The sequence below is a fragment of the Pongo pygmaeus genome, chromosome 18, assembly GCF_028885625.2.
Source record: "Pongo pygmaeus isolate AG05252 chromosome 18, NHGRI_mPonPyg2-v2.0_pri, whole genome shotgun sequence".
NCBI classification, from domain to species: domain Eukaryota; kingdom Metazoa; phylum Chordata; class Mammalia; order Primates; family Hominidae; genus Pongo; species Pongo pygmaeus.
Window position 1 is genome coordinate 83,268,590 of NC_072391.2, and position 144,179 is coordinate 83,412,768.

Below are 144,179 nucleotides of genomic sequence, written 5' to 3' on the forward strand. Positions count from 1 at the left end.
AGTGAGTGTGTAGGTACAGAGACAGAAAAAGACAACGTGAGACCACAGTCCAGCCAGTGAGTCTGGAGCAGAAAGTCTGTGGTAGGGGCCAGACAGTTGGAGCCAGTTGGTACTAGACCCTAGCACCAGGCTGGGCGTTGGAGCATTGGTCTCTGGCACTGAGGTTTGGAGATGCTGAGTGCGTTCTGGGGGTCAGCCTGTGGCACCCAGCCCCCGGCAGTGGCTCATATCGGAGTCCCGGAGGAACGAACACCACCCCACTGTCACTTCTTCAGAGGCGAAAGGGGAAGGGCCGGGATTTGGAATGAAAAATGATAATTCTTGCCCCACGAAATGGAAACCGTAGCAGCTGTTTTCAATTTCCTGCCCAGTAAGCGACATGCCCACTCCCTCCCTTGGTCTCATAAACACCTTTCTTTAGAATTTGGAAACACAGAGGGTGGGGGAAAGGCCAGGGTGGGGTGCTAGCACGTGGCTCTGGAGTCAGGTGTCGCAGCGGCGGCTCCATCAGAATGCTCACGTCCAAACACCCACTGTCCCTGTGAGAATAACTCCCCGGGAAGCTGTTCTTTCTGCTTTTTCTCTCTCTTGCAATTAATAGTGAGTTCCTCTATGAGGCTGTAAGTTTCTGGAAGGTGGTTTCTGGGATGTTCAGTTCCCTAAGCCCACATGGGGCCCAAGACTAATCACTTAAGTAAGGATGGCAGCTGCCGCTTGGGAATACTACTACATGCCTGTCAGTGAATCCTCGAGTTAGCACTATGATAACCAGCATAGTAGGGGTGGCTATCTCCATTTTATGTATGGGGAAACTGAGGCACTGAGACGTGACATCATTTGTCAAGGTTGTAAAATCAGGAGTGGCAAATCCCGGAAACAGAAGGAGTTTGTGATAGCTCAACACCATTGTGACAATGTTAGTAACGGCTAAATTGTGACTTTAAAATGGCAAATTGTATGGTAGATAGATTATATCTTGATTTGAAAATGCAATAAAAGGGTACTGGTGTCCCCCACAGTGGCTCTCCTGCCCAGGAGAACAGAGATACCTGTCTTTTTCCACTGCCATGAATGTCTAGCAGATGATGTGTTCAGTAAATGTCGGAAGGAAGGGAGAAAGACACAGTAAGAGAGAAAGGAAGGAGGAGGGATGGAGGGAAAGAGGAAGGAAGGAGAGAGGATGGAGGTGGGGGGGGGAAGAAAGGAGGGATGGAAGGAGGGAGGGAGGAAGGAAACTGATGGGAGTGGGTTCAAGTCCCAGCTCAGCCACGAAATCCCCGGGTGGCCCTGAAGGCATGGCATCTCTTTGGGCCTCAGTGTCCTCACTTCTGAAGTCCTTTCCAATCTCCGCTCTGCCTCTATGGTATTTCGGCAGGTGACTCTACCACTGACTCCTACCTGGGAAGGGCACGATGGCCCCAGGAATAAGTGTGGGCGTTGGCTTCCTTCCACCTGGAACTGCATGCCAGGTGGCCTCCTTCCTCTGCTGAAGATCTCTGAGCGGCTGGGCTCCCACTTCCCCCAGGGCCTGCAGTCTCTGGCCTCCTGCAGTTACCCCGGAAGGGCCTGGCACCCTGCTCAGGGCAGAGCTGGGTTTGGAGATGTGATGTGTCTCTGGGGGAAGCTGGCTGAGCCCCACCAGTCTCATTTCAAGTCAGGAACCACCACGGGTCTCCCACATGAAGCCACAACATCCACCGAGCCTCCACTTCCAAGACCTCACCCTGCTGCTGCCGGGCAGGTCAGCACTGGGATGCAGACACCATTTTATGGCAAAGCTGTCTGTGAAACCAAATGACATTGTCCTCAAAGGAACCAAACCTGCCTCCCTTTCAGGCAGATGACAACCAGGAAATCACTAGCAGGCCTAGGATGTGAGGGAGGAGGAGAAGCCAGTGTCGTCCTTGACTGGAGCGTTGAGAAGCAGCGGTGTGGTAGATGGGCTACTCCTACCCGAGAGTTGAGACGCAGGGGTGTGGTAGACGGGACTGTTCCTACAGGCCCGAGGGGGCCACTGTCTGCACCTCTTCCCAACTCCACGTTCAGGGCAGGCATGGTGGTGGCACGAAATCTGCCAAGCTGTGAGTATTTACACCATGGGAATTGGCATACACCATAAACCATGGCTTGCTTTTTCAGACAGCTGACTGTGACACAATGGACACCAGTCATGTTGTGGTTTATCCTCACTGCCTCATTCTGTCCTTCCAACCATCCTATTAGGCTGGCTCTGTTGTTATAGATGAAGAAACCCATGCTCGGAGAGGTCACAGAGAAATAGAGGTCACAGAAGAAACCCATGCTCGGAGAGGTCACTGTTATAGATGAAGAAACCCATGTCGGAGAGGACATGGCCAGGGCTGGATTTGAATCCAAACCTGGAGTGCATTACCACCCTGTTCTATGCAGTCTCCAGGTCCTCGTTTGCAAAATGCAATGTGAGCTGACCTCACAGGGATGTTGGGAGAATCTGGGTAATGTTTTTGGAGAAGAGGGAGCCTAGCTAGGGGTTCTTCCAGGAGGTTTATCATTTCTCTCTTCTCTATGACCCTTACCTTCTAAACATTTAGTCAAATATGTGTTCTCACTTCAAAGCAAAGAGCCTGTGATCAGCAGTGATGGCAGGAAACTAAAGAAAAATCTGCCTCTCCTTTGGCTGGTGAGAGATGCTTTGCTTCTTCGGGGCCTCGCCCTGGCCCTGCGCATCTGCTTCCCTCCTCCCCCTGCCAGCCCTGGCAGATAGAAAATTCTGCAGTGATGGAAACACTCCAGGTCTGTGCTGTCCAATATGCAGCCACCCATACACGGGGCTCTTGCACGCATGAAAGGTGGCTGGTGTGAGTGAGGAACTGGATTGTAAGTGTAATTTCATTTTAATTAATTAAAATTCAGTTATCATGGCCACACATGACTAGTTGCCACTGTCTTAGACAGAGCAACTTCAGAGTCCCACCCCCTCCACCTTCTGGCTCAATGCCTAGCTCTGCTTCTCCTGTCCAGCCTGGGAGTCGCCCTCTCCATCCTCTCCACGTCAGCCTTAGTATTTCAGGCCCTTCTGGAGGTAGCTTTGTCTCCAGAGCCCTCAGGGGCAGGGGCAGCCTGGGACAGGGCAGGCTCTAATGAGCTCTGTAGCTGAGAAGGGGACCCCCTTTCCTGAGCGGCCTTTGGGAGTGGGGAGCCTGAGAGCAATGGGTGTCAGGGCCATACCCCAGCCTTGTGAGCTGGGACCTGCAGGGTGAGCCCAGGCCCCTGAGCTTTTAAAAGCTCCCGGGTGTTCCTGGTGCAGTGTTTCAGGCTGCGGACTTCAGACATTCTTATTTTCTTGGGCCACCCCTCCTCCCACTTTCCCTCATCCTGGGTCTGAAGCCTCCTCCTCTTTCTCCCTTAAGGAACTCTGTCTTCATCTCTTTCTTTCTTTATCTCTGTCTGGGAGCTCCTTTGCCTGGCCCCGGCTCCCCTAATGGGCTCTTTCCAGCTTGATGGCTCCTTTGAGTACCTGCCGTTCCTACCTCCTGTGGGACATTTCCACCTGCGGGAAATGCCAACCACACAGACTTAAAAATCCCCGGACCGAAGTCCTCATTTCCCCTCCCTTTTCCTCCTCCTATCTTCTCTGCTTGTGTTAGCAGGGCCAACTCTTCTGTGGGTCACCGAGGCTCCTGTCTTTAAAGTCATCGCCAGCTTCTCCTTCTCTCCCAACCTGATTGGATGTTACAAATTCCTATGTCATTTCCATTCTATTTCTTGCTTTCAATCTTTTCTTTCACTTTCAGCATCTCTGTTCAGACCCTTGTCTCACCCTGGATCTATCTTCTGTAAACTCCAAAGCAGTCCTCACAACTCCTCATGATCTCCAAAACAAAGCTTGGAAAATGATTGGGCTCTCACTGCTGTCAGGATGAGGTTTGAGTCCTTAGCAATGCTGTCGGGATGAGATTTGAGTCCTTTAGCAGTGCTGTCAGGATGAGGTTTGAGTCATTAGCAGTGCGTTCAGTGCCTGCTATTACCTTGCCCTACTTCTGTCTTTCTCTGGGACTGGCTTCATGCTCCAGCCCTGAGTGAGTATCTCATGGGCCACCTGTGCCTGGCTGGAGCTTGTGCATCTGCAACGTTCTGTGGTGAAGCAGTCTGATGTTGATGGGGATCATGAGGCTGTCCCTGGGATCACTGTGAAAGCATGCTGCAATTGATTAGCAATGTCTGCTGTGGGTGAGGGTGGGGAGAGGATGGCACAGGTACCATGTATTTACCAACCTGTTTTCCAACAGATGGGGCTTCTCTCTATAGCCTGCCCCAAATCACTTTACACTTTCTGATACCCAGGCTTTTCCTCCATTCCTATCCCTTTCTCGGTATGTTTGAATTCTAGCAACTCTCTAAGGGCCTGCCTGAGTACTACCTTCTTTGTGAAGTATTCCTTGCATGCAGCTGATATTGAAGACAGAAAAATGTATATAGATAATTCAGCCAGAGAGCAAGGGGCAGCCCCTGGTGGAGTGCTAAGCCAGGTGTTCCCAAGCACAGGCATGGCCAGCTGCATCCACATCATGGGTCAGAGTCCTGGGCCCCAGCTTGGACTCTCCTGTGATGGGGTCAGAGATTGGCATTTTTAACAAGCTCCCAAGTGATTCTTAGGCATTGCTTGGTGAGAGAACTCCTGTTAGAATGCCTAGGAGTAAAATTCTGCCACCCTGTCCCAGAGCTGAGACCTCAGGTGCTGCTTCACAAACCATTACATTTAATGGCAAAAACTGTAATCGCTTTTGCCCCAACCTGCAGGGAAGGACCAGTTATTAAAAATTCCTTGATCTAATGCAAACGAAAATTGCATGAAAATGTTAGTGGGCATTTCCCCGTTTTTGTCACGATATAGATGGATACTGAATTTCTTATCTTTGAATCATTTATTGCTCAGAACTCAAGTAAGCATGCCAGCACTTCCTATGTTCATGCTGGAGTGGAAATGTTTTACTTTTTATTGGAGGAGACAAGACAGGGTGATTTTCATGCTATTGTTTTACACACATGACAACAACATATCTTGCCTTGTATAAAGGCAAGTTCATATTTGTAGATAATTTATCTCTTCTTCCTCCACTAAACATATGCAGTAATCACTTAACTGGAAGGTGAGTATTTATTTTGTTTTTAAGGAGAGCCACTTTCTAACTGAAGATGATTGACACAGGGAAAAGTTTGTACTACTATATATACCTCATATATTTGACTTCAGGTTATAAAATTGTTTAAAATGGCCTGGGTGCGTTGGCTCATGCCTGTAATCCCAGCACTTTGGGAGGCCAAGGTGGGTGGATCACCTAAGGTCAGGAGTTTGAGATCAGCCTGGCCAACATGACGAAATGCTGTGTCTACTAAAAATACAAAAAATGAGCTGGACACAGTGGCAGGTGCCTGTAATCCCAGCTACTGGGGAGGCTGAGGCAGGATAATTGCTTGAAACTGGGAGGTGGAGGTTGCAATGAGCCAAGATTGTGCCATTGCACTTCAGCCTGGACAACAAGAGCGAAACTTTGTCTCAAAAAAATATTTTTTAAAATCTCTAATTAATGTATTTGGAACTGATTCATAAGAAAAACTATGCAAACTGTCCTGAAAAATGAAAAAAAGTTTGAATCCATTGCATACTGCTACTTTTATAAAATAACGTAAAAATGAATTACTGGAAAAATACAATAAAGATATAAAAATATAAGCCCAACTTTAGACCTCAAAGTACTCTGTTGAATTGCTGTAAAAATTTCTAAACTCTTTCTCTCAATTTCTTCACTCCTGTGAACCAGCACCTAATAGTTTGTGGATCGCACCTGAGCTACACTTAGAACAGCACAGGTCCGAGGGTCATCCCAGCCATCCCAGCTAGCTCTCATGGTCATCTTGCTGAAATGAATCCTTTGCAATAAATAATCCAACATGACACATGTTCCTCTTGTATGACGGTCAAAAAAATCCTTGCATTTTTCCTGGGTATGTTCTCAGTTGAGTGTAGGCAGGTGGGTAAGAAGGTAAATAAAGGCCAGGTGCAGTGGCTCACTCCTGTAACCCCAGCACTTTGGGAAGCTGAGGCAGCAGGATTGAGTCCAGGAGTTTGAGACCAGCCTGGGCAACATAGTGAGATCCTGTCTGTATAAAAAATAAAGAAAACTAGCCCGGTGTGGTGGTGTGCACCTGTAGTTCCAGCTACTTGGGAGGCTGAAGTGGGAGGATCTCTTGAGCCTGGGAGGTGGAGGCTGCAGTGAGCTGGGATTGTGCCAGTGCACTCCAGTCTGGGCAACCTTCAGAGTGAGACCTTGTCTACCCACAAGTTGTTTTCTTATTCATAGTAACTTTTTCAGCTTCCCCTTGTCTGCGATTATGTTCACTCCCTTTAACAAAAATCACTTAGCAGATCAGGTAGCTACAGCCCCAAAGTAGAGAGAGGAATGACTTCATGGAACTCTCCCTGATTTTAGAAACCCTTCCCCTCACTCGCTGTGTCTCTGAAGAGCAGCTGCCTGCCTCTCAGCCTACACATCTTGGCAGCTGTGCATGGCGTTGTGCTGTGTACTCCTGACTAACTCCGTTTGACCCTTAGAGATACAAATGCAAGTAAAGGCATAAATGCATTTTTAGGAATGTATTTATCAGAATCCAATTCTACACTAGGGAAAGAGTTTTGACAGCACAGCTTGAACCTATGAGATTTTACTTGTCTAAACAAACAAATTTTTAAATACCTGATTTTGGTTGGGGCCCCTGCCTCGAACTATGAAAAAGATAAAATATGCAAAACGCACATTTCCACCCTGTTAAAAATATGTCTGGGTGCTAGGTCTGGCTTCCTTTGTTGGCCAGAGTGGCGGCCTCATCCTAGGTAGGCTGGCGTGACCACTATTTGCATAACCTATTTACTTCAGAGTTTTAAAACATGTGGGAGCCACTGAGTGTCCCCAAATGGTAGTTTTTCATGGGGAGACAGAGACCTGGCACTAGCTGTGTAACCTCAGTTAGGTCTCAGCCTTGCGGATTCACAGTCTCTGTGTCTCTCAGGTAAGGAAGGTGAACTTAATAATGAAGGCTACCTCTGTGGAGTGTTCACCACACCCCAAGTTCCTGCTAAGCCAGCTCCATGCATTAATCCAATTTAATGCTTGCAATCCAATGAGTTTCATGTGATGATCAGGCCATTTCACAGATGAAGAAACAAGGCACGGGAGATGGTCACTTGCCCGAGTTCACACAGCTGGAATATGCCAGAATCACACCTCCTCTCTTGGAGTTTTGACTCCCAAGCCTATCTTCTTTCCCTCTAGCTTTTTTTATTGTGAAAGTTTTCAAGTATTTGGAGAAGTTGAAAGATTAGTACAAGGATCACCTGTACAGCTACTATCTGGCTTCAACAACTTAACATTTGCTATATTTGTGCCTTCTCTCTTTTGATGAAATATGTACCCCATTTTAGAGAACAGCCTTTCGATACCAGTTTTATTGAGGTGTAATTGATATATGATGAGCCACACATACTTAAAGTGTGCAATTCGATATGCTTACATATGCGTGTGCCCTTGAAATCATCGGCACACTCAAGACAAGGAACAGACTCATTATCCCAAAAGTTCACTCAGGCCTGGCTTTCATCCCTCTACATGCTCTTCCTTGTTGCGCCCCACCTCCAGCCCCGGCAATCACAGGTCTGCTTTCTGTCACTGTGTGTTAGTTTGCATTTTCTAGAATTCTATAAAAATGGAATTACATAGTTTGTATTTTTTTTTTGGTGGTGGTGGTGGGGTGGGGAGGCGTCTGGCTTCTCTCACTGAACACAGTTCATCTGTGTTGCAGTGTGCTGTGGTCCAAATGTATCCCCCCCAAAATTCACACGTTGGAACTTAACCTCCAAGGTGATGGTACTAAGAGGTGGGGCCTTGGGAGGTGATCAGTCAGGAGGGCTCCACCCTGGGGGATTGAATTTGTGCCCGGATAGACAGGCTTCAGGGAGTGAGTTAGTCCCTTTGCGGTTCCTTCTGCCATGTGAGGACAAAGCAAGAGGTGCCATCTGCAAAGCCGAGAGCAAGCCCTCTCTAGACACTGAATCCACTGGTGCCTTAATCTTGGGGAACTGTGAGCAATAAATTTCTATTATTTATAGGTCACCCAGTTTAAAATACATGGTTATAGCAGCAGGAACTAAGACATAGCATGAATCAATCGTTCATTCTGTTTCTTGCTGAGTAGCATCACATTATATGCATATACCACCATTTCTTTATCCGCTTACCTTTAGTGTTGCTTCTGGGCTTTGGTGGTTACAAACAGAGCTGCTCTGAACATCTGTGTACAAGCATTTTCATGAACAGCACGTGCTGTGGTAGGCGGAATGTCCTACCTCTCCTCCCTCTGGGATGTTTGTGCTCTTATCTCTAGGACCTGTGGATATGTTACATTATATGGCAAAAAGAAGTCATATAATTAGGGTTATGGACTTTACAATACAGGGGTTGTCCTCAGTTATTTGGGTGGGCCCAGTCTAGTCACACAAGCCTTTGAAGGCAGAGAAGTTTCTCTGGCTGGAGAGAGAGGAGGCAGAAGGGGAGAGAGAGGAAGCAGAAGGTGAGAGAGAGGAGGCAGAAGGTCAGAGAAGGACTCGATGTGTTATTGCTAGGTTGAAGATGGAGGGAACAATGTGATGGGGGATTAGGCCAACGTAAGGAACTGACAGCCAGCAAGGGAATGGAGACCCCACAACCGAGAGCCCCACCAACTGAACTCTGCCAACGACCTGAACAAGCTTGAAGTGGATTCTTCCCCAGGGCCTCCAGAGAAGAACACAGCCCTGCTGACACCTTGGCTTGGGCTTGTGAAACCCTGAGCCAAGAACCCCACCGAGCCTGCCTGGCCTTGAGACTCAAGCACACTGCGATAATAATTAGGTGCTGTTTCAGCTGCTAAGTGTGTGGTAATTCATTATGGCAGCAATAGAAAACTAATACATATGTATTCATTTCTCTTAGGTACATGCCTAGGAGGGGGATGAGTGGGTCATATGGTAGGGGCATGTTTAACTTTTTGAGAAACTTCCAAACTGTTTTTCGAAGTGGTTGTACCATTTTATATTCCCATTATATATTCAGGGTATGTGGGCTCCTGTCGCTCCACATCCTTGTCAATACTTGGTATGGCCAGTCCTTTAAATTTTAGACATTTTTTTTAACATGGAATTTTAGACATTGTGGTTTACCTTGCATTCCCTAATAACTATGGCATTGAGCTTCTTTTCACAGGCTTATTTGATTTCCATATATTTTCTTTGGTAAAGTGTTTATTTAACTCTTTTTGCCCACTTACAAAAATTGGATTGTTTTTATATTATTGAGTTTTTTTGTTTTTTTGGTTTTTTTTTTGAAAGAGAGTCTCGCTCTATTGCCCAGGCTGGAGTGCAGTGGCGCGATCTCGACTCACTGCAACCTCCACCTCCCAGGTTCAAGTGATTCTCCTGCCTCAGCCTGCTGAGTAGCTGGGAATACAGGTGCACCCCAGCAATTTTTTTGTGTTTTTAGTAGAGACGGGGTTTCATTATGTTGGCCAGGCTGGTCTTGAACTCCTGACCTCAAGTGATCCACCCATCTCAGCTTCCCAAAGTGCTGGGATTACGGGCATGAGTCACTGCACCTGGCCTTATTATTGAGTTTTGAGAGTTCTTTATATATTTTTGATACAAACCTTTTATCAGGTAGGTAATTTGTAAATGTTTTCTCCCAGTCTGTGGCTTGTCTTTTCTGGTATTTACAATGTTTTTCAAAGAAAGAAGTTATTAATTTTGATGAAGTTCTTGGTTTGTCAACTTTTTTCTCTTATGGGGCATGCTTTGGTGTCATATGTAAGAAACCTTCACTTAACCGAAGGTAACAAAACATTTCTCCTGTGTTTTTTCTAGAAATTTTATAGTTTTGCTAGTCATGGTGGCTCATGCCTGTAATCCCAGCACTTTGGGAGGCTAATGTGAGAGGATTGCTTGAGGCCAGGAGTTCGAGACCAGCCTGACCAACATAGTAAGGCCCTGTTTCTACCAAAAAATAGAAAAACATAGTCAAGTATGGTGGCACATACCTGTAGTCTCAGCTACTTGGGAGACTGAGGTGGGAGGATTGCTAGAGCCAAGGAGTTCAAGGCTGCAGTGAGCCACGATTGCACCATTGCACTCTAGCCTAGGCAACAGAGTGAGACCCTGACTCCAAAAAAAAAAAAAAAGAAATTTTATAGTTTCAGGTTTTACACTGAAGTATATAATCCATTTGGAGTTAATTGTTATATATCATACAATGCATGGATTTTAAGTTTAGTTTTTTCTCTTTTTTTTGCATATAGATATAGATGTTTTCTAGCACCATTTGTTGAAAAGACCACCTTTCTCCACTGAATTGCCTTTGCACCCTTGTCAATAATCAGTTGGTCAATATGCAAGTGGGTCTATTTCTGAACTCTATTCTGTTCCACTGATGTACTTATCTATCTTTACACTTATGCCACCACACTGTCTTGATTACTATAGCTTTGTAATTAGTTTTGAGACTAGATAGTGTAAGTCCTCCAGCTATCTTCTTCTTTCCAGGGTTGTTTTGGTTATTCAAGGTCCTTTGCATTTTCATATACACTTTAAAATCAGCTCGTAAATTTCTTTTTAAAAAAAACATGTATTTTAATTGGGATTGTGTTGAAGAGTCTTCTGACTCATGAACATGGTACATCTCTTCATTAATTTAGGTTAGCCCAGAAATATTTTGTAGTTTCCAGTGTACATGCTTATATATCTTTTGACTGATTTTTCCCTAGGTTTTCATATTTTTGAATAGTATTGTCAATGGTATTGTTTTTAAATTTCAATTTTGGATTTTGCTAGTATGTAGAAATACAATTGATTTTTGAATATTGGTCTTGTAACTTGCAATCTTGCTAAATTCACATATTAGTTCTACTAGCTTTGTTGTAGATTTTACTAGATTTTTGACATGAAGTATCATGTCATCATGTCATCTTTCCTCATACAGAAGCCTTTTATTTCTTTTTACTGCCTGATTGCACAAATTAGAAGAATGTTTAGTAAAATGTTGAACAGAAGTGGTGAGAGTGGACATCCTTGCCTTTTTCCTCACCTTAGGACAAACTATTTCATCTTTCGCTACTTAGGGTAATGTTATCTTAAATGCCCTTATCAAGTTGAGGAAGTTTGTTTCTATTTCAAATTTGTTGAGAGTTTTAAAAATAAGAAATGGATGCCAGATTTTGTTAAATGCTTTTGCTGCATCTATTGAGATGATCATATGGTATTTCTTTTATAGTCTGTTAATATGGTAAATTAGCTGTTGACCTTTCTATGTTAAACCAACCTTATATTCTTGCAATAGCCTCTGCTCCATAATATTGTCTTATTCCTTTTATATGTTGTTGGGGTTTCCCAATGTTTTTATATTATTGGGCTTAATTTGCTAAAACTTTGTTAAAAACTTTTGATCTATGTTCATGAATGATATTGGTCTATCATTTTCTTTTCTTGTAATGTCCTTTTCTATTTTTTAGTAGAAACAGGGTCTCACTAAGTTGGTCAGGCAGGTCCTTACAAGACATTTACAAGAAAAGAAATGGTTTTGGTATTAAAGTAATACCAGTCTCATAAAATGAGTAGGAAAATATTCCCCCCTCTTCAATTGTTATGACATAATTTGTGAAGAATTGACATTATTTCTTCCTTAAATGTTTAGTAGAATTGATAAGTGAATCCATTTGAATCTGATGCTTTCATTCTGGGAAGGGTTTTAACTGCAAAAAGCCTGTCTTTAATAAATGTATGGATATTCAGATTTTTTCTTTGAGTGAGCTTTGTTTATTTGTGTTTTTCAAGAAATTTGTCAGCTTCACTCAAAGTGTCAAATTTATTTAAATTGTTTATAATATTCCCTTATTATACTTCTACTATCTGTAGAATTTATGTTAATGTTACCTCTTTCATTTCTAATTTTGGTAATTGTATCTTCTCTTTTTTTTTCTTTGTTAGTCTGGTTAGAGGTTTATTAATATTATTGATCTATCAAAGAACCAGTTTTGGTTTCTTTGATTTCAGTATTGTCTTCTAGTTTCTATTTCTTTCATTTCTGATCTTATCTTCATGATTTCCTTTCTTTTGCTTGTGTTGGTTTTACCCCACTCTTCTTATTCTGGTTTCTTAAGTGGAAATCAGGTCATTCATTTGGGCATTTTTTTCTTTTTATTAGATGGGTTGGATGCTCTACATTTCCCTTGAAGTTCTGCCTCAGTATGATTACTCAGATTATGATACGTTGTGTTTTCATTTTCATTCCGTTTAACATACTTTCTAACTCCTATTTTCATTTTTCATTTGACCCATATGTTATTTAGAAGTGTGTTAATTGCATTCTAAATCTTAGATTTTTCTAGAGGTCATTTTGTTATCAATCATTTTAATTTCGTTGTGGTCAAAGAAAATACATCGTATGACTTAAATTATTTTGAGTTTATTAAAACTTGTTTCATGACTCAAACATTGTTTACTTTGGTAAACATTCTTCATGCAGTTTCAAAGAATGTGTGTTATGCTATTGTTGGATGGAGTGTTGTATGAATGCTGGTTAGATTGCATTGTGTGATAGTGGTGTTTAGGTCTTCTGTATCCTTGCTTATTTTTGTTATTCTGTCAATTACTGAGAGAGGGGTGCTGAACACTCTGACAATAGTTGTGAAAGTGCCAGTTTCCTTTGCAGTTCAGTCATGTATTTCAAAGCTTTGTTATTAGGTGGATAATATATAGGCTCGTATGTCCTCTTAATGAATTGACCCCTTAATCTTTATGAAATGGCCCTTTCTCCCTGGTCATATTCTTGCTATAAAATCTACTTTGTCAGATATTAATACCGCCACTCCTGCTGTCTGTGGTGTTAGCATAACACTGTGTCTCTCCTGGCCCTCCCCACCCGCCTGCGGCACTTTTAACCTATTTGTGTCTATACATATTTAAAGTGAGTTTCTGATAGTCAGACTAAAGCTGGGTCTTGAATTTTTATTCAGTCTCACAATATCTGCTTTTTCAGTGTTTAGGTCATTTATTTTAATATGATTGTTGACATGGTTGAGTTTCAATCTACCAATCTGGAAGACATTTTCTATTTGTCTGTACTGTTTTTTGTTCCTTTTTCTTTCCGCCTTCTTTTAGATGGAATATTATTTTAATGGTACACTTATCTCCATTGCTGGCTTATTAGCTTTAACTCTGCTGTGTTATTTTAGTGGTTTGTTGTATGCATATCTAACTTATCACAGCTTACTCTCAAATGTTCTTCTACTGCTTCACATATAGTATAAGAAGACTTTCCTTCTTATCTTTGTTCCTCTTTACCTAATATTTTTTCCCCCTCTGGTTGCCTTTAAGATTTCATCTTGATCACTGGTTTTGAGTAATTTGATTATCATGGCCTTGTGGTTTTTTTCATTTCTTGTGCTTGATATTTGTGGAGCTTCTTAGATCTGTGGGTGCTGAGTTTTCATTAAATTTAGGGTTCTTTTTTTTGAGACAGAGTCTTGCTCTGTCGCCCAGGCTGGAGTGCAGTGGCGCCATCTCGGCTCACTGCAAGCTCCGCCTCCCGGGTTCACACCATTCTCCCGCCTCAGCCTCCCGAGTAGCTGGGACTACAGGTGCCCGCCACCACACCCGGCTAATTTTTTTGTATTTTTAGTAGAGACGGGGTTTCACCATGTGAGCTAGGATGGTCTCGATCTCCCGACCTCGTGATCCGCCTGCCTCGGCCTCCCAAAGTGCTGGGATTATGGGCAAATTTAAGTATTTTTTAGACATTTCTTTAAGCATTTTTTTCTATACCCTCCTCATCATCATCCTAAGGGCCTCCAATGACACATATGTTAGGGTGCTTGATGTCCCACACCTCACAGATGATCTGCTCATGTTTTTCAGCCTTTTTTTTTTTTTTTTTTAGACAAGGTCTCACTCTGTTGCTCAGGCTGGAGTACAGTGGCACAACTATGGCTCACTGCAGCATCAACCTCCCAGGCTCAAGCCTCCCACTTCAGCCCTCTGAGTAGCTGGGACTGTAGGTGTACACCACCATGTTCCGCTATTTTTTTCTAGTTTTTGTAGAGATAGGGTCTCACTATGTTGCCCAGGCTAGTCTCAAACTCCTGGGCTCAAGCTATCCTCCCACCATGGTCTCCCAAAATGCTGGGATTACAGGTGTGAGCCACTGTGCCTGGCCCATTGCTTTCAGTCTTTCTTCTCTCTGTGTGTTATTCAGATCGGGTCTCTTGCTATTGTCTTCAAGTTCACCAACATTTTCTCATGCACTTTAGAGAAGAGGGCATGGAAGAAATCATATCCTAAGTGGATAGTCAAGGAGAAGGGGCTTGGTGAAGCCCCTGTCTGGACACCTTATTTGTTAAGGTGTCTTCATTAAGGTTAAGCTGGCTGATGCAAGCTGGCCATGGAGAAGCTGCAGATTGGCTGTCTGGCTGTGTTTTTAGTGGCGTTTCTAGTGAAGCCAGGTTCTGAGCTCCATGCAGGAAACCATCATCCTCAGCAAACTAACACAGGAACAGAGTACCAAACACCGCATGTTCTCACTCATAAGTGGGAGTTGAACAATGAGAACACATGGACACAGGGAGGGGAACATCACACACTGGGGCCTATCAGGGGGTGGGAGACAAGGGGAGGGAGAACATTAGGACAAATACGTAATGCATGCGGGGCTTAAAACCTAGATGACGGGTTGATAGGTGCAGCAAACCACTGTGGCACATGTATACCTATGTAACAAAGCTGGACGTTCTGCCCATGTATCCCAGAACATAAAGTAAAATTAAAAAAAAAATAAATAAATAAATAAAAGAAGAAGGTATAAATAGAATCGGGGGAGGGGTCTCCTAACAGACTTACACATCTGCAGGGAGTTTGGAGGTCACTTCTCTTACCCCTTTGTTTCAGATGCAGTTAAACACAGCTAGTGCTCATTGAGTGCTTGCCTTTAGCAACTCTCAAATCCTCATAACAAGACTATTATAGGGGACTCTTATACATATTTTGCAGGTGGTAACACTGAGGCACAGAGAGGTTGAGTAACCTGGTCAAGGTCATTCAGTGAGAAGCAGCAGGGCCCGGATTTGAGCCTTGGTGGTCTGGCTCTGAAGCCCCTGTCTTTATCCACCCCACTGTCTGGCACCTAGAACCCCACTTTGCATACGAGGATATTGAGGCACAGAGAGGGGAAGTCACCTGTCTAAGACCACAGAGTGAGTGCATGTTGGAACGGAGGCTGTGGCTGCAGCAGCACCTGGCCATGCCTGGGAGTGACTGGTTTCCTTTGATCTCAGTGCTTGGGGCCCATCTTCTTGCTGGCTGGTGAGCCCTTGAGGTCAGAGATCTGGGGCTGTGGACACAGTGGGATCCTTTGGGGTGACAGTTAAGGGCCTTGACCACCCCATTTCCTGGAAGCAGCATCAGCTCCCTGAGGGTTAAATGTGACCACGCAGGGGGAGGGTGTAGCTCGGAGCCCAGGGCCTCGGCAAGCACAGTCAACAGCAATCACCAGAACCCCACAGCAGAGTTCCCTGCCTCCCCCGAGCTCCACTGAGGTCTGGATTCGCAACCCTCCAGCTGCTTTTCCTTATTTCCCTTTTCCTGTGGTCTGTGCTCCTTCCAGAGAACAGACAGCTTCACCCATCCTTCGGCAGGGAGCGTTTTGAGGGAGAGCTGCCACCATTTTAATTCCTAAAGATTAAAGAGGCCGGGCACAGTGGCTCACATCTGTAATCCCAGCACTTTGGGAGGCCAAGGCGGGCGGGTCACGAGATCAGGAGATCCAGATCATCCTGGCTAATACGGTGAAACCCCGTCTCTACTAAAAATACAAAAAGTTAGCCGGGAATGGTGGCAGGTGCCTGTAATCTCAGCTACTTGAGAGGCTGAGGCAGGAGAATCGCTTGAACCCGGGAGGTGGAGGTTGCAGTGAGCCGAGATCGCACCATTGCACTCCAGGCTGGGTGACAGAGCAAGACTCCATCTCAAAAAAAAAAAAAAATTAAAGAAAAACAGATGCAAACAAACAAAACCCCGCTCTGAGGTCTCCTGGCCATTTCCTCTTTCAAAGGTGCAGAACAGCACATCAAAACCAGAAAATGAATCAAAACGTTGCTGGTGGATTCTAGAAAACTCCAATCACAAGGATGAGGAAGAATGTGCTGAGGTGTAGAAGAAGCTGCTTTGTAGATGCTTCTGGTTTTGGTCTCTGCTCTATGACAGCCAGCCATTGTGAAACGCCCTTTTCCCAGAGGGCGCCTGCGCCACTGCTGCGGCTCTTCGGCCTACAGTTTGGCCAGGGGCTCTCCTGGTGGGAACACCTTTGAACATATATTTTCTGAAGTTTCCAGTAGAATTACAAGACTTCAAAGTGGCCCAGCTACTCGGCAGGCTAAGGCAGGAGAATCTCTTGAACCTGGGAGGTGGAAGTTGCAGTGAGGTGAGATCACACCACTGCACTCCAGCCTGGGTGACAGAGTGAAACCCTGTCTCAATCAATCAATCAATCAAACGACTTCAAAGTGCTACCCAAACAGCATGCTTCTGAACATTGATTCTAAGACCATGGTCATAGCCAACCTAGACGGTGGCTGCAGAGATGTTGGAAGCATCACCCAGGTTACGTCAGGTGTATTGGACAAGTGTGCTTATGTGCTCATTCAGGTCCCCCAAGAAGCAGACACCAATAGAGGATTAGATGCACCAGAGATTCCTGGGGGAGCTGGTGCCAATAATAACAGGCCATATGTGCCAGTTGCCATATGAAGCAGGATATCCTGTTTCCCTCTCCACTTGGGAACCATCAGGGGTGGGAAGCTGAGTCTCTTTTTCCAAGTGTTTAATTCTGATTTACTGTAAAAGTCCCTGACTGAATTTTATCATTGCTGAATGGCTCCTGTAGGGAATGCTGTAAGGGGGCATAAACAGCACATCATGTAATTTCTACTGAGAAAAGGGAAACACACCATTAGTCGGATGACAGAAATGATGCTGCATGGCTTTTTCTTCCTTAAACCTGTGGAATCAGATTCTTCCAGGGCCCGAGTTATTCCTGGTTCTAAGTTAGGAATCTTTAGAAGCCACATGAACCTTGAAACTGAGAACTAGTTAAGTGATTCATTTAACAAACATCTGTGGAGCACCTGTGTGTCAGACCCTCTTAGATGCAGAAGATGCAGAAATAAACTAGACACAAATTTCTCCCTCTGGGAGCTCCTCTTCTAGGAGCTAAAGATGGACTACAACAAATACCCAAGCCATGCACAAAACAGTAGAGAAAGAAAAGCTGTATTAAGCTATTCTTTTGCATTGCTGTAGAGAAATACCTGAGACTGGATAATTTACAAAGAAAAGAGGTTTAATTGGCTCATGGTTCTGTGGGGTGTACAAGCATGGCATTGGCATCTGCTTGGCTTCTGGGCAGGCCTCAGGGAGCTTTTACTCATGGTGGAAGGTGAAGCTGGAGCAGGCACGTCACATGGCAGGAGTGGAAGCAAGAGAGAGAGAGAGAGAGCGAGGGGAAGTGCCACATACTTTTAAACAGCTAGTGCTCACTATTGTGAGGACAGCACCAAGGGGATGGCGTTAAACCATTCATGAGAAATCCACCCCCACGATCCAATCACCTCCCATCAGGCCCTACCTCCAACATTGGGGATTACAATTCACCATGAGATTTGTGGGGGACAACATCCGAATTATATTAGGAGGTGACTGGGCAGGCCATTGAGGTTCCCAAGGATGTGAAAGGGGTTTTGTTGGGGAAAGCTGCCAGGAGGGGTTGTCTGAGCTCAGTAGCCATGATCCTAGGTCCCCTCTTCTACGGAGTGGCTGCTTTCAGAGGTTCTGGTAGAAATTCTCTGGACTCTGTGGTCTGCTTTTGGACCACAGAAAGGTGGGTCCCTTAGGAGAACAGCCTCACCTGTTGTTCCCTGGGCACTGTGCTGAGTGGGATGGGAAAAGGCCCCCATCCTAGCCACTGACCTGGAGTGTGGCTAGGGAGTTGAGAAAGTACAGCAGGTCCCAGCTCATGGAGGCAGCCATGGTTTAGAAGTTCATGCTCCTTGCTGAAGTCCTCAGGGATATGGAGAAAACGTAAGTGAGATGTGAGAAGCACATAGCCCAGTGGCTGGTATGTCACAAGCACCAGTAAAGGACAATGATCAATGAATTGGATTGTTATCACTAACCTAATCAGCGCCACCATCATCATCAACACCACCATAATCATTGTCACATCATTACCATCACCATCATCATATTATCACCATCAGCATCACCACCATCAGCATCATCATCACCACCATCACCATCATCACCATCACCACCACCACCACCATAATCACTGTCACACCATCACCATCACAATTGTAATCATCACAGTTATCACCATCATCATCATTACCATCATCACCACCATCACCACCACCATAATCATTGTCACATCATCACTATCACAATTGTCATCACCATCATCATAATCATAATCACCACCATCATCACCATCACCATCATCATTATCACTATCATCACCATCATCACTACCACAGTAATTATTACATCATCACCATCATCATCAGCATCATCACCAACACCATCATCACCACCATCATCAACATCATTATCACCATCACCATGATCATCACCATCATCATCACCATCATTATTGTCACCACCATCACCATCACCACAGCCATCACCATGACTACCACAATAATTATCACATCATCATCACCATCACCACCATCATCGTCACTATCATCACCACCACCATCATCATCACCACCGTTATCACCATCATTATCACCACCACTGTCACCACTATCACTATCACCACCGCCATAATCACTATCAAATCATCACCAGCATCACCATCGTCACCATCATCATCACCACCATCACCACCATCATCACCATCTTCATCATCACCACCATCACCATCATCACTATCATCATCACCACCATCACCATCATCACTATCATCATCACCACTATCACCATCATCACCATCATCATCACCACCATCACCACCATCACCACCATCTTCATCATCACTATCATCACCTTCACCATCATCACCACCATCACCATCATCACCATCTTCATCACTATCACCATCACCACCATCTTCATCACCATCATCACCTTCATCATCATGTTTATCATTATCACCATCATCTTTATCACTCTCATCATCATCACCACCATCACTGTCATCATTACAGTTATCATTGTCGTCATTATACAAACAGACATGGCCTTGCTCGCCACCTTTTTAAGCCAGCTCTCCAGTCTTAGGTGAAGAGTTACAGGGAGCAGTGGGGTAGGATTTATGCAGTAGAAAAAGTAGTCAAGTTCTTAGGACAATGATATTTAGAGGGTAGGGTGAAGTAATCTTTTGGATTTTAATCCCTACGCTGATTGTAATGAAATCAGTAGGTGGCAATACAGGGCCTCTGACCATCTTCATGATTGCCCCTCAGTTGTGCTCAGGGATGGCAAAGCTGTTATTTCAGACAAAATCTGATTATAGTTTTGCCATGAAATAATTGCTCTTTTGAGGAAGCCTCGGTCTTGGCATCTTCATAAATAGCTCCCATTTCTTTACCAGAATAATCAGGTGTTGTTTCAGAGACAGGCATAGCTATTCTGTGGATTCCAGCAGTCCTTCTCCTTCATCCATGGAAAGTTTAGCAATTGCAAAACTCTGAGCCTTCCTTCTAAAGATTATGGGTTTAAAAGTATGCCTCATCCATTTGATGAAACTGGCACTTCAACTGATTCAACCTCAAGGGGAGGCAGCATCACTTAGCAAACGGGCATAAAATGAGAAGCCAGAGCTCAGGGGTGAGCCCTGGCTTTGCTGCTGCAGATGTGGATCCTTGGGCAAGGCACTCTTTGAACCTCAGTTTCCTTATACAAATGAGAATAATAACACATTGATCCAAATTTCACAGGGCTCTTATGAGGCCAACAGGAATGCATAAGACCTTCTGAAATTAAAGCACCAGCATTAGTTAGTTACAGATAGATAGATAGGTAGATAGGCCAGGCATGTTGGCTCATGCTTGTAATCCTAGCACTTTGGGAGGCCCAGGTGAGAGGATCACCTGAGGTCAGGAGTTCGAGACCAGCCTGGCCAACATGGTGAAATCGCATCTCTACTAAAAATACAAAAATTAGCTGGGTGTGGTGGCGGGCACCTGTAATCCCAGTACTTGGGACGCTGAGGCAGGAGAATCTCTTGAATCCAGGAGGTGGAGTTTGCAGTGAGCCAAGATCATGCCACTGCACTCCAGCCTGGGTGACAGAGTGAGACTCTGTCTCAAAAATAAAATAATAAAATAAAATATAGATAGATAGATTCAAGGCAGCTCAAAGGCAGTGCTTTCTGATAGAACTTAGGGTGATGATGGAAATGTTCTGTAGGTCAGAATCAACCATGGTCTAGGGAGGACAGCCATCCATATAAGAAATACGCCAGTTCCACGTGGGGTCTCCTGGTTGGACAGAGAAGGGTGGAAATTCTCAGGAGAGGAGGGTTTTCATCACAAACCATGGTCTGTACAAATTAAGAAATCTTGGACTTACCTTAAAGAACGGTAGAACAGTGAAGGAGTTGGTAATCAGATGCAGAAAGGTCCTTTGCTATGACTATTTGGACCTACCTTCAGGAAGCCCTCCCTGATGCCGCCACAGTCTGGCCCACTGTGAACACTGAGGTGCCAGAGCACTCACTGCCCCATTCCTTGTCCTTGTAACTGCTCTAGGTTTGCTATCAACTTTCCATGCCGCTCTGTCTTGTCTCTCCAACCTCACTTCCCAAGACAGGGCTTTGTCTCCTGGGAACTCCTTGTATCAGCCGTGGGGCCTGGTCTGATGCAGTGCTCATGCTCACTGTTGGCATGAGAAAGTCATGTTTCTTAGTCACCAGGAAGAAAATGGGTCAATCATGTGAGAGAAGCAAGCCAGATGGAATGCCTTCAGCTGCAGGGAACAGAAGATTCAACCCCAGCTGGGGTAAGCTACGAGGGGTTTATCAACGTACATCACAAGAAGTTCCAAGGTAGGGAAGCTCTGGGGTTGGTCATTCGGCAAGCCAATGACATGGTGAATCGCTGAGGCTCTTTCCATTTTTAGTGCTGCCATCCTCAGCATATATTTCTCGGATATCTTCCCTCCTGGGCCCAATATGGCTGCCCTGGCTCCAGACCTTGCAAGCAGGCACAACAATCTCCATTGCGTTCCCTGGCTAGAGAGTATGCGATGTGTGGAGCGGAACCATAAAACCCATGAATAATAGCAGAGCTATCACAATAACCTCTCAACATCTGTGTGACAAGATCGCCTCCAGCCTCCTAATGTTTTGTAGACATTAACATGTCTCAGAAGCCATTTGGGCACACAGCTCTGCTTCACAGACGAGGAAACAGGGTTGGGGAGTGAAGGGTTCTGCCTAGGCTGCACGGAGAATCTGACAGATGTGGCTGCTTAAGGTCAGGTGGCGGGATCGCATTAGAACTCAGGTTTTCTGACTCCTGTCTAATTAAGATGCTCCCTTTTTCTGAATTCTATTGACTGGAGTGACTTGAGGATCTCTCCTAAACAGCAGCCATCGTTGTCAGCCACCTGGTCCCAGATGGGAAACTTGCTGTTTTGAGGTTCTCAGGGAAGCTTCATGGTTGTGTCCCTGGGGCACTGGCTCCCTCTAGTGAAAAAACTAAAGAATCACACGATGTTCCTTCAGGATCCATGCAATGACCCACCTAACTCTCAAAAACTTTCTCCGTGCTGGCTAAAATGCTGATTCCAGGGCCTCATCCTCAGAGATTTGAATTCAGCGTGTCTAGAGTGGGGCCTGGAAATATGCATTTTAACAGACTCCAAGATGACTTTGATGCTGCAGGTCCTCTGACTGTACTTTGAGAACCACGTTCCCTGGCAGTTTGGGGCCAGGAAAGGAGCATGTGGGGTCTGAAGACCTGGTTGCTGGTCTTGCCGTGTGTGTGACCTTGGGCAAGGCCATTTGCTCTCTGGGCCTCTCTGTTCTCATCCATAAGACCAGTGGGTTGGACTAGAGAGGGGGCAAATTGTGGAGTCTTGGGAATGACATATCTCTTTGGCCTCAGTATCCCCAACTGTAAAATAAAAGGGGTGGGCAAATGGTTAAAAAGAAGAAGACAGACAACACCAAATTCTGGATAGGCTGCGGAGCAACTCAAGCCCTCATGCGATTTGATGGGATGAAATTTGTTGCAACCACTTTGGAAGACTCTGTGGCAATGTCCACTATATCCATCCCCCATGACCCAGACTCCTCTGCTGGGTACAGTCCCTCCTTGTTCAAGGTGTCACTTTCCATGGGTTCAGTTACCCTTGGTCAACCTCAGCCTGAAAATATTAAACGGAAAATTCCAGAGAGAGTGAGAGAAAGAGAAAGTACACGCACATTCACATAACTTTTCTTACGGTAAATATTATCATTATTCTAGTTAATTTTTTTTTTTTATATGGAGTCTCACTCTGTCACCCAGGCTGGAGTGCAGTGGTGTGATCCCAGCTCACTGCAACCTCTGCCTCCCGGGTTCAAATGATTCTCGTGCCTCAGCCTCCAGAGTAGCTGGGATTACAGGCGCATGCCACCATGCCCAGCTATTTTTTTGTATTTTTGGTAGAGATGGGGTTTCGCCATGTTGCCCAGGCTGGTGTCAAGTGATCTGCCCTCCTCGGCCTCTCAGACTGTTGGGATTACAGGTGTGAGCCACTGTGCCTGGCCTTATTCTAGTTTATTATTAGTTATTATTGTTAATCTTTTACTGTGCTTAAATTAAACTTTATCATGGCTTTTTGTGTACAGGAAAAACATAGTATATATAGTGCTTGGTATTATCCAAGGTGCCAGACATCCACTGGGGGTCTTGAAATGTATCCCCTGAGGGTAAGTGGGGAAAACTGTATGTATGCAAGAGAAATGTAAACATCTGTTTACCTAAAGACATAGAGAAGAAACGTCATAGCAACATGGCTCAGTTTAGACAGCAATGAGGTCTGGCAAACTATTGCCACAGGCTACAGTCAGCACAGCTTTAGCAACATGATGTTGAGCAAATAGTCTAGATTCTGCAGAGCTGGTCCAGGCCTCCCAAGTGCAGACCTGCCCCCTTTCGCCCCTGAAGTTTTATGATTGCAAATCAGATATCATTTTCTCATCAACATATATTATGATTCCAGAATGTATTTCCACCCCCCTCAAATTGTGTGACTCTGTTTATAATAAGTTCAACAGCAGGTGAAAGAAATCTCTGCTGTTAGAAGTCAGGAGAGTGGTTACCCTTCTGGAGGAGAGGGAGAGGTGGCGGGGAGGGTGGTGATCACAAGGGCTTCTGGATGCTCCTAGAGGGGCTGACTGATGTCCTATTCCTTTTTTCTAGGTGCTAGTCACATGGGTGTGTTCAGTTTGTGAAATTCCTCAAGCAGTATGCCAAGGACTTGTGCACTTTATATATGTCACATTTCCATAAAACATTTGCATCTAAGAAAAAGGAGGGTGGGATGAGAGGCTGTCTTGGGGTCATTCTGGCCCTGCTGTGCCTCGGCTCTCTCAGTCTAGCCCTGCTTCCTTTTTTTTTTTTTTTTTTTCAGCTGTGCTTAGCACCCAGGGAAAGATCCCAGTAGTGGGTGGGGTGGGCTCCTTGCTTGGGGTTTGGCAGGGTTTTCTGAGGTCACGCCAAGAGGCTGCTGTGGATGGAGAGATGCGTAAGGACTGAATTTCCTTGCAGGGTCTGACTCTGGGCTGCAAAGTGGTTTCCTTGGCAACCAGTTGTTTTGAGAAAAACAGAACAATGAGAGAACATGGCAGGGTCAGACGAGGAAAGATACTCTGGGGAACTCACGCACGCAGAGGAATAAGAGGAAGCAGTAAGAGTCGGGGCTGGGCCAGGGTCCTCAAAGTGCAGACCTGCCCCTCTTCCCACTTTTGGAGTGTTATGTTTGCAAATAAGATCTCATTTTCTCATAGACATATATTATGATTCCAGAATGTATTTCCATCCCCCTCAAATTGTGGGGTCTGTGAAATAGGGCTGTGAAATTTGATCCCCAGGTTGGGGGTCAAATACGGTGTCTTGTCTGTTTGGGTCGCTATAACAAATTACCATAAACAGAGTGGCTGATAAACAACAGAAAGTGATAAGTCACTTCTGGAGGCTGGAAGTCTGAGATGAAGGTGCCAGCAGGTTTAGGGTCTGTGATGGCTGCTTCCTGCTTCATGGATGGCGCCTTTTGCTGTGTCTTTGCATGGTGGAAGGGGCGAGGCAGCTCTCCGGTGTTTCTTTCATGAGGGCACTAATCCCATCATGACCTTATCACCTCTCAAAGGCCCCACTTCCTAATGCCATCAGCTCGGGGGTTACAGTTTAAACATGTGAATTTTGGGGGAGCACACATTCAGAAAATGTCTTATGAGCACATTGAAAATTTAAAAAAACAATCACTTACATCCCACTTGTCTTTATTTGTAGAAAGTCCAGTATTGCATCTTGAAGATCCTCACCTTCCCTATTGTCCATGAAGGCTGGGGGCATTCTGGGTCCATGGGGGAGGTCAGCAACCTTCAAACTGCAGGTGGAGGGAGGGTCCTAAAATGTTTGAGCCTCTCGCTGGAGCTGCTGCGCCAGTGGTGACCACACAGTGTCGCTGTTGAACACTGGTTTTGCATAGCCTGAGGCACGCTGGCTTTCCACTGCAGTGGGGCCCCCAGGAGAGCTCCTTCCAGGCACACCCAGGTCCTCAGCTTCTGTTCTCCCAAATAAAACATCAGGCAATAAAACACCAAGGTCGCTGGGGCCAGAGGTACTTCCAGTCTCCCCAGAGATGGGACAAAACCTCCCCAACATCGCACAGCTGAAAGGACCAGGCTCCTGAACACATGCACATACACACACATGTGTGTGTCCTCATGCATACACACACATGCACACACACGTGTGCACACACATGCACATACATGTACACATGCACACACACATGCACACACATAATGCACACACAAACTCCCTTTCTCTCTCTCTCTCTGCATTATGTAGTTTGGAGCTGTGAAGCTGAAAGCTATTCTAAGATACTTTAGGGCTGGCTTTGCTCCAGCTAAAGATCCCACAAAGATCCCCTGTGGAAGCTCACATGGGGTCTACATGGGGTAGGATATAAACTTGGGCTGCAGAGTTAGACATTTTTGTATTCAAGTCTTGGTTCTGCCAAATGCAACCTGTGGGTTTTGGGCAAGTAGTTTCGTCTCTCAGAACCTTATAAAATGGATAATAGAGTAGTACCCATCCGATAGGGCTGTTGTCAGGGACAAGGAACTAATACCCATGAAGCACTGCTTAAAGATTTCTCCTCCAAGGGCTTCTGCTCTTGGGGACTCATTTGCATCTGTGCCTGGCCGCAAGCTCTCCCTAAGGACTGAGTTCTGGGGTTGTCTTGCCTTCTGCCCACCCTGGAATCAGCCATTTCTCCAAGGAGCTTGGGCTCTGGCATTCCTATGCCCCAAACTCCCTGGATACTTGTAATGTGAAACCATGTTGAGGACTGCACAGCGTCTTTGTTCTTTCTAGTATCTGAAGAACCACCTGGTGTGAGTGTTCACTGTGTGCTGGGGGTATCATCTTATTTGATCCTCACAAACCATCGCACAAGGGAAAATTGTTAACCAGTTTTGCACATAAAAAAACAAAGGCTGCCCGAATTAGGCAATGTGTCCAGGGTCACACGCAGAGTGTGGACAGAGCAGGATTTGAACCCAGGCCCCTCTTTCTCTAGAGCCCTTTGCTTACTCTCTGCCTCTACTTCTCAGCCTTCCAGCCCTGGAGCTATGAAAATCAGCCTTCCCTACACGCTCAAGCCTGCACTCCTCCCATCCCACTTAATATGTTCTCCCACATGGTTTTATGTTGCAATTTTCATTCATTCATTCATTTTGCAGGTCGTTTTGCATGTAAAGCCAGACTGATCCAGAGCAGGCAGGTGGCATGCAAGGCTGAGAGACTGGCAGGCTGGCAGCATTGCCCAGAGGAGCTCAGTCTGGAAGCACAGAGACAGCGCATCTCTGGGACCAGACTCTGCAGGCACAGAGTGAGGACCAGCAGCTCTCCTCTGGCTGCAGCCCTTGTACATAAGGCGGCAAAGCTGCAATCATCTCGAGGAACTCTGTGTAGCAGCAGGAGTTTATCCCAGAGGGAAACACCTGGAGGAGGCAGGGAGTCAGGCATCGTGGGCCACGGGTCTCAGGCTCTCTGCAAGAAGCAGAGTCAGGGGAAGACGCCATCTTTCCTGAGACCATCACCCCTACGCTGGGCCTGGCTACATGGAGTGTCTGTGACTAGTTTATTAGGTTTAGACTCCCCATTTAAAAAGGAAATTCAGGCTCATGAGAAAAGATTTGGGAAATACACAAATAATACTCAGTTGCACACTCAGCGTCCACTGTTCTTGGCATTTGGGTGTCCCTTCCTTCCTTCCTTCCTTTCTCTTTTTTTTTTTTTTTTTTGAGACAGAGTTTCACTCTTGTTGCCCAGGTTGGAGTGCAATGGCGTGATCTCAGCTCACCACAACCTCCACCTCCCGGGTTCAAGCGATTCTCCTGCCTCAGCCTCCCGAGTAGCTGGGATTACAGGCATGCACCAGCAGGCCCGGCTAATTTTGTATTTTTAGTAGAGACGAGGTTTCTCCATGTTGGTCAGGCTGGTCTCGAACTCCTGACCTCAGGTGATCCGCCTGCCTCTGTCGGCCTCTCAAAGTGCTGGGAATAGAGGCATGAGCCACTGCTCCCGGCCGTTTGGGTGTCTTTCTTTCCAGACTCCACTTGCTGCCCATGTGCCGTCAGGTGATTATCATTTGACATCTTATCACCACCATGTCCTAATAATAATAATAATAATAATAATAATAATAATAATAATAATAATAAAAATACGACTTGGAGCACATGCCGGGTCCTGCTATAACCTGCACGCCATGAGCTCCTTCAGTTCTATGATGATGCTTTGAAGGGGGAAATTTCACCCATCCCTGTTTGACAGATGAAGTCACTGGGGCAAAGCCACGCAGCTAGAGCCCAGCTTTGAGGCCAGGCAGATTTGCACAAAGGAGACTTCATAGACCACCTGTTCTTACTCCTCCAGCAGCAGTGACTGAGTTCCTTCCAGCTTAAGGTTCTGTCTGGAGCTCCCAGGACTCTGTGATGGTGAAAATTGCATCCCTGAGAGTCTGTTAATTCCTTCAGGGAGCCTCCAAGACTGGGGCTTGACTCAGCTTCCAGCCTAGCCAGGCCTTTCTGGAGTCTTCCAACCCCTGGTATCAGCTCTTTCTCGTGGGAGGCTAAGAGTCCAGAGGATCCGAGTGACCCTGGTCCTTGTCTCTCTCCACCAAAGGCTCCTGAAATAAAACAGAGTTGGTAGATCTGTTTCCGAGTGACAACGCCCCTTGTCTGTCCCCACCAAAGGTCTGTTGCTTGCTGCTGAAATGCAAGCTCAGGGCTCCCTGGGTTTTGAACACCATTTGGGGCTCTGAGTACCTGTGGGGGAAGGGAAGTCTTCACTATCAGCATGGCCTCTTCACCCCGCCCGCCCGTCTGCTGACACCTCTGCGGGTGTCTCCTCCTTCTCTGCAGAGAGAGAGATAAGCATCTTTCTAAAGGAGGCAACTGGTCACCTTCTGGCACAAATTAAACTGCAGAGGCTCCTGAGGACATGCTGGGAGTCACTCTGAGCTCCTTGTAACAGTGAGGGGCTGGCTGGCTGCTGGGCCTCTGGGTCCCCCAGGCCCATCCATCAGCTAGGCGGCTTTGATTCTGATAGTGGTTTGATCTCCAGTGACAGGAGTGGGGGAGGAGGTTTATGGCCCCCACTTCCCCCAGGCCTTGGAGCTCAGTGGCTCCAGAGGCGACCTTGTCCAGCCAGGTGGTGGCCTGCATCTGGTCTAACAGGCTGCTGGCCTGGAGAATTGACAAGAAACTAGCTACAAACAGCTCCACGTGGGGCTGCAGATCTACGTTTTGAATACTTGTCTCATTTATTACAATAACTTGAGGGTAGGTATTAGCGCATCACTTTCCACATGAGGAAACAGGCTCAGAGAGGGTGAGTAAGTTGTCTAAGGCTGCCCAGCTAGGAAGCAGAGCTGGGTTTTAGACAGGTCCATCTGACACTATAGCTCAGTGTCTTCTGATTTTCCCCAAAGTTTCCCAAATGGAGGGGCAGGTGGGGCTGACTCTGGGCCCTAAAAAGTCCTGACACTGTGGGAGAGAAAAGGCTGTGCTGAGACCTTCTGTTCACATGAAGGAGAAAGTCTCAGGGTGGTTCCAATAGGTCTTTAACCCTCAATAGCATTTGCTCATCTGTCTTGGAATTTTATTGTTATTGTTGTTTGTTTTGGATACAAATTTATTTGTTTTAATTTTTTGATATATTAACTTTTTTTTTTGAAATAATTTCAAGCTTACAGAAGAGTTGCCAGTGTGCAACAACTGAGCCTTTGAGTGTAACTTGCCGACCTGATGTGCCCTCACCCCTGGATGCTTGGTGTAAGCCTCCTGCACACCAGGACTTTTCCCTGCAGAGCTACAAAAGTGTCATCAAAATCAGAAGCTACACTGGCACATTGCTGCCACGCAACCCTAAGACCCTGCTCACTTTTCCCCAGTTGTTTGAAAAAGACTCAGAGCCTTAGACAGCCCTCAGTTTCAAGCTAGGATTTAATAACATTGTCTTCTTTCCTTTTACTCATTTGGATGATTGATTACTTTCTGTTTACTGCTGGCAGCATCAGCTTCCTTTTAAGGTTGTGATATAAATTCCATTATATCTAATATTTTAAAATTTTTTGAGGTTTGTTTTATGACCAGGGTATGGTCTATCTTGGTGAAGGTTCCGTGGAACCTTAAAAAGAATGTGCATTCTGCTGTTGTTCATTAGAATGTTTTATAAATGTCCATTAGATCCTGTTGGTTGATGGTGCTGTTCAGCTCTTCTATATCCTTGCTGATTTTCTGTCCAGTAGTTTCATCAATTGCTGGGAGAAGGGCGTTGATGTCTTGAACTATAATTGTGATTTTGTCTATTTCTTCTTTCAGTTCTATCAGTTTTTGCTTCACATATTTTGAAACTCTACTCTTTGATGCATACATATTTAAGATTGCTATGTCTTCTTGATAGATTGACTCTTTTATCATTACACAATGTCCCTTTTGTTCCCTGATAATTTTCTTTGCTCTAAAGTCCATTTTATTTAATATTAATATAGACAGGCCTCCTTTGTATGGATTAATGTGCTTGAAATAAATATATATATATATACACACACACACACATACATATATATATATTTAAAACTTTGTCTACCTATGTAACTATATTTGAAGTGAGTTTCTTTTAGACAGTGTATAGTTAGGTCATTTAAAAAAATCATTCTGCCAACCTCTGTCTTTTAATTGGTGTATCTAGGCCATTTACATTTAATGTAATTATTGGCAGAGTAGGACTCTTTAAATCTCCCATTTTATTGATTCTGTTTGTTCCTTCTGTGCATCATTCCTCTATTTCCATTTTCCTGTCTTTCTATGGGTTACTTGAACATTTTTAAAAGAATTCCATTTATATATTTGAGTATATTTCTTTGAATGGTTTTTTAGTGGTATTACATTATACATACATATCTTATCACAGTCATGAAGTTTTCCTTAAAGTTAATTTGAGTAAAAAAGTGAGTTGATTGAATAAGATATTGAGTAAATAACAGTTAACACTCACAGAGTGGTTACTCTCTGCTAGGCATTTTCCTAATTGCTTTACATGTATTAACTCATTTAATTCTCATGATAACCTCATGATGTAGATTATGATTCCTGTTTCCTAGTTAAGGAAACAAAGGGACAGAGAGATTAAATCACTTGCCCAAAGCCACACAGCCAGTAAGTGGCAGAGTGGGGATTGGGACCCAGGCTGCCTGGTTCAGACTCTGTGTTCCTGACCATCATATGATGATATGGCAGAAACTGTGAAGGTGGACTGCATGGTCTAAATTTGGGGAACCTTCTACTTGGTCGTATTTGTTTCCAGACCCTCTGCCATGAGATCTTTACACTCCTGGTAGAAGAAGAGAGAGAGAAGGGGTGGCTCTGTAGCTGTTTTGAAAATATCATGAAGGTGCAGCCATAGAGAAGCTTGTAGGGCCCTTGTGTTCCCAAGGCTGCCAAGCCCAGGTGTTGGGGGCAAGATGGGGGAAAGGGGAGGAGTGGCCTCTCTGCCATCTTGTACTGCGCCACATGCACCTATATGCCACTTGCTCATGCTCTTCAAGGTTGCCCTGTCCACCCTCTCTCCCTCTCTCCCCCCCTTCCTTCCCAGCTCCCACATCTTTCCTTCCATTCTGCTTTGCATTCTTCTTTCTGTCTTTCTTTCTGTCTCTGTCTCTTCCACTTCTCTGCTGGTCTCTTGGCTTATCTCTGTTGGTTTCTCTGAGCATCTCTCCCCTCATCTCCCTGTCTCCCTGCTCTGTCTCCCCATCTCTGGTCCACGGCCCCACAACTCTTCACCTTCCTTAGTTGTCTCTTAGCACAGCCCCGGGGCCAGGGCTGAGGCTTTGTGGCCCTGCTTTCAAGCAGACAAGATCAGTCCAATGTTCTGACAAGTGGAGACCTGGTTTCTTTGCCAGCTTCAGTCCTTCTTTGCAGGAGGGTTGGGATTTGGGGAAAGGAAAAAAGCCACATTCTTGAAGAAAGGAGAAGCAGGTTTGGGACCCTCTAAGTTTTGAAAACCCAGACCCTTCCCAGGCAAGCTCATCTCAGGAGGGCAGAGCCAGTCCCCCTGCACATTCTGAGGTAGGTTGCACCAGGGAGCCCAGGCCAGGCTGGCAGGGGAGTGGCCCTGGATAAGAAGCAAACCCTCCAAGTCAGGAGGCTCCCCACGCCTGGGGGAGGACAGAGGAGGATGTGTGGGAAAGGCCATTGGCTTCCTGCTCTCCACCTCCCTGCAGATGCCCTGAGGGCCCACTCCTGTCTCCTGGGGAACATGGAGGACTGAGCTGTAGGAGCCAGGAGAGCCAGGTCCCAGAGTGGATCAGCTGTGGCCTTGATAAAGGACTGCCCTGGAAATGTCCATGGGACAGGCCCCTGGGAGTGGGAAGACAAATTAGTGGGGGTAGGCAGAGAGGGGGAGGGAGGGGGAGAGAGAGAGAGAGAGAGAGAGAGCTCCAACTACAGAGATCCAGAGAAACCAAGGAGCTCAGACAGCATCAGAGAGAGACATTGAGAGCAGTGGGGGAGACAGGCTGAGGGAGACAGGGCGGTGGCAGCCAGCCTTGCTGTACATGCCGGGTAGTGGGGCATCCCTGGGTGAGCGAGCAGGACTGTGGCCTGGGGGTTAAGCATGTGCCTGGGCTAGGTGGAGCTGCCACCTCCACTGACCCTTCCTAGACGCCCATCCTGCCCTGCCTGGGGCACCAGCGGGACCTGGGAGCTGGGTTGTGGGTACACCAGGAAGTGTGAGTGTGAGTGTGTGTGTGTGTGTGTGCAGGCCTGCCTGAGGGAGTGTGTATCCCAGTCCACTTTCCTGGAGGAGCCTGGTTCTTCATGCTGGGGGCCTCCCCCTGGGGTCTTCCATCCTGGGGGCCTCCCTGGGGTTCCCACAGCAGCAGGTTGCTGGGTGGGCAGCAGAGCTCTGTGGGTGAGCCCCACCTCCACTGGGGGTTCGGGGCTGGGGCTCTGTGGCAGCTGCCTGAGGCCTTTGGCTCCAACTAAGCAGCCTGCTCCCTCCCACACGGGCTCTGGGCTGTACCTGTGAGCCATCCTTCACACCCTCTCACTTCTCGCCTCCTTAGCTTTGGCGAGGACTTTGTACAAAGGAATTTGATCTCAGCCCATGTGATGTGCGCTACAGTGAAGGTGAAAGCGGAGGCTGGGCCGCTGTTGGGGCTGGTACCCCGACTCTGCTGTTTGCCATGGGACCACCCTGCTGGGCCTCAGTTTTCTTATCTGTAAAGTGGAGATATGAATAGCACCTACCTCTCAGGGTTCATAGCACAGTGCTAGCTCCTGACTGGAGCCCGCAAACATCAGCCCTTTGTATGGTTTGAAAATGTGCCCCTGTGCACTCGCAACCCCCACTCCCCTGCGAAGCCCCCGGGCCCTTTGGTGACACTGACCAGAGCCTGCTCTGAGTCTGGACCTGGCATCGTAATGGTCTCCATTGCATCCCTGCCTCTTCCCTACTGTTTAACCCAGGCAAGTCCTGTACCCTCCAAGCCTCATCTGTAGAACGGGGCAGAAAAAACCCTTTTCCTCCCCTAGGCAATGCTCTGTGTAAAGACACTCCACACACACACTCAGGAAATGGAAGGTAATGCTGCTGTTAGAAAGGCAAATTCATCTCCTCGCCACCAGGCCTCTGTATGTGAACAGACTTGGTGCTTGGAGCCAGAAGAAAACTGCAGGGGTTCTGATAGTCCCCTCCCTCCTTGCAATACAAATGAGCAAGCTGAGACCAGGCAAGGGAAGCAGCAGAAGAAAAACCAGAACCTGGCCCGGCCCTGCAGCCTCCTTCTTCACCGAGTGCTGCGGACTCTGTTTTGCCTCATTTTACCTGCAAGTCCTTATCATTGAACTTGTATTTATTTTTATGACTCATACAGGGAACTCGGCGAGTGTGGTAAATTGCGATGTTGGGCAATAAAATGCCTTGTTCCCAAGCCGGTGGCCTGGCAGAGACTGACAGATGTTCCCCAGGGTCTTTCTTAAATAATAGAAATCATAGTTTTTAGCTGGCCACATAGACATCACTGGAAATAAAGACGACATTTCCGAGCCTCCTTGCAGTTAGATGTAGCAAACTGACAAAATTTTGGCCAGTGGCATGTAAGGGAAAGTGTCCTTAAAGAGTATGGGGTGCACATGTATGCCATTATCTTCCTCTTCCTCTTTCTAGCTTGCTAGAATGTGAATGTGATGGCTGGAGCTTTAGCAGCCACATTGGACTATGAGGTAACCTTGGTACTAGAAATCCATGCCTGGTGGAACAAACAAGATAGAAAGACCCTGGGTCTCCAACCCTTGGCTGCCCCTGGGCTTCTTGAACACACAATAAAACACGTTTCTATCTTGTTCAAAATATTGTTAATCTGAGATGTTTTAGCTGAACTTAACCTAATGAATTGACAGGGGTGTATGAAGTGAGGATGGGAAGGGAGTGGTCCGTCCTGGCAGGGAGGTGGAGTTTATCACAGATGTGTTTGGAACAGCCAGCATGTTACAGTGTGTTTGGGGGGATCCATGCTGGGCTTGGCTTTTACATTTATCTCCAACATAATTCTTATCATCACAAACCACAGCTCAAAAACCTTCATAGAAAAGGCCCACACTTCTTGGCCAGATGTTGAAGGCCATTCCCACCTTCCTGATCTTACATCTGCTGTTCACGGTTTGCTTCTGCCCAAGCAGTTTCTGTGACTTGAAAAGACTGCACCCACTCCTTCCACCTCCAGTACTTTAACCCACTGCTCCCTGCACCTCTTGTTCAACACCATTTTCATGAAGCAGCAACACCCGAGGTGAATGCCTCTCTTCTTCTGAGTGTCTTTTATTTCTTTATTTTTTTTAGAGATGGGGTCTTGCAGTGCTGCCCAGGCTGGAGTACAGTTGTATGATCACAGCTCACTGCAGCCTCAAACTCGAGGGCTCAAGCAACCTTCCTGCCCCCGCCTCGCGAGTAGCTGAGACTACAGGTGCACACCACCATGCCTGGCTAACTTATTTATTTTTGTAGAGATGGGGTCTTACTATGTTGCCCAGGCTGGTCTTAAACTCCTGGCCTCAGGCGATCCTCCCATCTTGGCCTCCCAAAGTTCTGGGATTACACTGTGGCCAGCCTTCCTCTGAGTTTCTTTCCCACCGCCCATCCGCCTTGGAGGTGCAGGTATTTGTGCATTTATCCCATCTCCCTCGCTCGAGGCCACATTCCTCGAGGGCAGGATGTTCTAGGCCCTCATTTCCCACTCAGGGTTGGACACAGTGTCCAGTGTCTGTGGGGCAGTGGAGGGGAATGAGCTCTGGGCTGGAGACCGGTGACCCTGGCCTCGAATCCATCTCCACCTCTTCCCAACCGGGTGAGGAGCAGCACTTGATCCCTTAGTCTCAGCTTTCTCAGATGCAAGAGAGGGCTGATAACAGGCTCATCCAAGTCCAAAGTCCAAGCCCTGCCTCCTCACCCAGCAGGCGCTCAACCATCCTAAGCAGGGCCTGACCCCAGGGCTCTGAGGATGGCTGAGCTCAGGCTGGAAGTGATCAGCATGCCTGGCTTGCACACCTGGCTAGTGACCCTGCGCTAGGCAGTAGGGCGGCTCCTCAGGTGACTGTTACGATGAGAAATGCTGGCTGAGCTGAAGTGCATACATTTCCGGGAGAGTGGGAAGAAGTTCCCAAGCTCTGGAGGAGGCTACTCTGGAGGCATTCCCTCCTCTCCCCTCTCTGATCCTCTCGCCTTCCAGGCAGCACCCCATCGACTTTGTTCTGCATGTGGTTTCTAGGGCGCTTTGGTGGAATTGAAAAAACAAGGAAATGCCAGCTCAGTTCCCAGCAGCGCCTGGCTCTGCACTGAGCTGGTTCCATCTGCTGCGGCCTGAGACCAAAGCAGCCTCGCGCACTTCTGACGTCTGGCAACGGGGCCCAGCCGGCAGCAGCGGGGGCCTGCTCTCCTCGCCCCCTGGGAGCTCAGCAGGCTCGGGCTCCCTTTGAAGCTACTGGGAACTCAGTGCCCAGGGCTGCTCTCAGGGATCAGAGACAGGATGAGGCTCCCGGTCCCAAGAGCACACTCCGGGGGTAACGGGGACTTCCTGAGTCCACTCTTGGCCTGGACAGAGGGGTCAAACCAAGGCCATTCCACAGGTCTGATTAACCATAATTCATTCACTCATTCACCCCCTGGCAAATGTAGCATTTCTCCATTTCTCAGAGATGGCTTTGTCATCTGTAAAGTGGGGGTAATAATAGTACCTATTTCATGGGGTTGCTGCGAGGATTAAGTAAGATATTCACATAAACTGCCTAGGCCCAGCAAATGCACATTCTTATAATACAATGTCACAGCTGTGTGTTTGGACTGCAGCCATGGCTCCCTGAGTCCAAACCCAGGCTCCACCACCCACTGGCTCTGTGACCTTGGCCAAGTCACTCGACCTCTCTGGGCCTCAGTTTTCTCACCTATAAATGGGTATAGCCAGGATCCCCCACTCCATAGCATTTCGAGGCGGCATAAGTTAAAGCACACAGAACAGAGCCTGGCACCGAGCGAACGCTATATCCGTGTTTGTTGAAAAATCCTGTATTCTAGTAAGAGCCAGCAACCAGAGACCCCGATCCTCGGTCCTCTGCTCGAGTGTATTAAGAATGTCCGTTCTCTCCTGACTATCAGCCATGGCGGGGTAAAAAGGAAGACAGGGGATGGACTGAGAGGAGAAGTAACGCATGATCCCTGAGCTGGAGGAGCCTCTCATTTGCCATATTTTGTGTCTGAAGAAAGTGAGGCTCAAAGAGAGGATGTGACTTACCCCAGGCCCTGTAGTAAGGAAGTTCTGGGGTTGGGATCTGAACCCAGGTCATCTGTTTCCAAGACCTGTGGATCCCAAGACCATGAGGCAAAGTGACCCCAGCAAAGTGGCCAAGTCAAAGGAGCCGGAATGGGGCTAAGCCCATTAGTATTGGCTGACACAATAAAAGACTTGGTTTTTCAGTCTATGTAAGTGAATGTTCTGGAGACAGCGTGGGTGTCAGAGTTGGTTTGCTTCAGCTTCTGATGGTGTTACCAAGGGACCCACTTTCTTTCCTTCTCTCTGCTGTGCTGTCTGCCATTTTAGTTCATCCTCAGGTTGGCTTCCCTCTTTGTTGCAAAAGGGCTGCTGGAGTTCCAGGCATCGCTTTACACACCATCTCATTCACAAGGAGAAAGAGCCGGTTGCTGGGAGAGGCCTCTTCTTTCCCAGAAGCCTCCAGCACACCCCCATCCCATCTCTCTGGCTCCAGCTGGGTCACATGCCCCTTTCTCCATCAATCCCTCTGGGCTGAGGAATAACTCACTCTGATTGGTTTAGGTCTGACTTACCAGGGGTGAGCATGCTGACAAGGATTCACACCTGAATCTTGCAGTAGAATCAGCCCCTCCCCAACCTATATCTAAAATCACAAAAAGGCAGGATGCAGGAGATCTTGGGGACACCTCTGCGATGCCCACCTACTGTATGCCAGGCTTTGTGCCAGGCCTTGGGGTCACAGTGAACAGGACATTAACCTGTGGGCTCAGAAGCTCACACCTGCTGTGAGAGACAGATGAGAAAGCAGGGATGTGATGTGCCGTGTGACCCATATCATGAAAGGTGAGCATGGGGAAAGGGTGGCTGACCCAGCTTGGGAATGGCCAGGAAAGTGTTCTGGAGACTTTAACCTGAGACCCAACTAGGTGAACGCAAAGGGCTGCAAATTAGAGGGAGTGTGATGTGCTCTGTGATTGATGAGTGATGTCTGCTGTGGGTGGGGAGTAGCAGCAGAAAGGCAAGTGAGTTACGCACCGAGAAAGCGAATCCACTTAAAACTGGACCCACCTTTCAGAGCAAATTGGGACTTTATCTGAAAAAATACCCCAGCGTTATGAAAATAAGCTCATAAAAATACGATGTTTAATAAAACTAGATGTATAATTGCAACTCTGAGCTAATTCTTAGACCAATGTGGATAGTTCTGTTGCATATATATATATGTATATATATATATATACATATATATATATGTATTTTTTTTTGAGGCAGGGTCTTTGTGGCCCAGGCTGGAGTGCAGTGGTGCAACTGGTTCACTGCAGCCTCAACCTCCTGGGCTCGAGTGATTCATCTCAGCCTCCGAAGTAGCTGGGATTACAGGAGCATCCCACCATGCCTGGTTAATTCTTTGTTTTATTTTTGTGGAGACAGGTTCTCCCTATGTTGCCCAAGCTGGTCTCGAACTCCCAGGCTCAAGTGACCTTCTGCCTCAGCCTCACAAAGTGCTGGGATTACAGGCATGAACTAACTATACCATGCCTGGACAACCTTGCATAATTTTATGACTTTTTTTGACAGTGTGAGGCAACTCATATCCAGTGACTGATCAATGTGGGGGTCTGAGGGCCCAAAACTCTTGCTCCAGCAGAGGACAGCTGGGAAGATCCCTTCTGCCCCACATGGGCACAGGGAGAACTTGAGCTGTGATGCAGTTTCAAGAAAGGCATTGGCTGTCCCTGCAGGAATCACCAGTGCTGAGGCTCCTCTTGAAACTGCATTACAGCCGCTGCTTCCTCTGCACAGGCCAGCTCCTTTCCTTTCTTTCCCCTCCCAGCAACCCCCACCACCCAAACCATCTGCAAACCAGGAGTCTGCCTCCTGGGGAGCCCAGCAGGACAATTGCTACAGTCCTTTGCTGGAAGGTTTATTTTTCTTTCTTCTTTCTTGGAAGTGTGGGTGGGGAGTGCATGTTTCTGAGCGGCAATCCAATCAATCACAGATTGATTCCAAACCCAGATGAGAGAATCTCAGATCAAGTTCTTTAGGGCCACAAAGCATCCTTAATTCAGGGAAACCCAGCCCTTGGGATATAGCTGCCCCGCTCCCACCTCTCTCTCTCTCTCTCTTGCTTTCTTCACTATCTTCCTACCGAAGCCAAATTCCCTCTGCCTCCACCCTGACCTGGCCAGGCCAATTTTCCCTTAATGCTCAATTTCACCTGCCAATTTGTGAGACAAGACTTCCTCTATCCTGCCTTGCAGAGGCCCCTCAGGGGACCCACTCTCCGAGGGCGTCCCCTACTTCACATAGGCTCTTCTCAGGGTCTATTTGGAGAAGAAGAAGCCTGGGATTTCTAAGCCCCACTCCCAAGCAGGCGGGAAGAGCCTTCTTTTGCCTGCATGCTTGCATTTTCTAAGAGGTTTTTCTTATGGGAGTAATTGGAGCAGGCTTCATTTATCCCGCAAAGAGCAAGGCTTTGCGAGGTCACGCAGAGAATGCCAGGCTTGTCCGATGTTCTGGCTGCGCAAAGCTCCCCTCAATAAGAGGCAGGAAAATGGTTGGGCTCCAGCCGGCAGAGGCGGGCTGTGATCAAAGCCGTGACCTCCCCAAACTCAAGCCTGTGACTGCAGCTGGGCCATCCTCCCTCCCGCTGCCACCTGGGGAGAGCACCCAGCTGGCCCAGGCATCATCCATGGCCAGCCAGCCTCTCCGGGCAGTTTGCCTCCCTGGACTGTGGGGAGGACCTGGCGGCGCCTCCCTCCTGGTGTCCCCGGTTGGCTTCACACACTCTCCCCAGAGCCCGTTTGGCCATGTTTGAGGAGGGATCCTGCGGAGTTTCCAGGGCGCTCCTCTGTCTTGCCTCTTCGAGGCAGTGAGAACATGGTTTCCCACATGCCTGTCCGGGCTGTGAGCGACTTGCTGGCTATGGCTTTATTCTCCTGGGGGAGCCTCAGCATCTGCCTTCTTTCGCTTTTTCTCTCAGCTGAGGGCTGGGTTGTGCATGGGCCAGGTAGGTTCTGACAGCTGAGACTGGGGGAAGGGGCTGCAGAAGGCAGGGTTGGGGGACGCTCTGCAGGGATAAACTGAAGCCATCCATGGCCTTCGTCTCGTTAGTCAATTAGGGGAAAGTTTCATTTTTACGGTTGCACCTTTTTTGACAGAGTGAATTAGCTTACAGCCACTGACTGATCAATGGGTTTAAGGGCCCAGAACTCTTGCTCCAGCAGAGGACAGCTGGGAAGATCTCTTCTAACCTGCATGGGTACAGGGAGAATTTGAGCTTGATGCAGTCTCATTACAGAGTTTTGCATATTTTGCCCCAGGTTTGTTGAGGTTAGAAGCAGCAGAAAAATATCAAGTTGTCTTTTCCAAAATCCTGGTCAATGCCATAAGAGAATGACTGTAATCTGTGGGAAGTGTCATCCAGGGTCAGGGTCTTATAACAGAGATGTGAACCTGGGCAGACTGGCCCTGACTTTCAGATCATCCTGGGCAACCAGTGTCCTTGTTTCTGGGCTGGAAGAGCCCTGGGGAGTCCCAGAAAATCTCTGGAGGGAGTGATTGAGAGCTGGGCTCTGGAAGGCACCAGCCTTGAGTTCAAGCCCTGCCATCGCCAGGCTGGGCAAGGTCCCCAGCACACCAGGTCTCAGGCCAGGCTGGGCAAGGCCCCCAGCATGCCAGGTCTCAGTTTCTTCATCTGTAAAACAAGGCTCCCCTGGGGTGGATCGTGGGTTCAGAAAAATACATGTGAGTCCTAACACATAGTGTGCCATGGGTTTAGTTGTGTCCCCAAAAAGAGATGTGCAAGTCTTCACCCTACTACCTGTGAATGTGACCTTATTTGCACCAAGGGCCTTTGCAGATGTGAGCAAGTTAAGGTGAGGCCATACTGCAGTAGGGTGGACCCTAAATCCAATCTGACTGATGTCCTTAAAAGAAGAGGGAAATTCAGATGCAGACGCACAGAGGGCCGAGACTGCAGAGATGCAGCTTCCAGCAGAGGAATGCCAAAGGTGGCCTGTAGCCACTAGCAGCTGGAGCGGGGCCTGGAGCAGTCCTCCCTCAGACCCTCCAGACAGAGACAGCCCTGCCGACACCTTGATTTCTGGAGTGGCTTTCAGAACTGTGAGAGAATCCATTTCTGCTGTTTTAAGAACCCCCAGTTCATGCTAATTTGTCTCGGCAGCCCTGGTTCACGAATACACCGCAGGAGGTTAAATGCTAAAGCCTGTTGAATGCGTCATACACACTCAGTGCACATTAGCTACTGTTTTAACTGTGTTGTCCTTGAGTTTTCCCCTGAAATGCTGTCTCCCCATGGAGCTGAAGGGAGTGCACTGCTGTGCGCACAGGAGGATGTTGGATTTTGAGGGGTCCCAAATAGCCATGCAGTGGAACATGTGTGAATGTCGGCTCTGAAGTCAGCCCGCCTGCAGCCATCTCCTGCTCCTCCACTTGTCAACAGTGTGCCCTTGCATAAATTATCCAGCCTCTGATAGCCTCAGTTTACTCACCTGTAAAGTGGGACAATAATTGTATTTATTTGGGTTGGGTGAAATAATACGGGCAAGGTACTTATCCCTGGTGCACAGTAAGTGGTGAACATGCGTTAGCTATTATTGTTGTTGTGAGGGGCGGAGCTTCCCCCAAGGCTAAGACTGGCTTGGGTTTGCCTGAAGATGGGTGTAGTAGGTTGAAGAGTATCCCACCAAGTTCATGTATTTGCAGAACCTGAGAATGTGACTTTGTTTGGAAATGGGATGTTTGGAAGTGTAACTGGTTAAGGATGAAATCATCCTGCATCTAGGGTGGCCCTAAATGTAATGACTAAGTGTCCTTATAAAACAGTAGATAAGGGCCAAGTGCGATGGCTCACATCTGTAATCCCAGCACTTTGGGAGGCCAAGGTGGGTGGATCATGAGGTCAGGAGATTGAGACCATCCTGGCCAACAGGGTGAAACCCCGTCTCTACTAAAAATACAAAAATTAGCCAGGTTTGGTGGCATGCACCTGTAGTCCCAGCTACTCTGGAGGCTGAGGCAGGCAAATCACTTGAATCCAGGAGGTGGAGGTTGCAGTGAGCCGAGATTGCACCACTGCACTCCAGCCTGGGCGGCAGAGGGAGATTCCATCTCCCAAAAAAAAAGGAAACAACGCAGAGACAGAGGAGAAGCCCACGTGAGGCTGGAGTGATGTGGTCACAAACCAAGGAACACCTGGAACCACCAGGAGCTGGAAGGCTGGAAGAGGCAGGAAGGCGCTTCCCTAGAGCCTCCAGAGGGAGTGGAGCTCTGCCCACACCTTGATTGCAGACTTCTGGCCTCCAGAGCTGGGAGAGAATATATTTCTGTTGTTTTAAGCAACCCCAGATCAGGGTACTTGCTGTGGTAGCCCCAGAAAGCAAATACTAGGGTGACTGAGAGCCTCAGCCTTTGAGATCCCATCATCACTGCCTCTCGAGTTGCCATGGGCATGTGGCCTCGGGCCGTCAGCATCTCAGGGTGTTGGCTCTGCTCAAAGCCATCCATCCTCATCCACATTGTGCCTTGTCCAGGCCTTGTTCGAGTTGGTCACCTGAGCCTATTCTTAATGACGGTCTGGCTGTCCTCCCTTGTGCAAGCATGGGGATGGTGCGATGCTGCCACTTGTCAAACAAGAGCCCCGGAAAGCCAGAGGTACAACCAAAGACAGAAAAATAAGAATGATGAGCAGTTGCGGTGCCTCTGTGATTTTCCCAGGACGATTGCTCTTTTCCTCAAATGGGTCTGGGGAAGAAGCAATTCTCACAGATCCTCCTTGACATGAAGGGTGTCAGGGTCCCTGTAGATTTGGCTGAAGTTCCAGAGCTGCTCTGCGATTCGGTTGCCAAGCTCAGATGTGCCCAGCGAGCACTTGAAATGAGGCCTGTGCAACTGAGAAACTGAATTTTTAAAATTAATTTTGTTTTAATTAATTTTAATTTAAACTCTGGTCCTTGATTCAGTTATTAAGAAAACTCAAGTATGTTTGGAACAACCTGATATGTGACTCTGCGTTTCTGACTGTAAATTTTATGAACTCTAAATACAGATCACGTCTTTCCAATGGAAATTTAACATTCAAATTGAAGTGGGCTGTAAGTGTAAAATATACACCAGATTTTGAAGATCTAGTATGAAAAAAAGAATGTAGGCCAGATGCAGTGGCTCGTGTCTATAATTCCACCCCTTTGGGAGGCCAAGGTGGGAGGATCACTTGAGCCCAGGAGTTCTAGACCAGCCTGGGCAACATAGTAAGACCTTGTCTCTAAAAAAAAAAAAAAAAAAAAAAAAAAAAAAGCCAGTCACAGTGGCATGCACCTGTAACCCCAGCTGCTCAGGAGGCCAAGATGGGAGGATTCCTTGAGCCTGGCAGACGGAGGCTGCAGTGAATCATGACCATATCACCACACTCTAGACTGGATGACAGAACTAGACCCTGTCTCAAAAAAAAAAAAAAAAAAGTAAAATACCCCATTATACATTTTTTTTTTTTTTTGGAGAGGGAGTCTCGCTCTGTCGCCCAGGCTGGAGTGCAGTGGTGCGATCTTGGCTCACTGCAACCTCCACCTCCCTGATTCAAGATTCTCCCACCTCAGCTTCCCAAGTAGTTGGGATTACAGGTGCCCACCACCACACCTGGCTGATTTTTGTATCTTTAGTACAGATGGGGTTTCACCATGTCACCATCTTGGCCAGGCTGGTCTTGAACTCCCGACCTCAGGTGATCCACCCGCCTCGGCCTCCCAAAGTGCTAGGATTATAGGCATGAGCCACCAGGCCTGGCCTGCCATTATACTTTTTATATGGATTATATGTTTTGGATATTTTGAGTTAAATAAAATACATTATTAAAATTAGTATTTCTCCCCCTTTTTAAAAATTTTAAAACGTGACAATTAAAGAATTTACAATTACATACATGGCTTGCATGATTTCTTTTAGACAGCACTGGTCTAGAAACCAAGCTGGAAGTTTGGAACTGATGTGCGTTTTAATCTTGACCAATACAGGGCTTTGTGACTTGGGGAAACTGCGAGCTCCCTCCGGACCTCAGGTTCCCAATACCAAATTAAGGACTGGACTGGCCTGGTGGATTCAGGGTACTGAGGGGAACTTGAGAGGGGTAGGGCTTTAAAAACCACCACCAGATTAGTTGACCCCAATTCCTTTCTATTGTGACTGCATGGTTTGACTGAGGACTGGCTCACACTATTTCCTCTCTGAGGCTGAGCAGGTGATGGCGCTCGCAACAGGGTTGCTGGGCATGGTTGTGCAGGTGGTTGACTGCACAAAGGAGCCTTTCCTGATTTCCATGAGAGTGCTCTGTGCCCATGGAGAAGAATGTCAGATTTCTAGATTGGAATGACATTTCAATTTGAAAGCACTTGCCTATCATCTAGATGCATAAATACAGTCAGGGCCCTCTGTTTCCTGAGGCCACTTAGGAATCTGGAGGGAAGGTCTCCGGGATGAGGAATACATTTGCAGAGAAGGAAGAGGGTTGTTGTTGGTTGCAGCGGTGGGGTGGAGAGAATATTCCTGCCTAATCTCTCCTTTGTAGAGACTTGCATCTTCAAAATGACCGTCTTGGGTGCTCAACATTGAAAGCTGCTCCACGTGGATCGTTGAAACTCTCACCCTGATGCGAGTGGGCAATGCTGCTGGCTCGGTTTGCATGGAATCGCTCTCTCCCGGTATTTCCTGAGTGCCTACAGCACCTGTAGGATCGGCTTACAGTGCGGTGCTCCCTCTCCTTCCCAGCTCCAGGAGGTCTCCACGCTCCAGCTCCCACATCTAGGTGGGCCAGGTGCCTCACTTGCTGAAGGAATGGGAACAGGAGTGAGGTGGGCCATTCTGGGCCTTGCATGAGTGTGTGGAGCTCCCTGCAGAGCGGCCCCTGGACTGTGTCCTGAGCAGAAACACACTTGGACTATGTGACACCCCTGCTTGTCACAGTGGCGGGCACATTGACTAGCACAGTGTGGGGGAGGGGCTGGTCCTTGCTTGCCCTAAAGGGCTGCACTTCCAGGCAGCAGGGAATGGAGCGGGCGCAGCCTTTGTTAGAGTGTCCAGGCCTCCCCGCATTGGCCTGGGCTTCCCTGCAGAGCTTCCCCGTGCCATGGGGAGGAGGAGGGTTTCCCAGCTTCCTGTCCTGCTTCCCAGGACTCAGCGCGCTCCCCATGGCGTCCACCCTGCCACCCTTCTCCACACGTGGGTAATTAGCAGCTGCTGGCCAGAGGCTGGCTGCTAGCCGAGGCATCTTCTCTGCATGGGAAAAAAAGAAAATGAGGTTATAAGTTCCAAGCCATGGAAACCACCTAGAACTCCGAGGCTGTTTTGCCGAGCACCGTCCGTGTGGAGTTTTGGAGGGGCGCGGAATCTCCAGCGCCAGGATGACCGCCTTCCCTCGGCCTTGAGGCTCTGCTCTCCCCCGGGCCCTTGCTTGGCACAAGGAAGGAGGCCTGGAGGATGCTGGATGCTTCTGGACTTCCCAGTGTGCAGGAGCCTGGAGGGAAGGGGGTGGTGGGTGGGTGAGTGGGGAAGGAAGGGGAGTGGGCGGACCAGAGGGAGTTTCCCAGAGGGTCGTTGTTGGTGTGGCATTGGGGTGGCTTAGTGGAGCCTCTGTTCTCCCTGCAGCGTTCCACCCCCAACGGGTGACATGATCGTCACTGATGGAGACCACAGATAACTTCTGAGGTTACGTGAAAGCAGCAACATAGATTGTGAAGCGTGAGTTGAGTCTGGCAAAGCCACTCTGTGTAATGCCAGGGCCTCCCTGCCTGGCATTACGTCCTGAGTAAGGGGCAGCGCTGGGATCCTTCGGACTCTCTGGCTGTGCTCTAAAGCAAACAGATATGCAAATGTATTTTAATGAGAAAGAAGCACATGCTCATAAAATTCAAACAACACTATAGCTTGTAAACTAGGCACTTTTAACACAGGGCCACTGCATTCTTCCATACTCCTCTCATTGAGAGGTGGGGTCACTGTCCCCTCCCCTTGACTCTGGGGGCATATGACCACATCCCGCAATAGAGTTCAGTGGAGCTGGTGCCATGTGACTTCGGAGGCCAGGTCAGAGAAGGCCATGCAGCTTCCTCCTGGCGCTCGAGGGATGCTTGCTCTGGGGAAGGCTGGCCGCCATATGAGAAGTCCTTCAACCCTAAGGCCACCATGATGAAGGGGCAGGTGTGGGTGCCCCACTCCTCAGTCTGGCTGAGCTCCAGCCAGAAGCAGCTGCCTGCCATGAGGGAGGACCAGCGCAAATGTCCAGCCACGAGGGAGGGCTAGCATGGACATCCAGGCCTGTTGACGTCAGAACCTGGAACTTCATGAGAGCACAGGGCTCATCCTCCATTCCCTTGGTGTGTGGTGTGTTCATGGATTCACTTACTCACTCGTAACTTCATTTATTCAACAAATGTTGATTCAGCACCTTGGGCCAGATGTATTTTGAAATTCATGTTTGTTTTTGGATTTTAGCAAGGCAATATGGGTACTAGGGTTCCCCAGAGAAACAGAACCAATAGGAGATATCGATCTATTGTCTCTCTCTCTCTCCTTGTCTCTCTCTCTCCCTCTCTCTCTCTTCCTCTCTCTCTCTCCCTCTCTCTATCTTCCTCTCCCTCTCTCTCTTCCTCTCCCTCTCTCTCTTCCTCTCTCGCCCTTTCTCTCTCTTCCTCTCTCTCTCCCTCTCTCTTCCTCTCTCTCTCTCTCCCTCTCTCTTCATCTCTCCCTCTCTCTCTTCCTCTCTCTCTTCCTCTCTGTCTGTCTTCCTCTCTCTCTTCCTCTCTCTCCCTCTCCCTCTCTCTCTCTTCCTCTCTGTCTCTCTTTCCTTCTCTCTCTCTCTTCCTCTCTCTCTCTTCTTCTCTCTCTCTCTCTTCCATTCCCACAGTTATGGAGGCTGAGAAGTACCGCTATCTACCGTCCGCACATCGAAGAAGCAGGAAAGCCATCAAAAAGTCTGAGTCTGAAGACCTGAGAACCAGGGGCTCTGATGACGAAGGGCAGGAAAAGAGGGTGTCTTGGCTCAGGCAAAGAGATGCTTCGCCCTTCCTCTGTCTTTTGGTTCTATTTGGGCCTCCACAGATTGGATGGTGCCTGCGCACACTGGGGAGGGCGCTCTTCCTTACAGATCAAAAGCTGATCCACCCCACAGACACTCCACAGACAACAGAAGTAATGTCACCAGCCTCACGGCATCCCTTAGCCTCATCAAGCTGACATGAAATCAGCCATCATGGCGCCTCATCTAATATGAAAAGGGGGGCCTAGGAAAGCATGACTGTAAGGACACTCTGCTGAAGGGACACTGTCCTGGGAACGCATGACTCGGGGCCACAGTACTAGTACTAGTGAGGCGGTGTGTCCCCATGTGCTCCTCATGCTTGCTTTCTGTTAATACTGTGGCCGTGCAAAGCGGATCTCTCATTTTTTTTTCCTCCCTAAGTCACTCTTGCATAGAAGCTCAGCTGGCCCCAAGGGTAGCTCCCTGCTCTCTGGTCACTCTAGGAGAACATGGTGCAAATCAAGCTGTGGCATTTGTTTCAGCCAATGCTGTCCAGCATGACAGGCACAGTTTGCCATGAGTTGCCTCCATCAACCCCAACCCAAAGGCCACGGGGATTGAACAGAGCTGCCATCCTGGTGTTTCCCCAGAGTCTGGTGTGGGGCCTGCTTAGGGAAGCTGCTCTTGAGGCTGGACGTCCGCGCTGTCCCTCCCTTGAGGCTGGACGTCCGCGCTGTCCCTCCCTCGAGGTTGGATGTCCATGCTGCTCTCCCTTGTAGCTGGCAATTACTGTGGCTGGCATCCAGGAGTCCAGCTGGGCTGTGAATCGGGGCCCCTGTGCTGGCCCCCTTCAGTGTGGTAGCTCAGGGTTGCCGGACTTCTTATGTGGCAGCTGGCTTCCCCCAGAGCGAGCGTCCCAGTAGCACCAGGCAGAGGCTCTCTGCTCCTCTGATCTGGCCTCAGCAGTGGGGCAGCATCGTTTCTGTTGATTCTTTTGGCCAAGTGACCACAGATCCTACCCTGATTCATGGGGAGGAGACGTGAACTACCTCTCAATGAGAGGATGATCAAAGAATGCTGTGGTCGTGTTTTAAAACTGCCACACTTTATGTTAATTAGCTTGATCTAATCATTCACCTCATACACATATATCAAACCATCAAGTGGCACAACATAGATACATATAATTCTTCATTTGTCAATTAAGAGAAATGAATAAACATGCATAGAATGAGTTTTTAAAAAGTGCCACACTTTATAAGCTCTAGTGTTGTTTGAATGTTTACAAGCATGTCCTTGTTTTCTAGTTTTAAAAAGGCATTTGCATATTTTTCTTTTTTCTTTTTTTTTTTTTATGAAGTATTTATTGATGATTCTTGGGTGTTTCTCGGAGAGGGGGATATGGGAGGGTCATAGGATAATAGTGGGGAGAAGGTCAGGAGATAAACACATGAACAAAGGTCTCTGGTTTTCCTAGGCAGAGGTCCCTGCGGCCTTCTGCAGTGTTTGTGCCCCTGGGTACTTGAGATTAGGGAGTGGTAATTTGCATATTTTTCTGTTTGCTTTGGCTATAAAGTCTAAAAGATCCCACCTCTGCCCATTGCTCAAGGAGCCTCATGTGACTTTCATCTTCCTCTAACTCTGCTAATTTCTCCTCTGAGAAGAAAAGAATAGGCTTCGGATCACAGCTCCTTGGCAAGCAAGATAACAAGGATATCGCGAGAAATCAGTGAATGCCGTTGTTTCGCTGTCTGGTCCGGGAACACCACGCCTTCGCCAAAATCCTAAGCCTCGTGCGTTCGAAATTTAAATTTCCCTTGGGCGGTATAGTGCTCGTACAGTGATTTGCTTAACACTTTTAGTGGGTTCTGGGGAGGACCTTACTACTGTCTCTTTTGTATCTCTGTTTCTTCAGCGAAAAATGTGATTTTCACGCTAAGTAGAATAGAGAGACTACGGAGAGTCCCAAGTCAGTTCAAGTCAGGTTTGCCACCAAAGGAGAATGTACCAAATTTACAAATAAATAATAAATAAAAACAAAAAGAAAAAAATCAAACAAAAAAAATACGCTTTTGCTTTTCAGAGCCTTGGGTTTGGGTTGTGAATGAGGGATTGTGGCACTGTGTTAATTTTTATGGTGACCTTCCATTTCTGGAAAGCAGGGCTGATTTTTCTATGATCTTAATGATATGCAGTTGTCCCTTAAAATATTTAAGTGAAAAAAGTTGAAATCTAGTGAGTAAACAGAAACCACCGGTGGAATGCAGATGTCCCCAAAGTGTGGTCGTTTCCCTTGAATGACTTAAATCTAAGGAACTCACATCTAACCCAGCCTCTACTCGAACTGGGAGGGAGAAGTGACTCCTCTGAGCTCCTCCTGGGAGATGGCGTCACAGGTTTGCAGGGCTCAGGTCCCAGGTGAAGGGGCACAACATGCCCCAACTCCCAAAAGGCCCCTCATTTTCCTCCATTCTGGTAACTACCCTTCCCAGGAACCACAATGTGACCTGTGTCACCACTGAGAAGTTGTTTGAGTTTGAGCTTTATGGCCGTGGCGTGTGGACTCTTTTGATCATCTTTGTGCTTGTGACTGTGTGGTTGCCAAATTCTCATTTTCTTTGCTGTATAGTATTCCACGGGGAGACTGTCCTGATTCACTTACCCATTTTACCATTGATGGACATTTCGGCAGGACAGCCACCAACATTCTAGACTGTGCCTTTTAGTGAATGCGCATCCCTATTTGGGGTGGGAATCTGCCCAGAAGTGTAATTTCTGGGTCACAGGTGGAGTGTGTGTTCAGCGTCAGTAAATCCTGCTGACTGTCAACTTCAAAAGAGATTCTAAAGTCTTGCCACTCCTACTGCTTTGAAAACCTGACTACCCTTTGCTATAAATAGGCAATTTTAAAGGATTTGTTTCTTTGCTGGTTTTAATCGCCTTGAAATTCTTGGCAACATAAAATATGCTCCAAAGGGGATAAAAAGAGGGTTGTGAGAGTTCTTGTTCAAATAAATGGTCTGTCTTCTGGGTCGAAAGGCAAATCTGTTCCTTGCACTACAAGCCTTTGTTCCCTTGTTCCTTGTTTTAATCCTTATTTCTTAGTCCTTGAATAAAACTCCAGGGATCCTGTCAAGTCATGTAACATTGGTTTCATTTTTATTCCTTTTGGCGGGTGCTGGCTTCCCCTGGCTTCAGATGAAGTTACTGGGGTTGGCCTCACTGCCCCCCGCCCCAGGGTTGCAGGGAGTCCCTGCCTCCCAGGTGTGAGCTGCCCCATCACCAGGAATTTTGCAGCAGCTGGGCTATAAAACCAGAGAAGCTTTGTGAGGGATGTGGCTCAGAGATGCTGAGGTGGGGCCGGTGGCTCCTCGTGCTCCACCCTGTCTGCCCTGTACCTGCTGCGGGAGACAGTTGACACACCCACGTCTTGGGCTCCCACCTGCTGGCTCCCAGTGACTTTGGCTGCTGGGGCCACTGGGCAAGTCCCAAGAACAGGAGGTGGCAGAGTTGGGGTTTTTCTCATCCTGTTCTGCCAGCACAGCCCTGACCATGGCTGTATCTCTCCTGCTCGGTGCTCCCTCTCCCACCGGCTGGTGACGCTATTTCCTTCCCTTGTCCCTTCGGCCCTGAGGTGGTCACAGTTTCCTGCTGCCACTCATCTTGGGGCCTCCATATCCCTTACCTGTCCCCTTGGCTCTGCCTGCTGTGCGGTGAATGGGCCCTGCACTGTGCTCTTTTCACTTAAACTCTCTGAGGGGGTCACTGTTTTCTGCCAGTACTGGGTCAGCCTGAAATCAGCGGTCACGTTCTGGACTGGCCAAACCTCCAGAAGCTTGGCATTCTTGGTGTCTCTGCTTGGTTCCTGCCTTGCTGGGGCCTGGGACTCCTCTGGCTCTCTGGTGGAGCCTGAGGGCCTCATGGTCAGCAGAACAATGACTGCCAGATCTGTGCATGCCCAGATCTCCAGAGCCCATGAGTATCTGCCCTGTGGCATGCAGATGTGACTGGGTTAAGGACCTTGCAATGGGGAGAGTATCATGGATTATCTGGGTGCCCAACGTCATTGTGGGGTCCCTGCTGGGGGTGGGGCAGGAGGTTCAGAGTCAGAGAAGTGCTGTGAGGATGAAAGCAGAGGTTGGAGCCGTGCAATTGAGGGCTGTAGAAGATGGGGGAAGGAGCTGCGAGTCAAGGAATGCTGTGGCCTCTGGAAGCCGGAAAAGGTGAGAGGCCAGATTTTCCCCTGGAGCCTCCAGAAGGAACCAGCCATGCCCACACCTTGGATTCAGCCCAGTGAGGCTGTTTGGGACTTTGGCCCTGAGAATTGTGAGAGAGAGAATGGATCTGCGAGGTGAACCGCTCAGTTTTGGATCCTTTGTTACAGCAGCCACGGGAAATTCTTCTTGGAATAAGGTTTTTAAATCCATAAAACAAAACTCATAGACTTACACAGGAGATGGATTGTACAAACCCACTGTCCCAGCCACGTACTCCGTGGTGGGTGCCGGACCCTGTCTGTGCCCTCCCACATTCCCCTCTGCAAGCTGGAGGCTGTTCATTATCCGCACACTTGGGTTCTAGCCAAGGCCTTTGTCCAACCGCGGAAGCTTCCTCAGACCATGCGGGGCGAGCCGGCAACACTGGAAAGTCAATGTTCCCAAAGCAGCCCTTATTGAGGGATGGGGGTGCGGTGGACAAACATGGCGTCCACCCAGGGGGCGCGATGCATCTCCTGTTCCCCTAAGCTGGGCTCCCGGTGCCCACTGTGCTGGCTGGCCTGGGGACTGCCATTTGCTGGCCTCCTTGTCTTCCCCTTTCTCACCCACCACTGCAGGTTTCCCAGAGCACCTCCCAGATACGCCTATTGCACTGGAAGCCTCATCTCAGGGCCTGGTTCTGGGGGAACCCACATCCAACAAGAGCCTGGGGGTTCATGGAGCCCTGGATTCCCACCCACACTCTATGCCAAGGCCTTTGACTGCCTCTAGGGATAGTTCCAGAGCAGGCGTGGGCACCGCACCTGAAGGCAATCATTCTCTGAGGTCATCAGTGGCCCATTTCAGAACTTGTGTGGAATTTTGGTTTACCGAGGAGCAGCGGAGACGTTATGAGCTCAGTGGGGACCCCCGGACACAGATGTTAAAGTCTCAAACCTTGGTACCTATGAATGTTGTGAATGTGACCTCACTGGGGAAATGGGTCTTTGCAGATGGAATTAAGTCAAGGATCTCAGAATGGGATCATCCTGGATCAGCCAAATGGGCCCTGAAGCCAGTGACCAGTGTCCTTACAAGAAGAGCAAAGGACAGAGAGGCACAGAGAGAAGGCCCTGCGGGGACAGAGGCAGAGATGACGGCCACGTGGCCACAGCCCAGGGCCGCCTGGAGCTCCCAGGAGCTGGAAGAGATAAGAAGAAGCCTTCCCTAGAGCCTCTGGAGGGATTGGCGGCCCTGCTGACACCTTGATTCCAGACTTCTGGACTGCAGAACTGGGAGAGAATACATTTCTGTTGTTTTAAGCCTCCTCCTCTCCCCTCCCCAATTTGTAGTCCTTTATGATGAGGCCACAGGACACAGGCTTACTGATGCGGATTTGATTCTTTCTCCTTGACTTTGGCCTAGGCCTGGCTCCAAGATAAGATGGGCTGTGTGGTCATGAGGGTGGCAGGGGAGCCAGCTGCACGAGGTTCCCATTGGAGCAGGGCCAGGAGGGCTGCGTGGCCTGTGCTGGGCTTCTGGGGCCCAGGTAAGCCAAGCTCCTGCAGCACCTGCCAGCCCAGGGGTGGAGCTGGCTGCGTGTGGCAAAATGATCAACACTTAGTTTCCTGTTTTAGGGATCATGGGAGAATCCCCCCTTGCGGTTGATGTGGTGACAGCATGTTCATTTTAACTGTGGAGTATTCCATTCTATGAACACACCGCGATTCATGTACCTATCTCCCTGTTGATGGGCATTGGGTAATTTCCAGTTTGGGCCTATTGCAATTCTAGCACATGCTGTGTACTGCCATGAGCATTCTAGAATGCACCTTTTGGTGACTGTATGGATGCCTGTCTGTAGGGGACACACCTAGGCGTGGAATTGCTGAGCCACCAGGAACGACACTCAGGCTGAGCTTCAGCAGATCCTGTAAGATGGTTTTCCACAGGGTTGGACCGAAGTAAACCCCCGCTGGCAACACAGGTTTCTGGATTTCTCACAATGTCCTATTAGGTTCTTGGAGCCCCTGGGTGATTTTTTTTTTTTTTCCCCTTTGAGTCCTCCAAACTGGGGGCTTCTGATCCAGCCGGAATCCCAGGAGGTGCAGATCTGGCAGACCCTGCCTCATGCTCTAGAAGTGAGAGCCTTTCCAAGGGACCCAATTATCTATCCCATGGTTATCTCTCACCCTATGACCCAATTACCTCCGCAATCCAGATTCCTGCCTCTGAAGTGGAGGCTGGTCTTTGATGTTCCCTTTGGGGAAGATCTGAGCTCCCTAAGATGGCCCAGGAGTCCTGGGACCAGGCTCGAGATGGCTTCTTTCCTGGGTCTTTTGCCAGGCTGGCCCCCTGGGGAAGTGGGAGTTCTCCCTGCAGGTTTCGCCTTCAGAACTCCGGAGCTCCCCAGAGAAGGAGCCTAGAAGCTGCCTGGCCCACTGATCAAAGGGCCGAGTGTTCCCTTATCAGAGCAGTAAGGTGAGAGGGAGTAAGGAGTGAAACCTAACAACTCCTCCAGCCACATAAAATGTGAGGCGCGTCTACAATGTGCCAGGCCCTGTGCCAGAGGCTGGGCTCGGTAGCAAGAGAGACCCTCCCCCACTGTTTGAAGTTTGCGGGGCTGAGCTTGGAGGAATAGGGCCCAGAGGAATGCATGTTTTATGGTGTGTGGAAGGAGGAGCAGGGTGGCTTTGAGAGACCCTGGAGGATGTGGTGGGTTAGGTCAGGGGTCACAGAAGGCCTGTGGGAAGTGGCAGGGGAGGGGGCTGGGCTGGCAAGCCCGTTCCTTTTGGAAAATCATGGAGCTCTTCACATATGACTTAGGTATTCTTTATCTTGAATAAAAAATTGTTAAATTGTTAAATCTTTATCTTGAATAAAGAGCTTGTTGCAAGCTAGAACTCTTCCAAACAGAGACCAAAAGAAGCTTCTGGAGACCACGTTGTCTCTGGCCCGCATTTGCCCACCCTCAGCCATGGTGGACCCCACAGATTAAAAACCTCAGGGGAAGCCAGAAAACTGCTGCGTGAGGGCTGATATGGGCCCTCTGTCCTGAGAAGAGAGGAGGACACTCCTACAGGAATGGGGTGGCAGGTCAGGTGACATCATGAGCCCGGGGGGGGGCAGCAGCCTGGGGGGTTCATGCTGCCTGTGCACCAGGCAGGAAAGTGCAACTCAGGCAAAGCAAGGAGAGGAAGAAAGCAGAGTGGCTGCTGGGAAGCTGCTGAGGGGTGGGTGGTGGGACTGACTCCACAGGAGGTGTGAGGGGTGGGGAGGACCTGGGGTGACCGGCAGGATGAGTGACTCACTAGCAGATAAAGCATGGCCATGGGAAGCCTCAGAAGGTGTTTGAACGGGGGCTGATGTGAACATGTGAATGTAACCAGGCTTTAAGGAGAGTGCTTGGGCTACGGTGATGTGGGGGAAGGACTAGAGTTATAGGAGTTAGAGGTGGTGGGCGGCTGCCTATAGGGAGTGCGAGGGTTGAGGGAGGGAAGCTGGAGAGGGACTGGAGAGGAAGAACTTGATTGGAGACACCCTTTAGGGAAAGGAGTGACCTCGATGGAGCTTGGACAATAGCTGGAGGGAGGAGTAATGGAAGAAGACACTGAGGTCCTAGGGGGATCTGAGTGGACGGTCATATTTCCCACTCATGTGTACTGAGTGTTTATGGTGGGGCCAAGTTTTAAGATGAATTATTTTATGTCATCCTTGAAGTAACTTTAAGAAGTAGGTTCTATTATTACCCCCACTTTGCAGACGAGGAAAATGGGGAACTCCGATGTCCAGGTGTGTGTCCAAAGTCACACATATGAAAAGTGCCACACACGAGAATATGAGGGGTTGGAGAGGAGGTAGGGCAGCCAGAGCCCTCCTACAGTGCTGGTTGGAAATCTAAAATGAGGTCAGGATGCTGGAAAATCCATCCAGTCCTTCCCACTCTAGATGTATACTCAAGATAAATGAAGGCAAGGGACTTGTGCAAACACATCTGCAGTGGCTTTATCAATAGTTACCCCACCCTGGAAATAACCCAGTGTCCATCGTAGTGAATGGGTCAACCAGCTGGAGTGTATTTGGACACTGGGACATTGGAATCCCACTCAGCAGCAAGAAAGCCTCATGGAGGGATGCAACCATGTTGCAGAAATCTCCAAACCAGGCACAGAAGATGACCTCCTGCCTGGCTCGATTGCATGTTCAGGAACAGGTCCTTTCACGGATTGACCGTGACAGCAAGGCTATCAGTGGTTGTCACAGGCGGAGAAGGGGAGATATTGACTGGAATGAGAATTTCCTGGGGAGATGGAAATGTTTTGTCTTTTGATCTGGAAGGGGCTATATGGGTGTATCCGCATGTAAAAATGCATGGACTGTACACTTAGGATGACAGTTTCACCTCAATTTTTAAATATCAGCTCTCAGCCTTGCTGGTGCTCCCTCCTCCCCTGGGTCCAGGCAGTTCCGGGCCTGGGCTCTCCACTCTGCCCAGAAGGGGGAAGGGGGAAGGGGGACAGGCCTGCTGTTCTCTCCCTGCCTGGGGCCTCCTTTTCCCCTGCGGCTGGCTCCCTGGAGGAAGTGGAGAGGTCTTATCAGATCTGCATCTGTGACCCCTGGGCAATAGAGCATCAAAACCTGCCCCGGCCTGGCCTCCGCCTTTTGGCTCCTGGGCGCCAGTCGGGTTCCCAGAGATGGTCGCACTCTCGATAGCTGGCAGGAGGGCGCCTCCCACTCCCTCTCCCTTCCCTTTCTTTCCTCTCTCTTTTCTCTGCCACTCCCAACCTGTCTTTTGGCACCGTGGGGAGCTGAAACTTTAGACAGATAAAAGACATAGGGTGTTTTTCATGAGTTCTCAAAGGGACTCTGATTAATAATAGTAGTGATAATAATCCTAACTGCTACTTATGCACAAATGCATTGATCTCATTTATTCTCTGAGACAATCTGGGGAGGTCGATTCTATTATTCCCATTTTAGAGATAGGGAAACTGAGGATCAGAAAGGCCAGGCTGCTTGTTTGGGGACCCACAGTGAGTTTTATGGCAGGATTTGGACCCAGTTCTGAGCGGCTCTAAAGTCCATGCTTGTAAATGCATTTTCCCTTTCTCTACACTAACAGAGTGCCTCCTATGTGCCTCCTGTGTGCCAGGCACCCTGCCGTGTGCTCAGGACAGACAAAGCCCCGTGGTCAACGGGCTCCCCTTGGAGTGGGCTGTGAGGCCTCTACACCCTCATCACTGACAACCTCTGGGGGGCGCCTGTCCTCTCCACCTGTCACTGTCTCATCCAATTCTCCCCACCTGGTGTGGTAGGGATGGGGGTTATCACCCCATTTTGCAGATGGTGAGATGGAAGCACAGATGTTTCTTTTTCAATGTTGACCAGCCAATAAATGGCAGAGCTGGGGAGAGTCCATAGCCCATGGTAATGAACATTGACCCCATGGCGATGACACACCTGGGTCCATGGCGATGACCTCTGAGTCCATGGCGATGACACCTGGGCTTATATCAATGACCAGTAGGCTCATGGCAATGGCTGCTGGGTGATGCTGCCCCAGGGACCCCATGGCCAAGTAGGCAGCACTGTTGCTCTCTCCTACCCCCCCAAGCCCACAGTATCTGCCACAGGATGCCAATGGGCCATCCTCCCCTTGGCCCAACACCTCCTGAGCTCTAGTAATAATGAAAGGATGGCATCAGTGGTGAGCACAGCCATAGTCCATTCATGTATTCGTTGTTCACTCAACAAGTATTTATTGAGTAGGAACGACCTGAGAGTCTCTGCAGGTTCCTAGTTGAGGCATTTGCTTTCATCTCTGCCACTTACCAGCTGTGTGACCTTGGATAGGACTTGGAATCTCTCTGTGCCTTAGTCTCCTCATCTGTGTAATGGGCATAATGAACACAGGTGGTATCCAACGCTGCCGGGGCTCAGCTGGGGAGAGTGGTGCTGAGAAAGCCTCCTGTGCACCAGGCCCAGTGGTGGGGAGCCGCTGCCCCTGAGCTGCTGGGAGGAGGAAAAGCTTAGCGGTGAGGAACGCGGGTTTCCGTCCCTGCGAGCACCTGAGTCTCATGGCCTTCACTGCCTTGCCTGTGAAATGAGGCAATGACAGGATGACCACAGAGTGATTGTGAGGGTGAAATGAGCCCCCGAGAGCTTGGCTGGGAGCCTATGCGGGAACCGCCCTGTAATGTCACCTAGCAAGAGGCCCAGTATTAGACATTAGCCATCCTTCGATATTAGCTATCATTAGACATTAGCTATCATAGCAGTTAGACTCGGGGAGAAGGCAGGAGCAGACGTTCCATCGACAGATGTTTGTGAGAAGGTCAGTCCCTGAAGCAACACAGTGGGGTGTCCTCCACGCCTAGAAACATCCTAGCCAGGGAGGGGGCTTCCCTGGTCCTGCCGAACAAATCCATGCCCATGGTTCACACTTCTCACCTGCCTTCAGTGTGGGCAAATTTCTCAAAACCCCCAGGCCCTGCTGGGTCGCAGAGGATCAGACAAGACGTCCTGAGAGTTTATTCTTTGGAAAGAGGTGCTGACTGTTCCTGTAGCTTCACAGGAGAAGCTGATCTTTCTCAGGTGTGTTCATGGGACACAGAACGTGTCTAAAGGGCAAAGAACAGGTTAGAATCATGCCTCTTCTTTGAGCATCTGTTCCATGCCAGGCACAGAGCCAGGCACCTGGGGGGGATGCAGCACTGATGTCCCAGGCCCTCTCAGAGGTTGCACAGCAATCGCTTCCTGCAACACGCCCAGGGGGTACTGGTAAGCATCAGATGAGTGACTCCTGTAAGTCACCTAACACAACCCCTGATCTGAATAAGTGCTTTGTAACTGTTTGTAACTTTGTAACTGTTTAACTCTGTGACTGTAATTCAGTTATCTAACCAGTGGTGAAGGGGTCCTGCTGTGTGCTGGGCATGATCCTAGCTTCTGAGGATATAGCAGAGAACAAGACAGTGGGGGCTTCTGCCCTCATGGAGCTTGTGGTCTGGTCAGAAAATAAACAACTTATCAGAGACATGAGATGGTCTGAGTGAGTTTCTTGGTATTCGCGTGCTGTTCTGGGGGAGGCCTCCATATTCACGGGGCTGTGGGAACTGTGATCATGTGCTTGGGCCCTCCTGACAGTGCTTCTGCCTGCTCAAGTCCCCTGACCTCTCAGACCCTGTTATTTATCTGTGCGTGGAGATGGTAATGGTTGTTAGGACCAAAGGAGACAGCACACAGCGCCAGCACATGGCAAGCGCTTCACAAACAGTGGCTGATGTTCGTTTGTTCCCTAGGGGGATTGGCGCCACGTGGAAAGGTGCGGACCGTCACTCATCAGGATCCTAGCTCCAGAGGAGAGAGAGTTGGTGGGTTTGCAATACGTGGGGAGGGACCAGAAACCAAGGGGCCAGATTTCGAAGGGGCCAACCTGGGGCCTGCTGAGAGCCCGAAGAGCATGGGTTGAAATCCCGACTGGGGCCTTTCCAGCTCTGTGATGCTGAGCAGGCGACCTAGCCCCTCTGTGCCTCAGTTTCTCTGTTGTGCAATGGCAACCATGATAGAGTTGACCTCCTAGGTGGTTGTGAGGACTCAGGGAGGTGACACTGGCAATGTTCTCGGCCCAAGGCCAAGGCTCCCCAATGCCGAGCTCTCCCCATAACGATTTCCTCTGCTGAGCGGAGGCAGATGAGATCAGCCTCTTTCCTTTCAAGGAAACTCATCTGCAACTGGTTCCAATAAAGCCAGGACGGCTGGGCCAGGGAGGACAGGAAGTGTGAAAGACCCAGGGCTGCTCCCGTGGGCCCAGGAGCCAGGTCACACCAGGGTCCTCAGAGCCCCTCCTGAGGACTTGGAGGCCAGAGGGCTTCCTGGCCAGAGGTGGTCAGCAGCGCGCTGGGGTGAGGGTCCCTGGGGGAAGGGCACACGCGCTGCCCTGTCTCCCTCTTCCTCACACCCCCTTCCTCCTCCTGGGCTGGCTGTTGACATGGTGAGGAATTGCTCCCAAGGCAGTGTGGAAACACAAAAGGACGTGGCGCAGCAGCAATAAATCACGATTTATGTCCTCGGAGCTGCCGGACGACGCTGGGGCTTGTCATGATTTCTGGAGATTCACTCAGCCAGATGACAAGCCGAGCTCTGATGCCCCTGTGGTCAAGTGCAGATGGGACCCGAGGTCCCAGCCTGGGGAGGTGCCCTTCCTGCAGGGCTGGCCGAGGATGCCCAGGGAGGTCAGCACGGGGAATGGCTGGATGCATCCAGGGGGCCCTGACCTCTGAATTACCCCCGACACCTGGCCGTGGGAGCGTTTTGGCAAATCAGGATTGGAACACCTGCTTGTGTTGAGGGTGTGCAGGTTCCTGAGGCCGACTTTGAATTGGTGGTGGGAACTGAGGACTCTGGACAGCCAGAGCCTTTTGGTCCCAGCAATGCCTGGGCGGGGCCGCCTTGTTGGGGTCCTCACGCACCAGGAGTTCAGGTCCTCTCCTAATAGCGCAGCTCTCGTCACCCAGGGGCTGCTCCCAGCCTAGGATGCTGCAGAACTCTCCAGAGAGACCCGCAGAAAGGCCGCCGTGGCTCTGCCCCTGCCCTTGGCGGGCTCCAGGCTCCTGGGCTCCAAAACAAAGGGACCAGTGAGGCCGGGACCTCTGCCCCTGTGTGGCCCACAGGTGGATGTGAGGCTTCTGTGATGTGCCTGGCACTGTTCTGGGAGTCAGGGGTGTGGCAGGAGCAAAACTGAGCCACTTCCTGGGGTGCGCAGGACATGACCATCCGGCCTGGAACATGCTGGGGGAGGGGGCTCGGTGTGTGACGGCAGCAAAGGGCCTTCTGTACCTGTCAGCTCCTCCAAAGCGCACGCCAGCCCTGGGGAATGAGGAAACTGAGGCTTCCAGAGGGCACATGACTCGGCCAGGCTCACGTTGGGTAAACATAAAGTAAACCTATGCATAAATGTAGGGTAAATGCAAATAAAATATCGAGTAAGTATAAATATAGAGTAAATATCAATAAAAAGTCAGTAGAAATATCCAAATAACTATAGAGTAAATGTTAACATTACTATAGAGTGCATAAGTCAATATCAATAGAAATATCAAATCAATGGAAATATCGAATAAATAAATACAAATATAGAATAAATAGACACAAAAATGTAGAGTAAGTATAAATCTAGAATAACTATCAATATCAATATGGAGTGCCGGGGACGTGCAGAGCCTTGGGCAGCTGGGGGCTCCCCTGAGGAGCACCCCCAAGGAAGCCTAAGGCAGCGATGGGTTATCCAGGCTGGGAGGGGCAGGGGGAGGGCCAGGCTAAGGAACTGCCTGAGCAAAGGCCTGGAGGCCGGAGCTGCAAGGGAGTTGAGGAGGAGCAAGGGGCCCTGTCTGGTGCAGTACAAACAAGGCATATGGCTGCCTGGGAGACGGTGGGTCTCAGGGATCATTGCCTTCTGGGGCTGCAATATTAGTTTCAAGAGAGGCTGCCTCCTGGCTCCCAGCCAGCAGACCCCAAGGCTGAGGCCCAAAGGATCTTGTTCTGACTTGGTTTCTGCCAGCTGGTATTGGCTGGTGTCTTCCCTGCCTGTCTGCCTGTCTGTCTGCAAAGACCCGTGGCATTGTGAGTGAGACACTTCGTGGGGGAGGGGCGCCTGCACTGTGCTCTGATCAGATCCCTAGCTTTTTCCGGGTCATGGACTCTGTGGTAGGTGGGCTAAATCTATGAGGGCATCCTCAGAAAAATGTTTGTAAATGCACACATTAAAATGTGCAGGGTTACACAAAAACCCACAGCCTATGATATAGAAAACAGCTATCAAAACCATTAAACAAACCAATTGGTACATATACACCATGGGATACTATGCAGCCATAAAAAGGAATGAGATCATGTCCTTTGCAGGGACATGGATGAAGCTGGAAGCCATTGTCCTCAGCAAACTAATGCAGGAATAGAAAACCAACCACATGTTCTCACTTATAAGTAAGAGCTGAACAATGAGAACACATGGACACAGGGAGGGGAAAAACACACACTGGGGCCTGTTGGTGGTAGGGTCGGGGGAGGGGAGAGTATTGGAAAAAGACCTAATGCATGCTGGGCTAAATACCTAGGTGATGGGTTGATGGGTGGAGCAAACCACCATGGCACACATTTACCTGTGTAACAAACCAGCACATCCTGCACGTGTACCCCAAAACTTAAAATAGCATAAAATAAACAAAAAAACTATGATAAAATACATATGTTGGGTTTCTTTATTAGCAGATTAAATGACAAGATCTAGACGCAGGGCTAGAGTCTAAGTACCATAATTGCAAAGTGGTGATTAGCATAAACGGCACTTTGAGAGAACTGTAATGACTCGAGATGTTAAGAAAGCATCTGTGATTCTATTGGTGATAAAGTCACAGCCACTGCTAATGCCCCTATGGCTTGTGCCTACACTCATCATGGAAAAGAAAAGTGCTAAGTATCAGCACAGGGCTAGTTAAAATAAAGAGGAACCTTCAGGCCGTGCGCAGTGGCTCATGCCTGTAATCCCAGCAGTTTGGGAGGCCGAGGCAGGCGGATCACGAGGTCAGGAGATTGAGACCATCCTGGCTAACACGGTGAAACCCCATCTCTACTAAAAAATACAAAAATTAGCCGGGCGTGGTGGCGGACACCTGTAGTCCCAGCTACTCATGAGGCTGAGGCAGGAGAATGGTATGAACCTGGGAGGCAGAGCTTGCAGTGAGCTATCGTACCACCGTACTCCAACCTGGGCAACAGCAAGACTCCATCTCAAAAAAAGAAGAGGAACCTTCATTTAATTTCATGGACTTCTTGAATTGTTGGGGGGTCTGTAGATCCCTTTTCTGGAAGAATACCTTTCCTGGATGTTGACAGCACAGACCTTTTCCTTGGCAGTGGTCACAGTCGGCCCAGTGGTATCTAGGGTCACTTTTCCTAAAAGGTTTGTGGGATCTGGGGCTTGGGACAGTCCCTGGTGTTAGCTGTTGAAAATGATGTGTAATAGGCAGAACATGCTTTCTCAGAGCCAGGCGCTCCTCGAAGCCCCTTATAGGCATTACCTCATGTTACACTTACAACCCATCTTTGATATAGGCTATTTATTCATTTGAATATATATTGACTATCTAGAATACGTTAAAAGCTGTGTTAAATGCTGTTGGCACCGACGGCGTGCCTTCTCTCGTGAAGCTTATGATATAGTGGTAAGAGACAGACATTGACCAAAGAATCACAGGGAAACCAAATGGTGCTCTGTTCTAGGATGCAGTGGTTATGAAGAGGGGATTGGCTTAGCTGGGTGGATCTTCCCTATGGAAGGGCCAGTGAAAGGTGGGCTTGCCTAAAAGGAGCCCACCAGCGAGTGAAGATCTAAAGGGTAGGAGTGACTTTGTGTAGACACGAGAAGAATGCCCCAGGCAGAGGAATAGCTTGCATGGTTCCTATCTTACAGAGAAGGAAACTGAGGCTCAGAGAGGGTCACACTAATCATGATGGAGTCAAGATGCTAACCCAGGACTGACTGATTCCACTGCCTCTGGTTTTAGCCAGGTGTTTAGGGAGACAGTTTGTTCTGTAGAACGAAATGCCCGCGAGAGGCATCTGAACATTGTGCTCTTTATTTGCTGTGTCCAGCGAGATTCACTCAGGGCATCAGTGACCTTTGAAGGTAAACTGGTCCCTTAATAGCTGTGCTGTTTAAGTCAGGGATGAGAAAATCATCCCAAAGGACCTTGGAAATCTTTGCTAATAAAAAGCCACTGGAGACTTGAAGGCAGAGAAATGCTGCCTGTTGTCAAATATATTGGGAAAAATCAATGAATATTTATAAACCTACTCATTGAATTAAATATTAGACCAGCATTATCCTGATTCCAAAGCCAGACAAAGACATTACAAAATAAGAAAACTACAGGCTAATATCTCTCGTAAACAGAGACACAGATATCCATAACAAATATTATCTCATTGAATCCAGCAATATATAAAAGGACAAGATTACTACTATCAAGTAGCATTTACTTCAGGAATGGATAATAAAACATGAAAATAACAGAATATTAACAGAAAGAAGGAGAAAAATCATACATTTGTCTCAATACATGCAGAAAAAAACTTTCAAAAATTCAAAACCAATTCATGATAAAAGTTCTCAGCAAACTAGGAATAGCGGAAAACTTCTTCAACCTGACGAAGATTCATTGATAAGCGAAAAACCTACAGCTGCTATTGTGCTTAATGATAAAGACCGAATGTGTTCTCCCTAAGATCCAAAGCTAAGAAAAGATGCCCCCTCTCACCACATAGTGTTCAACAGTCTACTGGAGGTATCAGCCAATGTGATAAGGCAATACAAAGAAATATTGATTAAAGAGAAAGAAAAAAATGTCATTCTTCCTAAATGGCATCACGGTATACATAGAGAACCCTGGCTGGGCACTGTGGCTCACGCCTGTAATCTCAGCACTTTGGGAGGTCAAGGTGGGTGGATCACCTGAGGTCAGGAGTTCGAGACCAGCCTGGCCAACACGGTGAAACCCCGTCTCTACTAAAAATACAAAAATTAGCTGGGCGCAGCAGCAGGCGCCTGTAATCCCAGCTACTCAGGAGGCTGAGGCAGGAGAATCACTTGAACCTGTGAGGTGGAAGTTGCAGTGAGCCAAGATTGTGCCATTGCGCTCCAGCCTGGGAGACAGAGCAAGACTCTATCTCTCAAAAAAAAAAAAAAAAAAAGAAAGAAAGGAAAGGAAAAAAAAAAAAAACCCTAAGGAATGCAGAAAAGACTTCTAGAACTAATAATACATGAGTGCAGTATTAGCACCCTATTAGGCCAATTTTAAAAACCATGCCAATTATGTTTCTATACAGCGTAGTGTCTCCTTACCAAAGTTTTGCTTTTGGCAGTTTCAGTTGCCCATGAGCAACTGTGGTCTGGTAATAGGTGAGTATAGTGCAATCAGATATTTTGAGAGAGAGACAGCACATTCACATAAATTTTATTAATACTATAGTATATTGTTATAATTGTTCTTTTTTTTTTTGAGATGGAGTTTCACTCTGTCTCACAGGCTAGAGTGCAATGGCATGATCTCGGCTCACTGCAACCTCCACCTCCCAGGTTCAAGCGATTCTCCTGCCTCAGCCTCCTGAGTAGCTGGGATAACAGGCACCTGCCATCATGCCTGGCTAATTTTTTGTATTTTCAGTAGAGATGGGATTTCACCATATTGGCCAGGCTGGTCTTGAATTCCTGACCTCAGGTGATCCACTCGCCTCGGCCTCCCAAAGTGCTGGGATTACAGGCATGAGCCACCGTGCCCACCTTCTATTTGATTATTACTTATTGCTATTAATCTCTACTGTGACCAATTTATAAATTAAACTTTATCATAGGTAAGTATGTATAGGAAAATACATGGAATATTTAGAGTTTGGTACTATCTGCAGTTCTAGGCATCCACTAGCATCTTGGGATCTATCCCCTGCAGGTAAATGGGTCTACTCTAGCAGCAATTAATAATTGAAAAATAAAAAATTTAAAAAATCATGTAAAATAACGTCAAAACCATAAACTATTTAGGGATAAATTAAACCATAAAACCCTTGAGTTTTTTGGTTTGAGAGAAATTGCAGAGAGAAATTAAGGAAAACTCAAATAGAGTGATAGATCATGGTTATGGACTGAAAGATTCACTGATGTGAAGAAGTCAGTTTTTCCCAAATTGATCCATAGATTTAATGTAATCCTATTAAAATCCCAACAGTCTTTTAAAAAATAAAAGACACAGGCAAGTTGACTCTAAAATTTAAATGGAAATATAAAGTACTTAGGATAGCCAAAACAATTTTGAAAAACAAGGATAAAATGAGAGGACTTACATCACCTGATTTCAAGCCTTCTAAAATGTATTTAATCCAACATATTTGAGACATTATCATTTTCAACATGTAATCAATAATACAATTATGAACAAGACATTTTTACCTTTTTTTGGTTCCAAGTTTTTGAAAGATGGCATATATTTTACACTTACAACACTTCTCCATTCAGACCAGCCACATTTTAACACTCAATAGCTAAGGTAGCAAGTGGCTATCATTTTGGACAGATTATGGACAAAAATTTGCTTTAAACATTATCTCACACCATTTAAAAAATTAAGTCAAAGTAGATCATAGACCTATATATAAAGGTCAAAACTGTAAAACTTCAAAAAGTAAACATAGAAAAAAGTATTTACAACCTTGGGATAGTGAAAGATTTGTTACGTAAGACACAAAAAGCATAAACCATAAAAGAAAAACTGATGATTGAACTTAGTCCACATTTAAAAGTTATGTTCTTCAAAAGACAACATTAAGAAGATGAAAAAGCCCACCCCAGTCACTAACTGGGAGAAAATAGGATACCTGATAGAAAACTTTTATCTAGTATATTAAAAACCAAACAAAACAACAACAACAACAACAAACAAAAACTGGTTACACTCAATAGCAAAAAACCAGCAAATATATGAAACAGTGGGGAAAATAGTAGAAGACACTTCACACAAAAGGATATATGGATGGCCAATAAGCGTATGAAAGATGTTCAACATCATTGGTGATCAGGGAAATGCAAATTAAAACACAATGAGATAAATATGCATTAGAATGGCCAATGACAAAGCCTGACAGTCTCAAGTGTGGGCGGGGATTGGAGCAACTGCAGCTCCCATTGCTTTGGAAAAGCGTCACAGTTTCTTACAGAATTCAACACACATTTACCATGTGACCCTGAAGTTTAAATCCTAGACATTTCTTCAAGAGAAATGAAGACGTGCCCACAGAAAGATTTGAACATGAATGTTTGCACTTACTTTTTCATTATAGTCCTAAACTAGATACAATTCAAATGTCCATCAGCACATGAACAGATAAACAAATCGTGGCATATCCACACAATGAAACAGTACTCAGCAATGACAAAGAATAAACTGTTACATATAATATCCCTGAATCCCAAAGACAGGCTGAATGAGAGAAGCTTATCCCAGAAGAGAAAATACTGCACGATTCCACTTATCTGAACTCCAGAAAGACAAATCTAATTTAGTAACAGAAAGCAGATCAACTGTTGATTGGGGCCAGAATTGGGGGAGGGGGCAGGGATTGCCTGAAAAGGGGCTCTAGGGGACATTTTGGGGTGATGGAATGAATATTCTATATCTCATTTGTGGTGGTATTTACATGGGTGATTTAAATTTGTCAAGACTTGTTGAAATATACACTCAAAACAAGTGCATTTTACTGTATGAGTCCCATTAATATTTTGGAGTATGTAAAAAATGATGCTGCAGTCATTTTCTTCATACATATTCATGTATATGTCATATTTTACAAAGTCAGAGTCATGTTGCATTTACTATTTTGTAATTTCCTTTTTCCACTTAACAGCATCTTGAAAACATACTTGCCCATCCACAAGACCACTTCTATACCCACATTTTCAATGGCTGTGGAGGTACCGAAACCTGTGGCTGTACCCTCATGCATAGCATCCAATTCTGCCTGTGGGACTTTGAGTCTGGTTCCCACTATCTGCTATCAAAACCATGCTCAGTTAAGCATCTTCCAGTTTCGTCTTTGCTCATCAAATGGCTGCTTTAGGCTGGTTTCCCAGCAGTGGTGGGGCAGGATCAGAGGGTGTGGACATTGTTAAGGCTGTTGATTGGTAATGCCCAGCAATCTATGACTGCTGTAGGAACTGGATCCCCCATCAGGGTGTGAGACACCCTTTAGGCTGTATCCCAGGAACCAGCAAACTCCTGTTGGCTCCCTACCCTGGGTTTTTCTTTGCCCACTCAGTTTTATCGGAAGCAAAGAACTGATGAGAACCTGCTAGCCTCCATGCTATTCTTGAGGGCATGTGAGTGGAGGTGCTCTGGGGAGGGCTCTGGCACCTGCAGGGGGAAAGATTCCAGCTGCTGGGAGCATTTCCCTCCCTCTGCACTCAGGGAGGCCTGTGAGTGGGAGGCTCTTCTGCTTGGCAGGGCTGGGCAGCAGCCCAGGCTGGGAGCCACACTCCCCCAGCACAGCCCACTGGGATTGGCCCTTCCTGCAGCGTTAGCTAAGGCATTGCATGGGGGACCTCACTTGGTGCTGGGTGGAGGTGAGGGGGTGGGGGTGGGAGTGAGGATGGAGCCGGTGGCCCAGGGCCAGAGCATATCCTAAATTAGAAACCTCCGTCGTCTGTTCCAGCTGGTGTCTGAGAAAGGCTGCCATGGACAGCATGAAAGGTAGTGATTACGTGAGCGGAGTCTCTGCAGAGAGAAGCAGTAACGCAGGCCTCGGCAGCTTCTGGCTTTTTCCAGGGCCCTCCCTGCTCCGCGGGACCACAGCACTCGATGCCTCCCTGACCCCTGGCCCAGAGCCGGCCTCCCCTCAGGAATTGCTCGGAATAAAATTTTCCAGAAGGCTGCCTTGGGCTATTCTCGTTTCTCTCCACTCCTCCTCTCCTCCCGTGCCCTTCATCTTTCAAACAGATTAAAATCCCTCTCTGCAGAGACCCTGTGGCCATGCCCTGAGGGGTAGGGGACACATGGCTACTCTGAGGTCTCGGCCTTCCAGGGGTTCATATTATTTCATTTTTCCATTTAAAAAATATTTCAAACAGGCAGTAACTACAGAGGGCAAAACTCCTTTTGGACAGCGAGAAGGACTCCAGGGTAAGAAATTTTCTCTTTCACCCCTTGCGCAGGGGCTCGGTCGGGGAGGGTTTCCAGGTGTCCTCACGCCCTGCAGGACATGCAACGGAGAGTGCTCCAGATCGGCTCCCACGGTGCCCTGTCCGTCTCTTCCGACTCCCTGCCCTTCAACAGGGGCTCTGGGAGATCCTGGAGCCCTCAGTTGACAGAAGAGCCTCCTTCCTTATTAGCCTCTGGGCTAAAGGCTAAGGGCCAGGCATGGTCTTTGGACTTGGCTGGCTCCTGGAGCCCGTGTCTTCCCCTCTCTGACACTCAGTGTCCCCTCTGGCACAGGTGGGCTAATAACGGTGCCCATGTAGCAGCACTGCTGCGGGCCCTGAGATGACCTTGGCAAAGCTCTGGGCCTGGAGGATGGACACAGCCAGTGGAGGCTTCTGCTGTCCAGAGGAGGTGGGCAGAATGGCGACAGGCTCAGGGAGGGGTGAAGGGGCTGAGGAGAGGAGCCTGGGGAGGAAGGCCCCTGCATTCGAGTGTCTCATGGGCCAGGACCAGCCTTGCTTTGTGGGCACTGAAGGTCCCTTGATAGAAGGGGCAGGGAGGCACGTTTTATCTCTTTTATCTTCCACGTTTACGTGGAAGAGCCGTGGAAAAGCAGCAGCTCCCCATTCCTAGGAGCACGTGAGCTGGGTGACAGCTCCTGGGTGACTCAAACATTGGAAGAGGCATGGAGCCAGAGTACAATCCAGCCCTAGACGAACGCCAGGGAAGAAGAGGTAAGTGCACAGCGCGGTGCTGGCCAGGAAGTGCTTCAAAGGGAGTGACTGCAACTTGTTCTTGTATTGATATTGTTATGGTGGTTTATTTCCTTCGTTTTGCTCTAGGTTTCTCTCAGCTGAGCAGATGCAGGAGAATGGCCGTGTCAAAAAGCTCCTGCCCACGACGGTCTGAGTGCCAGAGCCCAGCGCGGTCCGACGCTGCTCTCTGTGGAGGGGCACACGGTTGTCATTGGAGAGTGCAGCTTATCCATTGGTTTCAAAGGAGACTCTTCTCCTGCCCCCAGTCACCCTCACACCTGTTCCCATCTGATGCATGGGGAAATCCAGGTGGGCTGCCTGGTAGGAGCAGTGGGAATGTGCAGCTGAAGACAGTCAGTTCATTAGTGGAGGATGGGTGACAGGGGCAAAGGCCATGCAGGAAGCCAGCAGCCCACCCAGGCCCCCACCCAAGCTGGCTGCCGTGTGCAGAAACTGCTTCCTCTCTTGCCCAGCATTTTTGGGGAAAGGAACTAAACTCAGTTCCTGAATTGGAAGGGAGAGGAAAAGGCGAGGGTTGTGAGCCATTGAAAAGCTTGCACTTTCCCCGGCACTGGGAGGGATCTGCATGGGAACCATGAGGCGGAAGCGGTATTTTAGCAGCTGTTTTCCAAAGTTGATGAACAGCAGAAGACATGCGAGCAAAGACAACAGACCCAGATTTCCGGCCTGCAAGAACTCCTTCCAGCAAAACAGCAAGCACTGCCTGTGGCACCCAGGAGTCTCCCGGGCTGCATCCCAGATGGACCGGGGCTCCTCTAGCGTCTTCCAGGGGATGGGAGCCATGGACCAGTCCCAAGGCAGCCCACATCACCCCTGCTAGCTGGGTAACCTCTTCCCCGCCCTCTGCACCTGGGCTTCCTCGTCTGGTGGAATCCTCCCTCGCCGGTCTTGTCTACAGATTTCAGTGAGAGCACAGGGATAAAGTCACCACCACTTATGATTTCCAGATCTGGAATAAATCAGGTCTTTCTAAATGGCTTCTAAGTGGCTAGGGCATATTTAATTACTCTAAAAACAAGCAAATCAATGAGGACTTGAAGTAATGGAACAACAATAATAGGACTTCATATGGATTATTATTGTCAGTTGCATGATGATCCACTGAGAATGGTACCAGGATTTTACCCATTTTGCAGCTAAGGAAACTGAGCAGAGAGAGGAGGAAAAGGTTGCCCAGGGTCACTCAACCTGCAGGTGGGTGGCTGAGGTTCAAACTCAGGCCTGTGTCACCCACTTCACTGTGCCGGCCAAGCACCGTAAGACAGCAGGTTTCCACCTGGGGCTGCCAGTTGGAAGAGTGTGTGCCAGGTGGCTCTCTGGGACTGGCTCCCCTAGAGAATCCCCAAGTGGGATTTGTGTGCAAATGATTAAGGCAGCAAAGGCACCGGGAAGCAGAGGGAAGAGAAGGCACCAAGCAAGCAGTGGTTTCTTGGGGGCCCTGCGACAGGCTGACAATGCAGGGCTCTGGAGGGCGGGCCATGGGCGGGCCGGGCTTCACAGCCCCACTCCGAAGTCCTTGGCGAAGGCCGGGATGGAGCCACGTGGTCCTAGAAGCACAAGGATGGTTCTCTGAAGAGAGTTCCAGGTGAGGCCCACAGAAACAAACACACAGGAGCTGGGGAAGGAACAGGCAAAAACCTTTAAAGGGATCTGGGTCACGTGGGTGGAGCCCGACAGTGTCTGCACTGTCAGTTTCTAGAGCGCCCGCCGCCACTAGGATGTTAGCGCTCCAGGGTGGACGTACTGTTCACAGCTGAGCACCCGGAAGCAAGGACACATATGCCACCAGTTTGCTGGTGACTTTGTTTCTCCTGTAATCCTTGGTTGCCCAGCAGCTGAGACTTCTGTGATCTCCCTGTTTCCTCCTCTGCACGCGCTAATTCCCTTCCGGCAGCTCATGGGGCCGATGCACCTGCCCCTCGGGCTCTCCCTTCCTGGTGCCTTTGCTGTCTACTCGCTGCCTCTGCCATGTACTGTGTGGCCAGTGTCCTGGAAAAGTGATGCCTGAGCATGTGGGGGAAGGAGAGGGAAGGAGAGGGAAAGAGAGGGAAGGAGAGGGAAGGAGAGGGAAGGAGAGGGAAGGAGAGGGAAGGAGTGGGAAGGAGAGGGAAGGAGAGGGAAGGAGAGGGAAGGAGAGGGAAGGAGTGGGAAGGAGTGGGAAGGAGAGGGAAGGAGAGGGAAGGAGTGGGAAGGAGAGGAAAGGAGAGGGAGGGACAGGGAGGGAGAGGGAAGGAAAGGGAGGAAGAGGGAGGGACACGGAGGAAGAGGGAAGGACAGGGAGGGAGATGGAGGGAGAGGGACAGAGTGGGAGGGAGAGGGAGGGAGAGGGAAGGAGAGGGAAGGAGAGGGAGGGACAGGGAGGTACAGGGAGGGACAGGGAGGTACAGGGAGGGAAAGGGAAGGAGAGGGAAGGAGAGGGAGGGACAGGGAGGTACAGGGAGGGAGAGGGAAGGAGAGGGAGGGAGAGGGAAGGAGAGGGAGGGAGAGGGAAGGAGAGGGAGGGAGAGGGAAGGAGTGGAAAGGAGTGGGAAGGAGAGGGAGGGAGAGGGAAGGAGAGGGAGGGAGAGGGAAGGAGTGGAAAGGAGTGGGAAGGAGAGGGAGGAAGAGGGAGGGAGAGGGAGAGGGAGGGAGAGTAAAAGAGTGGGGGGGAGATGGGGTGAGGGAAGAGGAGGAAGCGTGAGCAGGGAGGGTAGAGGGTGGGGAGGGGAAGAGATGGGGTGGGGAGAGCCAGAGAGGCTGGGCTTTTGGAGCTGCAGGGAGCTGTGGGCTGGCCGCCACATTTCCGATCCTTGGGTCTCATTTGAGGCCTGGGCCTCTGGTTGTCCCGTCTGTAGTCGGCTGTGTGGTTGTCAACTCCTCTTTGAGCTTCTCACCAAGTTGATACCTGTTTATTGAGCACCTACTATGTGCCGGCTGTTTGCTGGGATCCAGCAGTGAGCCTCAGGCAACTCCTGCTCTCTGAGCTCATATCTTAGTGGGCCCAGACCGCACCAACTGAACACATGGTAACTCCAGGCAGAGCCCAGCTGTCCTGCAGCCTTGCAGCCCAGGGTCCGTACCTTGGGTGGAGAACCTGCTCCACCACTGGCTCCTCCTCCATCCCCAGATGTGTCCCCCCGAGTTCCTCGAGCTGTCCCGGGGACCCTGACTGCAGGGAGACTCCCCAGTTTCCACCCTTCCATGGCCCTGTTGTTCCTGGGGTGCAATCTGGTCAGTCTGTCCTTCTCTCCTTGCTCTGGAACTTTCTACCTGCATCTGGACTTAATTTCTCTCCCAGCTCCCCGTGCCATCCCCACAGGCAGTCGTTCCTTACCTGGAAGGCACATTCAAATCACCTGGGAAGTTAAATAAACTACCCAGAGTACTGGCCACGTGCAGACCAATGAAGGCAGAATCTCTGGGCCTGAGGCCTGGTGATTCCCTGTGCCCAGAGCCGAGACTTCCCCAGGCCCTCTTGCACTGTCTGCACCGCTGCCCCCCGCTTTCAGGTTTCCCTCTGGGCCTCAGATCCCCCGGCTGGGGGTTCTCCTCAGCCCTGGCAACACTGCCTACAGCTGAGCCTCCAGCTCACAGCATGGGATTCCCACCTTTCTCCTGAGTCACCTCTCCTTCCAGGCCCAGGTACCCACCTGGGCAGCCACGCTTCCCGGCCTCAGCACAGATTCTGAGCTGTCCTTGGAGGGATTTTGATGGCTCTGGCTAATATACTTTGGGGCACTTTATCTCAATGTGGCTGTGTCTCTGTTCCAGGCAGGCCCTGGCTAGCTGGCTGGTGTCCTGTGGGCCCCACGCTGAGGGCATTACTGGACCCCCTTCTCGCCAGGATGGATGGACGTGTCTGTGAATGGTGGGTCTCAGATTACCACCCCCTCCTCTGCAGCCTCAGTTTCCTCATCTGTGGTCTGAGTTCGTGCTGAAGATGAAGGTAGGCCACCCTGCACACCATTGCCTGGTCTCTTCAACAGGTGGCACTGTGAGGTAAAGTTGGGGTAAACAGGGGGGTGGGAGACGGTTCTCGGGTAAAGAGCCTGTAGAGATTCTTATGAAGTTACGTTGCCTTGGGATTCATTTTTTTTTTTTTCAGACAGAGTCTTGCTCTGTTGCCCAGGCTGGAGTGCAGTGGCACGATCTCAGCTCATTACAACCTCTGCCCCCTGGTTCAGACAATTCTACCTCAGCATCCCGAGTAGCTGGGATTATAGGCAGGTACCACCACACCTAGCTTTTTTTTTGAGATGGAGTCTCACTCTGTCACCCAGCCTGGAGTGCAATGGCGTGGTCTTGGCTCACTGCAACCTCCACCTCCCAGGTTCAAGTGATTCTCCCATCTCAGCCTCCCGAGTAGCTGGGACTATAGGCGTCACCTGGCTAATTTTTGTATTTTTAGTAGAGACAGGGTTTCACTATGTTGGCCAGGCTGGTCTCAAACTCCTGACCTCGTGATCCACCCACCTTGGCCTCCCAATTTTGGTATTTTTTAGTAGAGATGGGGTTTCAGTATTTTGGCCAGGCTGGTCTCGAACCCCTGGCCTTGAGTGATCTGCCTGCCTCGGCCTCCCAAACTGCTGGGATTACAGGCATGAGCCACTGTGCCTGCGCCTGGCCCTTGGAATCCGTTTGAAATATAAGTTGGACTTTCCTCTACCAGAGGCAGGGGTCGGACACCCTTAACACAGTTTCCAGTTCTCCACCCGCTCCAGTTCTACAGTAAGATGGATCCAGACATCTGTGTCATACAACTCCCTCCTGGGGACCACCCCAGTATGGGACAGCTAGATGCAGCCTGTTTGACTGCCTCCTGACCCCAACACCCAGCATGACTATGACTGTGCAGATTTTCAATGACTGCCTCTCAGTCACTGTGTGACCTCCTGGGACCCGTGCCTGCTTGCTCTAAACCCACTACTTAAAACCCTCTGCTGGAAACCTGTTTGGATGATAGTCAAGGCGTGGCCCCCATGTCCCTTCCTCTCTCCATGTGCTCCCTGACCTCCATGCGTGTGGCCTCTGGGAGTGCTGTGTACTCTCAGGACCTGTAAGTAATGCAATCCTCCTGTCTTGTGTCTCTCCTGATGATTGGGGAGGTGCTCTTCATCTGAAGGATCTTAAGTCAAATCAGAGACGTAACAGCCAAATATGGCGTTCAGTTCTTAACTGGATCCTGATTTTAAAACGCAGCCATAAAAGATATTTGGGGAACAACTGGGGGAAATTTGAATATGGACTGGGTATCAGACTGAAACGGGAAAAGCTCCCTTATCCCCCTCGCAGAGTGTGCGTTGGGAATGTGGCCCGCTTCTTTAGCACCCTGCTGCTCAAACCTCTAGGGAGAACAGGCAGACGGGCAGGTCGTGGGGATCCAACCCCACAGCAGCGTCTAGGGGTGAAGGCTTACAGCTCCTGAAGCCCCAGTGGGCCTGTGTTACAGGGTGCTCTTTTAGTTTTGCCATCTGTAGGTGGCTTGTGCTCATCAGCTCAATTAGACCCTCTGCCTTATTGCAAAGACAAAGGGCTTTCTGAATCCCGGGGTTCTTGCCTTGGTGTACCAGAAAAATCAGATCACATATGGGCTTGGAGAATGAGTGCAAGGTTTCACTGAATGGTGAAAGTAGCTCTCAGCAGATGGATGGGGAGCCAGAAGAGGGAGTGGGAAGGTGTGCCTGGAGTCCGGCTGCTTGGCAGCTGGACTGTCCTCCGACCACCCCAGCCAAATTCCTGTTGGTGTCTGTGTTGTTCGCTGGTCGATGGCCTTCCGGTGTCTGCCAATGCCTGTTGGTGTGCTCTTCCGCCGGTGCGTTCCTCTCAACGTCCACCCGCTTGTGTCTGTGCCCGCTAGCGTCTTGAGGTTTTTATAGGCACAGGATGGCGGTGTGGTGGGCCAGGGAGGTCTTGGAAAATGCAACACTGGGGAATGAAAACAGAAATGCTTGTCCTCATCTAGGTCCTTGGGCACAGGCCTGGGGGTGGAGCCCTCACCAGAGACCACACCCTTCTCTACCCAGCACTTCTCTGCCCCCCTCCCATATCAAGATGACATGAGGGAATTATCGTTAATTTTGCTGGGCGAGCTAATAGCAGTATGGTCACACAGAAGAATGCCTTTCTGTTTTTGGAGATGCCTGCCACAGGATTTAGGGCTGAAGTGTCGGGAAGTCTGTGAGATACCTCGATACGCGTTAGCAAAGTCTATTTAACCGTCTATCTGCTTAGCAGAGATTTGACAAAAAGCTAAGAGCTGTCGAGTCTAAGTTGTGGCTCTATGAGATTCACGTGATTTTATTTCTGATTTTCTCTCCGTTTGGAAATTTTCATAATAAAAATTTAAAAATTGAGCGAGGGTGGATAAGCCCCACGGCGAGTGTCTGGCGCGTGTGGATTGTTTGGTGAATGGGCGCTGCTGTCTCTAACAAGAGCGGTGGGTTGACCTGGCCCTTCTTATGCACTTTCCAGCTGAGCCCGGCCACCCTACTCTGCCCCTGGGTCCCAGCCATGACGCTAGGCCACACCTCCAGGGCCCTGCATCCCAGCACTTGCTTTCAAACGTGTCCTTCTCATAACCTGGGGTGCTGTGGCCACGCCTCACTCCTGCAGCCCCATTGCCCACCCTGGCAGGTCTTTGTGTCTCCAGCTATCCTGGGAGCAGCCTCAGACCCCCTGGGGTGGTGGAGCCAGGGAGTCCCAGAGGGGCCCGCACCTCTTCCTCCCTGGCACATTCAGATGTCAGCGTTTGAGAAGTGCTTTCCTTTCCTGGGGATGGGTGGTTGGAAAGCGCTGATGGGAATCAGCTAATAACAGCCCCACTGCCTCCCAGGCAGGGAGGGGTGGGAGACATGGGGGACTTTGGGAGCCACTGCAGGTCAGGCAGAGAAAGAGGGCAAGGGGTGTGATGGGGAGGGCAGCAGGATGAAGGCACCCTGCACTTGAGATGAGCCTCTGTGGAGGCCGGGGCCTGGAGCTGCCCTGGGGTTAGGTGCCCGGCACTAGCCCAGTGCTGGCTGTGGTCAATACTCACAGGTCACTCACGGCGGGGACAGGGCAGGGCTTGAGTGTGGGCTCTGGAATGTGGTAGCCTGGGCTGGAGTCCCAGCTGGGTGAACTACTCAGTTGCTTTGTGCCTCAGTTTCCCATTTGTGGGGTGGGAACAGGGTAATGTCATACCTATTTCATACAGTTATTGTGGGGATTAGACGCAATAACTGAAGTTTTGGGAGTGGAACCGTTACGTGTAAGTAGGCGTGAGCACTGACATCGTTACCATTATGTTGCAGCTCTCAAAATGCTACATGTAGTTGCTCTCAGAGCCAACAATTCCCCTTCTGGGTTTCTAGGAGATGTGAAAACAAGAGAAATGCAAATATTCATCCTCCCAGAAACTCGTCTGGGAATGTTCACAGCAGAACTACTCACAATAGCCCAAAGTGGAAGCAGCCCAAATGGCCACCAGCAGGTGAATGCATAAACAAAGATGTGGCAAATCCCTGCCGTGGAATATTACTCAGCCATGACAAGGAATGAACACACACTACAACACACATGAACCTCGAAATACTGATGCTCAGTGAGAGAAGCCAGACACAAAAGGCCACAAGCTGTGTGTTTCTATTTCTATGAAATGTCCAGAACAGGTCAATATGTAGAGACAGAGGCAGATGCATGATCACCAGCGCCCGGGGAATTGGGGGATTGGGAGTGACAGTGAATGGGTCCAGGGTTTCTTTCTGGGGTGATGAAAATGCTCTAAAATTGGACAGTGCTGATGGCTGCACAACTCTGTGAATGTACTAAAAACCACTGTTTTGTACACTTTAAATGGGTGAAGCTTATGGTATATACATTTATGACTCAATAAAGCCATTGTTTAAAAAGGGCATTGGAACACATTGCTATCATATTTATTAATATGTCTTAATTATTAATATATAATTGATTATAATTGTTTACCAATATACAGTTTTATGATTAATACAATAAGGTATTAAATATAGTTAATATGTAATATATGCTATATAATATATGTGAAAGCAATAATCTGTTAGTTTTATAAAATAAATATTGGTTTAAAATGCTTGAAATTGCCATTTCTCTACATCCTGAATGGACAAACAGTGGCGATTTTGTGTGGTTCAACCTTACATATTTTCCTTTTTTATTATTTGATGATAAGCATTGCTGTTTGGCTAATGCTATCATTTTGGGGTCCTGCTGTGTGGCAGGCGCTGGGCTGTTTTCCCCAGCACGGATGTCCTTTGCAGTGATTCTCTGGGATGCCCTGCTGGCCCCAGGCTGCAGAGTGAGTGGTGGATGTCGCTTAGCCAGGGACAGGGGCTGTGGGGTTGGGTTGGGAGCCACGGGTGGCCCCAGAGTTGGGCTTCAAGGCTGGGTTTCACTCCGTGCTGTGCACAGGAGCCTGTGGAGCAGCGTGTTAAAGCCCAGAGCCCGAGTCAGCAGGTCTGGGTGGCCTGAGATGGCGTTTCTCACAGGTCCCCAGCAAGGTCGGTGCAGCTACTGTGGCCAGTCTGGCCTCTGCTATAAGGGAAATGCCCTCCCTGCCTCCTGTTCCTCCAGGCGACCAATGTGCTGAGCAAGTGCCAGCCTGACCAGGTCCTGGCTCGAGCTCACGCATGCTGCCTGCCCCTAGGTGCAAGCTGGTGGCCTCTGACACTGGGGCCAGGGGCCAGGGGCCAGCTGTTCTCTATTTGTCATGACCACTGAAGCCAGAGGGAGGCAGGGCCCCTTCCTGAGAGGAAGCTGCATGAGGGCGGCGGGTGGCCTTGGACACCGGGGCCTCTGCCCAGCACGCCTGGCCCAGTCTGGCCGGATTTGGGGTGGGCAAGGGGGACAGACAAGCAGGGCAGCAGAGGGCGACTGGGCAGAATTTAGAAGAAGCCGGGTGAGAGTCTGAGATGCGGAGAGGAAGCCCACCCCCACCCTGCGTGTTCAGAAACTTCCAGAAGGCTGTTTACTGCCCTGGTGCAGCTTCCCACAAGGGCCACCTGTATGTGGGTGGCCAGGTGGGAGCCAGAACACAGAAGCTGAGCCTGGCCTGAGAGCCAGGGAGAGGCTGTGGCCAGGACAGTGCTCAAAGGCCCAGGGCACTGACACCAAGAGTTCCTGTGACGCCACCTCAAAGCTTAGCATTGAAAACAGCAGCCGTGTAATTGATTTTCTCATTATTCTGCAATTTGGATAGGGTTTGGAAGGATGGTGTGTCACTGTTCCACGTGGCCTCAGCTGAGGCTGGGGCTGGGTGGGGACTCAGCCAAGGCTGTCACCTGGAGCAGGCGGGCTCAGTTCTTCTGCACCTGGCCTTTCCACATGCCTAGGTTGGGCCTCCTCAAAGCATGGGGGCCTTGGGGACTGGCAGACAAGGCATGACTTCCACCACACTCCACCCGTGAGTAGCAGTTCACAGGCAGCCCAGGTCCAAGGGGAGGGACCTATGTGACCTTGGGCAAGTTGCTGAACCTCTCTGATTCTCAGCTTCTCATCTAGTTTCTCACCTAGCTACAGCTGCATCCTTAGTGCCTAGAACCAGGCTCCACAGATAATAGGTGCCCAATAAAGATGCAGTGCAGAGCAATGGAATGGGCAAACCAGGTCTTTAACTGTGCGGGCTGCATAGGATCACTGCAAGGATTCAGTGTGAGGAAGCATATAAAGTGCTTAGTACTTCAGTACCTGGCCAAAGCACAGTGCCCGGTCAAGGTTAGCGCTTGTTTCTCAAAAGCACCAAGCAATGTGAGGCACAGCACCTGTGACAGGTGGCGAGGCGAGCCTTGCTGTAGTTCGCCCCAGACACCTGGTCAGGGGTAAGGTGGGTGCTGCTCCCCTGTTTTGCAGCCTGGGCCATTTGTTCAGAACCCAGAGGAGGGGCCAGGTCTGCATCAGTCTTCTCTCTTTCCTCTGGGCCATAACAGGAGGGGGCAGCTCCGGAGAGCAACGGCAGCCAGGCAAGTGGGGAAACGGCTGATGCCCAGAAGGCAGATCTTCCTGCTTTGTGAAAGCAGGAGCTGAGACAATTCCTTGTCCTTCAGCACAGAGCCACCAACCTCGGACACCTTCCCCCATGGCCCCCGCTGGGAGCAGCTGCCCATTTGGTGTAGAGTCAAATCACTGCTCAGGGGCCTCGACCAGTTCCTCAGCCTCATCTGTGAAATGGGACGAGAGAGAGGGTTCTCACTGTGGGGGCTGCTGCGTGGGTGCGGTCATGCATGCGAGCGTTCTGTGGCCCCTGTAACAAATGACCCTAAACTTGGTGCTTAAAACAGCAAGAATTTATTATTTCACAGGCCTGGGGGCCGGACGTCTGAAAACCAGGTGTCTGCTGGGTGGTGCTTGCTCTGAAGGGCCTGGGGGCGGCTCCTTCCTCCCTCTTCCACCTCCAGCTGCCTGATGGCTTCCTCAGTGCTCCTTAGCTGGTGGCAGCACCGCCCAGCCTCTGCCTCCGTCGTTACCTCGCCTCCTCTGTGTGTGTATGTGTTTCTCTATGGACTTCCTGTAAGGACACCAGTCTCAGATTTAGGGCCCAGCCTCCTCCACTATGACCTCCTCTTAACTAATTACATCTGCAGTCATGGCCCTAGTTCCCCAAAAGGTTGCATTTTGATGTTTCAGATGGACACGCATTTGGAGGGACACCATTCAACCCAGCACAAAGGGCTGCACGGCTGGTCAGGGCTCCCCAATCAGACCTGCTGTCGCCACTGCTATGATTAAAGCTGGGGAAGCTGGATTTCACTAGATGATTTCCCACGTCCTCCTGGTTCCCGGAAGCTCTGGGATTCCTGTCTGTATTCTTGCCCCACCCTAGCCTCCCACTGTGGTCCCATCCTCAAGAAGTCCCTCAATTCACAGGAGCCAGAGCATCACCCGGAGATGGAGTGATTCTCTGCAATATTTACTGGGACCTAACTCTGATTTAAATGTCCACGGGGGCTGTTGAGATGGCCCCTGACCATATCTCTCCCTGCTTCCCCTCTGTCCCTCCGTCCCAGACATGTTGGCCCTCCCTTACACTCCTTTCAACCAGTCAAAAACACCCCATCCTCCAAGCCTTTGCACCGGCTGTTTGCCAGGAGCACTCCTCCCCCAGACCGCCAGGTGATTCCCGCTGTCCCTGCGTTCAGGTCTTGGCTCAGAGTTGCCTGCCTGCCCCCGCCCCCAACACACAAGCATCGGCCATCACTCTGACTGCTCCGTACCTGCCTCAGAGATTTATTTTTCACAGCATTTCCAACCACCTGGCTTTTTTGTTAATTGCTTTGTTAATTTGCTTATCATCTGTGGCCCCAGCTAGAACAGGCACCCTCCATAGGGCAGGGTTTACTCCGTCCAGGCCACAGCTGCATCCCCTGTGCCTAGAACAGGGCTCAGCAGACAGCCGTGGCCCAATAAAGGCGTGATTATACTTTAAAAGCAGTTCTGGGTTCTGGGTAGCTGTTAGTTTTTGAGCAAATGCAAATCCAGCTGCTATAAAAAGCACAAATCCTACCACGCTGGATCTGAAATAATTTTGGGGATTGCCAAGGGGCTCAGATATTTCTTTAAGTCGCCCATGAACAAGAACCAAGTCGTCCACACCCTCGTTTGTCCAGCAGGGGGCAGCTGATTCCCAGCCGCTTGGAATTGCTTTGCCCAAAAGGGCTCACTTTTTTTTTCCTCTTTGAAATTCTGAAATTGGTGGGAGATTAAAAAAAAAAAAAAAAAAAATCCCACAGTCCATGTGAGTGGGGAAAAAAATCACTTGATCTGATGCACAGGCAATTGGGCAATTGTTTCCTTCTATGTTTCAAAACACCTCTCTTTCCAGAATTTTGAAGGACCTGCGGGGGGCGTGGGTTAGATTTTTGATGAGCTCAGGAATGGACCTCGGTTTCTACAGGTGTTTGAAGGTCTGACGGATCAGCTGCAGCCCAGTCACAGAATCTGTGAGAGCAGACCTGCCCTGGAGACACCTGCAGTGAGCCTGGGAGTCACCCTGCTCGTGGAGGGTGCGGGAGGGGGGCACGCAGGAAGCCTGTGCTGTGAGTCTGGTCTGGTCCTAATTAGCTGTGAGACCTTGGGCAAGTCACTTAACCTCTCTGGTCCGTTTACTCTTCTGTTAAATGCGATGCCATATTAACTCCTCTTGAAGTTCCTTTTAGCACAGAAGTCCAGAGTCAAAGGAGAGAGGAAGGCTCCTAGCCTGGGTGCCTCGGGCAGTGCAAGCCTCTGAAAGCTGAATTATGTCGGATATGGTGGACCTAGGTGGATCTGCAGTTCACATTTATCTCTGGGTGTGGAGCGGAACGGAGGCTAATTCTTGGCGCTGCCACTAACTGGACATGTGACCTGAGGTCAGATTGTTTCTCTGAGCCTCAGTTTACCCAGCTACAGGCTGAGGACATAGTCCACCTTTGCAGAGATGTGAGTTTTCAACGTGGTAACAGACAAGGGTGGACTCTCTCCTCTCACTTGAGAGCCCCCTCCCACTCTGGCTGCCCCTGCTCTCCCAGGACTGTGCAGGGCTCCCTGACGTGCGGCCCCACAAGTCTAGGTGTGGTCCTAGGGGCTGATGTCTCTCCTCTTCCCCACCTTTCAGAGTGCCCCCAGCCTGGCCTCTTCCACCTGGGTCCTGTTCTCTGCCTTAATCCAGTGAGTTCATTTCTCCTCTGACAGCCCGTTGAAAAGGTCAGTGGGGTTCCAGCGAGAGAGTTTGGGGAATTATCTCGGCGTCCACCCTGTGTCTGTAGGTACCTCCTGGGGTGCAGTGGACCTGCTAGTGCTTGTGTGAGAGTGAGCGTGTATGAGTGTGTGTGTGCAAGTGTGAGTGTCTAGATGTGTATAAGTGTGTGCAAGCATGAGTGTATATGAGTGTGCAACTGTGAGTGAGTGTGTGCGTGCGAGTGTGTGAGTGTGCGAGTGTGTGCGTGAGTGTGTGTGCTCGCGAGTGTGCAAGTGTGTGTGAGTGTGAGTGGGATGAGGGGCAGACAGTGGAGAAAAACAAATCTTTTCTTTTACTGGAGTGAAATTAACATAACATACAATTAACCATTTAAAGTGTGCAGCCCAGTGAACACTCTTTTTAAAAGAGAATTTAAAATAGCAGGAAAGCACTGAGAGGCCACCATCGGCCAGTCCCGTGCCAGAAGCTTCGCCATACAGTGTCATTTCGTCCTCACTACCTGACTCCAGGAGGAAGGGCCTCAGTGGGTGAGGAATCTGATGCTCAGAGAGGCTGAGCAACTTTCCCAAGAACACCCATCCAGGACGTGGCAGAGCGAGATTCAAGCCCAGGGTGCAGGAGGTGACAGGGGACACCTGCCTGGCTATGGCTCTGACCCGACTCAGGGGACCTGGGAAGGGTGGTAGGCAGGCATGGGCGGGGACAGCGGGCAGGGCAGCAGGAGCCCCAGTGAAGTCACTTGACCTCCTCATCCCTTCATTTCCTGCTCTGCCAGAGAGGAAATGTTTATACAGCGGCCCCACACAGACGCTCCACAGGCCTGGGGTTGCAGTCATTAGCTGAACAATGAGGGCCCGGCCTGTCCCTGGCCCCAGCGATGGCCTGGGGTCAGGCAGCCGGGCCTGGCTCCTCCTCCACGAATTTGCCTTGTGATCCCACCCTGGGCCTGTTTCTCCATCTGGGAGAGGCAGAGGCTGAGGGCGCTGGCCTTCGGGACTCCTCTGAGGCCCCCGGCTGGGTGATCCTTATGGTGGTGACATGTGGGGAGGTGAGTGGTCACGAAAGGGGGATATGTCAGCAGAGAACTCTCCCCCAGATCCTTATCTCGCATGGTTTAATCATGCGGGTTTCTGATTCAGCTCAACATTTCAACAGCCGCCTAAGAAGTCTCTCTTCCGAGTGGCTGGCTTGGTCTTCCATTAGTTGGTGCACTGATGAATGAACCAAGCAAATGTTTACCCTGCACCTATGGCCAGCTGGCCGTGGGCACCTGTGTGCATGTGTGGAGCTGTCCTTAGTGGGTGGCTGTGTGGCCAGGAGCTATGTTTCCCAGGTGTCTTTGCATCTGGGTGGGAACAGACCACTAGTTCTTGCTGAGAGAATGTGTGAGAAGAAGGTGGTTGCTGCTCCTCACCAAGGAAGTGTGTTGTATTCGCTACAATTCTCTGTCTTTTCCCCTCTCCTGTCTGAAGACTCTGACATCCCCTGGACAGCAAGTCCCCAGTTGGAAGAAGCCCAGGTTCTTGAATCACCATGTGGCAAGGCTAATGTCTGAGAGGGACGTCCACATTGGAAGGGTCCATGCATGAGACATAAACCTGTGACAGGACATTGAGATTTGGGAGAAACAGAGTAGAGGAAAATGATGGGATGCGACAGAGACCCAGTGCTGCCCCTGGCTGGCGCCCCAGAGCCCGTCTACCAGAGAGCACCTTCCTCCAGAAGACGGGAGGAAATTTAAAACTAATCTTATAGCTTCTGTCCACAGAGAACTCAACCCACACACCCACACACAGTCACACAACAAGAACAACGGAGCACTTAGGGCCAAACCCTTTACATACATTATCTCATTCAATCCTCACAGTAATCCTACAACATCAGTGCTATGCATCATTCTCATGTTACGGATGAGGAAGCTGAGGCCCAGAGAGGTTAAGTAACTTGCCCAAGGGCACACAGCCAGTGAGTGGTGGAGCCTGGACTCGCCCCATGGTCTGTGAGATGCTGAGAACATGGATAAGCTTCAGCGTGCACAGTGGGTACACTTGCCGTGTGTTGTCTTGGTATAGCAATTGGCATTACCTGAATGTATACAGCTGCGTGGTGCCAGCCCTGGAAATGCAGCTGTAAATGACACAGAGCCAGTCCCTGTCCTTGGTGGGGATGGGGGAAGGGGACACATTCAGTATCTAGGCTGTAGGATCATCAAGATTTTGATTGGTGGGGCAGGTCCATGTACACCCAGCTGCCTTATATTTGTCAGCCAGCCAGAAAGGTACCCGGGAGCTGGGACAACTCCAGTTCCTGGAAAGGCAGAGCCCCCGCTACATATGTGTCCCAGTAGATACATCAGTCTCTTGTGAGTTGAGTTATTATGTCTCCATACATTGAGTTGGTCCATTCATGAATCAGTATGATCTTAACAAAGTACATCTACAAGGACCCTATTTCTAAATAAGGTTACATTCTGAGGTCCTGAGTTGGCATAGATTTTGAGGGGACACCATTCAACTCAGTATATTGTAAAGCTCTCAGGCATAGAGATGCCAACCCCAGCAGTTGGAAGTTACCTGGGTACTAATATGTCCAGATACTGGAATGGTCTTTGTAGGCAGACCCCTGCCAGCATCCACTTGGGCTGGGAGTGAAAGTACAAGGTTTTTGTTTGTTGTTTTTGAGCCAGGGTCTCACTCTGTTGCCCAGGCTGGAGTGCAGTGGCATGATGTTGGCTCACTGCAACCTCCACTCCTGGGTTCAAGCGATTCTCCCACTTCAGCCTCCCAGGGATAGCTGGGACTACAGGCTCACGCCACCACACCCGGCTTAATTTTTGTATTTTTTGGTAGAGACAGGGTTTTACCATGTTGGCCAGGCTGCTCTTGAACTCCTGACCTCAAGCAATCAGCCCGCCTGGGCCTCTCAAAGTGCTGGGATTACAGGCGTGAGCCGCTGCACCCAGGCACAACACAAGATTTTATTTTTGGGCTCTGCTTAGCTCCAACATGAGGCTGGGCTGGGTCTGAGGGGGGCTATTTTGTTCCAGCTTAAATCCATCCTGCCTCAAAGTAGCAGCCACCCGTGGTCAGAGGGCTTGGCCCTGGTTTCAGGTTCTCCTTCCAGAAAAATGATCTCTTTCTGCCTTTGAGCAGATGACTTCACCTGTGGTGGCTGCACTGGGTGTGTGTCAAGAAGACACACGGCAAGTCTGTCCACTGTGCCCACTGAAGTTTATCCATGCTGTCAGCATCTTGCAGACCATAGGGTGAATCCAGGCTCCACCACTCACTGGCTGTGTGCCCTCAGGCAAGTTACTTAACCTCTCTGGGCTTAGCTTCCTCATCGGTGACATGGGAATGACGCATAGCACTGACATTGCAGGATTACTGTGAGGATTGGATGAGATAATATATGTAAAGGGCTTGGCCCTAAGTGCTCCATTGTTCTTCTTTTGTGACTGTGTATGGATGGGTGGTTGAGTTCTCTGTGGACAGAAACTATAGGATTAGCTTTGAATTTCTACCCGTCTTCTGGGGCTGCCTGGAGGAAGGTCCTCTCTGGTAGACGGGCTCTGGGACGCCAGTCAGGGGCAGGACTGGGTCTCTGTCCCACCCATTATTTTCCTCTGTTTTGTTTCTCTGTCAGGACCCTGAGGCTGAGGACGTGTCCTTTTCCACGTCCCATCCCACTTTCTTGTAGGCCCAAGACCAGAAGAGAACTTGGAGGGAATAAAACGGGAAATGAGAATTCGTTGTGTGGCACGTGATCCATGAAGGCTCTTTACCAAGAGTGACTCAGGGCATAGAAATCATCCACATTTGGCTTCCAAAGCCAGGCTGGGCCTTTGCAGAATTTGTGTCCCCTAATAGGTAGCAGGACAGCTGGACTCTGGCTTCATTTGGGACAGATGCTGCAGCTGGCCTCTCTGGGCTCCAGGTCATCCTGTCCCTACCTCTTCCTGAGCTTCCAAACTGGCCAGCAGACCCGCCCACCCTCTGCCTTTCCTTCCCAGAGCACAGCGGCAGTTGCCTGGGTGCCGGCGGCCTCCTGACCTCCCGAGGACTTTGGCATTGGAGACTCATCTTGACGTGGTCCACTGTCTGAATGAGCAGATGCCAAGATCCCATGCTCAAATTGAGCAATGAGAGTGAGCCCAAAGTGAGGCGTGTTCTGATTTCCAAGATAAAGTCCAGACTTGGCCGAGCTGTGGCCAAGCCCAGTCCTGCCTTTTCCTCCAGCCCAGCCTTGGCTTCTGCTGCGTCACCCCGGCGTGTAATCAACGATGCTTGCTTTCCGTGCGATTATTTGAACTTGCTTTTCAAAAGACCCAGTTTGAATCCAGCCAACGGACTCGTGCCTTAGCCCCATGATATAACCTGATGACGTTCGGTGGAATAATGACCGTTCATCACAGCCACCACTGCTTGAAGGCGTGCTGTGTTTTATGAGTTTTACACGAGTTCTTCTTATCGAAGCCTCATAACCACTGTGGAGTGGGTGAGGCTGGTTTCCAGCTCTCAGGGCTGGGCCTACCATATTAGTTGTTTATGTCTGGGGTGTTTGGATCGGCTGATGTCTGCTCGACATGGGTTGTTAGACATTTTGAACATCACCCCTGGAGGTAGGTAAATGTCATCATCCCATTTCACGGAAGGGGGAAATAGAGGCTTACAGAAACTAAATAAGCCTCCCAGTCTCACTTAGCTATTAGGTTGCTGTAAAAGTAATTGCGGTGTTTGCCATTAACAGTAAGGGCAGGCCGGGCGCGGTGGTTCACGCCTGTAATCCCAGCACTTTGGGAGGCCAAGGCGGGTGGATCTTCTGAGGTCAAGAGTTCAAGACCAGCGTGACCAATATGGTGAAACCCCGTCTCTACTTAAAATACAAAAATTTGCTGGGCGTCATGGCGTGCCCCTGTAATCTCAGCTACTCGAGAGGCTGAGACAGGAGAATTGCTTGAACCGAGGAGAGGGAGGTTGCAGTGAGCCCAGATGGCACCACTGCACTACAGCCTGGGTGACAGAGTGAGACTCCATCTAAAAAAAAAAAAAAAAAAAAAAAAGTAAGGGCAAACACCGCAATTACTTTTGCACCAACCTAATAGAAAGTAGAAGAGCTGGTATTTGATCCCCGGAGCAGCCAAACTCCACTTGAAGTTCATGAACTTAGGGAGCAATCTTCCCTGCTCACGCCAGTGACCCCCATTTGCTGTGGCCTCAGCGGCTTGGCCGGGCATGATGTCCGTTCTCTCCTAAATGTGTGCCGATTGCCAGTGGTTTTGGGATTGCAGCTGCTGGATGCAGAGGTGCTCTGGGAAGTCTGGGGAAAAGCAGCCAATGCTGTCTTATTTGGGGTCTTTGTTTTAAGGAAACAGGCTGGCAGGGTTAACTTTGAGACAAAACTTGATATGTCAGCAGCCAGCTGAAACACAAAAGTCAAGGACCACACTGGCAGATGGTGGATTTCACCGGGAATCACAACAGAGTGACGTCAAATTCATTACAAAAGGCTCGCGTGGGCCCCCGAGAGCGTAGGAAGAGTGCACAGTGATGAACTGCATGATCTCAGAGGTGAGCTGGGGTCCCCCGCAAACAGCTGAGACAAGGACTTGGGTGCAGGTTGCTTACTGGGTCGGGGGGAGGGGTGCCTCCTGGAAGTCTGTGGTCTACAAAGTAATGGTCCCCAAAGATGTTCACGGTCCTAATCCCTGGAACCTGGGAATAAGTGGCCTCACGTGGGAAAAGGGACCTCGTGGATATGATTAGCTACAGATTTAACATGAGGGAAATTATCCTGGAGTATTCGAATGGGCCCAATGTAGTTACAGTCATCCCTTGGTATCCAAGGGCTGTTGGCTCCAGGACTCCCATGGATACCAAAATCTACAGATGCTCAGGTCCTTGATATAAAACAGCAGAGCATTCGCATACGACATATGCACTGCCTCCTGTATACTTTAAATCATCTCTGGATTACTTATAATACCTAATACAATGTACCTGCTATGTAAGTCGCTGCTTTACTGTGTTGTTTAGAGAATAATGACAAGGAAGAAGAGTCTGCACATGTTCAGCACAGATGGAATCATTCATTTTTTTTTTTTCAAATATTTTCGATCTGTAGTTGGTTGAATCTGTGAGTTCAGAGCCTGCAGATACAGGACCCTTAGAAGGTGGAAGAGGGACAAAGCTGGGAAGAGGCTGCACTGCTGGCTTTGCAGGTGGAGGGAGGGGCTGGGGCCGAGGAGTGCAGGCGGCATCTAGAAGCTGGAAAAGGCCAGGAAATGGGATCCCCAGAGCCCCCCAAGAGGAACCAGCTCTGCCCACAGCTTGAATTTAGGACTTCTGACTTTCAGAACAGTTGGATAGTAAGTTTATATGGCTTTAAGTCATGAAGTTTGTGGTAACCTGTAACAGCGGCTGCAGGAAACTGACGAGGCAGGGAGGCAGGCAATAAAGGGTTACCTGATACAGGTGGTTGATAAATGGCTGGGCTGCCGCGTGGGTACCTGACAGCGCTGCAGAATCACCTCACCGCGGACAGGACAGCTGACACCTTCACCCGCAGAGATGCCCGTCATTGCTAGAAGGTTCCCCCACACTCCAGGCTTCTGACTGGGGGTCTTAGCAATTCCACCAGGGCAGGCTGAGAAGCAGCAGTGCAGACCCAGCCGCAGGAGCACAGGTGGCTCTGGGTGGGGCACCAGCCTAACTTCCTCCATGCACTGCCTTCCCTGTTCCTGCCCTGCCTTTTCTCCCCCTATACCATTTCACTAATACTTTTCTTTAACTGGAGTTGCTTTATATTAAAGGAAACTCAGCCCCAATCATAATAATTCCCAAAAATGACGGGTTCGATACTTTCGTTACACATTTTTCTAATAAATGTTAAAACAAATACATTAATGGTGAAAATACCAAGTTTGCCCATTGACCAGCCATCTCCTGTGATCACCCAAGGATCATTGCTGTGAACCTTCTGGAAACACTGCACTATTTTATCTGGCCACAACAACAACAATTTTGTGCATGGGGAACTGAGGTTCAGAGAGGCTCAGTGGCTCTCCTAAGGCCACACAGTAAGTAACTGAGCCATCAGATTTCTCAGTCTTCAAAGCCTACGATCTTTCTACCACTCCACCCTCTGCCTAATAATAATAATAAAAATATTAATAATCATGCTGAGGTCCCTTGCTGTGTGCCAGGCCATGTTTTGCGAGCTCTACACACAGGAACTGACCAAATCCTTGCCACAAACACTATGGTTACCAACTATTATCCTTGCTTAATTATATTATTAAATTGTATGGGTGTATGTTATTTTATTTATACTGATGACAGGTGTGCCATTATTATCTCTGTTTTTCAGAGGAGGAAGCAAAGGCACAGAAGGTTTAAGCCTCTTGCCCGTGGTCACACAGCACGGCTGGCTTCTGCAGGGTTTCAGGTCAAGCCTCTGCCCCCTGAGATGTAGAATTCTGAGAAGTGGCTCTAAATTTACTCTGCTCAGGAGGTGACCTTGGTTCTCTGTTGAAGGCAAATGAACGGACAGCATCCCAGGCCTCTCTGTGGAGCTAGTTTGGGCTGGCCTGAGGCTTCGTTCTTTCTGTGGCAGAGCACTCTGTGCTGTGGACGCAGCCCATGTCACCATCCATTCTGCATTCCTGGTGATGAGCTTTCGGTGGCTTCCAGTTCTTCATGATTACGAATGGTTCTGGGATGAGCACTCTTTTTTTTTTTTTTTGAGATGGAGTCTTGCTCTGTCGCCCAGGCTGGAGTGCGGTGGCGCAATCTCAGCTCACTGCAAGCTCCGCCTCCTAGGTTCATGCCATTCTCCTGCCTCAGCCTCCCGAGTAGCTGGGAATACAGGTGCCCGCCACCACACCTGGCTAACTTTTTTTTGATATATATATATATATTTTTTTTCAGTAGAGTCGGAGTTTCACCATGTTAGCCAGGATGGTCTCGATCTCCTGACCTTGTGATCTGCCTGCCTCGCCCTCCCAAAGTTCTGGGATTACAGGCGTGAGTCATCGTGCCCAGCCTGGGATGAGCATTCTTGCACATGGGTTCTTGTGAATGTCCGTAGGCATTTTTGTTGCATGTGTACCCAGAGTTGCAATTGCTGGGACCCAGGGCAGGGAGAGGCTCAGCGTTCATAAAAGCTGCTGCACATCTCCTGGCAGTTTGTAAAGACCCTTTTGCCCCCAAGCCATCATCCCGTGACCCATCTGATTCACACGTGGTGAGGATGACTGTTGACATATTCTTTTTTGGAGCAGGTTTTGATGGGATGAAGGTGGAGACAGTGAGAGGGTCAAGCTTTTAAAGGATGGCAGGGAAAAAATGTCAAAGAGAGAGAAGTGGGGCATGGGCTCTTTCACTGTACTTTGCCCTGGGATGGTAAGTGTGGCATGCAATCTGCAGCAGGAGGCATGGATGGACAGCTGACATTTGGAGGGCTGGGCATCAGCAGGGGTCAAGAGCTGCTGCCCCTTGATGTCCCATGGTGCAATGGGGGGATGGGAGGAGAGGCGAGCAGGTGCCTCCGTGGAGACCCTAAGCCCACACACTGAGGGACATGCAGATGCTCGTGCACCATGGGTGCGTTCTCTCCACAGGCAATGGGCTGATATTAATTTGTATGCACCAAAATAAAAACGGCCAGCTCCCACACTGACCACGGGGGTCAGTGCAAGCCTGACTACCAGGAAGGGAGGAATTTCTATCCGAAGGGGGCCTCGTCGTGACTGGGTTATCAGAGCTGGCAGCGATGGTCTGGGGCTGCTGATGGACAGGAATGATGTGTCACCTGACAGACCACAGGTGTCTGAGGAGGAGGCAGGGACCCTGTGAGAAGGAAGCTCTGTCCAGATGCTGAGGGGCTGTCCAGCCACCTCCCACTCCCCGCCTGCTCCATGCAACGCTGAGTCTTCTGGGGAAACAGTTTGGGGAATAGTTCTTGTGTCTCTTTAAAAATTCACAATTATTTTTATTGCTCTTTTCTTGTTATAAAGGATATTTATATAAGTAGAGATAAGAGAAAGGAACGGAAACGGAATGTAAGCCATCCACACAGAGCAGTGAGTGTGGGTCCCTGGATCACATTGCAGGGGTGGAGGGTTTCTGTGCAGGCACATGTGGGGGTCAGGCATTTGCAGCCCCGCCCATATTTTCTCAGCACTCAAGGCTCCTGAACAAGCTGATGGTTTCCCACCCCAACGTATGTGGGAATCCATGCCAGAGACTTTCTCTGACCATGGGAACGTGCTCAGTCCACCTACAGGGTGGGCCAGAAAGGGCAGGGAACAAAGGACTTGGAGTCTCTCGGGATTGGTGACAGACAGGGGCTGGTGGGTCGGCACCCCAGCTCTCTCCCGCATTGGGAGGATGCCTTGAGGGAAAGCTCTCCAACACTCCCAGAGCGCTCTGGGGGTACTGAGCCCACTTGCCATGCAGCCCCTGCTCTGTGAGACCCCCGTGCCGTGGCCCTCCTCCCCCACCTTGCCTCCCCACTTCACTGCTGCTCTGGCATCCCCCAAATCAACTCTCATCCTCAAATCCTTGTCTCAGGGTCTGCTTGTAGGGGGCCGGGCATAAGCCCAGCCATGCTGTCGTGGGACTCTGGAGCCAGACACAATCGGAGTACAGTCCCAACTCTGCACTGACCAGCCCAGTGGTATAACTGGGACTTGTGGCTTCCTTGAGCTTCGGCTTCCTCCCCAGTGAGATGAGCCTCCTGCAACCTGCACCATTTTGTTTTGAGGAAATCCTGGCACCGGAATGGCACCTCACATGTCACCTGCATGCATGGCAGCTGGGGCTGACCTCAGTGCCCTGAGCACGCCTCCCTTAGATTGGGATTATTTGTGTCCAGACCAGCTTCTCTGGGGACAAGAACCATGGTTTAAAGTGCAAGTAATTTAAAAAAAGTCATGCATTTGTTTTTGTTAGTGACATATTTATGTAGTTGTATAATGAATAGGTACACAAAAGGGCTGTGTGGCCCATGATGATGACTGAGGTTTCTTTTGTAGCTGGCTACAATCTGGTTTAACATCCTTTTCATCTGCGGGTCTCTTTTGTCCTGCATTTAATTTTTAAAAATTATGATCTAATTTCAAATATAAAGAATATCTCAAAAATAATACAACAAAGGACAGCAATGCCAATGCCTGTCACTATTTGAGAGGTGGCCTTCTCCCAACAGCCCTCATGGCCTTCTCCCAACGGCCCTGCAGGGAGCACTCTCCTCCCCATGCTATGGATGAGGAAACTGAGGCCAGAGAGGAGAAGATCCTTAGAGGAGACACAGCTAGGAAGGCAGAACCACAATCTGCACACAGGCAGTGTGAGCCCGATACCCTTGGGGCAGAAATATTCCTATTTTTTTCTCTGAAACATATTCTCACTCTGTCACCCAGGCTGGAGTGCAGTGGTGTGATCTCAGCTCACTGCAGCCTCTACCTCCCAGGCTCAAGTGATCCTCCCACCTCAGCCTCCCGAGTAGCTGGGACCACAGGCATGCACCACCACACCCAGCTAATTTTTGTATTTTTTGTAGGGACGGGGTCTCCATGTTGCCCAGGCTGATCTCGAACTCCTAGGAGGGCCCAAGTGATCTGCCTGCCTGACCTCCCAGAGTGCTGGGCTTGCAGCCATAAGCCACTGAGTCCAGCCTGAGATATTCTTTTCGAATTGAAATCTCTTGGACCCCCAGACCTGTCTGAGGGGTGTCTCCAGAATTTCTATATAAAAGATGCTTGGTGGAGGCGTTTATTGGGAGGTGGCCTTGAGCGGCATTGCCTTTGAACTTTCCCTAGGCTGCAAAGACGGTGGTTATTCATGGGACCAGGCTAATGTCATAGTGCCCAATCACCTGGGTTCAAAGCCCCTTCTGGGCTCCCTGAATCACTTGAGTTAGTTAATTCATGTCTCTAGGCCTTGATTTCCTTATTGGGCAGTAGGAATAGTAGCAGTACCCACCTCTTTGGGCTGCTGCCAGTAGTGGTGGGTCATCCATGTGGGCGAAGTGCCTGGCCCTGTGCTGGGTGAGATGCAAGACCAGCACCCAGCAGGGGTCTGGGGCCACAAGCAGGAGTAGGGAGTCTGCCCCACGGGGCACCCACCTCCGCCTTGACCCCTCTGCCAGCCTGGTTTTCTTTCCTCCCAGCCCCCATTGTGTGTAGAGTGTGGCTCTGGAGCTGTTAGCCCCCCAAGGCCCCACCCCACAGGGCACTGCCCTGCAGGGAGCACTGGGGAGGAGCGCCCACCAGCCGGCGCTTGGGAGAGTCTCCCCTCTGCTCTCCTAAGCCCTCAGGATGGTGGAAGAAATGAGCAGCGTGGAAAAGGCCTCCAGGCTGCCTCCTGCTTGGAGAAGCCGCCTTCCTGAGAACCTGCCCCTGCCTGGGGAATGGGGATCTGTCTTCCCTGGGAGGCCCCCAGGACAAATGGGTGTCAGCTCACCCATGCTGCTCACCACCCACCTAGCCTCCCAGTGACCACCCTGTTCTTCCATGAAATTCCACGTGTCAGCGCAGAGAAAGTACCACCTCCTCACCACTGCTTAGGAGGTGGTGCAGCCCAGTGGGTAAGGCTGAGGGTTTTTAAGAAGCTGTGTACTTTGGAGCAATTTCTTTCACCTTTCTGAGCCTCAGTGTTGCCATGTATAACACAGGATAACAATCCTTACCTCCTAGGGGGTGGCTGAGACGGCCTATTAACACCCTTATCCATTTTCCTTTCCTCTATGTTGTAATCCTCCCAATTTTAAGCAAAGGAAATGACTGCCCAAAATAAAGACTCCATTTCCCATCCTCCCTTGCAGCTGGGTGTGCCCACGTGACTCTGCCCAGCATCCCTTCATCTTCCTACTCCCGCGTGTGCACTGTAGGCAAGGGTGAGCTGCTCAGGACCTTGCAGATGAGGACGCCCTCCCAGGGGGAGACTCACAGCAAGACGGAGGGAGCCGGAGCCCCTGTGGACTTTGCAGATCAGAGCTTGGGCTTCCATGAGCGAAAGAAATGGACTTTTGTTTATTGGAGTCTCAATTAGACACGGTTCAAACCATATAATTTCTAATGCAAATTTTTTGAGGTTAAGAGCACGGTTATCATAATTTTACGTGCATCATCTCATTTAATTTTCACAGCCACCCCTGGAGAGAGGTGGGTACCATTGTTATCTCCATTTTGCAGTTGAAAAACCCTGAGCACTTGCCTGCAGTCACGTCATGAATCAAAAGACAGAAACTTACTAGAAACAGGATCTGAGGGTCTCCCCAAAGCAAGTCTTCTGACAACCCGAGATGAGTGTTGCTGCTTCCCAAAGGCAACCAGCCTTTCCCTGAGTATCTCAGGCATTGATGTGTTTTAACCAACAGCCCTTTGCACAAGGTGGGCTTTTAATAAACATTGATTGATTTGTGCTTTTTTGGGAGGGTTGTTGACGTGTCAGAAACGGTGGCTCTTACTAAGATGTGAAACTGGTAACAGCAACTCTGCCTCAACGTCTGATGCGGTTGTAGGTTCCTAGGAAGCCACAGGCCTCAGGACTCCTGGGTGCTCAAAGGCTGGTGTCTTCCTGAAGGAGGGCTGTTTGAGCAGCCAGCACAGTGGTGGGGTCTGGAGAGCACACCTCTGCCTCTCCTCTAGGAGAAACGCATCCTTCCTTGGAAAGAGCAACAGCATTTCAGCTGGGAATAACATAAGCCTCTGCTACGAGAAAGTGCTTTCACTGACAACTCTCACAAGAAACTCTTGCCTGTCTGTCTTGAATGTCCGCCGCCTAAAACTTGGTGGTTTTATGGGCAGAGTGAAGGATGTGCTCACACGACTCGGTGGGCCAAGAGGGAGGTATGAGTGATCGAAGAGTCCCGGGTGGAGGGAAGGAGAACCCAGGTGCCTTTTCACAGCGTGGGGATGGAGGGTGCAGGGAAGGACCCAACCTGGCCCAGCGGTCTCCCTCGGCAGGCCATGCCCGGCCCTATCCTTCCGCTGCGTCTGCGCCTCCTTTCCCATTGTGTTTGGCTCCCTGGCACCGGATGGACCCGGCTTGGCCACCATGTTCTGAACAGGCGTTCTCACATTTTTCTTCCAAGATGGGCTCAAACATAAACAGCCCTGGATGGTGGGCATCCGGACTCCGGGGGCCCATTGGCTCTATCCGGTGTTTGTCACTTCCCCGGAGACGGCTGGCGGTGAAGGGTGGGGTTTGAGACAGGCATTCATGTGTCCAAGGAGCGGCCAGGACAAATGGGTATGTCGGGAGGTCGGGATCAGAGAGCCCGATGTTTATCCTGCTGGGCCCTGGGACGCGCCCATGTTGGTTGACTCCACCATATGAAGTCTGTTCTGTTTTGCTTCACAGGAAGCTTGCAGCTTGGAAGTGTGTCCAGCGTAAGGCTTCCTAATCACTCTACTGTTTCTGGCTGCCTTTGAGGATTTTGGCAGGAGAGAAACCATTGCTCTACATTTCCCAGGAAATAGTGGGGTCTGAGGTGTCTGGTGCTTGACTCGGACCAAGAAGGGCCGAGGGGGTGGCGGTTGGCAGGTCTCATCCAAGATAGCTTTGTTGGTGTCTCAGCCGCTTTGGAACTGGAGGGGATCCCGATAAAGACTTAACACAGTGTTAGTAAGAGGCAAATGTCTGGCCGTGTGATCCTGGGTGACTTCCTGGGAACTAGACTTGCCAAGTTCCAAGCTTTAAACGTTGGCTCGGTCAAGGCACAAATGCACCTGTGGGTGCACATGGGCACAAATGTGTATGAACGTGTTTGAAGCCCCAGAAAGGACCCCTGGGGTGCTCATTTTTTACCCCCAAGGGAACCAGTCTTGAAAATGAGCAGGCGGGCACTGGGAAGCCCCTCCGAGGGTTGGTGTAATCAGTGGGGGTGGGCCGGCTTCCCAAGGCCATCCATCACACAGAGGGCTGGCGGTATGTTAGCATCGCCTCAGCAAGAGATAGCGGAGGAAAAATGGCCTGGACGGGCGATGTGCTTATCTGGCCTGGTGTCTGCGAGGCCTGTCGAAAGGGGATGGGTTCATTCATCAAGCCAGTAGGGGTTACCCCTACCTGGGGCCCCATAACACCTCTCACTCCTCTCTGGCCTCCACGTTCTGAACCCACCTGGTTGCCCTAGACCTTTTTCATAGACTTGACAAGACTTTGTCGTCCAAAATGGTGACACATGAGGCTTATCTGTGGTGTGTTACAACAGGAGATGCAGATTTTTCTTTGTTTACAGTTTCCATTTCTTCTATGAACTTGGCTGAGTTATACAATTAAACAAAGCAAAGCAATATTGTCTTCTAAGCTAACCTGTGGTTGCAGAGGGAACTCCCAGTCAGGCCATGGACAAGATGTTCGTCATCACTGTTATGTGAGACTTCTGTTGTGTCCAAATAAGTTTTTGCATCGCATTCCGTGTTGAGATGGGCATCCTCAGTGTACAGACTTGCTTGCTGGTCAATGATTTCCTGAGGACAGATTGCTAAGATGCAGGGTTGCTGTGTCGCACATTCAGCTGACCCTAGACAACAAATGAAGCTCCAGGGGCTAATTCTAGACAAAGGAATTTCAGCAGCCCCAGGTGACTTTCAGCAGCTCCCCAACCCCCATCTCGCACCACCCCCCAGCCCCCCACCCTGCCCCCTGCCCCAGGATGTGACTTTCAGTTTCATGCCTAAGAGATTCAGGGCCCTGTACTCACTTCCTGGGGACAATGTGCTGTGACCCTGCCCCTGGGGACGCTCGCTTAAGGCAGGTAGGTGAGGGATTTCTGGCGTGCCATGGCTAAGGGGACCCAGCATCCCTCCGGCTCCCTCTTTGAGCGTCTCCCAGTGCCTGGTGTAGCCAGCTGAGCAAGGCAAGGTGGGAGCAATGAGCATAAGGGCAAGCAGGGCTGAGGCTCCCACCCAGGGGTGCCCCAGGGTCTCTGGACCCTCCATGGATGTGCTCTGCCCCTGAAAGCTGCCTGGCTTATCTGCAGCCTGGGAGTGGCCTCTGGCCGCTGATACATCTGTACTCAGAGAGGCTGCCGGCTGACACTCCTGCCCAGATGGTCTTTGTTGGACATTATCTTCTAGGTGGGGGATGGAGGGGATGGGGAGTGCCTAGGGGACCAGTGCCCTCCCGTCAGTTGCCCTGTGAGTGACCTCTACCTGCCTCAAGGAGGTGATCCTCATTACCCAGGTAGATGATAACAAGAATAGCAATAATAAATAGCAGAAGTGGAAGACCTACCACTGTGTGCCAGGCCATTTATGGATGTCATTCTTTGCAACACCCCTGTCAGGGCAGGTGTCCCTGAGCCTGCGCTGTAGCCGAGGGAGCCCAGGCTCTGAGCAGGGTAACCATGCCCCAGCTCCGTGTGCAGCTCAGCATTGGCCCCTGAGCCCGGGCTGTGCCTCCTGCTCTTTGGCCCAGCTCATTGAATCTCCATGGCTGCCGGGATGGAGGGCCTATTGTGATGCCTGTTTTGCAGACGGGCATGGGGTGACTTGTGTTTACAGGTGAGGAAATGGGCTCAGACTGGGGGAGATGCTGGCAGCTGGAACTGGGAGCCCTGTTCCTGCAACACAAACTCACAGGGAAGCCAGATGCAGGGGCCAGAGGCCCGAGGGGGAGCTGGGCTGGGAGGGTCTGGATTTGGCTCTCTTGCCTTCCCAGTGAGGGGATTCAGGGGGATCTCGACCACACCACCAGGGAGAGCAGGGGATGTTATTGATGGAACCATTCCTACCTGTTAACTATGTGCCGCGTGCTGCTAGGAGCATCATCTCCCTGAATTCCCTCCACAGTCCTCTTCTCAGCCCCATCTTACAGATCAGGAAACTGAGGCCGAGAGAGAATCCGTGACTTTGCCAGTTTTGCTCAGCTAGGAAGAGATGGAGCTGGGATTTGAACTCAGGCCCAAGTGACTCTGCAGCCCCCCAGGGAAGGCTGTTGCTCCCTGGCCAGGAAGCACCGTCTGCACTCACAGGTCACTTCCCAGGTGACTTTCAGCAGCCTCCACCGAGACGTGACTTTCATTTTCATACCTAAGAGATTCAGGGCCCTGTACCCAGTTTCTGGGAACCATGTGCTGTAGCCCTGCCTCTGGTGACTCTCCCTTAAGGCCCGTGGGTCCACTTTTGCAATTTGTGTTTGAAAAACGGGAACAAGGCCAGTACCATGGTTGTTCCTCCTCAGGGCTTGGGAGCTTTTCCCAAATGAACGAGAAACTTCTCGGGTGGATTTGGCTGCTGTCTGCCACGGTGGAGTCTCTCCTTTAGTCTCCGCACTGGCATGTGTTCTTTCCCTGGGTTTCCAGAGCAAAGGCATTTGACAACACAGTGGTGTCTGTTCTTAGGGGTCTGGTGACTTTTGTTTTTTTTTTTTGTAGGCAGTGTGGGCTGTCGCTGTGCCCTTCTAACTTGACCCCAGAATGTAGCGTCGTTATCGGGCCATCTCTGCAGCCTGTGCGAGTCCAGTTGAATTATGTCAGGGAGGTTATCAAGGGACACACGGTAGTTCTCCTGCCAGGGCAGCCGGGTCTTGGGGTTAAAGGGCAAAGGTCAGCATCTACCGGGGGCTCCATGTGGGATGGATTAAGTTGCCACCATGCTTGGGTGGCGGGTGGCCCGAGGGAGGACTCAGCCACTCCTAGGCCAGACCCTGTTGAAGTCACCTTGGTGTGAACACAGGGCTCAGATCTCTAAGAATTGACTCAGTTTTTCTCTGGGAGGAAAAATCCAGTAGGCTCTTTGGAATCAGGATGGATGGATGCTTGCAGGGGAACAGTGTCTGTGGGGGTGGAGGGTCTTGGTTTCTGTGTGTGGTGGCTCCAGGCTTGGAGTGGGAAGGGGTGAGTGAACTCCTCAGCCAGAGCATTCATGGACACACAGTTGAGGACCCTGGGTTCAAGGGGTGGGCTTGAAAGCTGTGAAGCCTGTACGGGCTCTCCAGATATAAGACGTCAGAAACTCAAGGGGCCCCAGAGAAATAAGAAAAGTCCTACTTCCAGTGAACTTTCCAGAACACCACAACCAGAAAATCTAGCTATTTAATGTCAGCAAAGAGGAATTCTATTTGCATTCTCTTTTTTGGGGGTTGGGGGGGCAGGGTCTCCCTCTGTCACCCAGGCTGGAGTGCAGTGGTGCGATCACGGCTCACTGCAGCGTCGACCTCCCTGGATGCAAGCAATTCTCCCACCACAGCCTCCCAAGTAGCTGGGACTACAGCTGCAGGCCACCATGCCTGTGGCTAATTTTTTAATTTTTTTTTGTAGTGGTGGGGGTCTCACTATGTTGCCCAGGCTTGTTTCAAACTCCTGGCTTCAAGCAATCCTCCCACCTCAGCCTCTCAAAATGCTGGGATTACAGGCATGAGCCACCATGCCCGGCCACATTGTCCTTACTTTGGATTATATATGAGGTACAGGAGGATTCTAATCATTTACTGAAGAAATATTTATTAAGCACCTGCTGTGTACCAGGCACTATTCTAGGAATAAGAGATAACATTAGTAGGGGGATAAACCTCCAAACAAACAAACAAAAAAATCCCTGCCCTCTGTGGTTTATCCTCCAGTGGTGAGATAGCAAAACATAGCAAAGGAGTAAAATATGTAGTTGGATAGGAGACAATAAAGATTGTAAAAATAAAATAGACCACGGTGAGGACAGGGGAGCTATGTGGGTTTGGGGTGGATTTTTGAAAGGGGTGGTGATAAAATGATGTTCCATTGTCTCCAGGATCAGGGGCTTTAAAAGCTCATTCAGGGCCAATATTAGTCTGTGAAACGATTTGGATCCCCACCCCCACCAGTATGTGCCAGCCTCAGTTTACAAATCTGCAAGAGGAGGCTACTCACAGGGCATCTTTAGTAGTTACTGGGAAAGTTACTCAAGAAGGTGTCTCTGGAAGGGCTTGCAGAATGGGCCATCCCTAAATCGGGGCTTGGAGAAGCCTGCAGAATATGCAAAGAGGCCTCAGCAAGGAGGCAGAGGAGGCCCGGACCGAGGAAGGGAAACGGAGAGGTGGTTGTGTCTAGGGTTTTGGAATTCTCCGTGGAGTTGGGATTTGCTGTGATTAGACACCATCTGGGCCGGGTGTGGTGGCTCACACCTGTATCCTGGCACTTTGAGAGGCTGGGGTGGGTGGATCACTAGTTTAAGACCAGCCTGGCCAACATGGTGGAACCCCACCTCTACTAAAAATACAAAAAGAAAACAGGCATGGTTGTGGGCTCCTGCAGTCCCAGCTACTCAGGAGGCTGAGGCAGGAGAATTGCTTGAACCCAGGAGGCAGAGGCTGCAGTGGCTGAGATGGCACCACTACATTCCAGTCTGGGCGAGAGTGAGACTCTGTCTCAAAAAAAAAAAAAAAAGACACTCTCCTGAGGGCATTTACTAAGAAGGCCCCCAATGACAAGAAAGTGTAATGTATTGCAATTCCAGCATAACAGGCTAATAATAACATGTGAATAGTTAATGCTAATGGTCCCGCCTGGTCTCCAGTGCCAGGGGCTCCCTACACACTGGGCGGGTGAGGAACTGCTGGCATTTACTGAGCTTGGAACACAGGCTGGGACCTGGGCTGTTTGTGTCTCCTGTGATGCTAGAACACATCAGGTGGAAGGCTCACAGCCACAGAAATGTGTCCTCTCCCAGTCCTGGAGGCTGGAAGTCCAACATCAAGGCCTTGGCAGGGTTGTGCCCCCTCGAAAGCCTCTAGAGGGGGATCCTTCCCACCTCCTCCAGTTCCCGGTGGCGCTGCGTATTCCTGGGCTTGCAGCTGCATCGCTCCAATCTCTGCCATGTGGACACACGGCCTCCTCTTCTGTTTCTTATGAGGACTCCTGTCATTTGATCTGGGGCCCAACCTCATTGAGGACACTGTCATCTGCAGATCCCTAACTTAATCCCATCTGCAAAAATTGCTTTTCCAAGTGGGCTCCCATGCACAGGCCTCAGGGCTTGGTGTGTGGACATCTCTTATTGGGGGCCACCATTCCACTCACTCCCCAGGCTAAGTACTCAGTGCCTCAAATCTCAATCCTTGCAACAACCCGCATCCTCTATGTAGAGAGGATTGACGCAATTGCCCAAGGTCACACAGTGGCAAACCGTTGAGTCCATCTGCACCTGCATCTCCCCAGGTGTCTTTCCCGGCCTCGGCACGGGCAGACGCCAGAGGTGGGAAGGCCTGACGTTTTCCCGAATTCCTCCTCCTCCAAACAGCAAAATTATGCAACAGTTAAGAAGCAGTCACAGGATGAGGAAGGGGCTGCGGAAGGACCCAGGAAAACTGTGGATGGTTTTTGACACGCACATTAAGATTAACCAGGGCTGTGTCCCCACCACGTGGGTTTATTGAGATGGTGATTGTGGCTGTTGTTACAACATTCATTATTGTATAAGCTACCACTGCTCCTAGCCCTAACCCTAACTCTGTGCCCTGTTTTCTTTTAAGAGCCATGCATTTATTGCCTGATAGGTCCTCATGGTCACCTTTCGAGCTAAGTTCTAGCTTCAGCCCTATTTTACAGTTAGGAACACTGAGAACTGTTTTGCTCACTTTCAACTTGGCTCCTGTCTGAAAAATTCCATCTAGGCTCATGAACTCCGTCCTCCAAGCCCCTCTCTCCTCTCCCCAAATGGAGGTACATGTCTGGAAGAGATCCGATGGCCTTTTTACCTGGAGGGCAGTGAGTGGTCGCTTCCTGGCTCCCTTCTGGGCGGGCCTGCAGGGGGCGCTACCGGGGCACCTGGCAGACTGAGGACAACGGGGCTCCTTTGGGTGCCTGTGGCCTGGGTGGCAGAGCCGGGTCCCGGGTGACGCCACAGCCGCGGGTGGGCCCACCTAACTAGGGCACAAGAGGCTGCCAGGAACACAGGAAAGCACCGAGGTCTTGGAACAAACACAGCGTGGGGTGCTTGCGGAAGGGAAATGAACACAAATCTGGCTGCAGCATGGACCGCCACCTCCCATACGAGCCTGTCCACTGTCCCCACCTCTCACTGGGCCCTGGAGAGACTGGAGCCCAGAAATGCTGCCCGTAGTGAGGCCTCTGGCCCCTTCCCTGGAAGACCGGCTTGGACTCACTTTCCCAAAAAGGCCTGCACCAGGCCATCTTCCCGGGTGCCTGGCCCCCCGGGCTCCCCTGGACTGAGTCTTGGCAGCTGCAGCTGCACCTGGCCAGGAGGCCAAGTTCTGAGCTCCAGGGTTCAGGCATCAGGAGGTGGGGTGCTCAAGGCTGGGCAGCACCCAAGCCTGGGAGTGCAGCCATGTATGGGTGGGGCCCTGAGTGTGTCCAGGATGTAGTGGACTGGCCTGGGAGCTGCTGGATTGGGCAGCACTGGGAAGGAGGGGTCCAGGCTGCACACTCCCTGCAGGGCTGGTGTTCTCCTTCCAGGCATGAGGCAGGTCCCCACAGGGGCAGAGAAGCTCCAACCTGGGTGGGTTGGGGAACCCAGCTGCCTGGGTCAGAATCCTGGCTCCCATATACTCACCAGTGGCCTTGAACAAAGTCTGTTAACTTCTCTAGGTCTCAGTTTTCTCATCTGAAAAATGAGGCTGATACCTGCACCCATCTAAGAGGCTGCTGGAGCACTCAGTGGGGACATCTGTGCGGAAACCCTTTGCACAGTCCTGGAAGGTCCTCGGCATCTCAGCCGTGTTCTCAGTACTGTTCCTGCTCTTGCGATGATATCCTTGTCATCACCTTCCCTCTGGCTGCTGGGAGCATGGCAGCAGGATGGCGCATTTCTTCCTGCTAAGCCCATTGTGTGTCCAGCGCTGTGCTCAGAGCTTCTACGCCTTACCCCTCCACTTGGCAGCCTTGGGAGGTAGCTCTGAGGCCTCCATTCATGGATGAGAAAGTAGAGGCTCAGAAAGGGGAAGCATCTTCATTAATTTACTCACTCACTCATTCACTGGACACATACTTTCTGACTCCCAGGCCTTGTCCGTGGTGCAAGGGAGACGGTGGTGGATGAGGCAGATGATGCCATGTCCTCGTGTGGATCACCTTCCTGCCAGGCCTGGGCCACACAGGTGAGCCGCGGGGAGAGGATTTGGTTCCAAGTCCACCCCTCTCTATGGCCCAGGCTTGTCCACTTCTCAGTGCTCCATTTTACCTGGACACAGGTGCAGGGAGAAGGTGGCACAGAACCAGTGTTTGGCCTCCCACCCTCCAGGGAAGGCTGCGTGCGTGCACATGCCTGTTTGTACATGTTTGTGAGTGGGTATGTGCATGTTTACATGTATACGTGTGTGTTCCTATGTGCATGGATATGTATGCATGCTTCTGTGTATGTGTGTATGCATGTGCACATAGGTGCATGTGTGTGGATGTGTTTGCATGTGTATACTTGCATGCTTGTGTGTGTGTACAGGCCGGTGTTCGTGTGTGCACATGCATGCATGTAGGCACATGTGTGGGGGGCTATGTGTGTGCCTAACCATGCTGAAAGAAACCTGCATTCTGCTTTTGATATTTGTAAGTTTGCTCTAACCCTGGGAAGTGTTGAGAAGCTGGGGATAGGTAGGTCCCTGCTCCATGTCTGACTTCACTAAGAAAAGAGGATGAAGAGATACCTTGGTCCTGGCTTGGGGCCTAGGTGGCAGGGCCAGGGGCTTGACTTAGGAATGTAGCCTTCTCCACACATACCTCCACCCAGGCCTCAGAGCTCCTGGGTTTTGCTCTTAAGAAGTTTAGCAAAGCCTGTTCAGTGTCTAATGAGGCTCTGTCCACCTCCCAGTGCCTCCCACCACTCCTCAGCCCAGCTTCGTTCCTGGTGGCCTCTGCATGTCCAGGAGTCACTGAGTGGCATGCACATACCTCCTGGGAGGGGTATTCCTCCCTCCCAGGCAGCCAGCAGGCAAAGGATGGGTAGAGAAGTGGGTAGGAGGCTCACGGAAGACTGGGTGACATGGTTGCCAGAACTCCTCAGTGCTGCCCCTACCTCCCCGAGTCCCAGCCCTAGGTCAGACCAGAAGAGGTGAGCAAATCCTGGAAGGGTCCCCATCCCTGCTCCCCTGCCCCAGGGATGCCTCCCCCAATCCCAGCCTGAGGTCGGACCTGAAGAGGTGAGCAAATTCTAGATGGATCCCCATCCTGCTCCACTGCCCCCAGGATGCCTCCCCCAATCCCAGCCTGAGGTCAGACCTGAAGAGGTGAGCAAATCCTAGAAGGGTCCCCATCCTGCTCCCCTGCCCCAGGCGTGCCTCTCCCAATTCCAGCCTTAGGTCGGACCAGAAGAGGTGAGCAAATTCTAGATGGATCCCCATCCTGACCCACTGCCCCCCAGGGATGGCTCCCCCAATGCCAACCTAGGTCAGACCAGAAGAGGTGGGGAGATCCTAGATGGGCCCCCATCCCTGCTCCACTGCCTCATAGATGCCTTCCCCAGTCCCAGCCCTAGATCAGACCAGAAGAAGTGGGCAGAGCCTAGATGGATCCCATCCCTGCTTCATGTTCCTTTCTTGACTTGGGGCCACACAGCCACTCCGCCACCTCCCTGGGTAGACTTTGCTGGGAGACCAGTGCAGGTCACTTTATCTGAAGTTGTTCAAGCCAGAGAAGAAGCGTCTTTCAAACTATTCGCCCAGGATTTCCCAAATTAGAGTCCTGCACAACCCAGTCCCATAAAAGCCTTTGTGGGGAAAAAAAAACCTAGCCTGCAGTCAAACATGTTTTTGCACACTGCATGCACGATGCCTAGCTCCCTGCTGGGGCGTTACGTCTTTTAGCACATCAGGGGTTCTGAGAAGTCTGCGCCAAGGAAACCTTTGAAATCTGTGTGTGCAACAGATAAATCAGACGGGGATTTGGGCTGGGAAGTTTAAGATGAGTCGGGAGACATAGGATAAGTTGGTTATAAAAATTTTTTAAAGACATAAATTCAGAGGAAGCTGTACAGATAACGGTCAGGACCCTATAAAGAGAAAGAAAACAGGACCAAGCTGAAGCACGCTTTGCATTCTTTGGGTTGCGGTGGTGAGGTAGGCTGAGACCCAGGGGATGTCAACCAGGTGGAGTTTGGGGTCCCTGAAACTCTGAGGCCATCATTAAAGCTGACTGCCATTTTGTGCCACCAGCAGGGAATGACAGTTCCTGCCAGTGTTTTTGTATTTTAGCCATTCTAATAAGGATGCAGTGATATCTCATTGTGGTTTTAGTTTGAATTTCCCAAATGGCAAATGGCCTTGAAAATCTTTTCGTGTGCTTATTTGCCATCCATGTATCCTCCTTGATGAAGTATCTGTTTAGATCTTGGGATCGTTTTTAAAATTGGTCTGTTTGATTTCTTATTGTTGAATTTTAAGAGTTCTTTATATATTCTGGATACAAATCCCTTTAATGGCTATGTGATTTGAAAATATTTTCTCCAAGTCTGTTGCTTGTCTTTTGATTCTCTCTTAACAGTATATTTCACAAAGTAAATGTTCTGGATTTGACAAAGTACAACCTCTCAATTTTGTTCCATAAGGATTGTGCTTTTGGTGCCATATCTAAAAACTCATTACCAAATATGAGACGATATAGATTTTATCATATATTTTTTCTAGAAATTTTATAGTTTTACATCTTACATTTAGGTTAATCATCCATTTTGGGTTATTTTTGGGGTAAGATGTGGGGTATGTGTCAAGTTTTATTTATTTTTTTGCATATGGATGTGCAATTGTTCCAGTGCCATTTGTTGAAAAGATGATTCTTTCTCCATTATTTGCCTTTGCAACTTTCCCAAAATTCAGTTGCTCATATTGGTGAGGGTCAATTTCTGGGCTCTCTGTTCTGCTTTATTGACCTCTATGTCTGTCCTTTTACCAATACCATACTGTTTTGATTACTGTAGCTTTATAGTAAGTCTTGAAGCTAGGAATATGCATCATTCAACTTTTTTCTATTTCAAAATTGTTTTGACCATTCTAGTTCCTTTGCCTTCCATATTAACTTTATAGTCAATTTGTCTAAATCTATAAAAAAAAAAGCATACTGAGAATTGGGTTGAAATTGCAATGAATCTGTAGATAAAATTAGAAAGACAACATTTTAACAGTATTTAGTCTTCCAACCCATGGACGCAGTAATCTCTTCTTTCATTTAGATCTTTTATTGATTTCATTAGTGTTTTTTAGTTTTTAGCATACAAGCCCTAGCATATTTTGTTAGATTTATGCCTAAGTATTTCTTGTTTACAGGGAAGGAGGAGTATTATAAATGGTATTATTTTCGTAATTTCAAATACTAACTGTTCATTGCTAGTATATATATACAATTGACTGTTGTATTTTGATAATGTATCATATGACCTTGCTAAGCTCATTTATTTATGCTAGGAGTTTTAAAAATGATTCTTTCCTAAATAGATAATCATGTCGACAGCAAATAAAGATAGTCTTATTTCTTCCTTTTCAATTTGTATGCCCTTTATTTTTTTACTTGTCTTTTTGCACTGGCTAGGACTTCCAGTATTATGCTAAATAGAATGTGGAGAGGACTCCTTGACCTTCCCCAATCTTAAGGGAATAGCATTCAGTCTCTAACCATTAAGTCTGATGCTGACAGGTTTTTGTAGGTGTCTCTTTATTAAGCTAAGAAATGTCCTTGTATTCCTACTTTTGTGAGAGTTTTGTTAGCCATCAGGGGATGTTGAATTTTGTCATATCTACTGATGTGCTTTTTCCATATTTAACTGAGATAATCATAGTTTTTCTTATTTAATCTATTAATGTGATAAGTTATATTCATTGATTTTTAAGCTCATTGAATTTTTGATGGACAAAATAATGACAGTTTTAAAGGTATTTAAATGTATGCATGATTACTTATGGCTTCTAGGTCTTTCTGGCTGAGTGGCTTTGGGTAAGTCACTTAACCTCTCTGGGTCTCAGGCTGGTTCATCTGTACATTGACAGTTGGGTGGGATCATTGATCTCTAAAGGCCATTGCAGTCTGGGTGAGGGGAGGATAAGAATGCTAACAAGAACCATGTTTTCCTGTGGCTTTGCAGCAAGCCTGAGTTTACACTTATTGAGCATCTTTTGTTTGCCAGATCTTAGGCTAGTGACGTTTCATCATTTTTCTCACCAACATTATGAGATATGTATTACAACAGCGGTCCCCAACCTTTTTGGCACAGGGGACCAGTTTCCTGGAAGACAACTTTTCCATGGACGAGGGCGGTGGGGATGCTTTTGGGATGATTTAAACACATTACATTTATTTTGCACTTTATTTCCATTATTATTACATTGTAATATGTAATGAAATAATTATGCAACTCACCATAATGTAGAATCAGTGGGAGACCTGAGCTTGTTTTCCTGCAACTAGAAGGTTCTATCTGGGGGTGATGGGAGACAGTGACAGATCATCAGGTATTTAGATTCTCATAAGGAGCGTGCAACCTAGATCCCTCGCGTGTGCAGATCACAATAGGGCTCGAGCTCCTATGAGAATCCAATGCTGTGTCTGATCTGAGGAGGCGGAGCTCAGGTGGTGAGGCGGGCAAGCCATGAGGAGTGGCTGTAAATACAGATGAAGCTTCACTTGATTGCCCGCAGCTCACCTTTTGATGTGTGGCCTGGTTCCTAACAGGCCATCTACTGGTCCCAGGGGTCTGTGGCCCAGGGGTTGGGGACCCCTGCATTATGGCCTTTACTTCACAGAAGAGAAAATGGGAACACAGAGAGGTTAAATAATTGTTCACGGCCATATGTGTAGTGAGTGGAAGATGCCATCTTGTAAAAGGAGCGGGAGGTGAAGTGGGTGCAGGTCAAGCCTCCAGCGCAGCAGCTCGGCCACAGGTGGCTTCTGAGCATCTCAAGTGTGGCTCATCTGAACTGAGATGTGTCGTCAGTACACACGGAGGTCTAGATTTCAAAGACTTGGTACAAAAATTATTTTTAATACTGCATCACAATCTTTATATCCTGAATTTCATATTGAAATCATATTTATATATAGGATTAAATAAAACATATTTTGAAAATTAATCCCACCTGTTTTGTTTTACTTTTTAAAAGTGATCAGTAGAAAATTTTAAATTACGTATGTAGCTCAGACTGTTTTTTGAGATGAGGTCTCACACTGTCACCCAGGCTGGTGTGCAGTGGCACAATCTCCACTCACTGTAGCCTTCACCTGTCAGGCTCAGGTGATCCTCCCACTTTGGCCTCCCGAGTAGCTAGGACTACAGGTGCATGCCACCATGCTCGGCTAGGTTTTTGTATTTTTAGTAGTGATGGAGTTTTGCTATATTGCCCAGGCTGGTCTCAAACTCCTGGACTCAAGCCATCTGCCAGACTCGGCCTCCCACAGTGATGGGATTGGACATGAACCACCGCACCTGAGCAGACATTGTTTCTCCTGCACAGCCCTGCTCTAGACTAGAAGTCAGGAAGTGATAGCTCATGAAACAAACATGGCCAATGCCCATTTTCTTGTAAATAAAATTTTATTGGTACACAGTCACATCCATTTGTTGATATAGTGTCTATAGCTGTTTTTGAACTACAACAGCAGAATTCAGCAGTTCCAAGAGACTGCTCACAAAGTCCACAACGCTTGCTACCTGGCCTTTTACAGAAAAAGTTGGCCAAACTCTGCTCTAGATCAAAGTTTGGGAGGCCCAGAATATTTAGTGTCTCTGTGGGAAGATTATAGGTGATTTTACGTTTTCTTCTTTTTATATCTCTGTCTTTTGTAAAATTTCTGAAACAGAAACATCACTTTTGATAATAAAGAAGAAAAATTATAAGGGCTTTTTAATTATAAAATAGTAAATTATGGGATAGGGAAACAGAAAAAGGGGGGCACTGGGACTGGCCCTGGAAATGAGCCATCTCTGTTTAGCTCCTGAGTGTGGGCCTCCTGAGAAGGCCTGGGAGTTGCCCAGGAAGCCTGTTGCATGGGAAGCAATCCAAAGGCCCCTTCCTTACTGAGGGGCTGTTTACATGGGAGTGGGAGGGAGGAGCGTGGGGCTAAGGAAGCCAGTTAGCCACAGGCAGGCCCGGGGAGGCTGGGCCATACAGCGTGGGGGGTTCGGGAAGCGGGGCCCATCTGGTTTGCATTAGGTTTCTAAGGTTGATAGCAAATAAGGGTATTAGAGCTAATTTACTTATTTAGAGAAAGACGACTCAATCCCAGGAACTGATTGGGAAGGAGCAGCCCCCTTCTTCTCCGCTGCAGAGATGCCCCATGGGAGGGGGGGCCTGCTATGCCCAGGCCCCAGTGTGAAGATTGGTATCTTTTTAAAAATAGCCCTGCAATCATGTGTGGCCTCAGGCTAGACTGGGGCACTTCCAGCCCCCTAGTCCTGCCTCCTCGGGCTGGGGCTGGGGTACACTCCCAGGGGTTCTTGACCCTGTCCTCCAGCTCCTTGGATTTGGGTTCCCACAATAGTCCCGGACCGCAGGTAACCTACAGGGTGAGGCCAGGAAGCAGCACACACAGGACTCATCTCTCCCGGTGCAGAGTTCCACATCCAGCAGCCTCAGCACTCTGGATCCCAGGGGGGTCATCAAAATATCACAGGGAGGCCTGGGGATGTGGCTAAGTCTGCATAGAGCCAACAGCAGGTTCCCATCCATGCTGCCCAAAGCTCAGGCCCCTGACCCATTTCCCCCAGGAGCCAGGAACAACGACGTCATGGCTGGGGCCCCCGACCCATTTCCCCCAGGAGCCAGGAACAATGACGTCATGGCTGGGGCCCCCGACCCATTTCCCCCAGGAGCCAGGAACAATGATGTCATGGCTGGGGCCCCTGATCCATTTCCCCCAGGAGCCAGGAACAATGATGTCACGGCTGGGGCCCCTGATCCATTTCCTCCAGGAGCCAGGGACAATGACATCATGGCTGGGGCCCCCGATCCATTTCCTTCAGGAGCCAGGGACAACGATGTCACAGCTGGGGCCCTTGGCACAAGTTCCATTTTCAGACCAAGGGCTTGGGTTTCCAGAATTCTGGCCCTGTATGGAGGCAGCACTCCCTTTGGCTTGGGTTTTTGGAAAGAGCTTGGGCCTTGGCATCAAACCAGCATGGGTTCAAATCCTAGCTTTGCCAAGTTCCGCCTTGGGGAACTTCATTTTCCCCATCTGTGAGAGGCTGAAAGTGATACCCATGACATGAGCTGGTGGCGAGGACTAGACAGGGAGAGATGGGAGTGGGGACATAGCAGGGCTGGGCACAGGGCTAGGGAAAGAGGCAGCTACACTGAGGAAGAGAAGGCAGGAGGATGAGTTTGTTTTGTTGAGATGGATGTTACAGAGGTGGGGAGGGCATTTCAGCTGGGGGATCAGCACATAGCTCTATGACATCAACTTTAAAGTTCAGCTGGAGACGCTCTGGGTCCTTCCTTTCTTCCTTCCTCCCTCCCTCTCTTCCTCTTTTCCTTCTTTCCTTCCTCCCTCCCTCTCTCTTTTCCTTCTTTCCTTCCTCTCCCTCTCCTTCTTTCTATCCTCCTTTTCTCCCTCTCCTTCCTTTTTCCTTTTACAACATATTAGTGTTCCTCTCCTTTCTTCCTTCCTTCCTTCCTCCCTCTCCTTCTTTCTTTCCTTCCTGCCTGCCTTCCTTCCTTCCTTCCTTTCTTCCTTCCTTCCTTCCTTCCTTCCTCCCCCTCTCCTTCCTTCCTCCCTTTATCTCTCTCCTTCCTTTTTCCTTTTACAACATATTAGAGGTTCAACATGGCTGAATTATCCACACTGTTCTTGGGCCAAACAGCATGTTGCAGATTTACTAAACTATTTATTTATTTATTCCTTCTTCGAACTTTATATTTAGTAGTCCCTATTAGATTCTGTAATTCCTGTTAAATCCACATTAGGACTCCTGTATCATTCATCATGGAAATGAGTCATTCAGCCAGTAATTACTAAATGCCCACCACCAAGCTCTGTCTTAGGAGCTGAAGTCATAGCCATGAACAATTATAACTAATTTATACCAAAAACATAAGGAGCAAGAGGCAAGGGAAATAGATATCTAATACTTTGCAATGGTCTATAGCAGTGGCTTTCAACTCTAGTTGCATATTTGAATTACTTGGGAAGATTTTAAAAAATATGTGACCCCACCACAAACCAACTAAAGTTGAATCTCAGGGTGGGTTGGTGGAGAGTCAGATCAGTTTATTTTGTAGATTCCCTGGGTGATATGAATGCAAAGTTAATGTTGAGAATCACTGGTTTCTAATTAACCTCAATTGCAAAGTCTTGTTACTAATTCTTGATCTTGTTACTCTAATCTATTGATTCTCAAAGTGAGGTCCCAGACCAGCAGCATCTGCACCCCCTGGGAGCTTTTGGAAGTGCACATTCTCAGGCCCAATCCCAGGACTGCAAAATCAGTAACTCTGGCGTGGGCCCAGCAATCTGTGTACAAACTCTTAGGTAATTCAATGCAGGCTTGAGACTGAGACCCTCTGCACTGGTGCATGAAACACATCTACTTGCTCTGATGTTCTCATCTCATCTCAGCTGAGCACTTGCTGCTCAAGTCTGGTGCTCTCCCTGAGGCTTAAGTTCTCATCCTGCATGTGAACTCACTGCCGACTCCATTGGTGGGAGTGGCTCCTTGAGAAGCATCATGAAGATTTGCCTGGGCTCACTGGAAGGAATGCAGCAATCAATTAGTGATGTCTGCATGAGGATGGGTGTGGAGAGCTTTGTCTCTTCAGGCTCAGCATTTGTAATCTACATCAGCAGCCTCTATCATTTGAAAACTCTGATATTCTTAGTTCAGGCACCTTGTCTATTTCTGTTTTCCAAGCTGCACTGGGCTTTAGCAGCCTACTCTCTTTACAGACTTAGCCAAAACAAAACAAAACAAAACAAAACAAAAACAACTCAAACCAAAAACCCACGTTCACCGCCGTTTTAGATAAAGTTCAATGGACTGAAATTCCCAACGACAACAATAACACCAACAAGTTAGTGTTCCTCCCCTGGAAAATCCCCTCCACCTTGCTTCTATTATGTCAGTGGCCAACTCATTCTCTCCTGCCAACTTTGAAGTCCAAGTTATTTCCGTTTTCAATTCATTCTTTCCTCTAAAATAAAATTAATTTTGATGTGATTAGAAAAGGAATGTATCATCATGAAATGAAATTGATAAAATGCTAAACAAAAAGGATTAAAGTAATCTGAAATCTCACCATCCAGAAATAATTAATTCACCTGTAACACTTTGGTTGTATCCTTCCCGACTTCTCTCTCTCTCTTTCTTTCTTCTCTTGACATTGGGAGGGGAAGCTGACCTATGTACAGTACATTGCCTAATTTCACTCATTTCAAAATATAATGACAAGCTAACGGCTTTATTGAAAAAGTGAGGGGCCCTACGGTTTTGAAGTATAAAGATAATTATTGAATCACTGTGGGGCTACTCCCTAGGGCCTAGTCCTCCTTCTTTTCACCTATTGCATGTTCAGGGCTGCAGGCGAACTCTGCAGGGCTCCCTGCAGCAGCCACTGAGTCCTCCAGTGACACTGTACAGTGCTTTTATTGCTGATATTTTTGGCCACCCTTAACAGGTGAGGAAACAGAGCCTGAGAGCGGGAAGTGCCCTTCTCAGGGGCACATCTCTCCAGACTCCTCCATTCTTTCTCTATCCCCCAGAAGTTCACACTCTATCAGAGGAGGTGACCCCCTGATAATACCTAAGTCTGAAGTGCCCACGAAAGGTTTAGAGAAGCTCAGGGGCACTTGAAGGGGCAGGGAGAGGCTTTACATCTACCTGAGAGAGGAGAAGATGGAGTCAGGGAACCTTCTTGGAGGAAGTGTCCCTACAGGAATAACCCTATATGTGGTCCCATGTGACTCCTCTGATGTCGTACTAGTCAGGATTCATTCAGTTTTAAGTGACAGAATGACTTTACGTCTATGGAAAAATATATAATACAAGGACCCCATCCTCGGAGTTCAGGCATGGTGGGATCCAGTTGCTCAAATCCTGTTGTAAAAATCTGCCCTCTCCCTTCCCTTGGTTCCATTTTGCCATAGGTTGGTTTCATTTTCAGGGAGTTTTTCTCCAAGGGCTTGCCTCTGGCAACTCGACTTCCACACTATCCATTTAGTAATGCCAGTGTGAAGAGCCTGTTCATTATCCGTTGTTCCAGGAATGTCCTGGGGTTGACTCTTACTGGCTTGGTCATGTGCCATCTCTGAGCCAATCGATGTGACTTTTTTTGTCTGGGCCTAGGTCCCGTGTTCACCCCTGAAACTGGGAGATGTTGTCATCAACCACCTGAATCTTGTGGACTGAGAATGGTATAGGGATAGTTTCCAAAAGGAAATTGAGAGTCTAACCCCAGAAACAGGAGGAATGAAGATTGGTGGTCAAGCAAAGGCTGTCCAGCACAGTGCCAGCAATGCCACCATTGGATACACCTCCTTCAAATGCTTCTTCAGAATAGAGCCTGTTATCCTCCTGCTCCCCTAACAAGATGATTTCATTCGCATATTAACAGGGCCTGGAGTTATCTAATCAAGTTATTAGCACCCAGTGTGTCCTTTAGCACAGGCAGGGACTCGAGATTCTCAGGCAGAGGACAAGCAGGCTACGAGGGAGAGAACATTCTGGAGCTCAGGAAGCATGAGTGGGAGGCTCTGGCATTCAGAGGATAGCGTGATAGACCCCAGTGTGTGTGCTGGAAGTTTCCAAATAGAGAGACTTTGTGAACAAGCTGCACGATTTCACAATTTTCCTCCTGGGTCAGCCATGTCACAGCAGAACTTTTTTTTTTTTTTTTTTTGAGATGGAATCTCGCTCTGTCGCCCAGGCTGGAGTGCAGTGGTGCGATCTTGGCTCACTGCAAGCTCCGCCTCCTGGGTTAACGCCATTCTCCTGCCTCAGCCTCCCAAGTAGCTGGGACTACAGGTGCTCGCCACCACGCCCAGCTAATTTTTTGTATTTTTAGTAGAGACGGGGTTTCACTGTGTTAGCCAGGATGGTCTCGATCTCCTGACCTTGTGATCCGCCCGCCTCAGCCTCCCAAAGTGCTGGGATTAAGGCATGAGCCACTGCGCCTGGCCCACAGCAGAACTTTTGAGCGGGTTCTCAGCGACTCCAGGCCAGGCTCTGGCTTCCACAAGCAAGGACAGTTTATTCCAGGTGGAGACAATTCCACCGGCTAACAGATGTGTCTCTGTTTACTCCTTGGCTCACCCACTCACACTCCAAGCTTCCACTTTCCTGTCAGCCCCTCTTCCAGACTGGAACCGCCAGGAGTGTGAGGAGCATGTGTGGTTTGCTCATTATTCCATCTCCATTGCCTGGCACAGAGCTGGTGTTTAATAAGTGCTGTTCGGTGGATGGTGGATGGTTGGGTGAGCGGATGATGGTTTGAATGGCTTGGCGGATGGGTGGATGGGTGGATGGATGAGTGGATGAATGTGTAGGTGGAGGGCTGGCCGGCTGAAGGATGATTGAGTGGACCCACAGCTGGATCAGCAAGGTTAACTGGAGGCAGAATTCTGTGACTGTGAAGAGGAAGGTGTCTGTAGCCTGATTGCCTGGGTTCAAATCCCATCTTTGCTCCGTATCTCCTTGTTGACCTTGGGTAAGATTTAGCCTCTCTGGGACTCCATTTTCTGATCAATGAGACGTGGGTACCACCAGGACTTACCTCAAAGGTTGTTGTGAAGATCATCTGAGATGTTACACATGAAAGCACTTTGCACAGTGCCTGCCACACACTAAGAGCTCAGTAACTGTGACCTGCCTTGTCCATTTTCATTTGCGTTCTAACAAATGGTTCTTTTGCACCGGTTGCTGTGTTACTGGGTGCTTCCTAGACACTAGGGACGCAGCAGAGAATGGTGAGGTGCCCTTGTCCACCTTGAGCAAGCACTTTTATGGGGCGCACGTTTCCCTTTTGTCTTGCACAGCACTTTTATCATTTATACGCATTTTCCATATCTGCACTAATGTTTTTAAAGAGTTCCCCCCATACTGGGCTGTACAGTCCAGCCAGGGCCTTTACTGTTTTGTTCCCAGCTGGATATCAAAGAAAGAATAAGTGATTATTCTCCTTCCAGTTGTTCAGGCCAAACACCCTGAGGTCTGCCTTCTATCTTTCCTTTCTCAGGCCACGTTCAGTCTGTTGCAGATCCTATCGGCTCTGCCTTCACAATATACCCAGAATCCTATTTCCTCTCCCAATTCCCTGGTGAGCTCTTGTGGGGCACCAATTCCTCACTGGAATCCTGCTAACTGGGCTCCGTCTCTGTGTTTGTCCCCATGGTCCCTCCCCTCAACATCAGCCAGAGTGCTCACAACACATCAGTTCTACCCTCTAAACGCTCCCAGGGGTTCCCAGCTCATCCGAAGTAAAGCCAACAAGCTCACCACGGCTTCCAGGTCCTTGCGAAACTGTCTCCTGCCTGCCCTTGCCTGGGACGGCAGAGACCCTGTCTCTCCATCTCTCACTGCCTCCTCACTGCTCCAGCACGGGCTTGGCTGACCCACCCACGTGCCGGGCACACGTCTGCCGGGGCTGTGCATGCTGTGTTCCCTCTGCCTCGAATGCTGTGCTCAGCAATCTGAGTGCTCCTCCCTCCCTTCCTTCAGGGTTTCTGTCAGTGAGGTCTTCCCCGGCCACTGTCTCTAAACACTGTCAGCATCCCTCTTCTGACACGTCTTATCCTCCCTCCCTGATTTCTTTTTTTTCGTAACACTTGTCTATCTAATATACAGTGTGTTTCATCGAGTGTCTGTTTTCCTCCAGCTGGAAAGTTAATTCCATGAAGGTGGAGACTTTTTGTCTACTATTGTGTCCCCAGTGCTTAGTATAGTGCCTGGCACATAACAAATGCTCAATAAATACTGGAGGAATTGTTACTACTACCGTTACTATTACTACTGCTTGTGCTGTTCTTGTTGTCTCTTCCTCTCAGAGATGCTCTAATTCGGGTGCCTGTGCTGTTCTTGTTGCTCTCTTCCTCTCAGAGATGCTCTAATTCGGGTGCCTGTGCTGTTCTTGTTGCTCTCTTCCTCTCAGAGATGCTCTAATTCGGGTGCCTGTGCTGTTCTTGTTGCTCTCTTCCTCTCAGAGATGCTCTAATTCGGGTGCTTGTGCTGTTCTTGTTGCTCTCTTCCTCTCAGAGATGCTCTAATTCGGGTGCTTGTCCCAGCCCTCTATTGTATGTACAGTCTAATTTTGTGTACCAACTTATTTTACAGATCACTGTTTTGCATTCCAGTTTCCAATTTGTAAATGGGAAGAAAGTGGAGGAAGCCCTCTCTAAGGTCTTGCTCAGTTAAAAAAAAAAACCTCTAAGGCTGTGTAGTAGGGTTGAATGGTGCCACCTAAGCCCCCAAGGATATGACCACATCCTAAACTCTGGAGCCTGTGAGTATTATCTTCCATGACAAAGCAGTGTCTACTACCTTACATGACAGAAGATATAATTAAGTTAATGATCTTAAGACAGGCACTGATTCCATATTACCTAGGTGGGCCCTAAACCCAGTGACAAGTGTCCTTACAAGAGGCACAAAGAGGAAAAGACAGAGAAGAGGAGAAAGCCACATGATCACAAAGCAGATACAGCTGTAAGTCAAGTAATGCTAATAGCCACCGAGAAGGAACGGGCGAGGAAAGATCCTCCCCTAGAGCCTCTGGAGGGAGTACTGTTCTGGCGACACCTGGATTCCAGGCTTTTGGCCTCCAGAAATGTAAAAGAACAAATTGCTGTTTTAAGCTACAATGTTCATGGTGCTCTGTTACAGCAGCTCTGGGAAACAAATGCAGGCTGTGATTCCACGAAGCTGGCTGCAGGCTCGGACATCGTGGTGGCTACCGCTGAGGACACAGCTCCCCTGGCTCTAGGCTGGGACCTGGTATCAGCTCTCAGCTCTGTAGCTGGCCTCAGGCTGACACCGAGCCTCAGAGAAGACTTGCTGGGGTGGCTGCGTGCAAGGAGCTCCAAACCGTTCTCACGGCTGACTGCTGCGGCTGCCTGGGAACACCTGGGAGCTTCTAAGCTGTGCTTCCACACTGAGCCAGCTTTCGCTTTCTAGGACCAAAATAGATGGGGACTTTGGCAGATCCGTGTCCAGAATCATCTGGGAAACAGTGTCCTTTGCGTGCTAGCTCCGCTTCCATGGTTTATGTGAATAAACCACACCTACAGATGTCCAATGAGTTCTTGATAACCATGTGACCCCCGCTTGTGCAGGAGGCCTTCCCAGATGTTCCCCCATTGTTGGGTGGATGACACACTTCTGGTAGACCTTGGGCCTCGCTGGGGCTGCTGCACCGTTTTTATGGGACAGGCCACTGGAAGTAGCCTTTGCCTCTTCATTTGGCTTCTCCTTCTTTTCTATTGCCTCCCCTCAAAACAGAAAAAAATGGGGATCACAGAGAAGGCTCATGGGAGTGCAGAAGAGGCTAATGGGAGAGCAGAGGATGCTTATGGGAGTGCAGAGGAGGCTCATGGGAGTGCAGAGGAGGCTCATGGGATCACACAGGAGCTTCATGGAAGAGTAGAAGAGGAGGCTCATGACAGTGCCCATTAGGCTTATGAAAGTCTAAAGGCAGAAACTACAGGCCAGGCAGGCCTCATGGAGCTGGAACTCGGCTCATTACTCACCAGGAGCTGCTGGGGCCTCTGTGGGAGTGATGTCTCTTTCTTGGGGTCATGTGGCCCCTCTGGTCCTGGGACCTTGGCCCTGTCCTCTCCTCTTGACTGAGTGATGTCCTTTGTTTGCTCCTGATTTCTGCTTCATCCTGCAAATGGCCAACGCAACCACCCTGAACTAGTCAGGAGTGTTGGTGGCAGGGATGCTGGAAGCTCTCATGTGATGGAACTATCAAACTACAGGAGGCAAGGGAAGGGCAAAGAGTGCCTTGAGGAACAGCTGGAGCTGAGTACCAGGAGGCCACCACCCCCATGTCTCTCACTTCTGGGTCTCTCCACATCAGTGTCCTGGCCCTGTGGACTGCCCTTCTCCTTGTGGCAGGATAGTCAGCCACCAGCTATTCCCAATCTGTGTGCAAAAGTTGTCTCTGGTAGAGAGGGATTTAGCCTCACCCTCATTTTTGGTTCAGAGAAAACCCAGGGGAAGGTTCTAATTGGCCTGGCATGGCTGGGGACCCGGCCTTGAACCCATCCGTTCTGGCCAGGGTGGCAGTGCTTCATGATTGGCCGGTGGAGGTCAGGTTCCCACCCTTGGTCCAGTCGTCTCTGGCCAAAGGGTGGTGTCACGTGAGACCGAGTGGTGCCTGCTAGAAGCAGGTTCATACAGTCGAGGACAAGCTGTCCTTAGAACCCAGTAGGGTGAGGCTAACAGGCAAAGCATCACCCTATACATCCTGGGTCTTTCACCTGTCTCCAGGGATCTCGATTCCAGATTCCAGATTCATGTGATTGGTCCTGCACATCTCTTCTGGCCAGGCAGACTACGTTTCTGGCTACACATGACTTAGAATTTTTGCCTGCTAGGTGAGGACAGGGCCCATCACATGGGCCAACCCCCTCAAAGAGCTCTGTAGATGAAGTGGGCAGCGGTGGGTATCTCCAGGCACCAATCTGTAGGAAGCCCAGGAGGGCTTAGGAAGGATGCTGGCCTAGTGGGTGGGTGTTAGGGTCTGGGCCCTGGGCACCATATCTGGGGCAGTAGCTGTCCTGAGGCACTGGGAGGGAGAGGGGATGGGGAGGAGCAGGTCACCCTGAAGGACATGGACAGGGCTTCAGTGTCAACAAGTTCAAATCTCATCTCCTCTTCTAACTAGCAGTGTGATCACAGCCAAGTCACTTCACTTCTATGAGTCACAGCTTTCTCATCAGCAACGTGAGGATAATAATAGGATTTATGTCACAGCTTTTGGTGAAAATTGAGATGCCGTGGGTAGAATGATCCCTAGGGGATGGTGGCGGAAGGCTGTTGGTTTTGTCCTGTCCCTGAGGCTAGGCCCTGCCACCTCGACTCTGGGCAAGTTACCTAACTTCCCCCTGCCTCAGTTTCCTCGTCTGCAAATGGGAGTTCAGAAGGCAGCTATAGGCCGGGCAAGGTGGCTCACGCCTGTTATCCCAGCACTTTGGGAGACCGAGGTGGGTGGATCATGAGGTCAAGAGATCGAGATCATCCTGGCCAACATGGTGAAACCCCGTCTCTACTAAAAACACAAAAATTAGTCGGGTGTGGTGGCACGTGCCTGTAATCCCAGCTACTCAGGAGGCTGAGGCAGGAGAATCGCTTGAACCCAGCGGGAGGCAGAGGTTGCAGTGAGCCGAGATAGAGCCACTGCCACTCCAGCCTGGACGGCAGAGTGAGACTCCATCTTAAAAAAAAAAAAAAAAAAAAGAAGGCAGCTGTAAAGACTAAGGGTACTGTCATATATGAAGCCCTGGGAAGAGTACCTGGGACATCATGAGCTCTCAGGCAGTGTGATATTCTGCTCTCAGTGACACGCATGCCAGCAGCCACTGGGTTTTTGGTGGAGAAGAGTTGGAAGAAATGAAGGATTCTAGACCAGAATGTTCCTGTTTAGAAGACACTTTATACAACTGTGTAAATAGTGGACAAACTGAAGTCCTTATTTGAAACATCCTGTCTTTCTAGATGTTTAAAAGTGCGCAAAGTATGTTAAAAATAGAGGTAGTGAATAACACAATTTGTAGATGTCCTTTTGTTAAGATTCATATGAAACACTGTCTTTTGAAAATCGATCAAACCACTTCTCTGAGCAGTACACGGGATTATCTTCAAGCTGGTTCAGGGCGGGAGGGGAGAAGAATGTGCAAGGGCTTTGCGCAACTGCATTTATGGGAGGCATGAGTGAGTGTTGTCCTGCCTGTCTGTGCATCTTCTTTTCCTGTGCTGTGTGCATAGTGCATGTAAAGGACAAGCGAGTCCTAATTTACAACAGCTAGTCCTTCTTGATGTTAAAGAGGTTGCCAGTGTGTGATAAACCTAGAGTTAGTAAACTCATACACTGAGTGCACTTTGTGTTGAAATTCACAGGAAAGACTGTTCTTAAAAACACTTAAAGAAGTGAAATTGTTAAAATCTCCTCTAGGCCAGGCACAGTGGCTCATGCATGTAATCCCAGCACTTTGGGAGGCTGAGGCGGGCAGATCATGAGGTCAAGAGATCGAGATCATGCTGGCCAACATGGTGAAACCCCGTCTCTACTAAAAATACAAAACTTAGCTGGGCATGGTGGTGTGTGCCTGTAGTTGCAGCTACTCGGCAGGCTGAGGCAGGAAAATTGCTTGAACACGGGAAGCGGACGTTGCAGTGAGCCGAGATTGCACCACTGCACTCCAGCCTGGCGACAGAGCGAGACTCCGTCTCAGAAAAAAACAAAACAAAACAAACAAGCAAACAAAAACCAAAACTCTTCTAAGCATTATGGATGTTTCTACCTGTCCATTGTGTTTGATACAGCTGGGAAGGGGAAGGGTTCTAGGCCAGAACATTCCTGTTCAGAAGACAGTTTCAAATCACAGCCTGTGTGGTGTATATGCACTATTTATTCAATACTGCTGTGTAGTTAGTAGAAAACTCAAGTCCTGTTTGAAACACCCAGTCTTTCCACATGTATAAAGGTACACAATATATGTTAAAAGTAGAGGGCTAAAGTACACCCTTTATGCATTTTTTTTTTTTAATTTTCATAGGAATGGTTGCATTTGGGAATGAAATTGTTAAACTTGATGTTTAGGAGAGTATGCTGCTCTCTGGGTGGTGGCACGTGCAGGGAGGAGGAAGCAGGCAGAGAGAAGGATTATGTGCTCATGAGTTAGACTAGCTCACATGGTCTAACCATTGTTCTATATGTGCATTTTAGTTAACATTGTTGTGTATTAAAAGATAAGTCCTAATGCTCAAAGTGTGTTAAAATAATCCCTTTATAAATGTCTGTTTTGTTTTTGTTTTTTTTTGAGATGGAGTCTCGCTCTGTCACCCAGGCTGGAGTGCAGTGGCATGATGTCAGCTCACTGTAGCCCCCGCCTCCTGGGTTTAAGCGATTCTCCTGCCTCAGCCTCCCAAGTAGCTGAGACTATAGGCATGTGCCACCATGCCTGGCTAATTTTTGTATTTTTGTAGAGATGGGGTTTCTCTGTGTTGGCCAGGATGGCCTCGAACTCCTGATCTCAAGTGATCCACCCACCTCAGCCTCCCAAAGTGTTGGGATTACAGGATTGAGCCACTGTGACCAGCCTATAAATGTCCTTTTGTTAGTTTTTAGGAAGGCCTGTCTTCTGGGAGAGACCTTTGTTAATCCACCTGTTGGAACTGAACGTAGTCCTACACTTAGCCCCTGGGATGGTGGAAGAGGGAGAAGAGGAAGGGTGGAGGGAAGGGCTCCTTGCTAGCCTCTCCATAGCTCTAAGGTGGTTTTAAATGACAACTGTAAGTCTATGTGTGCATTTTCAATAAAATGCCTGTGTTTATTATGGACAAAGTTCATTATTTTGCAACAGCTAAGCATTACAGATGCCTCAAGGTGACAAGGTATGATAAAAAGTGGAGCTAGTGGGCTGGGCACGGTGGCTCATGCCCGTAATCCCAGCACTTTGGGAAGCCGAGGTGGGCAGATCACGAGGTCAGGAGATCGAGACCATCCTGGCTAACACTGTGAAACCCCGTCTCTACTAAAAATACAAAAAATTAGCCGGGCGTGGTAGTGGGCACCTGTAGTCCCAGCTACTCAGGAGGCTGAGGCAGGAGAATGGCGTGAACCCGGGAGGTGGAGCTTGCAGTGAGCCGAAATCGCGCCACTGCACTCCAGCCTGGGCAACAGAGTGAGACTCCTTCTCAAAAAAAAAAAAAAAAAAAAAAAAAAGTGGAGCTAGTGAATTAGCCAACTTGTAAACATCTTTTTGTTATAATTGATAGAAAAGATGCATCTTAGACATGGAATTGCTAAGCTGCTTCTGAGCAGTGTATGTCAGGGCTTGTTCATTAGGTGGGCAGCAGAGAAGTGGAGGATTATAAAGACAGAGAAGTATGCAAATGTGTTTATATTTACATTTCAACAATAGCCATTGATGTGTATGCATCTCTTTTGGCTGTACCATAGGCATACATTAGGTAATTCAGTGTAAACATATCTTCTTGCTACAATTTTAGTGGCATGGATCTGATAATGAATTCTCTTAGAAACATTATACTTAGTGTATTCTCTTGCTTTATGTTTCATTTGAGCATTAAGGGAATGCAGCATTTTAATCGAAGCTCTGACAGTGCTTCTAGAGGCTGCTTGCCATTTTTTTCTGCAGTGAAATTTTTGGCCCCAAAAAGGCAGGATTACATTTGTTTTTCTAACAGATAAAAAAGAGTATATTTATTGTGATAAGTCAAAACTAATAATAAATACCAAGTGTGGGTGTCAAGATTAAGGGGAAAATAACAGACAAATTCAAGGATCAGGAAGAAGGTGGACTTGGAAAAGAAGAGGTCCAAGACGAGGAGGGGAGAGCAGGGCCTGGGACATGGAGGAGGGTGGAGCCAAGGTGCCCCTGTCCTGTGTGGGAGGCCTAGGCAGGGGGTGGACAGGATCGGCCGGTGGAAAGGAGCAGTGTTAGGGTCAGCAGGCCCTAAAAGGCATTGGTGAGCCCCATTCCACGTCACAAAGAGCTGCTCAGGAGATGCACGGGCACTGGGACGCCGCTCCTGCTCTGGCTGAGTTTTGAGAAACTCCACTGACTACCTCTATCTGAGAAAGTTTAAATCCATTTTATCTCACTCCAGAACTGCGTAAGATGCGGCATTTACCACAGATGAGGGTGTTCACCAGACTGCGTCCCATGATGTGGGGTTTAAAATATGGATGCGGTTATCCATGAAGCCATGTACCTACAAAGGCATACATATATACACATACATATGCATATGCATCTACACATACACACAATTGCATACATGTGTATGTACTTTGTAATCCAACTTTATTGAGGAATAATTTACCTCCAGTACAACGCCCCCACTTGAGGCGTACAGTTTGATGAGCTTTGATGAATGTACACACCCATGTAACTGCCACCCAAGGGCCACCTGGTGCATCTCCATCCTCCCTCCGCTTTGCAGGCCACCCCCTCCCCACCCTGGCCTCAGGCACCCGCGATCTGCTTTCTGCCACTTGAGGGTGGCTTTGGAATGCCGTGTCATGGGATCACACGCATGTGCCCATTTGTTCCTGGTTTCTTTCTCCCAGGGTGATGTTTCCGAGGTTTGTCCTTGCTGCCGCTCCTATCAGTCATTGATTTACCTTTTTTTGGTTGTTGTTGCTGAGCAGTGCTGCGTTGTTCGCATGCGCCACCCTTTGTTTCTCCATTCATCTGTAGAGGATGTTTGGGTTGCTTCCAGCTGGAGGGCGGTTAGGAATAAGGCTGTTGTGAACATTCTGTGAACGTGTCTTTTGCAGCAAAGTCTGCATTTCTTTTAGGTAAATCCCTCAGAGTGGAGTCCCCCTGCCACATTATGTTCAGTCTCAGAGGTGGTGGTGACTGGCTGGCCATTCACAAGCCTCTTTCCCCTCCTTGGGCCCAGCTGGAGCACATTTTCCAGCAGCCCCTGTACTCAGGTGAGGCCACAAGCCAGGGTGTGATGGAATATGAGCGGGAGTGATGCTGCTGCAAAGCCTCTCACTGCCTCCCTGCTCTTGACTCCTGGCCTGCCTGATGTAGGTGCATGTATTGCTCTGAAGTCCCCGGTTGGAGAGGCAGAGCCAGCAGCTGGAAGGATCATGGGTCCTGATCACTGTTGGAGGAGGGCCCCTGGATCACCAGGATCACCACCTTGGACTCTGTGGGAATAAGAAGCGACCATCTCTGGGGCAGGGCCAGGTTACATCCTGGGTTTCCCAGCCACGGCCTCAGGCCCCACTTCTGGGAAGAGCAGTCTCCAAGACCTGGGCAAGGTGAGACAAATGGAAGCCACAGAGTCCCTGCAGAGGCTACAGGACTTGATGGAACAGCATAAATTTGGGATCAGACAGTCCCTAAATAAGAGTAACGCCACGTGAGTCTCTGGAGCTTTTATTTTGAGACAGAGTCTTGCTCTGCTGCCCAAGCTAGAGTGTAGTGGTGTGATCATAGCTCACTGCAGCCTCAGCCTCCTGGGCTCAAGTGATCCTCTTGCCTCAGCCTCCTAAGTGCTGGGATTACAGGTGTGTGCCACTGCGCCTGGCTTCTGGAGGTTTTTGGGCTTCAGTTTTCTCATCTGCAAAATGGGATGGATAAGGCCCACCCAAATGTTGGCAAGCCCTGGGGCATCATGGGAGCCCCTGACGGTTTGGTCCACCCCTGTCTGCAGTGCTGCTGTTCCTCTACTTAGGAGAGGAAATGGCTGCTGAGGCCCCAAAGTCCACCCTGTATTCATTTCCTGGGAGGAGGGTGGAAGGCCTTGGAATGCTAAAGCCTCTGAGACGGTTCTCCTGGGCTGTCAAGCTTGGGACCCTGCACTCATCCAGAGCAGAGGTTCCCAGAGTGAGGCTGGACTAGCAGCATCAGTGTCACTGGGGAACTTGGTAGAAATGCAGATTCCAGGGCTCACGCCAGACCCTCTGCACCACAGACTCTGGGGGTGGAGCTTGGCAAGCTGAGTATGAATAAGCCCTCTCTTCTCATGGCCCATGAGCTTGACAACAACTTATCCAGGAGGCTCTAAGGAAAATACAACCTCTTTCACTCCAGAAGGAGCCCCAGGGGAGGGAATGTGCCCCTGAGGTCCCAGTGCAGACCCATCCTGCCTGAGGGTTTCCAGAGAACTGAGCAGGGCCCATGGGGACATGCCTCCTTGGGAGGCTTTAGAAGACACATTGAGTCAATGGGTTCCTCCATGGATGGGAGGGGGGACAGGGCGTGACACGTGCCCCTCCCCAGCTGCAGGGTCCTGGGACTGCGTCAGGAAGGGCTCAGGTGCCAGCCAGGCCGGACAGCCCTCCTGCCGACGGACTAATTAAGCCACATCTGGATCTAATTAGCCATGGAGTCTCCAGCAGAGGCCAGGACTGCCTTTATCATCCACATGGCAGAGCCCAGACAGGAGAAAAATGGCTGTCGATACGCTCTGCTTCCTGGTGCGCTGTGAGTGCGTGTCAGGGGCGAGGAGTGCGTGGGGGTGCAGAGGGGTGAGGAACAAGAGATAGCTCAGTGTAGGAGGGAGAAACACCAGCTAGCCTGCAATGGAATGATGAAGCTGGGGGCTCTGGGAAGCCCTGGGATCCTGCAGGAGCCTCACTGAGCAGCTGCTGTTCTTCAGGGTCCCTTACATAACGGTGAGGAAGTGTGGGGTTCTTGAGCATCAGGGGAATGCAGTATTTCAACCAGAGCTCTGCCAGTGCTTCTAGAGGCCGGTTGCCAGAATTTCCTTTAGTGAAAAACATATTATAGGGTCATGATCTCTTGGTGGTTCATATTTTTCTTTGCTAACACCTTGCCGTATTTCATAGCACACATGTGACAAAGGTTTATAGCTAAACATAGAATGAAAAGGCATATGTTTTGCTCTGCTTCTTAGAACTTTCTAGATCAATTCTTTTCAAACTCTGGCACTGTGACAATTACACAGAGTGCTTGGTAAAACACAGACTGCCAGGCCCTGACCCCAGAGCTTCTGATTCGGTGGGTCTGGCCTGGGGCCCTAGAATCTGTGTTTTCAAGTTCCCAAGTGAGGCAGCTCATCCTGGGATCTCCCTCTGAGAACCTCTGTTCCAGATTAACTGCTGTTCCAAACCTGTTCGCACACAGAAGCCACCTGAGACCTCTGCTGTCTCTGCTGCCTGGGTCCCAGCCCCGGGGATTGTGGTTAATTGGTACCTGTCCTGCCGGGGCTTTAGGAGTTTTAAAACTCCCCAAGTGACTCTAAGCTGCAGCCAAGCGTGAGGCCTGTGATTTGTTCATTGCAAAGAGATGTTGGAGGCGCCAGGCACTGTGTTGTGTTATCAGCTGTGGGGACTCTGGACTGACAGTGGTGCCCGATGCACAAGTCTCCCAAACTAAATAATAACAATGACTCACAATCGCTGAGCCCCGCTGTATCCCAGGCACTGTTGTAAGTGGATGAACTCATCCAATTTTCTCACAGTCCTATGAAGTGAAGGCTGTTATTATCCCCGCTTTAGAGACAGGAACTCTGAGGTAGAGAGGGTAGGTAGCCTGCCCAAGGTCACACAGCAGCTGCCATCTGGGGCCCAGATTGGCCTCCCTGCCTGACTGCTGTTTCAGGCATGGAGTGAGGGGCTCCCCCCAGAGCCCTAGAGAGCAAAAGTCAGTGCCTTAGGGTTGTAGCAGGGTGGCCAGTCCTTTGTTCTGTACACAGGAGGTGCTCAGGGCCTGCTGTCACAGTGCCATCCTGCTGCAGCTGTCTGTCTGAGGAGGAGCAGGACAGACTCTCAGAGCACAGGCTATTTTCATCATGAGAACATCCCTGCATCACCACTGTTGACACGGTTTTTAGGATCCCCAGTTGATCTAGCAAAACCCACCTAAGTCAGAATGTAGCAGAAATAGAACCACCCCTTGACCGCCAGAACCTCTTGACTTAGTCAAATACCTAAAAGCAAATTTTAAAATCTTCCAAGGAATCCCAATGAATTAAAAACTCAACATCCCCTTTTTTAATACTGACCTTGTATTCCCTTGTATTCCTTTTACTTTTCTGCTTCTAGTATGTGCTGACATCAAAGACCAAATAACCAAATGTACTAACATTGTGGATGAAGTAAAATACCAATAGCAGGGACCTGTGGGTAAGCTTTAAGGGCTTCAGGGGTTACAGGGGACTGGACTTTGCCCATCTCTTTTGGTGCTCAGAAATTTCTAGTAAAGGATGACGATGAAGAATAGACAGGAAAAAGCTATTAAAAAATAGTTGATATAGGCTGGGTATGGTGGCTCATGCCTGTAATCTCAGCAATTTGGGAGGCTGATGGAGGAGGACCGCTTAAGCTCAGGAGTTTGACACCAGCCTGGGAAACATGGCAGAACCTTATCTCTACTAAAAATACAAAAATTATCCAGGTGTGGCAGCATGTACCTACTTGGGAGTCCCAGTTACTTGGGAGACCCAGCTACTTGGGAGGCTATGGTGGGAGGATTGCTTGAGCCCATGAGGTAGAGGCTGCAGTGAGCCAAGATCGTGCCACTGCCCTCCAGCCTAGGCATCAGAACAAGACACCCTGATTTCAGTGTCTTTTTGCACCTGCTCCCTGCTTTCTTATCTGCATAGCACAGCCCCATCTAGCCCTGTATGATGTGTGTTTCTGTGTTACTTTCTCTATGAGAATGTCAGTGTCCTGTGGGCAGGCATCTTGTCTGTTTTGTTCTCTGAAGAATCTCCAGTGCCCACGACAGCTGTGGCACATAATAGGTGCGCATGATGAAATGAACAAATGTACCTCCAGAGAACATGGCTGTGGGAGCCGCCCATTGATTCATACTCATCTCCATGAGTAGAAAGCCTCCAGAAAATTCAGAATAGCTTTTCAACTCTCTGAGAAATGTGAAGCTTATTTTGGAAAAAAAACTTACATAAAATGGTTGAAATGTTTAAAAGTTTTGTTGATCAAAGCAGCACAAATGATGCCCGAACATGATTAGGCGGGCAGCTTAGCTACAGTGTGGCTGCGTTTCTTTCTATTGCTTAGGAAATGAGCTGCAAGGCATGGTGGTCTGAGTTACAGCTTGTTAGTAAGTTAGACCTTAACCTAGCACTTGTTTTTTGATAGCAAAAAAGCGTAACTACCTTGTTTTAAATGCAGGAAATTGCTGCCATGCATAGCACCACATCCCTTTTTCCTCCTCCTCCTCCCTTCCTCCTCTCCTCCTCCTCCTCTTTCTCCTCCTCTTTCTCCTCCTCCCCCTCCTCCTCCCCCTCCTCCTCCTCCCCCTCCTCCTCCTCCCCCTCCTCCTCCTCCCCCCCTCCTCCCCCCTCCTCCTCCCCCCTCCTCCTCCCCCCTCCTCCTCCCCCCTCCTCTTCCCCCTCCTCCTCCTCCTCCCCCTCCTCCTCCTCCTCCCCCTCCTCCTCCTCCTCCCCCTCCTCCTCCTCCCCCTCCTCCTCCTCCTCCCCCTCCTCCTCCTCCTCCCCCTCCTCCTCCTCCTCCCCCTCCTCCTCCTCCCCCTCCTCCTCCTCCCCCTCCTCCTCCTCCTCCCCCTCCTCCTCCTCCTCCCCCTCCTCCTCCTCCTCTAGCTCTTCTTCCTCTCTCTCCCTCTCTTTTTCTTCCCCTCTCTCCCTCTCTCTTTCTCCCCACCAGCCTCCAAGCTGGCTCCGCAGTTCTTATCCAAACAGGAGGTGCATCTGTGGGATTTGCCCTGATTTATGGCCAGCAGGAGTGCCAGTTCACACCCCCATATCTCATCCTGAACAACCAATTCTGGCCTTAGACCCTTTTTAAATGTTAAAAGCAAAGTGTCAAGGTAGCGTTGCTTTTTGGCTGAAGGTTATGAGCCAGATTTTAGTGAGGGGGAAGAACAAAAACATGACCTATCTAGCAGCATCAAATTGGGAATTTCCCCTGTATTGAAAAACGTATTCTAGGATCATGATCTCTTGGGGGTTCATATTTTTCTTTGCCAGCCCCATATGTGTAATTAAAGCCCATATTTACAATGAAGACAAGATCCCAGGGCTACTTTCTCACAATACTCAAACCAACCTCCTGTTTCGTTTCCCTCTCCTCCTCCTTCTCCCTGTCCCTCTCCCCTTCCCTCCTCCTTCTCCCTCCTCCTCCTCCCTGTCCCTCCTCACCTCCCTCCCATCCTCTCTTCCACCCTCCTCCCCCTCATCATCATCCCTCCACCTCCTTGTTGCTCCTCCTCCTTGTCCCTTCCAACCTCCCTCCCATCCTCCCTTCCACCCTCCTCCTCCCATCATCATCCCTCCACCTCCTTGTTGCTCCTCCTCCCTGTCCCTTCCAACCTCCCTCCCATCCTCCCTTCCACCCTCTTACCCTCCTCCTCTCTCCTCCTTCTTCCTCCTTCTTGCTCCTCCTCCTGCCTGTCCCTCCCCATGTCCCTTCTATACTCCCTCCCTCCGCCCTCCTCCTTCCTCCTCATCCTTGTCCCTCCTCACCTCCCTCCCATCTTCCCTGCCTCCCTCCTCCTCCTTCTGCCTCCTTCACCTCCTCCTAGTCCTTCCTTCTCCTGCCTGTCCCTCCCCACCTCCCTCCCTTCCTCCCTCCTCCTCCTGCCTCCTCCTCCTTCTCCTTGTCCCTCCTCCTTCTCCCTGTCCCTCTCCACCTCTCCCCCATCCTCCCTTCCTTCCTCCTCCTTGTCCCTCCTCCTTCTCCTTGTCCCTCCCCACCTCCCTTCCATCCTCCTCTCTCTCCTCCCCCTTCTCCACTTTGATCTGGAGCTGCTGCCCAGGCTGATGCTGAGGGCGTCTCTTGGTGACCACCAGACACTGCTGATCAAGGCCAGCACAACTGAGCCCACAGTGCTGAGCGTGCATCCCCCACAACTGCAATAAGTGAATGCTCTTCATTTTGCAAAGGAGGAGGATGAGACTCACGAGGTCAGGAAGTCTGGGACCAAGGTGTGACTTCAGACTCCAGAACTGGTTCTCGTGTGGTACAAGAAACGATTCCTGCTCTGGGACAGTGTCCTTCAGAGCTGGCTTAGAGCCTCCATCCAACAATCTCCTGGGCCAGGCAAAGAGACTGGGTGTGGAGAGGCCTTGCTTGGGCTGCAGCAGCGAGTGGGGCTGTGTCACTCTCCTTACTCTGTCCGAATCCCTGCTCAGTGGTCTCTCCTCCTCCTTAGCCTCCTCGTTAGCCTCTCCTTGGTCTTCAGCTCTCTCCTCCTCTCTCCCAGTCTCCCAAGGTGACGATCAGAGCCTCCAGAGTGGATAAGCCTGTGGGCTCTGGAAGCTGACCTCTTCCAACTGCATCGACAGCACCCTTGATTCTGCCAATGGGGGTCCAGCAGGAAGTTGGGGGAGCAGAGGAGTGAGGCCAGGGGCTCTGTGGGGTCTCCCCAGGCTGGCTGCTGTCCTGGCTGCTCTGGGACTGTGGGCGAGGTGCCGAGGCTGTCTGGCCAGAGGTGGGAATCCTCCAGGTTCTCTCCCAGGCTGGCCCCGCCTCCACGACCCTCCTTTCAGGCCCCCAGGACCCCCACTAAAGCCTGGGGCGCCAGCCCTCAGCCCTGGATGCTTTGGACTACCCCATGTCCTGTTCTGCAGGTGCACTCACCTCCCCAGCAGAACACACACCGAGGGCCGAATGTCCTTCTCCTGTGGCATGGAGTCCCCGCCTGTGTGCTGGTTTCCTGGAGACTCTGCCCTGCTACTTGGACCCAGAGGAAGGCAGATGTTTGGACCAGGAGCTCTCGACCTTGCACACTGCAGTCAGTGGGGGCTCCGCAGAGTCTGATGCCCAGGCTGTACCCCAGGGTTTCTGCCTCCAGTGGTCTGAGGTGGGGACAGCCGCTAGGCATTTAAATGCTACCCTGGAAACTCCAAGGTGCACCGAGGACAGAGAACCATGTGCTGAAAATGCTGAGTGTCACTGCGGAGGTGGGATGTGCGAGGGCCATGATTTACCTCCACAGCCACAACATGCCAGTAGCATTTTTTCTATAAATGCAAATGTTTTAGATAATAATATTCAGATTATTTGAAACAGGACTATCTTTTTAAAAAATAGTATCCCTTTAAAAATCTTTTTTTTTTTTTCTTTCTGTGGCAGGGTCTCACTCTGTTGCCCAGGCTGGAATGCAGTGACACCATCTCGGCTCACTGCAGTCTCTACCTCTTGGGCTCAAGTGATCTTCCCACCTCAGCCTCCTAAGTAGTCACCACACTCAGCCAATTTTTAATTTTTTTTTTCTAGAGATGAAGTTTCACTCTGTTGCCCAGGCCAAAGTGCTGAGATTATAGGAGTGAGCAGTATACTGCACCTGGCCAAAAATCCAAACTAATATTTAATAACAGAATGGTTACTTCATACCGGGCACTGTTCTCAGCATTTTGCATATTTTGGCATTTAAACTTTGCAATAGTAGGCTGAGGTAAAAATTATAGTTGTCCGATTTTACATAGGGGAATAGAGGCGGGGAGAGGGCAGGTTGCCGGAGGCCAGGTCACTGGCTAGGACATGGCTGGGCTTTGGCTGGGATGGGTGGGCAGGTGGGCTCCACACCTGTGCACATAACCAGCCACACCCAGCCCTGCAGTGCCTTGCTGGCATCGCCTAAGCAGTGTGATGCTTGACAGGATATGCTTAAGTACTGTTTTATGATCTCCAATCCACATAAAAATCAATATGGAGGCCAGGCGCGTGGTGGCTCACACCTGTAATCCTAGCACTTTGGGAGGCTGAGGTGGGTGGGTTGCCTGAGCTCAGGAGTTTGTGACCAGCCTGGGCAACCCGGTGAAACCCCATCTCTACTAAAACACAAGAAATTAGCCAGGCATGACGGCGTGCACCTGTAGTCCCAGCTACTTGGGAGGCTGAGGCAGGAGAATTACTTGAACCCAGGAGGCAGAGGTTGCAGTGAGCTGAGATTGCACCACTGCACTCCAGCCTGGGCAACAGAGTGAGATTCCATCTCAAAAAAAAAAAAAATGGAATATTAAAACAAAAAGGTATTCTGTACATATTACTTAAAGTCATTTGGCCACCAGAAACAGAGATCTTGCCCTTCGGGAAAGAATGGGATAGAAAGAGTGCTTGCATGGGAATTTGTTTCACATTTGAATACTAGATCTGCCCCAAAGACATGGGGCTTTTGCCACCTTCTTGAGTGCCAGGGTCCAAGCAGCTGTAAGATGGAGATAATGACACAGACTTCAGAGGGATCCTGAGATGGGAGGTTAAATGCTAACTGAAGTACGGAACAGGCTGGTTTCCTAGCAGAGCCTGGAGTTCTCAGCTATTGGGGGCCAATGGGGGTAGTAAAGGGGATACCACCTTGTGAATCTTTTAACCTGGGCTCTGTCGAGATGGGATGATCATTGACTGGTTAGTCTATAAATAGGGCCAAAGAGACCTAAGAGAATTTCATGGAATTGTAACCTTCTGTCCTCCAAATAATCTCAAAGGCAATAAACCTTGCTTGCAGATCAAGGGTTTTCAATGTTTTTATGACCCAGCTCCCCTCTAATGACTTTTCCGGAATTTCTCAAACATCACTGAGCCCTAAGCCCCTTGGTAGTGAGTCTCTGTGTGTCTGACAGTTACGCTGACCAAACCATAATCAGTTAGTGACCCCTCAAAGTAATGGTAGAAGTTTGCCTAATAAAATAAAATTAGCTGTTTATAGAAACAGAATTTGATATACATTGAAATGTGGAAGGGACAATGTTAAAACTCTAAAAGGGGAATATAGGAGAATATCTTCATGATGCTGGAGTCAAGCCAGCTTTGTTAACATGAAAATATCGTGATCTACAAAGGAGTTTGATAAATTTGACTATATTAAAATGAAAAGACAAAATTATCTTGTTCTTAACAAATACACCCTTAACAAAATAGGGTGGAATGCTACAGACTGGAAGAAGATATTTTCAACATAAGCCACTGCCTCTGGCCTGATGTTATGTCCCAGCAGCAGGTGTACAGATGCAGGTCATGGCAGCAGCCTTCCCCATTTCCTCATCTATCAACTGCTCTGAAGATTATATTGGATGACATCTGCAATGGGTTTAGACGAGCATTTAGTACATTGTAGGCAGTAGGGGTTGTCAGTATTGTAATTATCCAAGTTCAAAATATATTTTGATACAAGTCAATAATAAAAGACAACCTACCGAAAGTACGCAGGACATGTCCAGGCAATTCCCAGAAGATAGAAACAAATAATACATTGCTGCAAAGGTGCATATCCTCACCAATAGCCAGGGAAGTGATAATTTAAACAACGGATGAGGTAACTTTCCAGGCTCATCATACTGAAAAAACTCAGAAATGTGAGAACACTTCATAGGTATATCAAGCGACCTGTGTCTACTGCGGTGGAAATGTACCTCAGAGCACTCTCTCTCTACAGTAATTTGGCAATAGCTAGTAAAATTGATCCACTAAGTCAATTTTCTGGAGAATGCTTGCAAATGCATATTTCGTAGGCATGGATGTATGTGTGACAGAATGTTCCCTGCAACAATGTAACAGTGAAACCTGCCAACAACCTAATAGTATGGAACAGGAGACTGGATGGGAGTGAACGCTCTTCTCAGAGATGGCAACACAGTAACAAAATAACAAAATTTATTTAATGGATTAAAACCTCAAGGTAGTAACAAAGTTTAATAGATTAAGGATGTGAAACAGTAACAGAGGTCATTTAATAGAATACTTGATATTTTTCTCCACAAACTCTAAAAAGAAATTTTGGGGTAGAAAAAGTTTCAAAAGGAAATGTTTATATGATATTTTAGAAACACCTTTTAAGGCCAGGCGCAGTGGCTCATCCTTGTAATCCCAGTGCTTTGGGAGGCCGAGGCGGGTGGATCTCTTGAGCCCAGTTTAAGACCAGCCTGAGCAACACGGCGAAACCCCATCTCTACAAAAAATAGAAAAAAAAATTTAGCCTAGTGTGGTGGTGTATGTCTGTAGTCCCAGCTACTCTGAAGGCTGAGGTGGGAGGATTCCTTGAGCCCAGGAAGTCAAGGCTGCAGTGAACCGCGATTGCACCACTGCACTCCAGCCTGGGCACAGAATGAGATCCTGTCTTCGAAAACAAGAAATTTTTTTAAAAAATGAAAAGTAGGCTGGGCATGGTGGCTCACGCCTGTAATCCTAGCACTTTGGAAGGCCGAGGCAGGCTGATCATCTGAGGTCAGGAGTTCGAGACCAGCCTGGCCAACATGGCGAAACTCTGTCTCTACTAAAAACATAAAAATTAGCTGGGTGTGGTGGCACACGCCTGTAATCCCAGCTACTTGGGAGGCTGAGGCAGGAGAATTGCTTGAACCTGGGAGGTGGAGTTTGCAGTGAGCCAAAATTTTGCCACTACCCTCCAGCCTGGGCGACAGTGAAACTCTGTCTCAAAAAAAAAAAAAAAAAAAGAAAAAGAAAAAAAGAAAAGTAATGCCGTGGGTTGTTTTGGATACGTACAAGAGTAACAGTAAAATATGAACGAAAACAAAAACACTCCTGGGAATGCCAGGAGAGGGTGACTTTTGGGGAGGAAGAGCACCTGGGAGGGGTATACAGAGTCTTCAAAACCATTGTAGTGATGGAACTCCTGAAGGAAGAGGAAACTGAAGCTACCATGGCTGGATTCCAGACCTCCACAGTGCGGTGCACACAATTCCTCCAGCGTGGACCATCCTGACTTGTTCTGTGCTCACATTTACAAAGAGGGTCTTTCCACATCTTCAGTCCAGCGCCCATGCTGCAGGATGTATTTATGGGTTTGACACGCTGGGAAACTGAGCTCCATGCTCGCCAAGCCTTTGTTCCCAAGCTGGAAGAGCGGGGAAGTGCTGGCGGACAAGGCGGGTGCGGGTGGCCAGGGTGGGCGGCCACCAACCTGGAAAGGGGCCGTGTTCTCCCAGAAATGGTCTTCAATGGAGCGTAAATGGCCAAATATTAGCCTGCCACATAACAGGGGTGAGAAAATGTCGGTCTGTTTCTTGTATTTGATGCAGAAAGACTATTTAAATCTATGAAATTTCAAAAAAAAAAAAAAAAGCCATGTGTGTTGGCGGAGAGGGAAGGGGGGTGGTGGATGTTCAAGGCGGGCGCATGTGTTTGATGGGGAGACTTCTGTGCGTGGTCTTGTTGGTTGCTTGAATTCCTTCCAAACGGGCCTTTCTTTCCTTTTTTCTCTATTTCCCCACCCTGCAAAGGGCCCCCTTTTCATATTTTACATGTTGTGATTTCACTGAGCCCTTCCAGTTGGTCGTCAACAGTTCATTTGTGCCAGGGCCTTCTGTAAACTCTGCGCTCGGGTCTCCCGACCTGACCACCCACCGAAACAGGCTGTCTAAACAGCGTGTGTCTGGGCCTCAGACACAGTAAGCGAGTTCGAGATGGATCCTGTCCAAAGATTTTTTTTTTTCTCCTCCAAGCAGAGGTGGGGGCTGGGTGGAAGAGTTGGGGGCAGACCCTGGTAGCCCTGGGCCCCGCTTGGATGCAGCCCTTTGAAGTTGGAGAGAAATGGCCCCTGCCTTTTGTCGTTTTTCTCCACAGTTGTCCCTGAGCCTTAAAAGGGTTTCTCTTACCCCCTCTGACTTGATTTGGTGGGGTCAATCTCTGTGACCAGAGCAAACATGTTGATAGGAACTGGAGCTTCTTTCAGCCTCATTCCAAATGTCTGTGGCCAGAGTTTGATCCCTCTCTGCCCCAACTCCCTATATTCGAGGCTAGAACCCCTGGGGTACAGCTCTCAAGGGGTCCTGAGTGGTCCTCAGCCTGGGCTGATGACATCGCTGGCATTTTGGTTTTTGTTTGTTTGTTTGAGACGGAGTGTCACTCTGTCGCCCAGGCTGGAGTTCAGTGGCACGATCTGGGCTCCCTGCAACCTCTGTCTCCCGAGTTCAAGTGACTCTCCTACCTCAGCCTCCCGAGTAGCTGGGATTACAGGCGCATGCCACCATGCCCAGTTAATTTTTTTTTTTGGTATTTTTAGTAGAGACAGGGTTTCGCCATGTTAGCCAGGCGAACTCCTGACCTCGGGCGATCCGCCCTCCTTGGCCTCCTAGAATGCTGGGATTACAGGCATGAGCCACCGTGCCCGGCCCATTGCTGTCATTTTGTGTGTGTCATTGGGACACACTTGGGAAGACCAGAAGCAGGTGCTGGTTACCCTGTGAACAACTCACATTTCTTGCTTGCCCTCTGCTAGACACTGGCTAGGAGCTCTGCCTAGATTCTCCCACTTAACCTTTGCAGTCACCCCCCGAGGCTGGTACTGTTGTCATTGAGCCCATTTTACAGGCAAAGGAACTGAGGCATGGACATTTAGATTAGTGCCCCTGAACAGCAGCTGGTACATGGCAGAGTCAGGATTCAAACCCAGTACTCCCTGCCCTAGAGGTCACATTCCAATGTGGTGTTACAGTCTCCCAGGTGTTATCTCCAATGAGAGGTTCCCCAGGACATCACAGAGTCAGTAATGAAAGCAGCTGCCCGATGGTGAACACTCATGAAACACTTGCTGGGTTTTATCTTACACCCTTTACACAGGTGGACCTCAGAGGTATGTGGGTTCTGTTCCAGACCACTGCAATAAAGTGAATATCACAATAAAGCAAGTCACAGAAATTTTTTTATTTCCAAGTGGATATAAAAGTTATGCTCAGCCTGGCCAACATGGTGAAACCCCGTCTCTACTAAAAATACAAAAATTAGCCAGGCGTGGTGGTGGGCGTCTGTAGTCCTAGCTACTTGGGAGGCTGAGGCAGGAGAATTGCTTGAATTTGGGAGGCAGAGGTTGCAGTGAGCCAAGATCACACCACTGCACTCCAGCCTGGGCTACTGAGTGAGACTCGTTCTCAAAAAAAAAAAAAAAAAAAAAAAAAAAGTTATGCTTATGCTGTACGTAGTCAATTAAATGTGCAATAGCATTGTGTCTAAAGAAACCAATGCACGTAACTTACCAAAAAATATTGCTAAAAAATGCTAACAATCATCTGAGCCTTCAGAGAGCTGTGATCTTTTTGCTGGAGGGCCTTGCCTCAATGTTGATGGCTGCTGGACTGATCAGGGTGGTGGTTGCTGAAGGCTGAGGGGGCCGTGGCAATTTATTAAAACAAGACAACAATAAAGTTTACTGCATCCATGGACTGTTCGTTTTACAAAGGATTTCTCTGTAGCATGCAATGCAGTTTGATAGCATTTTATCCGCAGTAAAAATTCTTTCAAAATTGGAGTCAATTCTCTCAAACTCTGTTGCTGTTTTATCAAGTAAGTTTACATAATTGCCTAAATCGTTTGTTGTCGTTTCAACAATGTTCAAAGCATCTTCTCCAGGAGTAGATTCCATCTCAAGAAACTGCTTTCTTTTCTCATTCATAAACAGCAGCTCCTCATCTGTTCAAATTTGATCGTGAGCTTGCAGCCATTCAGCCCCATCGTCAGGCTGTACTTCTCATTCCAGTTCTCTTGCTATTTGCATCACATCTGCAGTAACTTCCTCCACTAAAGTCTTAAATCCCTCAGAGTCATCCAGGAGGGATGGAATCCACTTCTTCCAAACTCCTGTTAATGTGGATATTTTGACCTCTTACCATGAATCACAAATGTTCTTAATGGGACCTGGAATGGTGAGTCCTTTCCAGAAGGTTTCCAATTTTCTTGGCCCAGATCCATCAGAGGAATTACTTTTTATGGCAGCTATAGTCTTACAAAATGTATTTCTTAAATAGTAAGAGTAACAATAATAGTAATAGTAAGAGTCTTGAGTAAGACTCAAAAGTCAAAATTAGTCCTTGATCCATGGGCTGCAGAATGATTGTGTCGGCAGATATGAAAACAACATTAATCTCCTTGTACATCTCTATTAGAGCTCTTGGGCAACCAGATGCGTTGTCAATGAGCAGGAATAGTTTGAAAGGAATAGGTCTCAACAGTGAGCTTAAAATATTTAGTTAACCGGCCGGGCATGGTGGCTCACGCCTGTAATCCTAGCACTTTGGGAGGCTGAGGCAGGCGGATTATGAGGTCAGGAGATCGAGACCATCCTGGCTAACACGGATAAACCCCATCTCTACTAAAAATACAAAAAATTAGCCGGATGTGGTGGCACACGTCTGTAATCCCAGCTACTCGGGAGGCTGAGGTAGGAGAATGGCATGAACGTGGGAGGTGGAGCTTGCAGTGAGCCAAGATTGCGCCACTGCACTCCAGCCTGGGTGACAGAGCAAGACTCTCTCTCAAAAAAAAAAAAAAAAAAAAATTAGTAAACCATGCTGTAAACAGATGTGCTGGCATTCAGGCTTTCTTGTTTCACTTACAGAGCGCAGGCAGAGTAGATCTAGCATCATTCGCATCGTTCTTAAGGGCCCTAGGATTTCAAGAATGGTAAATGAGCATTGGCTTCAACTCAAAGTCACCAGCTGCATTAGCCCCAAACAAGAGTCAGCCTGTCCTTTGAAGCTTTGAAACCAGCCATTGACTTCTCTCTAGCTATGAAAATCTTATATGGTGTAATTTTTTCCAATATAAAGCTGTTTTGTCTACATGGAAAATCTGTGGTTTAGTGTAGCCACCATTATCAATGACCTTAGCTAGATCTTTTGGAGAACTTGTTGCAATTTCTCCATCAACACCTGCTGCTTCCCTTGCACTTTTATGTTATGGAGATGGCTTTTTTCATTAAACCTTATGAACCAACCTCTTGTTAGCTTCAAACTTTTCTTCTGCAGCTTCCTCACCTCTCTCAGCCTTCACAGGATTGAAGAGCGTTAGGGCTTTGCTCTGGATCAGGCTTGGGCTTAAGGGAATGTTGTAGCTGGTTTGATCTTCTATCTAGACCCTAAAACTTTCTCCATATCAGGAATAAGGCTGTTTCACTTTCCTATCATTTGTGTGTTCACTGGAATAGCAGGTTTAATTCCCTTCAAGAACTTTTCCTTTGCATTCAAACTTGGCTAATAACTGTTTGGCACAAGAGACCTAGCTTTTGGCCCATCTCAGCTTTCAACATACCTTTCTCACTAAATTTAATAATTTCTACCTTTCGATTTAAAGTGAGGTATGTGTGACTCTCCCCTTCATTTAAAGACTTGGAGGTCACTGTAGGCCCTCCAATATTGAAATGCACTGAATTTCAATATTGTTACGTGGCTTTCAGAGAATAAGTAGGCCCGAGCAGAGGGAGAGAGATGGGGGAACAGCCAGTGAGTGGAACAGTCAGAACACACATAGCATTTATCAATTAAGTTTGTCGTCTTATGTGAGTGTGGCTTGTGCCACCCCAAGATAATTATTTACAATAGTAACACCAAAGATCACTGATTACAGATCACCAGAGCAGATATAATAATAACAAAAAGTTTGCAATATTGTGAGAATTACCAAAATGTGACACAGGAACACGAAGTGAGCACACGATGTTGGAAAATTGGTGCCAACAGAATTGCTTGACACAAACCTTCAATTTGCTTTTAAAAAGAGCATTATCTGCAAAATGCACCAAAGCAAGGTGTGCCTGTGCTTCGTGACTTTTTAGTCTTCACAACAACCCTATGAAGTCAGTATTATTAATACGTCCATGTTCCAGATAAGGAAACTAAGGCCAGAAAAAATTCGAGATAATAAGTGGCAGGGTCTGTGTCCCTGTGTCTGTGTTGGTGTAGACATCACTAAAAATGTCACCTGGTGACATTGAGGCTGCTCCACCATGTGCCAAGGCCCCGTGGCCAATGTCCCTGCAGGGGATGCCAACAGGAGAATGGAGAAATGAGATGGTTCTTGTAAATGATGGGATACTGCACAGCAGTGACATTGCATGAGGAGAGCTACATGCACCCACATGGGAGGGTCTCACAGATAAAACACTGGATGAGAAACATTGCAGCAGAGCAAAGATGAAAAACATGGGCTGGGTGGTGTGACTCACACCTGTAATCGTAGTACTTTGGGAGTCTGAGGCAGGAGGATCACTGGAGTCCGGGAGTTCCAGGCTGCAGTGAGCTATGATCGCACCAGTGCACTCCAGCCTGGGAAACAGAGGGAGACCCTGTCTTAACACACACACACACACACACACACACACACACACACACAGAGACAGACACACACACACACAGAGAGAGAGAGAGAGAAAACAATACTACATGGCATTCATAAAAACAATTCAATAGAATATCGGTATTGAAATTCATGGGAATGATGGACACTAAATTCAGGAAAATATTTCCTTGGCAGGAGAAGGGGGAGATACGGGAATGAGGGGGGCTCACAGGGGATTCAACCATAATGCGTTGCTCCTGAATCGGGATGGTGAGTGTACAGGGCCTTATTATTCTTTATACCTCATTTAACGTCTGGAATATGTAATAACTTTTTCAAAGATGGCCAACCACAAGGAGTATCTTATGTGCAAAAAATTTGGGGCCCAGGGGAAATTGGGGGAAGTTCGATCAAAAAAAGGGGACATATTAAAAGATAAAGAGTATCAGTGGGGATGAGGTAGGTCTGAGAGAGCCGGCGGGGGTGGGGTGGAGTAGACAAGACCACCTCCACCTGGGACCCTGATGGTCCTGGGAATCTTTCCTGTCCTCAGCCTGCCACCCAGCAAGACTGGCTGATTCTGAAAACTTTACCATTAGGATTTCTTTTCTTTGGCCTAAGAACTCTCCTACTCCATTTAAAATTCAACCCCTCAGGGACTGGAGGTCATTAAAAGCTCCTCAGTCATTTCCGTGTCACGGTGAATGAGGCTGCCAGAATATTTCGTTGAGTGCGGCGTGATGACAGAAGAGAACACAAGGGCATATTCGTGTGAGTGGAGAGAAGGCAGAGAAAAGGGTGTGATGTACACACCTGGACAAAACCCTCCAGCCTTCACAATTTTCTATCAGGCTGGGGGTTGTCGATCTTTTGGAATAGATGACTGAGGATCACATCCCATGCTTTCCATGAACAAACGTGTAGATGCAGAGAGTGGAGCCCACCTCCCACTGGCCACGGTTACACCCGGCATCACGCAGGCCTGCCTCAGCATCTCCTGTGTGAACTTGGGCAAATCTTGCTAACCTCCGAGCCTCAGGTTCCTTCTCTGTTATGATGGGAACACTAATGCTGTCTCACAAGCCTGTCTGTCTTCCAGGAGATGATACAAATGGGCTCGTCCAGCACAATCAGTGAGCCCCCTGCAGTAGCCTCTTCCCTGAGAGGACCAAGGCCTCAGTGTATGAGTCAGATGGCACCACACCCCAGCCTGCAGCACAGCAGCGGCCCCGCTGTCTTGAGATACAATCTTTCATCCTGACCTAAAGGCCCTGCGTGATGAGCCCGGTCCCCCTTGTGCCCCTCCTGGTGCCCTGGCCTGCTGCGAGTTCTCCAGGCAGCCTCTTTCTACCTCAGGGCCTTTCCACCACCTGTCTCTCCTGGAACACCCTTCCCCAGATAGTCTCAGGCCTGGATCTCTTCCTCTGCAGGTCCCAGCTCCACTGTCATGCTTCAGCGAGGCCCTCCCTGACCAAAGGGATCAGTGCCCTTGTAAAGAGGCCTGAGAAAGACCCCTAACACTTTCCACCAAGTGATGGCACAGCAAGAAGGCACCGTCTATGAACCAGAAAGTGTGCCCTTACTAGACACCAACCAAATCTGTCGCTGCCTTGGTCTTGGACTTCCAGCCTCCAGCACTGTGAGAAATACATTCGTTGTTTATAAACTACTCAGTTCAAGATGTTTGTTACAGCAGCCTGAACAGCCTAAGACAATAACAAACCATCCACAACTCAGTAGCTGCAAACAGCAAGCATCTACTCTGGAGGGACTCAGGCTGGGCTGGGCAGTACTGAGCAGGGCAGTGCCACTGGGTTGGCTCAGCTCCTGTGACTCCCGCTTGCTCCTGGGACCAAGGGGCGGCCCAGGCACATCCTGCTCATATAGTGACTGGGACAAGGGAGCAACTACAGCTGCACACATGCCTGCTCCAGCCCTGCTTGTGCCCCATCTGCTGGCAGACGCGTGCTGAGCTCTGGAAGGAGTAAGGAGACACAGGCCACCTCTGCATGGGAGCAGCCGTGAAGCCCTGTGGCACAGGGTGTGGACCCAGGAAGGGGCAGACACAGAGCCATCCCTCAACCCCTCAACCTAGTGACACACTAGAGCTCGAAGTGCCCAGTGCAAGGCCTGGCCCAGAGGCGGTGGTTGACAAGGGCTGCAGAGGGAAGACAGCAAGATTCTGCCGTGGTGGACACCCATGCATTTGGCTGGCAGAGAAGTGGAGGAGGGGCTGTAGGATCTCAGGGGAGGGACAGACCTCGCTCAATGGGCACTCTCATGGGCGTGGCTTTCTTGGGGAGACAGACAAGGAGGGCCGGAGGGCACGCAGATGGGAAGGAGCTGGAGAGCTTGGGTCTGAGTTCTCTGGGCATTAGCAGGGGCAGAGGAGCTGCAGGACCAGATGCAGGAGAAATTGGCTCTAGGAGCACCAATTTCTGACCAGCTTCAGGGCCCTTGAAGGAACCATCAGCCGGTCTTGCCTGCTGGTTGCACTGGGGGGAAGCGCTGCGGTGAGCCTCGGGAAGGTCCAAGTCTCCCTGCCCAGAGCCTGGCAGGTTGGACAGTGCCAGGTCACACCTGGGAGGCTGGGCCTCCTCCCACCCACCTCCTCCCTGCACCCGGGTGTCCCAGGCTCGCTGTGAGGCCAGTGCAGATGGAACAGGCTATCATTCCGGATTATTAAAGAGGAACGATCAAATGTGCTCTTTCTACTTAATCACTATTGCTCAAGAATTTGCTGACATGCTGTGGAGTGATAACATGATAGTGAAACTAGCCAGATCCCTGGACCGTGCGCTCAGAACAAACTTCTGCTTTGGGCCCACTGAACGCCACACCCCTCCCTCCCACTCTGCTCTTCCTGGGCAGTGTAGTTTTTCTGCAAGTTGCCTCACAGGCCTCAGAGGAATGCAAAAATGGGAGGGATTTCAGGCCTTGTTTCACCATTGGAGGAACAAATCTGTGCAGGCCTGGTGGAGCAATTCCATGTTCCATGTCTGTTCCTTTTCCTGGGCACAGGGAAAATTCTATTTCCCAGATTCCCTTGCAGTTGGGTTGAGCCGTGTGTCTGACTCCAGCCCACAGGCTGGGAGTGGAAGTGAAGTGGCCCGTCTATGCCGAGAGCTTAGCAGCGGTCAGAGCTCTCCATGCTCAGCAATGTGACTCCCTGCTGTGGACACAGGAAAAGCCACACGGTGATGGGGTGGATGCCACAAGATGGAAACAGCCTGGATCTCTGAGTCACCGGCTGGAGCAAGATTTCCATCAACCTGCTGTAGCATAGAGTAGCCTCTTCCCTACTGTTGAAGGCATGAGCCTTGTTTAGCTCTGTTGGTTAGAATATTCATACCAGTGACCTGGACTCCTCCACTTCATCCTCACAACAGCCCATGAAGAAGGGCCATCACTCCGCCCACTTTGCACACAGGAAAATGAGGCCTGTAGATGAAGCTCTTACCCTGGCTGCCCTCTGCCTCTGTCCTTCCCTTGGTCTAGGATCTTGGGAAGTTGGTTTCCCTTGTTGGGCCAAAACGTCTTCCTCTGTAAAAGGAGGTCGCTAGGTTGGGTGGTTGGACAAGGTCGTACAATCTAAGACAGAGGGACCAGGTTCTTGTAGCTCAGAAGTTCACAGAGATTTGGATTCTCCGAGAAGTAAATATAGATAACTTGGGGAATGCTATTCAGTTGCCACCTTTAATTTTTCCAACGAAAAGATCACAAAAGGCTCAAGCATGTATTATTTCCATCATGTCGGAAGAGAAGAAATGCAGGCTCTTTCTGCCGGTCCCCTCTCCTACCCCATGTCCCTGCAGTGGGTTCTGAGCCAGGACTTATGTAGGGGCACACTGACAGCCACACCCCATGCCACGCCCTGAGGCCACCCCCTCCTGAGGCTTTGGCTTCCTCATCTATAAAATCGGAGGGCTGGAGTTAGGCAGCCTTTGATGCCTCTTTGGCTTAAATGTTCACTCAATTTAGGATGACCCCATGTCCCACAGCTTTTCAGTTTCCATGAGGCTGCGTTCTGGTGAGTAGCTGATAGCTGTGGGGTTTTAGAGATGTTTCCATAGGGAGCTTCAAGGGTCTGGAGGACAGAACCAGCCGCAGGAGGGTTGTGTGAATGACCTGGGAGTGTGGGCAGCCTGTCTTCCTGCTGGGAGGGTCCCTGGTGACCTTTGCTCTGGGCACAGCTGCTGTCCCTGCTGGAGGGATCAAGGAAGAGCTTTGCCTGCCCAGCTTCATAGAAAGGCAGAGAGATCAGAGGAGAAGGCACTGCCCAAGAAGGAAGGAAGGGGATGAAGCTGAACGTAGACACCCGGAGGACAAGATGTAGAACATCCCTGGGGAATCATCCAGGCAACCATGTCCAGAAATTCTCAGCAGGGAGAGCAGGAAGGAGACTTGAGAATAATATCTGTCTATCTAAAATACCTATCTATTTATCTAAAATATCTATCTACTGTCTATCTAAAATTATCATCTATCATCTATCTAATCTATCTAATAATTTGTCTGCCTATCTATCTATGCATCTGCCTGTCTATCCTATTATCTATCTATCTATCTATCTATCTATCTATCTATCTATCTATCTATCTATCTATCTATGCATCTGCCTGTCTATCCTATTATCTATCTATCTATCTATCTATCTATCTATCTATCTATCTATGCATCTGCCTGTCTATCCTATTATCTATGTATCTATCTATGTATCTATCTATGTATCTATCTATCTATCTATCTATCTATGCATCTGCCTGTCTATCCTATTATCTATCTATCCTATTATCTGTCTATCTATCTATCTATCTATGCATCTGCCTGTCTATCCTATTATCTATCTATCTATCTATCTATCTATCTATCTATCTATCTATCTATCTATCTATCTATGCATCTGCCTGTCTATCCTATTATCTATCTATCTATCTATCTATCTATCTATCTATCTATCTATCTATCTATCTATCTATCTGTCTATGCATCTGCCTGTCTATCCTATTATCTATCTATCTATCTATCTATCTATCTATCTATCTATCTATCTATCTATCTATCTATGCATCTGCCTGTCTATCCTATTATCTATCTATCTATCTATCTACCTACCTATCTATCTATCTACCTATCTATCTGTCTATCTTTAGGAATATAGAAGGAACGGTCATTAAAATAATCTAGTTTAGAGATCCACAAACACAAACCTATTAGTTATTTGTATTATTAAGCCTAACCATATGAAATTGGCATTTTGAGTTAAAAAGTGTTCAATATGGGTGATTTTAATGTAATTTAACCTAAAAGAGTCACTGGGGGTATTTGTTAAGCCTGTAGTTTCCTGACCCTTCGCAAGCCCACCAAGCCAGTGTTCACAGGGAACATGTCCCAGTGTCCCAGGCAATTCTGATGCTCTACCTTGTTTGGGAATTGCCAGCTGTCCCCTCCCTGAAGCCTGTTCTTATCTTCCAGTGGATACTGGTTCTGTCTGTACTCAGTTACCAACCCATTAGGTCCCAGGACCTCCTGATTCCACCCAAAGCTCCCTAATATGCAGACTGCGACAAGCATTAGAGAGATTGACATTCATTGTACTGGGTGTGTCTCCAGGGGCTTTTTAAACATCGAGGTGATATTTATAGCAGCAGAACACACTCACACACCATCTAGTTTACATCCTCTCATGCTGTGTTGGTGAGGGTAAACTCCAAGCAGCTTTAACCAGAAACACTCCAGAATACAGGGCCTTAAGAACAGAGCATATGATTTATCTCCTGTGTTGTGGTCCTAAAGACAGTGGCCCAGAGGCCTGGATGTGTCATGCAGCTCTTTGGGACCCAGGTCCCCTCCATCCCATTGCTCTGCCATCTCCCATAGGGTCGGGCTCATCTGCAAGGTGGAAGCTGGCATCCACCTCCGTGCTCCACCTCCTGGGGAGGCGACGATAATGGAGGGGCACCTGCACAGAAGGCCCAGGCTGAGAAGCATCTCAGATCACCTATGCTCACATTGAGGTTTAGGCACATGGTCCCTGAGCTGCAAAGGATGGAGGGCGATTTGTTCTCCAGCACAGGCAGCTGTGTGCTCACCCACTGTTCTGTTTCTGCGGAAGAAGAGGAGGATGTATTTGATGGCTAAGGGGTGGTCTATGCAGAGATGCACCTAGGTGTTTGGGTTTGAAACTGACAGCACTCTCCAAAGGGCAGGGCTGAGCTGCCCTCAGAGGGCTTTGGGTGTGTGGGGCCAGTGGAAGCCCGAGGAGTAGGGGAAGCCTGGAATGGACCCCACACGTGGATTCTCACCTATGCACGTGGATTCTCACCAATGCACGTGGATTCTCACCAATGCACGTGGATTCTCATCAATGGCTTCCACATGCAAGGCCTCCCTGTGAGGGGTGGGGTGTCCCAGAAATAATTGTGAGATGCTTTGGCAGGGGCTAAGTTCACACTGACACAGGAGTGGGGGAAGGTGGCCTTGTCCGTGTTTTGTGCCTTACGTGACCTTGTTCACAGAGCAGTGGGACCTGATGCACTGATTATGTTT